Below are 123459 nucleotides of genomic sequence, written 5' to 3' on the forward strand. Positions count from 1 at the left end.
TCAGTTTGGCCGGGGAATTCTGGCAGTTAAACTAGTCCATGCATCTTAAAGTCGCCAAGTTTGAGAAACAGTTTTTTAGAGTTTAAATGTATATGCCAACTCTACGTGACCAGGCTTTATTTCATAAATATTAATATGCAATCTATAGGCTTCCTTCAGAAGAATAAAAAGGTATACCAACTAGGCCACGTTTGAATGCAAAAATCTGAAGAACTACCAGCAAAGAGTTAAGCATATTCTATGTGTTATCCGGTGGTTGCCCGGATTGTTGAAGCTCAGTTATATTATGCGTATAAAGTGCATGACCCTGCGAGGAGGTTAGTCAGAGACAATGATTAGCCAAAGGCACCCAGGGATTGAGTTGCACAATGTCCTATGCCTGTGGCATTTCTATGATGTAGCATATGGTAGCAAATCTATATTCCTTGGTATGTGCATTAGTAAAGTTCAGCATCTTTATCCATTTTATAAAGTTGTAAATTTCTTTTAGATTAATATGTAACAATTAAAATAGCTGGCACATTTATTTCTAAGCCTACTGTAAACCCATTGAAATAATTAGTTTTATGCATGGATTGAGTATGGCCAGATTCAGACATTATTTTAAAGGAGCTGCAAGATTCCAGAGAATCAAAAAATCTGCATTTTTAAAGCAACAGTGGTATCTTTTTATATTTATGCTTAGTAATATGTTTATATTTGCAGAATTTTCTTAAGTATCTCTTTGGACACAGGAATGTAAATATATTTTTATACAATTTTTTATAATAATAAAATACGAGTTCTATTGTCTGCAATCTGCAGTTGACTTATTTCTAGTTTCAGTCTCAGTGTGGTAACTGCAAGTTTATTCGCCTTCGCCCAGGTTCGCCTGGTGCGCCAGTTGCGGCCCTATCTAGACCGGGATGCCCTGTGTACGGTCACTCATGCGCTCGTGACCTCTAGTTTGGACTACTGCAACGCTCTCTACATGGGGCTGCCCTTGAGGACCACTGGAGGCTCCAACTGGTACAGAATGCAGCCGCGAGAGTCGTGTTGGGAGTCTCCCGATACTCCCATGTCACACCTCTGCTCTGTGAGCTGCATTGGCTCCCAGTTGTCTTTCGGGTGAGATTCAAGGTACTGGTAATGGTGTTCAAGGCCCTACATGGCATGGGTCCGGAGTACCTTAGGGAGCACCTGCTGCCGGCATCAACTTCCCTCCGCCCTGTGCGTTCCCAAAGAGAGGGCCTCCTCAGGGTGCCACCGATCAGAGAATGTCATTTGGTGGCCCCCAGGGGGAGGTCCTTCTCTGTGGGCAACCCGGAGTTATGGAATCGGTTGCCGGTTGAGCTCTGGATGGCGCCCGACCTCCGCTCCTTCCGACGCGATCTGAAAACGTATTTATTTGAACAAGCCGGCTTGGCCTGATGGGGGATGGGGTGGGTTTTTTATTGTTCTTAATATTTGTATTTATTTTTACCTTGGGCATTATGTTTAATTCCTTTTAACTTTTGTACTTTTGTATTTTATACATTTGCCCTGTTCACCACCCTGAGTCCTTTGGGAGAAGGGCGGTATATAAATAAAATCATCATCATCATTATTATTATTATTATTATTATTATTATTATTATTATTATTATTATTATTATTATTATTATTATTTTACTTGCAAGATATTTTGCTTTTTCTCCAGGATCTTAAAGCATATGTAATAGTACTCCATCTATTTCCCCCCTCAATAACAACCTTGTGAAATACTTCTGAGAACGATTGGCTCAAATCACCTGTCAAACTTCCATAGCTAAGCAGGTACAATTGAATCTGAGCATCTGCAGTCCAAGTCCCCTGTGTCCTTGATAGCCAAGTCTTTAACTGATCTGGTTGAGTGTTTTACATAGATACAGTTTGTCTGATGGTATCAGGTAAGCAAAAACAAAAAAGAATTTTAAGCTTGAAATGGGCAGCTGGGCCTGCCATAAAAAAGCAAATAGTGTAATCTGAAATATGTTAGATATTTATGTTAAGTGATTATATCAGTTGCTATGTAAGTAGAAACATCAATACATCTTTACATGTTCCAGGTACTGACTAAAACAGCCTAATTTAATGGCTCTGATACAGCAGTACTTTTATTGCCATTTCACTTGGTTTTACTTCTTCTCTGCTTTCCCTTGCCAGTAAGGATTGTTGTTACCTTTAAACTATCCACTGAAAATATCCAAGAGTTACTGTAGATCCAGCAACCATCTAATCTGCTGTCTTCATGTTTTTTATTTATACTAAAATGAAAATCTCCACACATTTTAAATGAAATCAAATTTAATGAATACATTTAAGACAAAAACCACTTAATGAACCAATTACATACATATCTAACTTTAGCTGAAGAAAGTAAATGTACTTCAATAATATCAGTAACATGCAAGAGGAACAACTGTACTTAACCAAGTATTCTGAACATCGAAGAGATTATGAAGGTTAGTTGTGAGATATTCAAAAACTCTTGAATAGACATAACATGCTATATAAAATGCCCCTTTCATTTATGAAAATCACACATTATCTTCTGCATGAACATTGTACAATAAATATAGGCTGGATTCATACACTTAATTGCAATTAACACCCACTGAAATAAATGGGACTTGCTCTGTTTAACTTGTTCCATTGTTTTCAATGGTATCCAGGTTAAACTAATTTAGATCTAAACCTCTAGGTAAATTAAAAATTTGTGGAGACATACATTCACCACTTGATCATCCTGCATAATGTAGAATGCTTAAAAACAGATCATCATACACCATAACATGATTACGAAAAGGGTTTTTTAGTAAATATTATAGCTTTACAAATTTATCAAGGTACATATACGTCCAAAATATTTTATACTTTTTAAATTTCAAGGTTAAGAATTAGATAATTGCTTTTTCTGTCCATGGCATGGGTTAGTAAAGCATAGCCCTCCATTTGTTGAACTACAGTTTTTAACAGCTATAACTAATATGACCAACATGCAGGATGCTAGAAGTTATAGTATTGCATCAGAGGGCCAAACTTTATTCACTATATATCGGATATTCACATATTCACTTCTTGATACAAGTCACCAGAATCAACAAATATTGTGGCTCAATACATACTTCCTTTAGCCATATACATATTTTGATAGTTACCACAATCATCTCACACCCTCTTCTCAAACCTGCTAAAATTTATTTACAAAAATGAAAGGTGGAATATTGAGAGCAAGGGATACCAGAACAAGGAAGATCTCCTAAAAAAAACATTAAGATACTGAGCAATTTAAGAAAATTGCTTTGTAAAACTAAAGTTGGCTGTCATAAGCACCTCTGGATTGCTGAAGAAATGTTTATCACAAAAAGTTATTTTGTTCAGTCCCATGTGGAATTGACATGCAAGAAAAAGAAAATGGTTCTTTCCTAAAATATCCTAGCAATATTTATTTAATACAGATTTTTTACAAAAATAATTCATAGCAGCGTTCCCCAATCTGATATCTCTTTGATTTTGTAGAGATTCTAACTTTCAGAACGCCTTGCTTGTCACCAGGTTGATGGGCTGATGTACACAGTTCTATTTCTGTAAGAACAATTACCTATGTATCAGCAGTTATTTTAAACATTAAGGTCTTTCTTGAAAGTCTTTGTGACAATCATTTCAGAAGCATCATATGGTAAGAGGATTGCATGTTAAATTAGAAAAAAGCAAGTAAATATCAACTGGGACTATTTATTGACATAAATCTGCAAAAAGTGTTCACGTATTCAGCATTTGCTGCTTAATACCATATATCTGTCTTCTTAAGCTCTCCATTTTCAAATTCTGATTCATGCTGGTAGTAAACAAAAAATTATACATTCAATTTATTTTAGCCCTTCAATAAGTTGAGAATTTTTTTAAAAAATATAGCTTGTATATAATTCAGCAAGTTGTAAAGCAAGTGAGTTAAAATATCATGACTTCCCTTTAAAAAAAATGAACTACTCTTCCAGGTGAAATCAGAGGCTACTAAATTCTAAGCAATTGCTATTATGAAGACTGCATATATTAAAGGCTCAAAATGGGAAACTGCCTGGGACAAATTTGACACATAATCATCCCTATATCTTGTGAGAAGAGAGAAAGCGGGGGGGGGGGGGGCTTCCTTGAGCAATCCATTTGGGTAAAGGCAGAAGGCAAATGCCCTAACATTTCAGATTACATCTTGAAATATACATTTTATATTATTGCACCATAGTCACTCACATAAGCATATTAAGCATTTAAAAGATTCATATTACTGTGGGCATTTATACACATCTAAAATATTTGTGTAAGAAAAAGAAGTTACAGTAAATAAGTGCCATGTGTTATGATCCATTGTTACAAACAATCCTTTCAAAAGTTACATTTTAAAAATTTAGTAATTGCTTTAATTTAGAGGGAACTTTATTTGACTATAATCTGTATAATATAGACACATTTCTCTCTGTCTCCCATTAACAGTCATCACTGCAAGCTATGCATAGTCAAAAAAGAAGAATGTAGATCACAATATAAATATTGTGAAAAGGAGGGAACAAAAAAGCTGTACATATTTCAGTTGGAAGAAGTCTCAAGTTCTGCTTTGTTTTTTTCTGTCTCATTGAACAGCAGTTTTCGAAAAATACTTGCATAGAATGGTCCATAAACCTGTTTATTAAGGTTAACAATGCTAGCATACTGCGATCCAATAGTCTCTATCTCTTTCTGAATCACACCAAGACCTCCAGGAACTGTAGGCATACAATTTTGAAAACATGGAGAAGCAAGCAAGCTTTTCATGTACAAATGAATTCGTTTACCTGTAAAAGGGGGAAAAACACATAGATGTACAATTAGACTTCCTGGCATTATTTAGGACAGCATTAATTTCTCATGATGAATGAACACTGATCAACTAATATGCTGATTAACTGCAAAACATTCACATATCAAAAAAGGCAGTATGGCTGTAGAGATGGCACCCTGGTTGATACTGATGCTATAGAAGTTGACGTCTATGAAAGATTTGACATGTAGACTACAAAATGCACTGGAAATCTATACAGAGAAAATCTTTCCTCTTTCAGGGAAGTCTACAGTAAAATCGTATTCAGTGAGGACAATATGTGAGTTATGATTTAGAAGAGCCGTAAGTTTCCAGTTCCTGCTCTCAATGCCTTAGCAAACTCCATGTTTGCCAAGATTCACATATCTTGAGTCATAATGTTGTTTGCTTGGTTTACAGTATTTTGTTTAGTGAATTTCAGCACTGATTTGTAAAGTGTGTGATCAACCCAGTCAACTGGTTTATTCAACAGTCTGCACTCACAGTCAGTCAGTGGGAAGATCCTTCTGCATAAACGATTGCAAGCTAGTGACAGGGTTCGTCCAGGTTTTAAATAGGAGAGACAAAGCTAGCTGCCCTCCTGAACCTGTGCTCCTTTCAAATAACAATCTTGCTAAAACCGGGCTCATCATTTAGGAAAGCTAGGATTTCTGGATTCTGCAACTGAAATCTAAATCTAACACCAGTAATGTACTATTAAATGTAAGAAGTGGGTGGACCCAATCTTTACAATGGGGACAAGGGGAGGATTTTTAAAAATACATATAAAACAGAGTGGTCAGGAATCATAGGTACATAGGTAAAGGTAAAGGTTCCCCCGCACATGCGTGCTAGTCGTTTCCGACTCTAGGGGCCGGTGCTCATTTCCGTTTCAAAGGCGAAGAGCCAGCGCTTGTCCGAGGACATCTCCGTGGTCATGTAGCCGGCATGACTAGATGCCAAAGGCGCATGGAACGCTGTTACCTTCCCACTGGAGTGGTCCCTATTTTTCTACATGCATTTTTACGTGCTTTCAAACTGCTAGGTTGGCAGAAGCTGAGACGACTAACAGGCACTCACTCTGTTACACGGCACTCGGGATTCGACCTGCCAAACTGCTGATCATCTGACTGACAAGCTCAGCGTCCTAACCCACTGAGCCACCACGTCCCTTCGTAGGTACATAGGTACATTTAAATTTACATTTCATATTAATAATAATATCAAGTAATTCATCACTAACCAATTAAGGTGATGACAGCATTGTCTTCTTCAACAATATTGCAGAGCTGACCTACCAAATTTGCTTGAACTTCTTTATTTAATAATTGAAAGCCTCTCTCTGTGAGTGATTCATTTATTGCATTACATGTCTGAATACCTATTGTATTAAGAGCTTCTTTTAAATCAAAACTCCTGCAAGAAATAGGGGAGGAGATTAGAAACAAAATGCTATCACATCATGCTTTTGCCTATTAAAAACATTATTCAATAATTCATGTGTTTACTTACTCCTTATGCATTCCGTCAAGCAAAACAAAAGAAATTCTTTTTTGTTTCTCAACAAAGTCTGGAATATCCTCAATAACTGCAGGTAGCATGTTGCTTGTTATGAGAGAAATACACCCTACAATCTTCAATTGGTTCAATTTCTTTGATAATTCTTGAAGGCGAGTTTCATCTGTCATTAGTGTCTGAAACAATTGGAACATTTATGAATAATCCTCAAACATTTGACAATTATGTAACATCTAAGTATATCTTTGTGAGGATGTCAACTTTTTCATCAGGTTCAGGATAAAAAAAGTCTCTTGAGAAATGTAACTACCAACATATTTTCATTATATTCAATACTGCTGGTAATACAAATGCTACATGTCCATACTCCTATCTTTATAAATATTATTTTATAAACATTTAAATGTAAATTAGATTAATGAGCAAATGGGGCCTACATAGGTATTGGTTAAAGCCCAAGGCTCATCCCAGCTTTCTATATCACACATTAACCAATCGGATTGATTTAGGAAGTGACTTCCGGTTTGCTCCCACAGCTGCTGCGGACTTCGGAAGGCGAGCTCCATCTTTCGCATCTGATTTCACACCGCTGGGGAACCCTGGAAAGGGTAGAAAGTCATCCTTAGGGGTGACCAGCAAGGAAGGGATCCCCGCTTGATCGCGGGAGGGTGGTAGCTCTTCTGCTCGATCTGGGGCAGCCCTCCAAACCAGCAGACGAAAGACCGGCCATAGAACTATGGCCCATCACTAGGCTGCAGACAAACTTACCACCAGGCACCTACAAAACAGTGCTGATGAGATGGGTGAGATCTACGTCTCTTCATCCTAACTATTTTTTCTACCTGTATAAGCTGCCCAAAATATTTTCCCCCTTGTGAGAGGGGGAAGGGAGATTCTATCCCACCCTCTAAAAACAGCGGCAACTGACTATCCAGGGGAGTTTAAAACATTGCAAGAATAACCTGATTCTGATTATCTTTCTAAAATTTGTGGACTAAAAAAACTTCTTATTTTTATTGAAGATCTGGGTTTTTACTTACAAAAAAGAAGTAAAATTGGAAAAAGGATTATAAAAATTTTGGACTTTAAAAAAAACCCCTAAATGGTATGGGTAACATCTTGAGGCTAAACCTGATATTACAACTTGTTATTGTCTAAAAGAGACTTGGCTGGAAGCCCAGACTATAGATAAAGATTTTTGCAACCTTGACAGATACAAGCTGTGAGAAGCCCAGCTGTGTTCTATACTCAGTGACATTATTTTCATTCCCTCATTGTAAAGCTTTTAAATTAACAATCTACCAAGAGAACATGGATGAAGATAAGGAACAGATTCTCTTTATGTTGAAAGCAATTTATGAAACTATTCTTAGAGCTACTGATGAAAGCTATAGAAAAGAACAAGATTTCAGCCTAGATATACGAACCCAAACTTTGATTACAACTAAAGAATCAATTCCGCAGAATGCAATAGAAGAAGTGGAACAATTAAATACTGTGATAGAAGATTCAATTGATCAACAAACACAGTTAATGGAAAACCCAGAAAAGAGACCGATAACATGGAAAAGGGAAAAGACTTTCTATATAAACCAGAAGAAACCTGAGGATCAACAAGAACAGACTGAAGGGAAGATAAACATTTCAGGACAACTTTGTCGAGATGGAAAAATAGAGAGACGATTTGTTAGTTCTTCCAAAAAAATGGCAAACGGATGGCCTTTTCTACTCCAAACAATATATATAATAACGCAGGGAGATCTATTTGAAGCATGGACATGGAATGCGAGTTGGCAAAGAAAGAAAGCTAGAATAAGGCTGAAGAAAATTGGGGTTTTGACTTATCAGTGAGAATTAAAATAGAACATACTCAAATAGACAAGATGTGCATTTTTAATCCTAGATTTTGTTATGAGCTGAGATAAAACCTTTGGTCATTTAAAACTTGGAAGTATAAATATTAAAAGTTAAACTTGAACATTGATTTGCTTATAAAGGTTGAATGTAAAAGTAATTAAGATATATATATATATATATAAGCTAAAAATCTATTGATAAATATAATAAATATGTTTTTACTTAGCTGTTAGAATAAAAACTATTAGCTTAAATATGAGATAGTAGACATCAAGAGAAAAAGAGGAAGTATTTAATATTGAAATTTTGGTTACTAAATTTAAGACATTTGGAAATTAATAGAAAATAAGAATGTTATACTGTATTATTAATTAGTTGATGTAATATGGTGAGCAATAGAATATATTCAAATAGATAAGATGTGTATCCTGAACATTAGGTTTTGTGATGAATTGTGATAAAGGGAACTGTGTTATTTAAAACTTGGAAATTATAAATATTAAATGTTAAATTTAAATATTAATGGGAAACTAAAACTTGGAAAAAACTAATTAGGACATTGTCTATAAAGATTGAATGTTAAAATAACCAGGATATGTATAAACTAAAAATTATTGATAAATGTAAGAGAGTTATTATTACTTAATTGATATTATAAGAATTGTATTAAACATGAGACAGTAAATACTAAGGTGTAAAGAAAGGAAGTATTTAATGTAGTAGTTTGAGACTTGTACTAAACTTGTATGTTATTGAATTACTGATTAACTCAGCCGCCACGTTGCTTTTTAAATATTTAAATGTAAAATTAGAAAAACAATAAAACTTTTTAAAAAAGATTGATTTAAGAAGCTCTCAAATGCGAATAGGAGGATGTATTCCTTTTCTGCTATTGCTCCTCAATAATTGCTATTTAAGATAGTAAAAATTTAAGAACCTGGAGGTACTTAACGGCATTTAAGACTAGATGTTATAGTCTTAACTGTCATGACTTTGCCCTGTCTCTTAAAATTATTAAAACAATGATTGTCATCAAATCTGATGGAAGCATATTCTGTAGAGCACGGGTGTCCAACTTGCCACATCACATGATGTGTCGCGACATATCACAATTTTTTTTGAATTGCTGGAGCAGGGATGGGCGCAGCCTCCGTATGGTGCAACCGGCCCACGGGCCAGCAGTTTGACACCCCTGCTGTATTAATTTCTATAGGATAAAGTAAGTAGGTTACCACAGAGTCAGGGTCTCCATTAATAACCAATCACATCAAATACAAGGCGTAATATTATAATGAAAAGAAATGAACGACTGTCAAACTATCGGCTCTCATAAAAGGGAGTCAGCTTTATTCAATCTTCTTGCAAAAATCTATCCATGACATTATGAATGGTAATAATTATTAAACAGCCTACTGGCATAGATTCAGGCAACATGCTATCCTATAAAATGTTTTTGGATTAGTGTGTTGTGGTTTATTCCATAAATCATGGTTAAGCCAACCATGATTTAAGTATAAATTGCTATCCACTATGTATGCTGCAGGAAAAAGGAGAATAAAGGTTTTATTCTATCTTACCTATATTCTATCTTAAAGTGCTAAGATAGAAAGCAAATTACCTCTGGAATTGTTTTTTTCTGATAATCCGACTCTAACAGTTTCAGGTAGCTGTTTGTTAACAGCACAGTTGGACTAAGGTTTGGTTTTGAGATCCCATTAGCACCAGGAGATGATGACATTTCACAAGAAATAGAAGATAATTCATCTTGTATTGATTCCCTTATCCATTTGGTTGTCAAGTCGAGGGCACCTGAACATTTGGAGACAGAGATAAGAAAGATCAGACTTGTACTTTTTGTTTTACACATGCATGTACCCAGTTCAGTAAATAAGCTATGGGAATGGATAACTCCAGGACCTAATCGCCAAAAGATAATAGAGGTGAATATTGAAAACTAGAGTGTTTTAAAAACTGACTAAGCTTACAACAAGACAGAGTAACATAATCATGCCTGAGTATACAGTGTAAGAAACATCCACACAGTAAAACATGTAAGCCAGAGCAGTTTTGCAACTCAAGGTTTTTTACTGATCAGAATCCTTAACAAGTTTTGGAATAGTTTGCTTCTCTCCCCAAATCTGTTGCAGCTTTTTGCTCAAATGCTTCAGATCTCTTAAAATTGCCTTTGTTGCCACTGCATTGTCTATTCCCTTTTATTTAAACAAAGAACATACTTGGAGTTTCTTCAAGTATATCTTGGAATTTTGCTCTTTCATAATCTATCAGGTTGCGCTGAAGGTGAGGTCTAAGACTCTGAATGGTAAAATTAACCATATCCATTGTCATGAGATCCAGAACATGGAATATTTGCCTGAAAGAATAGAGAAATGACAAATTTACAGTATGTTCAAGCACTGTACTTACAGACTTTGTGGGTTGTCCTTCCTCACAATGTGAACATGATATATATTCTTTATGATAACTAAATAAGAGTTTAGTTTTCATAAGAAACTACATCCTATCCAAGCTTCAAAGATAAGGCACACTTGTAAAGCTACTGAGCCAAATTTCATCTGTTCTGCAATGTTCCTATAGTTACATCTTTATATAACCTATGGCTACTGCAAACACAGATCACAAGAAATGATAACATAAATCCTATCTATTCTGCTCCTACGGTGGTTTAAGCAGGTGCCTATGGGAAACTGGTAGTACAAAAGTCACTTTTTAAACTCTTAAGCAACTAGCTTTAAAAAGCAAATAGCCATTAAGATAGACTAGATATCTATTGGGATTAAAACAACACTGAAAGCAGAGTTGAACCATAAGCAAATACAATGAAAGGACGCTTCTTTTACAAGAGCCAAAATAACGTGGAAGTGGATGGTTGCTTTTATAAAAGATAGGGAATAGGGGAAAAGCAGAAAACTTTAAAAAAGGCCAAAAATTCATAGTTTAAAGTCAGACTGAAAATGGTGATTGTACATGGAATGTTTTAGTCCAGGATTTCTCAACTTTGGCTTGGTGGGCTTCAGCTCCTAGAATTCTTCAGTTAGTAATGCTTTAGTCAATGGTAAGTATTATTAATGTCTGACTATCAACAGCAAAATACAAATGGAAGGACTCCACAAAAATGCTAGTTGGGAATTCTAAATGGCATAAGACACTTGGAAATTTGGGGAAGATTGATTTGGATCATTCTTTTAATCACCACCTAGTGTTAAAAAGCAAACCACATACCAACCTCAACAGTGCTACAATATTCCCAGTGGGCTTTAACTGGTTGATATCATTGTCTCTTACTGGAGCACACAGCTTCCCCATAGTGCTAATGACATAGTTTGCAAGACCCTGGATATCAACTGCATTGTGCTCAGCCTGCTGCCTTATAAGGTCCATGTCGAGGACTTCACAAATTTGGTTGCGCATCCTGTTAGCCCCCGGGTTCAAAAAAGAAAGAAGGATCTGCAAGATTAAAACCAGAAGTCAAGTAAGTTGTAATTAATGACCCATAATAGCAATGTGTGTTTCATGTGGTCAAACACACATATAGAGAGAATCAATCTATCCTACAACTTAGGAGGAATTTCAGTAACTATGGCTTTATGTTGTACGTGCCAAACTTCCCTCTTCAAGAGCAGTTATGAGTCCTGCCCATCTTGCCCCTTGAAGTCACCCTCTTGTGGTTATTGTGGTCGCCTTGAACATATAACAATGCTACATCAGAGTCTAGCATCACTGTAGGGAAATATAGTAAGAGCTGGCCAAATCAGCATTTTTCCTCTGAGAATCAGACTGTTGAAAATGCTGGTCTCTATCATACCCCAGGAAGCTTGTAAGAACAAGTATTAGAGGAGAAGTGCTACAATGAGTGATATCAAACTTTGCGCAGTTCTGCCTCTGGCAGCTATGCCATCATAAACAAAAAAAGCATGCTATTTTGTATCTACATATAAATTTTCCTTATCATTTCTTTCCATCTGTTATAAAAACTTTTCAGCAGCCTTCCCCACCCTGATTGGCTCTCAACTTTACCATGCTCCCAACCACCATGGCCAAGATACCTGAAAGACAGTCAGACTAGGGGCATCTCGAGAGGCTGCAACTTTACACCTGTAACTTTGATTTACAGAATGCCAATGTAGAGAACCTGCTTCATGGCTGCTTACTGACAAGACAAAAGAGCCTTGGTGGAGCAGTGGGCTAATGCCTCCTTAAGTAACACCAGCTGCCTGCAATTAGTGCAGGTTCGCATCCCACCAGGCTCAAGGTTGACTCAGCCTTCCATCCTTCCGAGGTAGGTAAAATGAGGACCCAGATTGTTGGGGGCAATAAGCTGACTTTGTAAAAATGCTGCTGGGGGGCGCGAAAGCCCTAATAAGCAGGCATATACATAGAATGAAGGCTACTGCTAAGCACATTGGTTTGTGCTTAAATTGTAAGCCGCCCTGAGTCTTTGGAGAAGAGCGGGATATAAATGGGATTAAAATAAAAATAAAAATAAATAAAAAACTTAGCTTGAGAGAGCAGGACCAAAGACCCACCTCTTTAATTTCCTCAAACAGTTTGATTGCATGCTCATACTCAGGAGGGTCTTCCTTCAAATCTTCTTCTAGGCGATCCCAGAATGCTTTATGTACAATTTGTTTAACCCTTCCAGTCAAGCTGTGAGATGGGAAGACAGGACAGTATATGCATTCAAAGGAAGCATAGTGCTAAAACTACAAAAGTCAAATCAAGTTCCTGCTTAGAGGACCTATCACTTCACTCATAGAAAGATCCTAGCCATGGCAGTTTATAAACCAAGGATCAGGGCTCAATTTATTTGTGAAATGGGCCATTGCAGTTGTTAGAGGTCACAATTTGTGTGATATGTAACCTTTGCCGGTATTTATAGGAATACTGTATGCTCAAGTTTTGTTTTGTTTTTTAAAGTAGCAATGTGTAAGTTTCACGGGCTTATTTGAATCACAAGTGTAACCTAAAAAAAAAAAACTTGCTTAGCTTTTTGAACACACATTCTGTACCAAAAGACGAACATTTGAAAGGACCCCTGAAACTCTGCAAACTATCTGTGAATGCTTGTTGGTTTGTTTGAAAACTGGCTCCCTTTTCCCTCCCTTTTTTAGAACCCACCTGTTGTGTGGGTGCTCTATGCGTTCCAAATAAAAATTCTCATTTACAGCAATTTCATGAGCCAGAGTCAAGTTTGAGAGATTCCTCGCAGCTGCCATCATTTCATCAAACGTAACCATTTTGGGAGGGCTTGTTGCTGGAGTCAAGAAATAAAACACATGCCACATTGACTCAACATGAAAACAGATCAATATTTTTCATTTCTAAGTGGGTTCTTCATTTAGTGTTTTTTTTAAAAAAAATTACTCTGAACCTGTATTTTCACAAAATATCTTTTTTTTTTTTTGGCAAATTCCAAGCCGGAAGATTTTGTTACCTGGAATGCCATTCAAAAACTGCCAGTCCTTGTTCCCCTCTCATTGTTCTTGTAACAGGGTGTTAGTGTTTATTCCTGAAGCAATAGACTAGCTTAGAAATAAACTTAAGGACAAGTTAATTGAGCTTCCCCACCATTCTGTAGCTGGGTTCAAGTACCACACTAAGTCAAACTGCACTTCGTTTTGGCCTGCATGTTCCATCAGCATCCTACTGTGGCTGAAATCCTGGTTTATGAAATCAGCCAACTGTTCCTTGTTCAGCAAGCCCTGATTAATATGTGCTGCCCCAGAGAATTCCTCCTTTGCACTTGACTCTCTATACCAGGGGTGTCAAACTGCTGGCCCATGGGCCGGATGCATTATAGCAAAACCACGCCCACCCCATTGCCAGCAATGGCAAAAAAGTTACGATACATCACGACACGTCATATGACATTGTGAGTTTGACACCCCTGCTCTATACAAAAGCTAATCAGACTGGCCCTTGTGCTTTATTTTGACAGCAGAAATAGAACAGGAATGATAACTTTACTTGAAGGAGGCGGATTAACATTAGAGATTCAAGATGCTTTTCACTCCACCAAGTTTAAGCCACAATTGGCCCATTCTCTCTAGTGAAAAGGCCAATTCTGATCTCTGCGCATCAGAAATTGCTTGCTCTTTGAAGTCAATTAATAAAATCTCTTTTAATAAAATCTCTTTAAAATATGTATCTAAATACATGTATTCGAAAGTGAATGTTTTCCTTTTATTGGCATGCTATTTGCCTCTATTTTTACAAAAATGTTATTTCCCATTTTACTCAGTTGAAAGATATTTTAATAGAGAAATCCAACTGAGAATGTATTAATAAAATCAGTGAGTAAATAAACACTAAGCAGAAGTGAGTTAAAATGAGGAAATACACATTCTATTCAAAGTAAAGTTTTTCAAGCATTATCTTAGTGAAATGTTGTTTGCACAAAATTACTTTTCCAGTATACCCATAAGTTATAGAATATTTTGGACATGTTCTAAGATGATCATTTAGTTCAGCTAGAGGGCAACTCAAGCATTTTGCTATTTAACACTTTTTCAGCAAAATTTTAAAAGGTACTTAAGGATATGGCTGGCATTTCTCTGCAGACGGATAGGCTAAGAGAGGGGTCCCCAAACCCCAGTCCATGGACCAGTACCAGGCCGTGGCATGCCAGCAACCGGTCCACACAAACAAGCAAAGACCCATCCTCAGGATGCAGGCAGCACACAAAATCACGCATCTTCTCTCCACATAACCGGTCCCTGGTGCCCAAAAGGTTGGGGACCTCTGGGCTAAGACACTTTAATGGCAATTATAAACATAATTCAGGGAAGTCCTTCATGATATCTTTACTAATGCCGAGCATCAATACATGGGCAACTGCTAGAACCCAAACCCGTGCTTGTCATAAGTTAACAATAATCTCAGATTCTGGCAATCACTTTCACCCACAAAACTTGTTATGATGTCACAGAAGATAGCTAAAAAAACCCTTCTAAAATGTGACCAGCCTCAACTCCCATAGGAAACTGCTAAAATTTTCCACAATTTGGGAAATTATTTTGAGTGTTCTGAGGACACAATCTAGAAGTGTCAGGGACATTGCACTGTCCTCCTCTGACACAAATCCTACAAATGTTCAAATTAGGCCAGAAGACAATATTCCACCAACATTCTCCTCAAAATGGAGGAGGATCTGCATATCCAACCTGAACTTATCCCAGACACTTTTGACAATTCAAAGGCACATATATCCCAGTATGTGCTTCTTGCTTACAGGCTGGAGAACTGGGCTTGCTTGAAGAATCACTGGTAAAACTCTGCCTTGAGTATTCAGAGTCACTAGATGAAGAAGTTGCACTTTCTGAAGATCTTGAAGAATCACAGTCACTGCTCTGCTCATTAGTGAAAGGCATTTTGGATCACTTCTGTTGATCCAGTAAATAGAGCCTGCCAAATGTTTTAAAAGGGGTTTATTAAAATCTGTTTGATACAGCCATAAGAAAGTCTTTAAAATTGTTATCACTGGAGAGCAATATTTAAGAGTAGCGTTTATTCCAAATAATTTATCTTTAAAATGGAAGGATATCCCTAGATTCACTGAAAATACAGGAAGCAGGTAAGGGTTTTTTTTCTCTAAGCTTCCTTTGAGGGATGGTGACATCTCTCCTTTGGATAAATCTGATGAGCAAATATTGCCTATCTTAAATGCAACTCATCCATTTTATTGTACATTTAAAAATGAATCATGCAGTATTATTAAATGTCTTTGTATTTTATACCAAACTGGCTTAAACTGTATGATGTCCAGGTTAGTGCTGAGAATCTTGGAAAAAATAATCAAAATAAGACACCAAATCTAGACTATTCATAATCACAGATTATGTTTTTTATATAATAGAATTCTCCATACTTGCACTATTATATTTTATTACAGCTATTCCCAACTCTAGTGATCTTCAGATGTGGACGTTGTCCTATTTGATGATCATGACAATTAAACTATGGACAAGTAAATTACTGAAAGTTAGTCAAAACTAACCTGTGTAAGCAAACACCAAATGAAGTTATCACAATTGTCTAGAGGTAGATGCAGTCCTCTTGAAAATTAAAAAGACAGATGTTAATTAACACTTCAAAGGATTTTCCACATATATAATTTTATCTGTCTTTATAGGAATTGTATAAGAGAGATTCATATTCTAATATAGAAACCTAGACTGGGTATTTAATGTCTAGTGTTAAATAATAAAAATCATTTTAGGGTATAATCTTACAGAGTTTAAGATAGCATTTGATGGACTACTGGATTTCTTGGAAACTGAGATGCTCTTCCATATCAAGATGCTATTATCTAAACTGCATAACTGAAGAAGTTCTATTTTTCACTGGAATTTTAAATAGAGACCGTTCCTTTTCGGATATGGATTCTAGTACCTACTAACAGAAGTTTTACATTTTCTAGGACAAATGATCCTTACTCTATTCTTGTTAATAAAGAGTTACTACAACAAAAAGAGAAGTAATGACTTTGAATTTCTTGGAATATTCCATAATATTTAACTACTTAAATAAATGGCAACAATCCAACTGAAACTTAGAATATTTGTCTAGTGGATTAAGTAATGTGCCGATTTATGCAATATGAAACCCAACACTGTAGTGTGATAAGAGATTTAAACCAGCCATTACTCAATTCATATACTTTATCCATTATTATGCTAATACCTACTCACTTTTGAAAAACCCATAACTGAAAATCCATTATTAACATATAACACCTCTTGTAGTGAACCATCAATAATCCTCATGATGCAATTAAATACTTCCTGTGCCAAGGAAAAGCAACCATTTCTAGGGTTGGTCAGTTAGATTAATAATCCCACCAATCATATCTAGGCACGTGCGCAGGACAGGAAATAAACATGACATCATACAGTTTAAAAAATTACAGTTGGAACTTACATACTCATGCAATTATTAAACTGCTCTGGCAATGAGTCAACAAGTACTTCATGCAAGCATGAATCTCCTGTTTACAACATGAACATTTTCCAGATGTTCCTTGGTTCCATAGGAAACTTCTTAATCAAAACTGCCAATGAATTGAAAGCCAATTAATTGTAGAGAAGATGCCCTCTTTGTGGACTTGAGAATTAGTTCTACAAATGGTGAAGGAGAGACAGATTAGTATGCCAGTCTTCATTTCTCTTCTTGGATGTAAACTTAAATGTGTAAGCACAAAAAATAAATCGAATGAAACCAGCTATCCTAACTTGATGTCCTCAAGATGTGTTAGCATATAGCAAGGAATTATGGAAATCACTTTTTTTTAATTAGGAAGACAGAATTTTGGGAAAAGGAACTAAAACATCATGGGCATCTTTTACTTTTTAATATCAAAAGGGTAAGCCACAACACAGCTGTCATTTGTTTTAATGGTTCCATTCAAGGTCATTTAAAAAACTTTGTCATCAAATGTGCAAGATACTTTACAGCAGCAGCATAGTAGTTGCCCACCATTGATTTGTGAAATTCCTTGTATAATCTTGATGATCATGGTAACAAAGACTGTAAAAAACCTCATTTTATTCTTGGGTAGTTACAGAAAAGCTCATATGACAAGGTAAAACAAAGGCATAGTCTCAAAAGCAGCAAATAAAAATTCTGTATTTGAAGGACAAGCTAGACTATAAACTATGATTTATCGATGACAATGGCTGAGTTTACATAGCTCACTAAGCCAAAACCAAATAAATTACACTATTGTTTAGCTTGATGTGTGAATAAAATCACAATTTGTAGTGATACAGTCCAGGAACAATTTATCTAACTTATGAGTGTCAGACCCTATGAAGAAAAGTGATATACTAATAACACAACTACAAACTTTAGAGTTTTGTGCCTGTGTGTCATATTGCATTAAGTACATAAGAACATGAGTCACTGAGCCAGGTAATTGAATGAGACTGTCCCTCATTTGCACAAAGCATGAAGACTCCAGAAAGAAATTTGAGATGTTTCCCTTCGAACTTCAGAGTTTCTTTGTTTGGGCTCCCATCTCTGATCTTTTTAAAATAGCTAATAGAAATAAACTTCCAAATACATTCTGCTCCTCAGATATTACCATACTAACATTTAGAAATGGATCTTCTGACTTTATATGTAGCAATCAGCAAAATGTATATTTTCCACTTTATGGGAAAGGTTTTTGGAAAATAATCATATGTAATAATAAATCAGCTACAGAAAGTTGCAATTTAAGAATGCACACATCAAAAATGTTTGTGCGTACTACTATAGAAACTCAATGTACAACCTTGGATACCCTAATGACCGAATAATTACCTACTAATGTAGTAGAAAGAAAAATATGGTTATTTCTTTGTGCTATATTATGATTCTCAGGATATATTCTGATTCTCAAGCTTAAAGGGATGATCTTCACATAGTTCAAAGCAAGCCACCTATCCAAATACTGATTTTACATCTTATTCAGAAGCAAGGAAAGATAGCAGTTACAAATAGTTTTCTTACCTACTTACTCAGAATATACATACAAAGCATCAAGAAAAATATTTTTAATTTATACTTCAAGTTACATACATCAGAAATTTACTCAAGTTAGACTCATTCACTACTCTCTGTCCTCTGCTCCTTCCACTGCTTAAATAAATAATGCATTCCTAAGTTTTCACCTGCCCTGAATTGCAAATAGGAGGTATTTGGCTAATGTTGTTAATTTACCATTTTACATTATGAAATGAGTTTGCCCTTAACTGACTGTTAAAAGTTCATGTTTGCAAGAAGACAACCCTTCTACTGATAAAGCAGACATTAAATGGGCATGCTGTAAAAAACCTAAATAATTAATAAGAAAGTGAGAGGAATGAAATGAACTGCTGGAAGAAAGTTTCTGACGTTCAGATATTTGAGACACAAGGTTTTTTTTTGTAACTTTTTGCTGTGAAAAACATGGAGATCTCAGAAAATTAATATTAGTAGGTATGCAAGGTATATATAGATGCAACCAACCAGAAATAGAGTGACAGAGTCCTTGCATCACTGGAGTGGATAGGATTGTGGAGTGGATAAAGTTGCAGTCTGCACATTTTATGCTATCTTGGGGAAGTGGAAAGCTACTGCTAATAGTGCTATAGGAGAAGGCAATAAATAAAAGTACGGTAAATATGAAGACCTCTACATACTTCACTTACTCACCCTAAAAAAGTACATGGTAGATCTAGCCTATCTGTTCTAAGTGCAACTATATAGGATATGTATATACAAAAAATAAAAGCAGAATCTAAAGCAGAAATTCACAGTCTTATTTTGATTGGAAAATAAGCTTAATTACAAATTACATTGTATTAGAAAACTTGGAATAATATTTAAATGCTTAAAAGAATCTTATTTAAAAATAGAAATACATGCAAATATGTAATCTGTGTTTACTGCACTATTTTTAGACTGCCTATCTTGGTCAATCCTTACCTGTTCAAGAGTTGCTCCCTATGTGGGATTTGATGCAGTTCATTAGCATTTACACTTTCAATATGTTTATTGAAGATCATTTAAGGAGTATGTAGCAGATCTGCAGACTGAAACACAGAAAAGAAGAAATTTGAGTAAAACCAATATAATTGTATACCATGTTGTCGTTTAGATTTTCACTCTCCATTACTGTTAACATTTACATATTTGTGAAACGCTTGTAATTTCATTTTTAAGCAATATTCATTTCTGCATGAATATCTTCACAACCATATCAAATATTTAAGCTGATGCAGTGATTTTATTAAAATATCATTTTACTCTTACATCATCACCTGTAGAGTGGCAAGAGCAAACATAACATTAACTCCTGCATGAACTTGCCAAAGTCCTATTGAAACCCTGGGACTTCAAAACAGAGGGATTATGGAGTGTCATGCAATGTACCAGTTGCCTAATTCTACTCACAAATGTAGACCCTGTAGTGGCAATTTGCATTTTTTTAATTACTAAAAATGTTTCATTTTTCCCAGGCTGATGCTTCTAATAATTCTTAGCTTTTGCTGATAAGCAATATTAGTTGAAAGCTAACCCATCTACACTCCATGCTAAGACAAGGCTGGAGTATAAACAGTTCTTTGAAGAAGCAGAAAATTAAAACAGAAAAGTGGTTCATTTAGTATCTCATAGTGGGAATAAATCATTTAAGGAATGTGTGACCTTTCTTCTTGCACACAACAGAATCAGTGCTGACCAACTTCAGTGATACCGTAGTACAATACTTGACTTAGAAATTCTTGGACTGTTTATTGTATTTCTCTTTTCAGAAGAGGAAAAGGATTCAAGAATATACCAATCTCAGTAAATAAGCCAACATGGCTCTTTATGGCTCTATATGGCTTTAGTTTCGCTAGAAAATGTACATGTTTTGTGTGTGCCTGTGCATGGTGGGGAATTAGCAGATATCATAAGCATATCTTTTTGACCTCAGAAACATAGCAGCCCACGTACAAAGGTATAGCAATAATCACATTATTGATCTCCCAATGAATGGAAGCTGAGCAGCAACACTTATATTAATTATAGAGATGTAGGTAATTAAGTGGGAAATAGGTTTCTTTAAAGAACTTTTGTTAACAGCAAATTCCATAATGTAACATCATTAGGTGAGAATTTAATTTTATCAGTGGTGTTTCATTTAAGTAGATCTGTTTCTTGAGAAGACATTACATGTGCATCCTAATTCAATAACTCATTGCAAACATTAATCCAGAAGACAGAAATTCGTTTTTCTCCTGTTGTGAGCTAAATTCAGTCTTTGGAATAGCAACCTTTTTCTTTGTTTTCTCCCTGCACGTCAGTAAGAAAGGAACAGACAACTCTCTCCTGAGATCTAAAATAAATACTTACGAGATATGTTCTACATAGACTTTAGCATTAGCTAATAATTTAGATTGCATAATTTTTTTACCAAGAATTATAGGTGCTTTAGTGACCTTTCAACCTATTGTTCTTTCCTACCCTTGCATTTTTAGTAAATGCTTCAGCTGTCCTAGCATTTTCTTTAAGACTAAAACAAACATGACCTGGAAAATCTGTAAGTGGAGTCTTTTCTTCCCCCTCCTGCAGTATCTGTATTTCACACCTAGATTATTCTTCATTTAAAAGGGCAAATCTTGGTTTATGAAGTAGCAGCTCTGGAAGAAAGAAGGCTTGAACTCCTCCCTCCCCCCAAGAATATTGGTTTCCACATTTAAGTTACTTCTTCAAAACTAAAGTGAATTCCCCCAAAGGGGAAAAAGTGCATCTTAGTTAAAATACAGTCCGTTATTAAGATGAAGAGGCAAGAGACAAAGGCTTACAGAATTGATAGAACTCTTCAGAATGTAGAGTCTCTCTCCCTCCCTCAAGAAAATATTCATTTAATCATCCATATTTATTGCAAGTTTATTTCATACAAGTCTTCTGCCTGGAGTTTTCTTTCCTGGTATTGAACAGTGTGTTGCAATCTTATGTACATCTATATAGAAAAAAAACTTCAGAAAATATATTAGTGAAAAAAATTGGTTGCACCATAATGCTATCAGACTTAGGATCTTTGAAATATTGCAAAATTAGAATTCACAGAATTCAAAGGGGTTAGTAGTGAAAGATGGTGAGCATTCCTGACTTCCATCTGATTCACCTGGAATGAAGTGTCACAGTATATATATACTTTTCCTACTAAAAATGCCCCTGGACTTTCAGATCTACTAAGCCATCTTTTTAAGTGAGTCATTCTTTATTATTAAACTTAATAATGGTGCAAGGGCTATCATTTCTGAGAATTTGTGGGAAATATTTCTCTTATCTGTTATCACTTTCGTGCACTTCCATTGGATTTCAGTATCTGCTCAATCTATCAAGCTATCTATCTGTCATCACCATTGTGAATGATTTGTATGTTTTCTATATTGTGGCATCCTTGGTGATCTCTGAGCTTGGTTGTTTTCTTATTGAGTAATGAAACATCTTCAAACAAACAGCCATGCTCAGAGAGCACTCAAGACTATAGTTCAGCCCTGAATGACAAATATTCTTTTCTATTGTTTTCTTTATGTTTACTTTCAGATTAATTTTGTCTTTTTGAATTTTATGAGCGAGTATTGCTAGGTAAAATTTAAAGAAAGTACGTTATTTTTGTTTTTATAACAAGCGGGAGCCAAACATCACCAGTTTTGTGGGTTGTTGTTTTTTTGCCTATTTATAAGATATAATTTATCACTTGGTGTTTCAGATAAACTATGTGTAAAAATCAAGAATATTCTGTTGCATTATGTTCCAGATACTCAGATCTGTAGTTTTGATGTTTGGTTTTATGCAGAAATCTATGATCAGTATTTTAATAATAACAACAATAATAATAAGTTGGAAGGTACCTTGGAGGTCATCTAGTCCAACCCCCTGCTAAGGCAGGAAACCCTATATCATTTCAGACAAATGGCTGTCCAGTCTCTTCTTAAAAACTTCCAGTGTTGGAGCATTCACCACTTCTGGAGGCAGGTTGTTCCACTGATTAATTGTTCTAACTGTCAGGAAATTTCTCCTTAGTTCTAGGTTGCTTCTCTCCTTGACTAGTTTCCATCCATTGCTTCTTGTCCTGCTCTCAGGTGCTCTGGAGAACAGCCTGGCTCCCTCTTCTTTGTGGCAGCCCCTGAGATATTGGAACACTGCTATCATGTCACCCCTCAACCTTCTCTTCATTAAACTACACATACCCAATTCCAGCAACCGTTCCCTATATGTTTTAGCCTCCAGTCCCCCAATCATCTTTGTTGCTCTTCTCTGTACTCTTTCTAGAGTCTCGACATCTTTTTTACATCGTGGTGACCAAAACTGGATGCAGTATTCCAGGTGTGGCCTTACCAAGGTATTGTAAAGTGGTATTAGTATTTCACGTGATCTTGATTCTATCCCTCTGTTAATGCAGCCTAGCACTGTGTTGGCTTTTTTGGCAGCTGCAGCACACTGCTGGCTCATATTTAAGTGATTGTCCACTAGGACTCCGAGATCCCTCTCACAGTTACTACTGTCGAGCAAGGTACCACCTATACTATACCTGTGCATTTGATTTTTCCTGCCTAAATGCAGAACCTTACTTTTTTCACAATTGAATTTCATTTTGTTAGATAGTGCCCAGTGTTCGAGTCTGTCCAGATCCTCCTGTATCTTAAGCCTATCTTCTGGAGTATTGGCTATTCCTGCCAGCTTGGTGTCGTCTGCAAATTTGATGAGTTCCCCATCTATCCCCTCATCCAAATCGTTGATGAAGATGTTGAAGAGCACTGGGCCCAGAACAGAGCCCTGGGGCACCCCACTACACACTTCCTTCCATGTAGATGCAGTTCCATTGAGGACCACACCCTGAGTACAGCCTGTCAGCCAGCTATGAATCCATCTGGTGGTGATGCTATCTAACCCACATTTTTCTATCTTATCAAGTAGTAGGTTGTGATCTACTTTATCAAATGCCTTACTGAAATCCAAGTAAATTATATCTACAGCATTCCTCTGGTCCACTAGTTTTGTCACTTGGTCAAAGAATGCAATAAGGTTTGTCTGGCACGATCTGTTTTTGACAAACCCATGTTGGCTTTTAGTGATAACTTTGTTCGCATCAAGGTGTTCGCTGATTTGTTGTTTATCTTTTCCAGAATTTTCCCAGGTATTGAGGTCAGGCTGATAGGTCTGTAGTTTCCTGGATCTATTTTTTCCCTTTTTTTGAAGATGGGAACTACATCAGCTCTCTTCCAGTCCTCTGGTAGTTCCCCAGTGCTCCAGGATCTTTGAAAAATATAGTTCAGTGGTTCTGAGATCACGTCTGCCAGTTCCTTGAGAACCTTGGGGTTTAATCCATCTGGTCCTGGTGATTTGAACTCGTCTAGGCTGGACAGGTGCTCACTTACCATTTTCTTGCCTATCTTAACTTGCGTTCCTATTCTGTTTTTTATGGCACTGGGTTTTGGTAGGTTGGACTGTTTTTTCCCTTTGTGTAAAGACAGATGTAAAAAAATGAGTTAAATAGTTCTGCTTTCTCCTTGCTGCTTGTCACCTTCTTGCCATTTTCCCCCACTAATGGACCAATCATTTCCTTAACTTTTTTCTTGTTTCTTATATGTTGAAAGAAGCTTTTTTTTGCTATTTTTGACTTTGGTCACAAGCGTTAGTTCATTTTGAGCCTTAGCTTCCCTCACTTCATCTTTGCAGGGACGGTCTGTTTGCTGATATTCTGCCTTAGTTATGTGCCCCTCTTTCCACTTCTTATACTTGTCCTTTTTATCTTTCAATTTATCAGAGTTCTTTATGCAGCCATGCTGGTTTCTTTTGAAAGCTGTTATTTTTCTTCTTTGTTGGTATTGTGCTAGACTTGGCCTTTATTATCTCACTTTTCAAAATTTCCCAAGCTTCTTGAGTTGTTTTCCCCTTTAGGATTCTCATCCATGGAATTCTTCCCAAGGTCTCTCTAAGTTTATTGAAATTAGCTCTTTTAAAGTCCAAGATTCTAGTTTGGCTGTATTCTATTGCTTGTGCTTCCATAATGTTGAATTCCAATATTGCATGATCACTTCCCCCCAAGGTTCCTGTGGCTTTGCCACTTTCTATCATGTCATCTCTGTTAGTGAGAATTAAATCCAATATGGCTAATCCCCTAGTTCCCTTCTCTACTTTTTGGGAAAGTTGTCTGCTAGGTTTGTCAGGAATCTGTTAGATCTTCCACTTGGTGCAGAATTTGTCTCCCAGTTGATATCAGGGTAATTATAGTCCCCCATTACTATTGTGATGCGCTTCCTACATACCTTAGTTAACTGACTAGCAAAATGTTCATCTATTTCCTCTGCTTGGCTGGGCGGCCTATAGTATACACCTATGGCAATGTCAATTTTTCCCCCTTTTATATTGACCCAAATTTTAACAATTATTTCAAACTGATCTAATGTTAAAAAAATGATATAGATTCATGCCTCAAATCCAAGCATCCAATCAATTGATAGTATCTATTGTGTTCACTGTATATAGACAAAGGTGTTTTGTGACTTTAGAATGATGTCATGTGACTCCCTTTAAAAGTGATACAAAATCAAATTCTCTCTCTCAAACCCAATTTTTATGTCAGGTTGGAGCCAAAAGTGGTGAGATCCATGATTGTTCAATTGTACGGACACTACATATTTATTTCTTGATGATTTCATGTAGGTTCCATGTAAGGATTAAATGAAACCAGGAAGATTCGGGCTTCAAATTATGTTTTACTGTTGCAATGGAAGCAAAAGGACCCATGACTAAGAAGCCTGGAAAATGTGTCCTGTGATTTGAGGTGGTTTCACATGATCTCATGGCAAATGTGTCCTGTGATTTAAAATCCTGAAAAATCAAGAGAATCTGTGCAGAAATGGAAATGGAGAGACGTGCAATTATTATGGTGTATTCTGTTCTAATAGACAGTGATTTATTTCTTTAAAGTACTTTTAGAAACATTTAATATTTAAGTAACTTTCTACTATTTGTTAAATTAAGAAAAAAACACCATTGTTAACTAAGATGATGATTTAAGTGCAAGAATGTTTATAAACATCTGAACCATGGACTATTGGATCTGTTGCAGAAATCTAGACAGCTACTATATAGAAGTTTTGCTTTTTAATTTTAGTTATAAGGAATAATAATAATAATAATAATAATAATAATAATAATAATAATAATAATAATAATAATAATAATACAGAACTCTTGTCCTTGGTTCCCAGGTAGTGGTCACCCAGATTTTTGTGGTGGCCCCCTCCTGAGATTTTATTTCCATAATCCTAAATGCAATGGTCAGAGTAAGAGGATGTACAGGTAGTCCTCAACTTACAACAGTTCATTTAGTGAACAAAGTTATAACAGCACTGAAAAAAATGACTTATGTTTTTCACACTTACAATCCTTGCAGCATCCCCATGGTCACATGATCAATATTCAGATGCTTGGCAACCGACTCATATTTATGACGGTTACAGTATCCTGGAGTGTGATCCCCTTTTGTGACCTTCTGACAAGCAAAGTCAATGGGGAAGCCAGATTCACTCAACAACCATGTTACTATCTTAAACTAATAACTGTGGCAAGAAAGGTCGCAAAATGGGGCAAAATTCACTTAACAAAAGTCTCACTTAGCAACATAAATTCTGGGCCTGTGATGGTAAGTCGAGGACCACCTCTACTAGCAAGTCAACATGAGAGCCGCGTCCTCCACCGCTCTATTGTACCGTACAAGATTAAGAACAGCAAATGAGTAACTCGACGCCCCTTCCGGAGGGGAAGAACAGCAGCTCCTCCTCGTCCTCCTCGGCTTGGCCGATCCCCTCCCCGCAGATGTATTTTTGGCGGCGGCTCAGAGGCGCAAGCGTCCTGGCACCCTCCGCTCCAAACAAAACCAGCGTTTCCAAGGAAAACCTCTAAACAACAGGTCGCTTCTCGCCTTCGTCACCTGCTCTTTCTCTAAACGCTTTCGGATCTTTAACTGCATCCGAGAAGTTACGGTGAAGGAGGGTCGTTAGAAAAGTGTTTCAAAAAGGACGAAATGATTAGGGTTGCCAACGAAGGATTTTCCACCATTTCCCCCCCCCCCACGGCCCCCCAAAGGGAATTATTGCTCTCCTTCCCCCACTCAGCTTTGCCCAAGTGCAAAAAGCGCGTTTTGCGGTTGACAGACGAGAGGAGTCACCTTGAGATCGAGTTCCCACCCACCCACCCACCCCCGTCTTATGTTTGCTTGTTTGTTTAGCCAGGGGGCCAAACAAGCCGAGGCCAGCTGAATTCGACAAACAGCGCAAGCCATTAGTCACTGTTTGCAAATCAGAACCGCAGGGTCTGACACGGGCTTTGCTTCACGTCAGGATCCAGCCAGAAAGATTCCCCCCACCACCACTCTCACCGCGCTCGTGGGTTCTCCGCAGGGCAAGCGAGCCTTAGGGGCTCCCGAGACAATCCAGGGATCACAATCGATAGGATTCTCGGGCTTGGGGAGGACGCGGGCGCTCCTTTCTCAAGAGGAGGAGGAAAAAGGCCAATCGAGAGCCACTCACCGCAAGAGACCCTTCCAGGCAGAGAAGTCCTCGGTTGCCCCGCTTCTGTCTGGGCTGCTCCTCAGCTGGTCTCACTCGGGCTTTAACTCTCCATCCGCTTCCCCTGTTTGGTTATACATAGTCTTTGGCCGTCTATTAGCAGCTGCCTGGACGCTCCCACTTCTCTAGGAGGAGAGGGGGAAACGTTTCATGCCGTATCTTAACCGACACGACAGGCAAGGGAAGCAACACTCGGAGAGCGAAACGACAAGTTTTAGCCAGGACAGGTCGAAGCCGGCTGCGCAGTATTTTACCCAAAAAGGGAGGCAAATTCGTCCTTCTATGAGATGGGTCCGCTCCCCTTCCCTGGGTAGGAATGCTCCTCTCCCGGCTGGAGGGGCGGGGTTAAGCGATGTTTACGGAAGCGAGCGGGTGTCCCCAGTTCTCCCTGCTTGCTCGGCTCGGAGGTTTCCTCCTCCAGCAGCTCATATCGCGGTTGGGCGCCAGCGCTGGGGCCAAAACACAGCTCTTTCCTGCCCTCTCAGGCGACCGGCTTACGTTGCTGTGGGAATGTAGATTGCTCGATTCTGTCCTGTGTCATAATGCTTGCCTGTTTGAATTGGCCACCTGCATGCGATAAAATATCTTCTCGTTGACGGTGGAAAATAGGAGCAGGTTTCGTAGAAGGGAAGCGAAAGAAGACAAGAGTCACGAAGTTTCCGCTGTACATTTTTGGCCTCAGGGTGCTAAATTTAAATGGCTTTGTAGTGGGATTCATTCAGCCTTCCCGGAACTTCAGTTTTGGAGGTGTCCTCTCCAACACATCCACAGTAGCGAAAGAGACTGGGGCATAGTTGGATGGGACAAATCCACGAAAAGGTTTGCCTTAAAGCTGATTCCTTTGGCCAACATATTTGGTGGGTATCATCCATTGGGGGCACTTTACCAACTGTGATAGCTAGGGGGAGTTTCCATTTTCAAAGGCCACTGAAAAGCAATTGGAGGAAACAATTATGAAGGAATGTTGCCCTGTGATCTACTTGGTAGTTATTGGAGACATAATTGTTATGGAAAATAAGATAAACAACAGTTACATTTTAATTTTATTTAGTAATACTGTTTTACTGTGAGACACTATGGAGCAAGCAGGAGAATATTGGCACTTTTGAACTTTGGTGTTGGAGAAGATTCCTGAGAATACTGTGGACAGCCAAGAAAATGGATCATCAAGTACATTAACACAAATGACCAGGCTCAAATTATGCTACTTTCAACACATGAAGACTCAGATCTCTTGAAAAGGCTCGAATGCTGGAAAGGTGGAAAGAAAGAGAAGAGAATGACCAACAGTAAGTTAGATGGACTTCAATGTGGTGGTGATGAATGCACCATGAGAAGACCTGAAGGATAAGATTAGGGACAATATTGGCACTTTATTGTCATGAAAAAAAAACTATGTGGTCACTAGGAGTCAAACACAACTTGATGGCAGATAATAAAAAAGACTCTTTTAAGTTCTCCCCCAAACCAGTTTTTACAGTATCAAAATGATCTGTTTTGAAGTGGATCACAGATTTGTTAAGCCCAGGGGTAGGCAACCTTGCCTCTTTTATGATTTGTGGACTTCAACTCCCAGAATTCCTGAGCCAGCCAAGGTTGCCTATTCCTGGTTTAGCCTCAAAAATTGGCTTGAAAAGATTAATTTTTTAAACTCAAATGTTAAATTATAGCCAAGCTATTTCAAAAGATATACTGCAGTTTCTTCCATCAATGCTTTAAATGTTAACCAATAAATCTTGAAGAGACTAAGGTACATATTTGTATTGGCTGAACTGACTCACCCAGTTTCTTGGGAGAACCAACTCTGAATCATATGGTTAGGACTCCACCTGTTAGGAGGGCAGGATGCTAGACTGTTTCATTTTATAAAGTAACCAAGACACTCCCATACTACAGCAGTGGCATTATTTTTTCTTCTTCCCCATGTCTATTGAAACACCCACCCACACATACAAAATCTATTTGGCTAGTTCTCTCAGTAGCTGAAGAAATATCACTGCTCAGTCTAGAGTGAAAAGTCATTCTCCAAGTAGAGAAAAATTGGCATACCTGCAAATATAATTCATATACTACAGTAGACGGTTGCCAACTATGTAGTCCATTGTGAGAAATAAATGCTTATGAAAGAAGGGTGTGTGTAAAGAAGTGAAAGTTGGATATGGCAAAAAAATAAATGCAGTGCAAATGGGATACATAGGTGTGGAATAAAACAGGGTCAAGAATGAATGGGTTGAATAAATGAAGACTGATCAAATGCATGACTGAGCAGTGCAGAAGAAATACATTGAAGAATTTTACGGAGTTGGAGGGACTTTGTAGGTCATCTAGTCCAACATCCCCCCCAAAAAAGCAGGAGACCCAATACCATTTCTGATAAGTGATTGTCCAGTCTTTTTCTTGAAAGTCTCCAGTGATGAAGTACCCACAACTTCTGAAGGCAAGTTGCTCCATTGGTTAACTGCTCTCACCATTAGGAAATTTCTCCTTAGTTCTAGGTTGCTTCTCTCTTTGATTAGTTTCCATCCATTGCTTCTTGTTCTACCTTCTGGTGCTTTGGAAAATAGGCTGGGCCCCTTCTCTCTGTGACAGCCCCTCAAATATTAGGCTGACAAAATTATTTCAGTATTTTTAGTTTTCTCCAGCTGTGCCCAGTCTGGCTTCAAATGTTTGGGGCCTATTACTCTCACAATTGCCACACAACATGTACAATAGGTTGCCTGGGGATTCTGGGACATACTGTATAGGATGAACACTTGATTTAGGAATGCTGGTTTATTACACTTTTCACAGCCTTTAACTATCATAGGTCAAAATTTGAGATTGGGTTTGACTGCTAAGGTGGGCAAATACAATCTAAGTGCCATTGGTCAGTGAGCTGTTTATTTCCATTTCTTATTTGAATAAGGCTATATTGGATACATACATTTTTCTTTCACATAGTTTACTTCTGGAGAGGAGATAGGGTAGTAGGGCATAATATCCAGAAGCAAAAAGCAGTATCGCTGAAGGAAGACCCATAGGAAATGTCTGCCTCAGGTTGCTGAAAAAGTAGACTCAGTTTAGGCACAAAGAAAAAGCAAGAAGGTTACTCTAGACTTGCTCAAACATGTCCAGTCTGTTCTCAAGTAGTTGTTCTTGGGTATTGTTAACATGGTCGTGGCACCATAAAACATACAATACAGTAAATGGACTGTAGTTATAAAAATATGCCACAAGGAAGTTCTTTTGCTGAAGGGAGTACATTTGGAAATTTGGGAGGAAGTTATTAGTGCATTCATATAAAACAACTGCAATGGTAGGTGTGGCCTATAATCATATTTACAAAAAGAGAAAGAGGTGCCTTTGAGTCTTGTTGCTCCTTTAATCCCCCTTTTACTTCTGCCAGAATGATACTTATTAATCCCAATTACATTTTTTCTAAGTTGATATTCTAGTTATGTGTATCTGATAAAGTTCATATGGAATAAACTTGTAAAGATTCAGATTGCAAATTTTATTTAGTTACGTCCATAATATATAAACAGTTCGGCAACAATAGTGTTAAACACATACTCCCTATGCAACTTAAACAGTAACGCTCAAAGATATTTGTCAAAAGGGAGAGATGTATAGGTCGTTCTCGACTTACAACCACAATTGAGCCCAAAATTTCTGTTGCTAATCAAGACAGTTAAGTGAGTTTTGCCTCTTTTTATGATCTTTCTTGTCACAGTTCTTAAGTGAATCACTCCTGTTGTTAAGTTAGTAGCACGATTGTTAAGTGAATCTGGCTTCCCCATTAACTTTGGTGATCACATGACCCAGGAAATTGTGACCGTCGTGAGTCAGTTGCCAAGCCTCCAAATTTTGATCACGTGACCATGGGGATGGTGCAACAACCTGAAAAATAGTCATAAATCACATTTTTCAGTGCCATTGTAACTTCAAATGGTCACTGAATGAACAGCTGTAAGTTAAGGACTGCCTGTAGATTTTGGTTTCAGTGGTACATTCATCCTATCTAGAGTCTCCTGGGTAATTACTCTTTTGCAGATGTATCCATGTAATGGTACATTAACAGCAAATGGGAAATCAGAATTTGAAACCTGAAGTCATAGTCCTTGCTCAAGATAAAACTCTGTAAATATTATCTAAGTAACATTTTTCACAGAAGTACTCCAAGTTTATGTTCATGTTTTTCTTTGAATTCTGCCCTTACCTCGGTCAATCATAGTTCATAGGGATTACCTGAATCTATTTCCAAATGTAAGCTGATGCAGTGTCTCTTAATTGTCTGAAAACCTTGTGAGATCTATTTAGTGCATAAGGATTATAAAGATGGTGGGATTTACACTATGCAAACTTTCCCTCAGAAACACCTAAGAAGGTTGTAGAAGACTATTAGTCTAAACTCTAGACTAATCTAGAATCATTCTAAAAATGTATCTTTTCCTCAAAGGCTACGGTTGCCATCTAGACTAAATGACTGGAAACTAAGTCTTCTAATCCTACATACCTCTATCCACCTGAAAATAAGTTTTATCAAACTCAGTGCAATTGGCTTCTCAATAAATAAATGAAGAATTGTTCAGAGACTAATCTGTACTTAAGGCTACAAAGACATATTTTGGAACCACTGAATTCCCACCTAGATGTTTGCAGTACAGGTTAGGTAGCATTATGTCTTTCTCTCTTCAGCACTGGATAGAGCTTGTAATTTTGCATTTACAAAATTCATGATTCAACAACATCTGAATTGAGTATGTCATAGCTCCCATTTTCTAATGCAGGCCAGTCTATTTGAGCAAGGTAATTTAAAATTAATTATCTATGGCAATGGAGACCATCACATGAATACAATTGTCTGAAAATAGGAAGCAGGTCCATGTTCAGAAATAAATTGATCAGCTGAGAAATGGCCAGAAGGGGAGGGAACTACATGAGATGTTCACATTTTAGTAATGAGGACTCTTTTTTCATTGAACAGACTCAACATATTCTGTTTTTAGAGAAAAAGAAGTATTTAGAGAAACATCTATATTCACCGAGATTATTGAGACACCAGTCTGAAATAACTGCAACACTGGCCTTTTTTTCCTCTTGTAGCAAAGTTGCCACTTAAAGAGTGCAATGACAGTAGTATTATAGTTGCACTTATGCAATTTGCAGCTGGATCATGAATCAAATTATTATCCTTCCTTTAAAAAAAATTTCTGTATCGAAGGTTTTAAAAAATTTAAGAAATTGAAGAATGCTTTTTTTTCTAATTGAACAATTGCTGTATCACTCAGAATTTCAGAAACCCTCCTTCATTCTATACATTGTTTTTGATTGACACTAAAGGCCCAATTGCTTCTGCATGAAAAACTCCTAGCACAGTTGTAAAAAGCCATTGCGCAGCTATGTTAACTTTTCTGCCACTACATTTTTCCATTCAGAAAAAAGTGGAAGGAGCAGTAGTAAAACATTAGGATATAAATAGAAAGTATTTTGGAAAGGGCATTTTCAAATACAGCTTCAGGTTTGAGTGGGAAGTAGACTGAAGTTCCCAGTATTTATTTATTTATTTTATTTATATACCGCCCTTTCCCGAAGGACTCAGGGCGGTTTACAGGGCATTTAAAAAACAGTAAATACAAACGTTAAAACAAATTAAAAGAGATTAAATAAAACCCTGAGAAAATTAAAACCCAGTTAAAATTAAAATTAAAAATATTCTCAGCCTGGGCCAGAGAGCTCGAAGAGCCAGGTCTTCAGGTCCTGGCGGAAAGAACGGAAGGTGGGGGCAGTCCTAAGCTCCGCAGGCAGCTGGTTCCACAGGGCAGGCACACCCACTGAGAAGGCCCTACCCCTGGATGTTACCCGCCGGTAGTCTTTAACCGGCGGCACCCTGAGGAGACCCTCCCTGTGGGAGCGCACTGGACGAAGGGAACTTGATGCTGGCAGCAGGTGTTCCCTCAAATATCCCGGGCCCTCGCCATTTAGGGCTTTATAGGTCATCACCAGCACCTTGAATCTCACCCGAAGGGCAACTGGAAGCCAATGCAGCTCGCGGAGTAGAGGTGTTACATGGGAGTATCGGGAGACCCCCATCACGACTCGTGCGGCCGCATTCTGTACCAGTTGAAGCCTCCGGGTGGTCCTCAAGGGCAGCCCCATGTAGAGAGCGTTGCAGTAGTCTAAACAATTGCATCACTAGGCACTGCACAGATTCCAGTTGCTTCCCACTGGAATAGGAAAATTATGTATAAACAGAACCTTATCATCTTGCTGCGTGCACAAAACTATGCCCATGGGGCAGGAAGATGTTTGAACTTAGCACATGGAAAACACTCAACACTGGCATCAACCTGATTGGTGGCAGAGGCATCAGTTTGCTTGTAGCATAGATCTACAGCCATTGGACCTTCTCTAAAATAATAAAGTTTTGCTGAAATCCTTATGAGTGACTATTTTTTTTATTTATTTTAATTTTAATTCCATTTATATCCCGCCCTTCTCCGAGGACTCAGGGCAGCTTACAAGCTTAGCAGTATGATTTGGAATGTGGCACTTTCCCATTACACAGTATCATTATTCTGACGACCAAGAATATTTAAGCTGCAGTCCTATGAAATAGTGTGACATGCAGACATCAAAGGCTACAGCTTCAGGAAGACAATTCGCTTGCACATATTCCATATACATCTCTCTCCCCCTTCCACAAAAGGTGAGGCTTTTTCTTGAAAACCCATGGACTAGCAAAGCACACCATAGATATTAACAAGATTTCTTTTCTAAGAGTATGTGCACCAGTTCAGCAAAGATCTCCATGTAAGAGACTATTCCTGTTGAGTAAGTCTTTTCCAGAAATTGCACCTGATCACAGCACACACACAAAAAACCCCCCCAAAAAAACAAAACAAAAAAACCACATTTTTTTTAGTCGGGGCTCCTTGACATTACTTTCATTTTATCCCCAACCCACAAATGAGGAAGGCTCACGACATTCTTAGCTGTTCTGAAATTAAACTACTGTAGCATTTTCTGCCTTATTCCAACACGGGTCAAGGACAATCTCAATGTTTGGAAGATCTGTCTTATCTGAGAAGGAAGAAAATGATTATCAGGGCTTATTTACGCCATGACGAAATAATGCTCATCAGTGTGAGAAATGTACATGTTGCAATTTTCCATTTCTGTTAAAGGGATAGGCATATAGAGGCACTTACCTAAGATACATTTAGGAAAGGAGATATAATAAGATGAAGAAATAGAGAGGAAATATGTATGTATGTATGTATGTATTGACTTAAAGGATACTTTTAGAATAGTGCACACTATTGTAGAATAACATATAGCTTATGAATTCATTTTTCATGATTTCCAGAGCTGCAGAATGATTTCCAGAGCTTGCAGAATAATTTCCAGAGCTTAGGGCAGGAACTCAGCAGAATAGGCTGTAGACTCACTTTTTCAGAGGTCTTACCAGTGTATAAGGAGCAAAATGGAAAAGGCCAGCATATAGCAGAATTTAATATGTGGCTAAAGGAGTGGTTTAAAGGAGAAGGCTTTGGTTATATTAGTCACAATGTCTGTAGCTGGTCCAATGAAAAAATGTACAAAAGAGATGGTCTGCATCCATCCAAGAAAGGGACTGAGTTACTTGGCAATAAATTCACAGCTTTTCTGAAGGAATATTTAAACTAAACAACGGGGACAGTGAGTTAATTGATACAGAACATCACTGTCCCCGGCAATCTAAGAAAATAGCGGAACTTAGGCACCACACAAGTTATGTAGCAAGTAAACACAGGGTCAGTCATAAAGGACTCAAATGTCTGTACACCAATGCGCAGAGTATGAACAGTAAGCAGGGTGAACTAGAAATTCAGGTAAATGAGGGCGGATATGATATTGTTGCCATTACAGAAACATGGTGGGACGAAACCCACAAATGGAACACACAGCTAGAGGGATTTAAATTATTTAAAAGAAATAGACTAAACAAAAGAGGAGGTGGAGTTGCTCTCTATATAAGAAATAACTTTATCTCTACAGAAATAGAGCGCACAACAATGATGAAAACTGTAAACTTGAATGTATTTGGGTCAATATAAAAGGGGAAAAAATGACATTGCCATAGGTGTATACTATAGGCCGCCCATCCAAGCAGAGGAAATAGATGAACTTTTTGCTAGTCAGTTAACTAAGGTATGTAGGAAGCGCATCACAATAGTAATGGGGGACTTTAATTACCCTGATATCAACTAGGAGACAAATTCTGCACCAAGTGGAAGATCTAACAGATTCCTGACAAACCTAGCAGACAACTTTCTCTCCCAAAAAACTAGAGAAGGGAACTAGGGGATTAGCCATGTTGGATTTAATTCTCACTAACAGAGATGAAATGATAGAAAGTGTCAAAGCCACAGGAACCTTGGGGGGAAGTGATCATGCAATATTGGAATTCAACATTATGGAAGCACAAGCAATAGAATACAGCCAAACTAGTCTTGGATTTTAAAAGACTTCAATAAACTTAGAGAGACCTTGGGAAGAATTCCATGGATGAGAATCCTAAAGGGGAAAACAACTCAGGAAGCTTGGGAAATTTTGAAAAGTGAGATAATAAAGGCCCAGTCTAGCACAATACCAACAAAGAAGAAAAATAACAGCTTTCAAAAGAAACCAGAATGGCTGCATAAAGAACTCTCTGATAAACTGAAAGATAAAAAGGACAAGTATAAGAAGTGGAAAGAGGGGCACATAACTAAGGCAGAATATCAGCAAACAGCCCATGCCTGCAAAGATGAAGTGAGGGAAGCTAAGGCTCAAAATGAACTAAGGCTTGTGACCAAAGTCAAAAATAGCAAAAAAAGCTTCTTTCAACATATAAGAAACAAGAAAAAAGTTAAGGAAATGATTGGTCCATTAGTAGGGGAAAATGGCAAGAAGGTGACAAGCAGCAGGGAGAAAGCAGAACTATTTAACTCATTTTTTTGCGTCTGTCTTTACAGAAAGGGAAAAAACAGTCCAACCTACCAAAACCCAGTGCCATAAAAACAGAATAGGAACGCAAGTTAAGATAGGCAAGAAAATGGTGAGCACCTGTCCAGCCTAGACAAGTTCAAATCACCAGGACCAGATGGATTACACCCCAAGGTTCTCAAGGAACTGGCAGACGTGATCTCAGAACCATTGAACTATATATTTCAAAGATCCTGGAACACTGGGGAACTACCAGAGGACTGGAAGAGAGCTGATGTAGTTCCCATCTTAAAAAAGGGAAAAAAATAGATCCAGGAAACTACAGACCTATCAGCCTGACCTCAATACCTGGGAAAATTCTGGAAAAGATAATCAAACAACAAATCAGCGAACACCTTGATGTGAACAAAGTTATCACTAAAAGCCAACATGGGTTTGTCAAAAACAGATCATGCCAGACAAACCTTATTGCATTCTTTGACCAAGTGACAAAACTAGTGGACCAGAGGAATGCTGTAGATATAATTTACTTGGACTTCAGTAAGGCATTTGATAAAGTAGATCACAACCTACTACTTGATAAGATAGAAAAATGTGGGTTAGATAGCATCACCACCAGATGGATTCGTAGCTGGCTGACAGGCCGTACTCAGCGTGTGGTCCTCAATGGAACTGCATCTACGTGGAAGGAAGTGTGTAGTGGGGTGCCCCAGGGCTCTGTTCTGGGCCCAGTGCTCTTCAACATCTTCATCAACGATTTGGATGAGGGGATAGACGGGGAACTCATCAAATTTGCAGATGACATCAAGCTGGCAGGAATAGCCAATACTCCAGAAGATAGGCTTAAGATACAGGAGGATCTGGACAGACTCGAACACTGGGCACTATCTAACAAAATGAAATTCAATTGCGAAAAAAGTAAGGTTCTACATTTAGGCAGGAAAAATCAAATGCACAGGTATAGTATAGGTGGTACCTTGCTCGACAGTAGTAACTGTGAGAGAGATCTCGGAGTCCTAGTGGACAATCACTTAAATATGAGCCAGCAGTGTGCTGCAGCTGCCAAAAAAGCCAACACAGTGCTAGGCTGCATTAACAGAGGGATAGAATCAAGATCACGTGAAGTACTAATACCACTTTGCAATGCCTTGGTAAGGCCACACCTGGAATACTGCATCCAGTTTTGGTCACCACGATGTAAAAAAGATGTCGAGACTCTAGAAAGGGTACAGAGAAAAGCAACAAAGATGATTGGGGACTGGAGGCTAAAACATATAGGGAATGGTTGCTGGAATTGGGTATGTGTAGTTTAATGAAGAGAAGGGTGAGGGGTGACATGATAGCAGTGTTCCAATATCTCAGAAACTGCCACAAAGGAGTCAAGCTATTCTCCAAAGCACCTGAAAGCAGGACAAGAAGCAACGGATGGAAACTAGGCAAGCAACCTAGAACTAAGGAGAAACTTCCTGACAGTTAGAACAACTAACCAGTGGAACAACCTGCCTCCAGAAGTGGTGAATGCTCCAACACTGTAAGTTTTTAAGAAGAGACTGGACAGCCATTTGTCTGAAATGGTATAGGGTTTCCTTCCTTAGGAGGGGGTTGGACTAGATGACCTCCAAGGTCCCTTCCAACTACTACTACTACTACTTCTTCTTCTTCTTCTTCTTATTATTATTATTATAACATAAAGCTTATTCTTTATAAAAACTGCTTAGAGTTAGTATTTAAAAGTATAACTAAGAATCAAACTGCAGCCATGTTTAACCGAAGCATGAACTCTATTACACACATAGCTTCTAGATGCAAAGCAGGCATTTTTATAGAAAAACAAGGGAAGACACAAATCTTTTATAATAGCAATTATCCATCTTGGGTAACAGTTCACCTTGTAGATAAGGTTAGCAGGATGTTACAAATCATGTCACAGAAAAGGGAGTGAAGATAAGATAGGAAGAAAAGGGTATTTGATCTAATAATTGGAGGGTCTGGTAATTGTAATGGTTGCTTAGCCGGTCGGAAAGCATGTGACCGGGTGGGCCTATCAACTGGGCTCACTTTGGAAGGATGTGGTGTGATGTATGGGGCAGGATATTAAAATATATGCAAAAATTGATTCAAGTGTGGATTCTGGGATTTGCTATTACCAAGAGTTCCACCACTTTTGCAAAAGCTTTAATAAAACTTTCCAACATCCTTGGAGTTGAATTTTTACTCCTCACATCAGTTCACTTCCCTCGGAAGTGCCCGTGTTCACCCGCGACTTCCAAAAGTCTCTGGGAACCACTTCTTTAGGTTTTCCCCTAGCAGCTATAATTCAAGTTTAAAATTCTCGGATCTTGAAGGGTTTCCCCCCAAAATAAACGTCGAAGCGGCTGCACTCAAGGCAACAAAGAGTCTAGACCAGCGTTTCCCAACCTTAGGAACTTGAAGATGCGTGGACTTCAACTCCCAGAATTCCCCAGCCAGCATAGCTGGCTGGGGAATTCTGGGAGTTGAAGTCCACGCATCTTCAAGTTCCTAAGGTTGGAAAACGCTGGTCTAGAAAAGTAGAAAAAACAAGACATTTCTAACGGCAGAAACTTAGGCGAAGGTTTTATTTGGGGGGGGGGAACGGGACACAAGAGATTCCACACCACTTTCCCTGTACTCGAAGGGACGTTTTTGCAAAAATGCCAAGTGCAGGAAATGCAGCTTCGCTTCCCGCCCTCCCTCCCTCCCTCCGCGTTTCTCTCTGCGCTCCCGGTCCATCCTTTTCCTCCTCGATCGGTGTGCGTGGCAGTTACCCTTTCCCACCCCCGCGTTATGGAACTTGGGGAGGCGGCGCTCGCCGCTGGGCAGGGCGGAGATGAAGCCCGCCTGAATTCCGTGCCTTCCCTCCCGTCTCTCCCATACCGAACTTGAATGGAGGAGAAGCGCCCCTTTCCTCCCAGCTCCAGCCTTTCTTCTTCTCGCGGGGTCTTCCAAGTGCGCCTCGGGGAAGTCTCCACACCGCTCCATCTCGCTCCGACGCCTTCAGAAGAGTACACAGAGAGAGAGAGAGAGAGTCAAGGCGCCTCAGCTTAGCATGTCATCCTCGGCGGCCAAACAAAGGAGCAGCAAGAACAGCGGCAACCCCGCTTCTTCCGAAAAGGGGGCCCATTCCAACCAAGCCGATGACGTGGCGAAGAAGCAGCCGCCGCCGCCGCCGCCCCAGGCCCAGGCCCACTCCAAAGGCAGCAAAGGGGGCTCTCCGCCTTCTGGCGGGGGCAAAGCTGCCTCGTCCTGCAGCTGCGGCGCCATCCTGAACTTTCTCCTGTCTTTGACTTTCTTGGCAGCCGCTGCGGCTTCGGGCTATTACGTCCACCACCTTTTGGGGGAAGTCAGCCAGATCAGCCAGAGGCAGGAAAGCTTCACCAAGCAGCGGGAAGAGCTGACCCGCTCCTTGGAAGGCGCCGTGCAAAAGGTAGTTGGGGAAGATAATAATAATAATATAAAGTTGGAAGGGACCTTGGAGGTCATCTAGTCCAACCCCCTGCTCAGGCAGGAAACCCTATACCAGGGGTCGGCAACCTCGGCTCTTTTATGACTCGTGGACTTCAACTCCCAGAATTCCTGAGCCAGCTATGCTGGCTCAGGAATTCTGGGAGTTGAAGTCCACGAGTCATAAAAGAGCCGAGGTTGCCGACCCCTGCCCTATCCCATTTGAACTGCATTTGGGGTCCTCATTTCTTCCCCGGGAAGCGTCGAGGGCAGCCTTTCCAAGGCTGACCAGCCGGAGCCTGAGGTTGGGGGGAGGAGAGGCAGAAGCCGCCCATCATATGCCCCCGTTTTGGGGATTTAATTGTTCGGAGGTATGAGGCGATGGTTCGCCTTGCTTTGGAACGCCGCCAAATTTGCTCGCCTGAAGCAATCGCGCCGGAGAGGAAGACTTTGTAGCTCCAAGCGCATGGCGCTTGAATGTTGTCTTTCCAGGGAGGAGAAGGCTGCTGATGGGCTGCTACGTGGGTGGAGAGTGATGGAATTTGCTTTTGCCCGTTTAAAAAGCCAGACTTTTCCTCCAAGGAGCGGCGTTTTCTTTTTTCTTTTTTCTCTTTTTTTGCAAGCCACGTGCGGTCCATGCGGCGCGAGCAATTTTGCAGCGTGGCGTTGCAGAGAATAGCCAGGCAATAACGTTGAAATCCTCGGGGAGAGGGGGGGGGAAGAAAAACAACTATTAAGAAATAACATCTGATTGTTTTCTAATAATTTAGAATGTCTTTTTAGTCTTCGCCAGTCAGTGTGCCCGAGGGTGAGAGAGAGTGGACTTCACAGGCTCGCGTAGTTGGAGGGCGTTGGATTTTCTAGTTTTTTCCTGCTTCCGGTAGGAAATCGGATAGTAAAAAAAATATACAAGTTTTCACAGACTCAATCTTCATTATGTTTAGTAGTATTTAGTCTTTAGGAATTGCCCTCAAGAGTTGCATCCAAAAAAGTCTTGGGAACTCTAACCCAAAGTGGCCTAATTTTTTTGAGCCATATAGCACATACTTGAATCTTGACTACAAAAGTTAACGTTGCACTGTTTGTAATAAGTATTTTCAGTTGGATTGGGATGCATTAATAAGACAATTGAATGCTTATTCCGCTTTTCCCAAAATGGTGCCCTTGGGAGTTACTGGACCAATTCCAATACGCAGCTTTATTGAGTGGAAATTACAGGGAATTGAAATCTATTAACTCAGGAACGGCCCATTTTGTGTAAAATGGATTAGAATATGAATTCACTTTTAACTACATGGATATTTTAATAAAATACACATTTGACTTTTTTTTAATACAGCAAGCCTCAAGATTGCTATGAACAAATTGCAGATTGTGCAGCAAACCTACAGAGGAAGTTTGTGGCCACAGATTGCTCTGTTCAGTAAAGTTTCATCTTTAAGTAATCTGGATGTACAGTAATTGCTTCAAAGGTTACTGGGAACTAACTTTGGGATGAAGGAGGCCATAGCTTCACCATATAGTTGAGTTCAGTATTTTATGTAGTCATAGAATCTAGTAGTTACATTCCAATCTTCTGTTTGCAACTATAAGAATTAGGAAATCAAGATTCCTAGAGTTTTTCAGACTTATGTTTTTTTAAAGTTTTTAGATTCCATTATAGGGTTCTGTGAGATTTTTTTTTGAAAGTTCCCTTGAACATAGCCAGTTTTCTATCACTGATCATTATTGATGAGTTCCAATATTTTTTTTATTTGATGCTTCCATGGCTTGAAAATTCTAAGTTCTATTTAGTGCAGAGTTTCTTAACCTACTATGGACTTCAACTCCCAGAATTCCTGGGCCATTTCATACAGTCCATAGTAAAGCTGCTGAGATTGTGAATCACTGGTTTAGTGAATTTATGGCAGAGGTAGATTTGAAGCAAGATGCTCTGTGATTAATTTGTGTGCAGTACTGTGTGACTGAGGGTTAAAGAATTCTGTGCCCAGATTTGCAGCATATGTACTAAATCAAGAGTAGCTCACATTTTTACTAATTCTAGACTTTCTTCATTACAGTTGAATCTAGGACAAGGAAAGAGATTCATTCCGTTTATATTACTTTTTAGCAAACAAGAGTCCAAAATTCACATGTCTTAAAATTCATCTAAGACAGTCTTCTGCAAATCATGTCAGTAGATGAAAACAGATTTATTACGAAACATAAACCTTTGCTATTGTATACTTCCCCATTTATCCTTTGTTTATAGAATTTATAAAGCTGTCCCTTTCAATTTAGTGACTCTGGGCAACTAATAATGCACAAAAGAATGCCAGGCTCAGCTGACATCCTGGTCTCAGTGCTTGAGGGAAAATCAGGCCTCTTCAAGGCCTTCTGGAAGATTACCAGAATCAGTGCCATCCATATGTCATGGGGGAGGGGGCTGTTTCATAGGACAGGAGCCACAGAAGGGAAGATATACAGGTGACTGTTTAACAGAGGGGACCCAGAGCATGCCTATCCTAGAAGATCTCATTGGATGAGCAAAAATCACAGGAGACGAGATCTTGCAAGTAATCTGGTCTTGTGCTTTACATCAGGGCTGGGATATAAATGCAAGTTTTCCTGGACTCACATACAAGATCCTGGGGAGATCTTAAAAGTAGCCTCTCTGCTTCAGTCTTACCTTGGATCCTGGTTTAAGATAAATAAAGCAAATGTGAGGTTTTTCAGTAGCACCAAGGTATAACATCCTGCTTGTACCTCTGGTTGAAATTGCCCTTTGGGTTAGATTGTAAAAGTGTTTAGAATCTACATGGTTAAAGGAAATGAAATGTGTGTGAGGGTATACATCCCCTGACACACAAGGTTTGACTGTACAGTGTAAAAATGGGCCAAATTTTCTGTACAGTATGGGTTTATATTGGCTGTGAAAGTTAAAGTAAATGTATTTACTTTCTATAATTATCTCCTACAAAGCAGTATGTTTATAATTGATATCAGCCATAATGTTGAACTAATGTCTGATTAGAAGCCAGAAGCATTAAAATATGGAGATCTATAACATATCCCATTGCTCCTTAATAAAGGAAAGACATTTCTCACAATACTACTCTATAAGCCATCTTGGTTGTTGGATGAACAACTATAGAACATATATAATTCAGTGGATTAATTTAGATACTTGGTGGAAAATAAGATTGTGTGGTTTGCATAATAGTTATATTGTGCAACAGAAGAGCATCCTGAGTACATATACATGTAGCAATTTATTTGAAATTACAAGCAATAGTTGCATAATTAAAGGGGAACCATATCTAATAATATGGACAACCAGCAAGTAGCAAAAGTTAGTTTCCTGTGTCCCCTTGCTGCCACCTAGAGGTGGTTATGTTTTTTCAGCCCAGATCTGGTAATCCTAGCATTGAAATATTTTCACTGTACCGTAACATGTGCCTTGCATGCAAATCCCATGTGAATCTGCAGCGCAGAATCTAGCCATTGGTACAAAATCAGATTATGAACATTTTAGACTCCATTTTAAAAACTGCAAATTTTTTATTCTTGTATTGCTTTTTATTTCTATCAAAATCTTTTATGATGAAACCTGGCTAGTATAAAATAATACAAGGTTGGTAAGAATACAAATAAATGTTTAGACTGTCACAAGTAGAAAGCTCTTGGAGCCTTTAATTGGATCACTAAACCATTTTATAAGATAAGTGTGAGTGTATATGTACTGTCATATTTATTTAGATATACCATGTTGTCTGATTCTTCTGCTCTTAAGTTACTGATCTTCCTATGTGGGACATAATTGATTTTGCTATGCCAACCTTTATTTATATGTTTCAATTTTGTTTTTAGATACAGTCTTTACACTCTGCTTGTGGTGGCTTTGATTTGGCATTGAAAAACGCTCAGCAAAAACAAGAAATCACCGAGAAGATTGTTAGGCAAGGGGAGAGTGAGATCAGTCGCATTGGTGAAGTTCTCCAGAAATTACAAAATGAAATTCTTAAAGATTTGTCTGATGGTATTCATGTTGTAAAAGATGCCAGAGAAAAAGATTTCACGTCACTAGAAAACACTGTGGAAGAAAGGCTGACAGAACTAACAAGATCTATAAACGATAATATTGCTGAATTCACACTTATCCAGAAACAGAGCCAAGACGAAATCAATGAAGTTAAAAAAAAGATGGCTTCACTTGGTGAAACAGAAACATACAAACATGACCTTCAGGTCTTGAAAGACACAGTTGATGAGATGCAGAGGGCCTTGAAAGCCAAAGCGAAGAGTATAGAAACTTTACAGAGTACCATAGATTTAATGGAATCTGATGTTCTGTCTGAAGTTAAAGCACTTGTCAACCTCAAACAGGAACATGAGAAGTTTAAAGAAGTAGCTGATACAGAGCACCTTTCCTTACAGACTTTAGAAGAGAAAGTTCTTAAAGCAGAAGAATCTCTTTCTCATCTTCCATTGGAGCTGAAGAAACTCAGTGATGACTTGATGCACATCAGGTCTTCTGGTGGTATTCAAGAAGGCTATGCGTTCTCCAAAGATGACATAGAAAGTCTGCAGAAGAGCAGTAAAGACTTGGAATCCAGGCTCGGGTCCATAGAAGAGAATGTTGAAGCTCTGACATCCTCTTTTGCCCAGAACACCGAAGGAACAGAACCTTTCATTTTCAAATATGGCACTAAGCTGGCTGCGTTAGAAGAAGGTCTAGGTTCTGTCCAGAGCACTATAGAAAATGATGTACGCTCATTGACCGATACTGTGAGGAGTCTTGGGGAAGCACAGCTCTCAATCTACAGTGATGTTGATGAACTAAGGAGAAGTCTGAATGATCTACCAAATAATGCTGATGCTCTTGGTCATATCCAGAAACAAGTTCTTGCTTTGCTGGGCCAAGAAAAGTCTTCAGTGAATGTAGAGCAGTCTGGAGATAAGGCAGAACTCTCTTCTATTAAAGATTCTGTTCATGAAGTGCGATCTTCTCTTGGTCAGGTAGAATCTGACATAAAAATGCTTAGGACAGCAGTTGACAATTTAGTTGCTTACTCAGTGAAAATTGAAACCAATGAGAACAACGTGCAAACAATGAAGGATTCTTTAGATGACATAAGGAATGACTTGGATAGGCTGTTCGTTAAAGTGGAAAATATACATGAAATGGTTTGAGTATTGAGCATGTTTTAACATTACAAAAAAAAAATTGTTTTCCTAGTCCAAAGGAGCTTTGTTGTTTTGTTGTTGGGGAAGTTGGTAGAATGGAAAAGGAGCTGTTGATATCTCTGGAAAAAATGTTAATCCAGTTAGGTAGATTCTGTTATTTCTACTATTTTAATTGCTAGGACAAATTAATTTGTTTCTGCAGCTTAATCTGTAGTGCACTGGGCGAGGGTGTGGACCCAAAAGCAAATTATGATGGCCTCATCAATTTAACAAGTATGGGGGCTCCATCATACACAGAGGCTGTCACACTCCTTTGAAAACAGACATACTTATGCATTATATTGCATATGTCAAACCTACCACTGAAATAAAGCAACCCATCACAGAAGGTTCTATGTATTAATTAAAATATGCAAACAACTGTAATTATATATAATATGTACAGTATTCATATGAATACTATCCTATGGAATAATCACATTTAAAATTGGATTCTTCCATAATCCATGCGTGTCAATTTAGCCATTGCATAACAAAACCAAAGGTACTTTTGATGTGTCCAGGGGCAATAAAGATTGGTAGTATTGAACAGAACTTTGCTATTACAATACTGCCTTCTCTTGGGACAGTTTACTGTGATATCAGTTGAATTTGCATTTACCCTTTGTGTCCTAATTCATTGGTGCAAAAATATATAGGGTCAAGGTAAAAAAATGAAAACAGTGAAAAAAACAGATAAACATGGAACATGCCCCCCCAAGAACAAAGGGCAATAAAAACAAAATTGTTCACTGTATTTAACATTTTCCTTATGTCATAACAAGATGCAACAGTGACATCCATTGTTAAGTGCCTTACACTCTTCCTATTATTGACTTGGATGAAATAAAATTAGACTTCAGATTGATTATTTAAAAAGTCCAACGAATTAAAAACTACCTTTGAATTTGAGTAATTTTTCCAAGAAGAAATATTCATAATGTTCATTTTACAGAACCAGTGAGTTTTACAGTTGGGTAGATTCTTGTTTATCTTCTTTAGAAAATACCTTGGCGTTGGTTCGTCTGTTGATTTATACATAATTGTTGAGAAAGATAAACAGAAGAAGACTACAAAGAATGTCGCTTCAGTAGTAGAGGTAACAGGAAATTCTCAGGAAGAGAATCAAACAAGGTGTGCAGTAGCCATGTGTAATATAAGCAGCATATTCAGTAACTACTTCCGTAGAGATACAATGCCTTAAAAACCAGAGCTATGCCTTGTGTTGAGGTCAAGTCATTATTTTTCGGGAGTGACTTTATTTCTTTTTTGTGAATCTTGAATGACTGTATAGTTGGCTGTGAAATAACTTTCTTGGTATGTGTAATTTGAATAAATACTTATTCTGGTTGCAGTCAAACATTTTTTTCTAGTTTTGAGGAAGATGGAGAAATTAAGGGGTAAAACAGACATAACAAGTTGTATTATTAGTTTCCTTGAGTCCTTAAGTTTTGCTTACAGAACAGCTGCTACAATTGAAACTGTCATGAACTCGGTTAGTATTCATGCATCTATTGCTGCTCAGCATTGTTTTGTACGCTATTTGTCTGCAAAGCAGCATTACATTGCTAAGCACATTGGTTTGTGCTTAAATTGTAAGCCGCCCTGAGTCTTCGGAGAAGGGCGGGATATAAATGGGATTAAAATAAAAAAAAAACATACTGCTAGACCCAAAATAGCAATATTTTTATAATCCAAGAATACGTTGCATTAATCTTTTCTGCAGATTTATTATTCTGAGAAAATAAATATAATACAATATTATATTAGAATACCAAATATTTTATATGTATATAGTACATCTGTAGTTGTGGGATGGATTAGTTAGCTAGTAAAAGGGGAAACAAAATACAGAAAATTAATTCAAGGCAGTTTGCACATTGAGCTAAATCATAATATATTTTTTAAAACTTCAGTTTTTGTTTGGCAAAAAAATTGTACATTTAAACCATAGTTTATGGCTCAGTGTTAAGTGTGAATAAGGCCTCCTTGGCTTGTTTAAATCTGATTAGAATAAAACCTAGCTTAATAAAAAATATGAATCAAGATTTTCGGCATGGATACCAGCCACTCATAAAACAGCTTTAATTTAGCTAAATTAAAGGGGGGTTAATGCATTCTGCTTTCAAGTATTTAAAATACAAGTAGTCCTTGACTTTATGCCCACAATTGAGCTCAAAATTTCTGTTGCTAAGTGAAACAGTTTTAAGTGAATGTTGTCCCATCTAACAACTTTCCTTGCCACAGTTGTTAAGTGAATCACTGCAGTTCTTAAGATAGTAACATGGTTGTTAAGTGAATCTGGCTTCTCCATTGATTTTGCTTGTCAGAAGGTCGCACAAGGTGATCACATGACCTGGGACACTGCAAACATACATATGAACCATTTCCCTAACCTCCGAATTTTGATCATGTGACTGCAGGGATGCTGCAATGATCGTAAGTCTGAAAAATGTTCATAAGTCGCTTTTTTCAATGCCACTGCAACTTCAAATGGTCACTAAACAAACAGTTCTAAGTTGGGGGCTATCTACACGTTTTGTAGTAACATCAGTGCATTAGCTACTTCAGTTGTGTGTTGTTTGTATCACACAGTGGGAGAATTATTACATGAGACTTGTTATCCAGGCAACTTGAGCGCCACTTGGAAACGGTGTTAGTAATACTAAAACTAAAAAGTTAAAAAAATAATAGAAACGAAGGAGAGATGAAGAAACTTCATCTATAAAAATGAGATCAATTAGCATAGTAAGCAATAATACAGTTTGCTTGATTCTGGATGAGAGTATTATACAGATTTAGCTATTGGTTTGAAACCATAATTTAATGTGTTAGCAATGAGCAAGATCAGCCTGTTGTGGCTTATTTAATAAACTGGTTCAGTACAATGTGAAAAACATGGAACTATATTTCTTAAAATGATAAAAGCTACAATCTTAACATAAGGTTTCTTGATTCTCCGACACTGAATTCACTAGCATTAGTCTTAGAGATGCCTAGGATGGTGCTTTTAATCCTGAGTCAAGAGTGAGACACAACTCGGAAGTGTATGGATTCAAACTCAATAAAGTTGGAAGGGACTACTCAAGTCCCACTCCATGCAAGAATTCAGATTAAAGCATCATTGGCAGATTGATGTGTAGTCTTGATTTGAACACATTCTGTAAATACATTAAATTCCACCATTCTGGGTAATTGTATATATTTGTCTTCACATCCACATTAAAAATTACACATCTCTTAGGGTTATCGTGGGGCAAAACAGGAGGAGGAAGTAGTATTGCATATGTTTGCTGCCTTGAGTTATTTATAAAAATAATAAACACAGGATAAAAATAAATAAGGCACTTTCAAAATAGCCTGGTGATACACATCATATACATTAGTATCATATTGACTTACATTAATGCCTTTGAACTTCTAATTCCTCCTGTGAGGGGAAGAACATGCAAACTTGCAAGCTTCTATTACCGTAGCTTTACTATAACATATTGACCTATATATGAAATTGGTTTCCCAGTCTGGAACAACCACAATTTCAGTGCTACTGTGCCCCTCAATATCTTTTACTTTTGCTGCAAAAGGGAAAGTCTCAGCTTCAAGGATTTCTTCAGAGATACTAGGTTCTTGGCTTTAATTAGTAAATCTCAGAAACCAAGTGATCCTGATCATCTGAGCTGAGTTTACAGAGAATTTTACGCTGGAACAGTTCAACGCTGCCATCTAGTGAGAATGTGTGGTAATACCACCTAGAATTGCTACGATCAGAGCTTGGTGGTTAGTATTCCATAAAGAACATGACTTTCCTGTCAAGCATATACCCAAATTTATGATAGCATTAAAAACTGAGCAGGAGAAAAAAAAACCTGACCAGAGCTGAGGGGCTTGGAAAATCATATTCAAACAGATTAAGAGTGAAGATATTTTTGTTTTACAATGCACTATTTTTAAGTGCAGGAAAGAAAACAGCATTCTACATGTGTCCAGTTTTATATATTTATATATTGATAAATTACTATGGTCTGTGGATCTATTACATTTTCAATTGATTTCAGACACAAAATTCTCCTTTTCCAGACACTGAGTGAGCACTTTTGGTCAGTAATCCATGCAATTTCAAGATCCCTTGTTAGTCACTGCCAACTCAGTCCTACTGGTATGTGCACAAAGCTTGCATTTATATTTGCTTCAGCATGCTCAGCTTCACATTTGCTACCATTGAACTATGTTTGCCATCTGAAAATCTGTTCATCCATTTTGGACACATCTTTTTGGACTCCTAGTTGACACTTGATTTTCAGTTTTACTCACCCAAATAATTTAGATTTTGCTGTCTCAGTGCCCACTTCCTGTAAGTCAATTATTAGCAACTTAAGTGTGGATAGGGAATGAAGGTAGGGAAAGAAGGCAGAATGAGACTTCTGGAGTTATTTCCAACCCTTGTGTCAGCAATGGGCATTTACTGTAGGTGTCTATATTGTATTTTCTTTTGCACACATAATCCTCACTTAGTGACCATTTCACAGTTATGACAGTGATGGAAAAAAACTTTATAACCAATCATTGTGTTTATGACCTTTGCAGGTCTGTAAAGCCAAGGAAACCTGAAATAAGATCCTAAGCACAGTCACAGTTGCTCTTAGTGATCACTTCACATAACATCGTTAACAGTCCCAGTTGTGGTCGCTAAACGAGAACTCCCTGTAATGTAGTAATGGGTCAGATCTGTGTCTATGTGTGTATAAGCTCTCTTCTTGTGTATCTCTGCAGTTTGGGGAATGTGTGATGGAATGGGACAATTTGCCATGGCCAACTCACCCTGGAGGAATTCCATTTTTGTCACTGGAAATAATGTCAAAGAAACAATGGCGGATGACATTTATCGTTTTGAGTTATCCCAAGTGGAATTGTCTCCTGCAAGTTGCCCCGTGGTGAGATGGAGGCAGCAGATTAGCTGAGGCGAAATGGCTGTGGCAAGTTGGTCACAGCAAGATGGTGCAGCAAGATGGCCATGGCAAGGTGGCCATGGTGAGTTAGCTGTGGCGAGTTATCTTAGACCCCAGAGCAGACATTCTCTGATTAAGCAGACATTCATCTTAATTAAGATGAAGGCATATTTAGAATGAAACCATCTGCTCTGTTTGTAATCACTGCCCAACTGCCTCTCCTGTAAAAATATATTAGGAAATACTTTCCTGGAATTATTTTCTCCACTCCCTAGCTTGATCTTGACCACTTTTAATTCAGTCTTTGATTTGCTGGGTTTTACTCCGCACATCAAATTTGATCTGTTCAGGTTTCAGAGAGCTACACTGTCCTGTGGATGGACAGATAGACATGCAGAGTCTTTTTGCAATATTCTTTCCAACATTCTGTAGGGTTTTAAGAATAAATAAGCAGCACAAGCATGCAGAGCATACCATCTTAAATTCTTTCCAAACCCTTTTTCTGCTAAGTCATACATAGTATCTACATTTTCATCTGTGTAAAACACATATGTGTTACATCTATATATGTTTGTGTATGTGCACTTTTTGTTCACAATCTCAATCTGTTATTGGTACAGCTGAATTTATGATTATTTGAAAAGACCTAGAATTAAATCCTGTAATGAATGTTAGGCGTATGTTTTTCTGTATATACACAGATGTGTATACATCCACAACTAATCTAGCTATCCAGTGTTTCTGTGAGCTTCTGTAAACAAGTTCCTAAATATGCAATTACCTATTTGTTGACTGAGATTTCTTGTCAATTTTGTAGGAATCTTAGATCATCCAATGAAGCTGAGAGAGCAAAGTACATCACCACTTAGCTTATAGTGAACTCATGAAAATTATTGTCAAGGTTCTGGTGATGAATGAAAAAATAGACTGGATGGATGAGAGAAAACTGATGGAGAATAAAGCTTTTCATGGCTACTAGTCATGACGGCTACATATTATTTCCAATATCAGAGACAATATACCTCTCAACAACGGTTGCTGGAGTTCATGTTCTGTTTGTGTCATATTGGCCCTGGCCACTGTGAGAACAGTGAATAAACAGATAATTAGTTTGGTCCAACACAACTCTTTGTATATTTGGATTCTGCCGTTTAGGTGAATGTATAAAGCAACTAGCTCTTTTCTCCCACATATTACTTGTTCAAAATCAATTTGTCTTGCTACAAAACAAATAAAAGCAGGGAATAGGTTAGATACTCAGTTCCAAATATGGGAGATGCAACTTCTTCCTTGACTTCAGTTCTGTCCACTAGATTTGGTATGCTATGATCATGCCAAGATTAAAATTGGAAAGCTTTGTAGTCTTTTCACTACCATGCAGTACACTACAGAAATTACATACCTCATCTTTATATATTGATAGGACTGAAACAAACAAAAAAAACAAATAAATATCCATTGCATTCAGCACCCTGCTCCTCCAAATAAAAAAACATCTGTAAGAGATGGATTTGTTGTAGCTTCTATTTTAACACATTCAATGAATGGGAAATAATCACTTGTCCAGGTAACTAATTCAGTTAGAATCAGCTTTTCTACCTTTCTGGCTTCTGGAACATGGCAGAGTTGAATGCAGCATCTCTTTAAAACTGTGTTCAAAGCAACCTTTGAATTCAGTGTTTGAGTCAGTGATGTATCACCTTACCCTCCAGCCCAAATCTGAGCACACATGCATTCAGTCACGTGTGCACACATACATATACTATTAATGTAATTTATTTGAATTAGGTCATGCCTAACTCCAAATGCCTCTGCATACAAATTTTTTTGTGCTCACTTGATTGTTACTCCTTCTCTCTCACTTGTTCCCTCGCTAATCAACCAGTTGGCAGGAAGCATCAATTTGGCTGGCTGACAAATCTGGATCGAACTTTCATAATTCTTTTAGCCTATGTATTCCCTGCATTGCACAAGCTATGAGTTTCTTGCCCATTCTCTTGATTCATTCATCTGTGCCTAATTTAAGCCTTCCTCTGCTTATGCATCTAAATATAATGGCATCCCCAGCTCCACACATTAGAGAGAGGAATCAACCAATGCAGAGTAATTGTGAGATCTACAGAACTGTATCTGCATCAGAAATCTGTAATGAAGGAACCTTACCCACAGAACACCATGAGAGCAAATGTTGAGTGACTCAGAAGGAAAGATAACTGGAGATAATGAGAGAAGTGGAATGGGAAAGCTAACAAAGAGACATAGATTAATAAGAAAAGGATGGAGACAGCTCATTGTCTAGATATGTTATTTCTTGGTTCACAAAGAGAATCTTTTTACAGCACAGACATCAAACATTTTAAGGCAATTGTGATAAAGTACCAGTATTTCCATTCCTCCTTAAGAACACTCATTACCTGAAAAAAAGAGTGAATGAAGATTGAGTATATACGATGAATACAGAAAGCAAATTTAACTAATTGTTAGGTGAATAGAGATGAAGGAATCCTGAACTCTAGTAGTCCTTCCTGTGCAATTTTGGTGCAGGGTGTCTCATCTCTTTTTCTGATTTAATCTATATGCCGAGGTCCTGTAGAAGAAAGCAGGAATGATTAGGTACCCTATTATAATCTGATTTCAAGAAGGGAGAACACTCGTAGCTGTAACTATTATTGCATAGGCTTTTCAACAGAAGGATTTTCATTTTAGCAGCCTAAATGATTGGCAAAAGTATTCTGATTGAAGTCTTAGTCATCTCCACCCACTCTTACCATTCCATCATAATGACAAAAGGATGGTTATTCTAGCTAGGTCAGCAATAGAAGGCTTTTCTCACTGAGCTAGACATAAATATACAAAATTCCAGCCTTTCTTATTCAGACCACCTTGGTCTGCGATGGAATGAAAAATGTTATGAGACAAGGCAGAAAACATAATAAGCATAGTGCGATTAACAACTTCCTTGGAATTCATTTGTGAATTCAGAGTGAACTCTCTTTGCCATTTTGCTGCTAACATTCCATCTCTGCTCTACAGCCCTTTGTTAATTTGTTAAAAGAGCTACAGTATGCCTATATATGTGTTTTTTTAAAATTCTTATGCATTATTAGGAAAGTGGTCAGGTTGTTGGCTGTTTTTAATAGTGAGAGGAAGCTTGGCTTTCCTTGCCCTGTAAAACTTGGTTGAAATATAGTTAGGGACAGGTTTGGGGTATTTCGGTGTGTTGGGGGGTGTGTTATAAAAGATTAATGATGGGAGAAGCCTGTTGAATGTCTGCCTACCACAAACATATTAACAGAACAGCAGCCAGGGTTATGTTACCTATACTAGCATGATTACATCACATATATCTCTTTAAAGACATTGATGGCTTCATTACAATATTCCCAGCTATTCACGCACAAATGTATCGTGACTGGGAAGAAAAAAATTGTCTTAAAGCAAGACCTACACCAAGGTATACAATCTTGGCAACTTTAAGACTTGTGAACTTCAGGGAGTTGAAGTCTACAAACCTTAAAGTTGCCAAGGTTGGACACACCTGTCCTACATAATGGCAGCTATTTTGTGGGAACACATCATACACCAGCCCCAAACTTTTGCCTGTCCCCGAATTACAGAGCCCCATCTGAGCATCAGAGGGTTACAGAATATAAAACAATTGGTTAAGCCACGGATGTCAAACTCGCGACGTGTTGCGACATATTGGGACTTTTCCCCCATTGCCGGCAATGGTGTGGGCGCGGTTTTGGTGTGATGCATCAGGCCCATGGGCTGGCAGTTTGACACCCCTGGGTTAAGCCATTAATACATGTTTTAATTTCAAAACATCTGCTTTTTACTCAATATCGTGACCTGAAAATCCTAGATAATCAACTGTTCTTCAAGGAAACTATTGTTCTAATCAGAAACCTCAGTGGAATTGCATTTATTTACTATAATATACCCTAATTTTCCCTAGGGCTTTTTCCTTTGAATGTACATAGTCTATACATGTGGTAAAAACTATTTGTCTTCTTTAACATAGTGAATTTACCACTTCTCTCATTACTTGCAGAAGCCTTTGTCTCTCTAGACTTAGTCTTCAATTCCATCTGCATTATATTTTTTATGTAACAACCAGTTAAGACAAATGTTCTCAGAAAATAGAATACTTTTTATTATAATAATTGGACATATAAATATGTTTATGAACGTAGATTCAATATTTTTAGCTGAAAGATTGCATCTTGCAAATTCAAGATTTAATTAAAATAAGGATATTATTTTATTTTTGAAAAGCCATCTCTCCATCATGAGGTCTCCAGGAACATGCAAGAAAGGTATGTACTGATAATTGGATATTCTGACTTAATAATGTCATAATCAAAAACAAAAAAGGGACGCGGTGGCTCAGTGGGTTGGGACGCTGAGCTTCTCGATCAGATGGTCGTCAGTTTGGCGGGTCAAATCCCGAGTGTCGCGTAATAGAGTGAGCGCCTGTTACTCGTCCCAGCTTCTGCCAACCTAGCAGTTCAAAAGCCCGTAAAAATGCAAGTAGAAAAATAGGGACCACTACGGTGGGAAGGTAACAGCGTTCCATGCGCCTTTAGCGTCTAGTCATGCCGGCCCCATGACCACAGAGACGTCCTTGGACAAGTGCTGGCTCTTCGGCTTTGAAACAGAGATGAGCACCGGCCCCTAGAGTTGGAAACGTCTAGCACGCATGTGCGGGGGAACCTTTACCTTTACCTTTAATAAAAAACATAGCTTATTTGGTTTTTAAAACATATCAAATAGTTTTTGAAAAACCAAACAGAATAAAAAGGAAATAGGTACTCTGAGATGTATTTCTCATCTTCCTTTCTTAGTTCTGCATTAATTGATTTTATTAATGTCACATTAAATTTGACTTTCCCTTTAATAACATTATTTTAATTCTTTTGAATTTGATAAAATCATGGCCATTTTATATGGAAAGTAGCTATGAGTTTCCAATATGTCAAAATATTGGTAAATTCTCTGTATTGGAATACATTTGGCATAAAATAATAATATTCACCACCTGGTGGAGCTACTGTTTGTAAAAAATATAAGAAATTCTACAAAGTTTGACTTTTCCTTATTTATTTTCTGTGAAATAGCAGAACAGTAAATATTTGCTATCTAATTTGTATATTTCAGGCTAAGATGACATACCGTAACAATCAAAATTGCTGTTTTTGTACAGGTACTAATGCAACTGGCATTCAAAGACCTTCTCAAACTAGGTGTTTTAGAAATGTATTGTACTACAACTCTTATCATCCCCCAGACAGCCTAGTGCGTGGAATGATGGAGCAGCTAATAAATCTGGAAACCACAATGAAATGAGAAGGCCAGGTGTTACATATGAAAAACAGGAGGGCCTTTAGTTGCAATATCAGAACCATTATCCTGATTTTTTTTGGTCATTTCTTGTGAATAGCCCATTGGGATTTGTTTTAGGTACTCTGAGTATAACCACTGGGACATTCATGTTTGGTATCTCTATTTGAATAGAACACAACATGCCACTTTACAAGCCATGTAGGGGAATTCATGCCAACTTTCTGATTCAGAAAGTAGCTTTCCTTATATCACAACCATGATACAGGATATAAGTTGGTTATCCTGCTTTTGGATCCTAAAGAGTAGGTTGTTTCTTCTCCTTCTCCTTCTTCCCCCCCACCCCTACCCCTCATATCTCAATATTCAAAGTAAATACTAGCCAGGCGAAGGTGACAAAGCTATTTACAGGACAAGATCCACCCTCTGACCCTCTACTATTCTTTAATATATTAGTTAAAGTTTTTAAACCACCGTTATTTGAATTTGCCAGATTAATAAATAGTTAAAATCTGAATCGTTTAGCTCTGTTTTGCCTTTCTTTGGGTTCAGCATAATCTACAATGAATAAACTGAAGTAGTTTAGTTAGTTAAAAGAATAGCTTTATCACATAAACAGCATGTAAATTATGAAAAAAGGTTTACATTTCAGCCTTGCACAAAAATAAAATCCCTAAAATGTAATCTATCATGTAACTATTTTCAGCCTCTTTCCAAGAAATGCATGCAAATTCTCTGCCCATTTCCATCTTTCCTCTATATCTATTTGTATGAATCATCCGTCATAGAATATTTCCACTGCTGTTATCATGTTTTATGGACAGTTTACTTACAAGCTGCTCGCAGCTGCTTCTGGAAATCGGTGAAGGCATCTGACTTACAGAAAGAAGACTTTTCCTGATCTATAGCTGTACCATGAAATAAGGCTATTTTTCTCATAGAACACTCAGAACGGAGTTCCGGCACCTTTTTTGGATGGAACCTTGTAAGGTAGGCAAGGCAGGTTGTATGACATGTGTGAGTTCTGGCACCTTTTTCTTCTACAAAAAAAACACTGGATGCTCTACTCCATGACTCATCCATTTGAAAGGTGACATTACCAGGCACATATACTCTTATTGATAATATTATTGCTATTTTCATTGTGATGGCCTGTGGGATAAATTCTCCAGCTTTTGGGAATATCTAATATGGTTAAGAAATCTAATTTTTTTCTTAATCCCTTGATTTAAACCTTACTGCTGTGGCTATAGATATGCAGATCAATTTACAAATCCCACCCAGTTTGTGAGACAGATTTCCATTCACACAGATTTGTTCCTGGGTTTTTAGTAAAAAAAAAAATCTTTGCACATAAAGATGTGGGTAAATTTGTAGGGCTGAAGGCTGTACTTTTGGAAAAGCACCAGAAAGCAAGTTTCTTGTCTTTTCCTTTTTGTCAGCAAAATGGCTCTGATTTCTGTAGCAATGCAACATTTTGATGGATATTCCTTGCAGCATCTCTTTGAGAACTCATACAGTTACATAGAGCTCTGTCTTAGAAGCCCGTTTCATGTAACTTCCTACCTTGAGATTAAATTTGCATGCAGCTTTCCCACATAATTTCTCTTCATATATAGGGAACTTGCTCAAACATAGTTTATATGTCATGGAAAATAGCTTGCTAAAAAAATTGACTTTGCTCAAACTAAAATAATTTAAACACCGAGCAAAGTGTTACAGATAGAGTTCCTTTAGAACATGAGGCACATTTGTTCATCTGGGAAGGTGGTTAAAGCAGGAAAATAGACTGATATATGGAGTGCAAAAGGAGTGCTGAAGAAAATGTATATTTCCTGAAGATTTAGGGTATATATTGGTTAGAGGGAGAGCCTGGTAGTTCTAACTCATAGCTAATGATGTGTGGATGAGAAAAATATACGACTAAAGCAAATCAGGAGTAAAAAAAGTAATGTTCCAAACCTGACAGCCTACTACATAGCTAACATTTAAAGCTCTCATTTCCTGTAACCTACTGTGAAATGAAAACAGCAAAGAGAAGGGAGTTCCTAATTTAATTTAAGAATTCTTAACAAGTTTCTCCCTAAACATATTTGATAGAAAAAGACTGTTAAGTTTTAATTCACAAAATCCTTCAAATGGTCTACTACCGGTAGGAACATAACTGACCAGAAAGGAAGATAGGGTAGGTGGATAGTGAAAGAACGTACTGATGATTTAAGTAGAAAAAAAAAGCACCACAGGATAAGGGAGCAAACAGAGTCCATCCCATAGCATTCCTATTTGAAGATTGTAATATATGGTTGCATCAAGAAATAGAATGTGATAATAATAAGGCTGGAAAATCCATATTTTGATTTCTTAGAAAGTGATTTTTTTTGCCTACCAGTTAACTTATTTTCCCTTCTATGCAAAGCTAAACTAAATTAAAACAAATTGGGGAAAGTTTTTGTGCCAAATCTGTGCATCTCTTAAGAACTTCCAAACTTGGGAAGGGAGGGAGGGCTTCAAAACTGCAAGGGCAACTTCTTCCCACATTGACCTGTTTCTGAAGGTAAGGGGACTCTATAATGGCATCCTTGATTGTCCAGTTAGATATTGGTGGGTTACCTATCCTAAATGAAAACCCACCCATTCAGTATGATAAGAGCACCTGTGAAAGCCTTACAGGTCCAATAATTAAAATATTTGAGAACTTTTCTTAGATCCATTTATTTGTTTAGCAAACATACACATTTTCAACATAATAATAAATTAGATTAAGATAATGTAAGATTCCAATGCAATGCAGTGCAATAATGTAAGAGTTGGTATCATAGTGCTTCAGACAACATATCACTAATCTATTCTATTCCCCCAAAGCCTTCCAGAATAGCCAGGTTGAATCAATTTTTCAGAAAATCATGACCTAAAGGGGGCATTCTCACATCTAGCATTAGTTGTTCCACTGGATCAGAGTTCCTACAGAGAATACCCGCTTTTAAGTCCTTTCTGGAGATCTCTTTTGTTTTCCATAAATAAGATTTTCATTTCTTATTTATGGAAGAGGAATCCAGTATGTTACACATTCAAGAAAGAACATTATTAAATGTCATCCTGCAAATGTGTGTGGGGGTCTCCAGAGTACAAGAGATGGTCCTGGCAGCTGGCGATCTGCTGGACAATATTGGAGAGGAGCAAAATGATCCTTTTTGTGGCACAAAGATGGAGGTGATCTTGTTTTCTTGCATGGCGAATCCGAGGTAACATTATCAGAAGAGGCTAGACAATCACTTGTCTGAGATGGTATAGGTTATCCTGCTTGAGCAGGGGGCTGGATTAGAAGACCTCCAAGATCCCTTCCAGATTCTATTCTATTCTATTCTATTCTATTCTATTCTATTCTATTCTATTCTATTCTATTCTATTCTATTCTATTCTATTCTATTCTATGGTAAAGGTTCCCCCGCACATGCGTGCTAGTCGTTTCCGACTCTAGGGGCTCATCTCCGTTTCAAAGCCGAAGAGCCAGCGTTTGTCCGAGGATGTCTCCGTGGTCATGTGGCCGGCATGACTAGATGCCAAAGGCGCACGGAACGCTGTTACCTTCCCACCGTAGTGGTCCCTATTTTTCTATTTGCATTTTTATGTGCTTTCGAACTGCTAGGTGGGCACAAGCTGGGACGACTAACAGGCGCTCACTCTGCTACACGGCACTCAGGATTCGACCCGCCAAACTGCCGACCTTCTGATTGACAAGCTCAGCGTCCTAATGCACTGAGCCAATGGACTACCCCATACATTACTGTAATATTACTATTCTACAATATGCAACAATTGTAGGATCCTATAAATAAAATGTTATATATGATTTTATATTATCTATATGATGCTAATCATGTTATATGATTTTTAATAATATTATCTCAGATTACCTTACCTAGTAATCTGTTATTAAAAACCATATGTGCCTGAGCATAATGAAGTATAAAACATATGGTTCCAAACATTTTGGACCCCATCTGAGTGCAAAGACATGGATCTGAAGTATAAATACTGATGCAGTATTCCTTCTTTTAAAAAAAAATATGGGAAGGAGAATCCCCTTTTCTGGGCTCGCCTCACACACGTGGTGTGGGATATACTTTTTTGTACCGGGAGTCTTCCAAAATCTGTCATCAATGTCGTCAAATGACTGCTTCCATCTGTTTTCTACATAACCATCTACATCTCCAGGGCTGAGAAGCTTTCTTAGGTACCCCCTGCTTGCAGGCAACCACAAATTGGTCAGTCTCTTTTGAAGGCCCTAAATTTCCCGTGTATCCGGGCGGAATAATGAATAATATATCCAGGCGGAATAATGCAACATCCTTCGGCACAAAGGCCGGCTGGATCCTCCATCCCCGATTCGCCTCGCCTCCCCGCCTTCTTCGGGGGTTGCCCTAAAGAGCCCGCCCAGATGGGAGGCCAGGCTCGGAAGGGGAGGTCCCCGGCTCCCACCCGGCCCGTTAGTTTCCGTGAGCGATTTCTCTCCGCGCAACGCCCGGCTCGTTCCCAGCTCAAGCACCGCGCGGGGCGGCCCCATCAGCTCGCCCGCCTCCGAGTCGCCGGCTGGGAGTCGCCCAGGCGTGGCGAGCTCTCCCGAGCGCCTCTCCTGGCCAAATCAGCCGCCGCCTCGCTGACAGCACTGATGGGGAGAGGCGGCTCTGCGCTGCTTTCGGTCGCCTCGGGAGTCTGACATGCCCGCCCCCGCCCCTCGGCCCCGCCGCAGCCAAATTGCCCCTAAGAACGAGCGCCGGGGAAATTGGGCTTTGGCGAGACCGCAACCCGGACGCGCTTAGGCTTTGTCCCGCATCCCTTTTTAAGGCGGCTGCGGGCCGGAAAAAGAAAGAAAGAAAGAAAGAAAGAAAGAAAGAAAGAAAGAAAGAAAGAAAGAAAGAAAGAAGAAAGAAAGAAAGGTAGAAAGAAAGAAAGGAAGGAAGGAAAGGAAAGAAAGAAAGAGGAGGGAGGGGAAGGTAGAAAGAAAGAAAGGAAGGAAGGAAGGAAGGAAGGAAAGAAAGAAAGAAAGAGGAGGGAGGGGAAGGTAGAAAGAAAGAAAGAAAGAAAGAAAGAAAAAGAAAGAAAGAAAGACGAAGGAGGGGGGTACTGCTTCCCCCCCCTTTCCCCTCCCCAACTGAAAAGCGTCTTCCGCCAAAGGATCGGGTGCAGCGGGGGCCCCTCCGGCCCGGCCGCTTTCCCCGTTCCCAAATTTCCGCCTTAGTAATTGCTTTTCAGGTCTCCCAGCAGGGAGTGAGAGGAGGGCGCTGCGGCCTCCGGTTTCTCGGCCTCTCTCTCCCCTCCCGCCCCGAAAATATGAGGGCAGCCCTTGCGGAACCCGCCTGAAGGGAGGGAGGGAGGGACCCCCGAGGCTCCTCCCGCGCCGCTCCTAGTGCCTTCTCGGCGCACGCCTGCCCGAGCGGGAGATGGATAGGACTGCGCTGGATGGCAGCAGCACAGAAGCTCCTCAGCAATGCTGCCGGGAGGCTGCGCGGACTGTCGGTGAAGCGGCGGGAGCGGCTATGGAGGAGTCCGCAGCGGAAGCTCCTTCTTCAGGGGACTCGGCTGCTTCGGCCGTCAGCCCTGTCAGCGCTTCCCAACAGGAGCTGAAGCAGCAGCAAGGGGTCAAGAGGCACCATCACAAGCACAACCTGAAACATCGCTACGAGTTGCAAGAAACGCTGGGCAAGGGTACCTATGGCAAAGTCAAGAGGGCCATCGAGAGATTCTCAGGCAGAGTGGTAAGGGCTAAAAGCACTGGCCTGGGAGGGGCTGCTGGACAAGAGTTGGTGGGGTTATTGAAGCATCTCAGCCGGGCACTTTTTGAGTAGACCTTTTATTTATGGCAGCCTTCTCTTAAGGTGGATGCTCTGGGGAGATTTTGGGACAACTGTTTTGCTTTGTATGCTGCTTCTGGAGCGAAGGGGTTTCAACATCTTAAAAATAAAAACTAAATAACACGAACTCATATAATTCTCAGCCATTAACTACAAAACCTGAGAGTCATGGGAGTTGTAGTTCTAATGCACCAGGGAGGGTAGCAGCTTGGGAAAGATTATTTTGTGATATACCTAAAATTTCGAAGCTTGAAGGTGACTGTAGTCCTGCTTTTGCTTTTGCTTTCTTTATCTCAAGCTCTAGCCCTCTCTTGGCCTTTAGGGAGGTTTTTTTATGTTCTTGCCTCCTCCTCTCTTTCTGGGATCCAAAAATTCACTGGAGGAGTGTTTGTGAGTTCTCCAGAAGTGTTTGATCAGAGAATTTTATTTTGAGCCTTTCTCTCCAGATGTCAACTGAGCCCATTTATAGAAATCAAAGGTAGTTCCTTGAATAAGGAGAACTGGATCATTTGTAAATTGGCATTATTTGTCTCTTCCCTTCCAGCAATTGACGTTGCTCTGTTGTTCAAAGTGTGGACATAACATCCATTGAAACACATACCCTAGTTTTCTAACCAGAGATGGCTTTGAGATTAAAGAAATTTTAAAGGCTAACAGTGTGTTAGTGGGAGTGATGACATGGACTTTATTAACCTCTATAGCAAACACATTGATGCAATTGCTCCTATCAAAGCGAAGTTTAGAGTCCACTTGTATTTTGCAAACTAATGTTGCGGTGTACTATAACAGTCCTCAGCGCAACTTCTGTACTTTTTGTCACCTGAATAGATGCCTGAATATCAGAAAAATTCAGGCACGTGTATCAAGTTTTCATGTAATAGGCTAAAAGTACTGCTATTTTCTTTTGATGCTGTCTGGCTACATCTGACAGTTCTGCATTTAAATCAGGTACGTATGTGCTTTCTGCAGACTTATACAATTGTTTGATCAAGTACTTTGCAGTAGATTTGGTACAGGCTCCATGTTTTGTTTCTATTTTCAATTTTTCCTGTTGCTTGCTTAGTCAATATTTTGAACAAGAGACTCAAGTAAACAAATAAGCAAACAATAGAGTAGTAAAAAGCACCTTAACTACTTGTGGTGTGATTGTGTATGTGACAGCATCCTCTATTTAAGAACATTTAAGCTTTTCCATGGTGTGATATGTAGTTAAAAACACTAAATCCTAGTGCAGTGGTCAAAATAAATAATTAAATAATATCCCAGTGCTGTATAGCATAAAAAGAATCTTCAAACACCTGGTTCAGATAACTCTTAATGTTGTATTATGCTCTCTGTCATTTTACTAAATCATTAAGATAGTTAATCAAAAGCAGAAGTGAGTGCTCATGTTCACTTTAGCTGCCTGCTTTTTTCTTTGAAAAAGAACATTGCCTGCAGTGTATCATATTACCAGGATTTAAAATTAGCAAAACATCTAGCTCAAAAAAATGTACAAGCTGAAGAATATCATTTCCAGATTGTATTAGTCTGTTCTTTTCAATAACCTCATGTTTATTCATTTTATGACAGGGCGGATAGTTTTTTAGATTTGATTTTTAGAGCAATGCAACTTTTTGCAGTTAAAGAGACAAAAACCATGGACAATGGAGAGAAGTCATCAAAATGCAGTAGCAGTGATATTTATAATATATTTACTTGTTTATGGATTCTTGGGTTTTAATTTGTTTCATGCCTCATGATAATGCTTAGTTGTGTTAAAAATGGCAATGTACTTTACTGAAAAACGTATAAACATCTCTGTCTGTTAATATGTGTAATATACACTCTTCACACATAAGAGTGTTATGAAAAGTATTTGGGCCAGAACTTAAAGTGGGAATTCATTTAGCCTTCTCTTTCCTATCTATGCTATCTTTCACCTTAGTCATAACTTATGGAACCATTAAAGAGCTTTGATTAGGGTTGCTATGTATTGTGACCAGCAGAGGGGGTCCTTGGTACAATGTGACCTGCATAATTCCCATCATGACCTCATGTAGAGAAAAGCTTAGGACTGCATTACAAATCTCAAGGTCATGTTCCCACCTATGTCATTTGTTTGCTGTCATATTAGTAGGTGAGGCAGCATTTTCCTACAAACTAATATGTAAATATTTGGAATCATAGGGCAACATCTAGAAATATCCTTGGCAGCTTACTCTCACCAGGTTACCTAAACAAAAACATTTCCATTAATATTTTATTAGTTGTAATTTTGGTTTGAAGCATACAGCTGTGGACTTTTTGTAGAAAAATCAGAAAATCACCAAATAGAACGTGTTATGAAATCTTGCAGGAAAATCTCTAAACATCCCCAAATGGGAGAAAAGATTATAGACTTAAAATATTAATCTATGTACATTCTGTTCTTTTGCTTTCCTACATACCACTCTCCTACAAGGTAGATATGGGCATCTAGGAATTTGATTATTTTTTATTCTGAAAAATGCTTATAAGTTTGACATTTGTTTTAAGAAATGTATAATACTTTCTCAGCCCTCGTTTATGTGATGGCTGTTGAGCTGTGAGTTGGATTGTAGATATGTATGTTAGATTTAGTTTGTTGTTAGCAGCAACTTGTTATTTACTCTTGTAATTGTAAACACTACATTGTAATAATGTAGTGGAGATTAGGTTGCATACTGAATGAAATGAAATGTAGGAATACAGCCTCCTTATAGTGAGGGAGCCTGCCTGCCAAACATTCACTGCGATTCTGAAGTTCAAGAATGATTTATATAAACATGTAACAGTAGTAATCTGTAAAGTAATCTGCAGGGTAGGCTGGCATTTAAGGGTTTGCTGTGTACCATGGATTACACAGAATTATATGCAAGGAAGAAACAATTTTTGTTATGGGTTATAGAATAAAATCTGGCCACCTAATTTCTCCTTCTCTTTCATTGATAACTGCCTAGTCATGCCAGCTGTTGTGGTGTTTCTTTGCTCCTATTTTCCCAGTTTGTTTCTAAGTAAAAGCTGGCATAGGATTAATTTGAAAATACATTGTGACTTGCTGCAATTCTGTCTGTTCTTAAATAGACAAATTCATTTTTGTGTGGGCAACATTTTCGAGGCTACTGTGGTGGAAAAAGTGAACATTTTGTTAATTCACTCAGATACAGCACAACAGCATTTTATGCTTCATGCAAAATAGAGGGAGGAAGATACACGGGGTATGTTTGCCACCTTCAGTTATTTGTAAAAATATTAAAGGCTAGGTGCAAATGAATGAATGAATAAAAAAATAAATAAATTTGGATTCAAAATAGGTTCATAAATCATGGATTCTAATAATGAACAGAATCTGTCTAAATCATTCCAGGGACATTGAGAATTTATATTTGACCCTGAATTCCATAAAACCATTTCTCTTTACAACTTTGAAGCTTGTCAAGGTGAAACATGACAGAGTTGGAATTGCCATATATCCTTACAGCACAACAATAAGGAGGGTTTTTTGGTGTTTTTTTGCAATTTCCTCAATAACACTTTAAATTGCAATTCAGGTAGTCCTAGCATAGTGAGCAGAATTGGGACCAGCAACATGGTCATTAAGCAAAGCAGTTGCTAAGCAAATCTGTGATTGTGGTTATGATCTTAGTCAGCTTTTTTATATAAAGCTGAGCAGGTGGAATTGGAAGGGACACTATTAGGAAATCTCAGAGCTTGGTACTTGAGAGGAAAGTTAAAAAGCATCTCATAAGAGGGTCTTGGGAAATCATTCTTGCACTGTTGCCAGGAAACTACATGGACATACAACAACAACAATAATGTTGGAAGGGACCTTGGAGGTCATCTAGTTCAACCCCTGTTCAGGCAGGAAACCCTATACCATTTCAGACAAATGGCTCTCCAGTCTCTTCTTAACACTTCTAGTATTGGAGCATTCACAGGTTGTTCCACTGATTAATTGTTCTAACTGTTAGGAAGTTTCTCCTTAGTTCTAGGTTGCTTCTCTCTTTGGTTAGTTTCCATCGGTTGCTTCTTCTCCTACCTTCAGGTGCTTTGGAGAGTAGCTTGACTCTCTTCTTTGTGGCAACCCCTGAGATATCTATACAGTTATCTGGAGTTGAACTATATACTTTATTATTTAAAGGCCTGACTAAGTATGCAATAAAATTGAAGGAGGAAAACACCTCCCCCCTCTCTCTTTCTCTCTCTCTCTCTCTCTCTCTCTCTCACACACACACACACACACACACACACATACACACAAACTATTCTCATTGCAGGGGAACTGGGAATTCTTTTTCTTTTCTCCTATTTACTTTTCCAAGAATTCTGCACATCAGATTGGTTGTTTGCCAGTATAATATTTAATCTCTTTCTAGATACTTAGTATTGCATTTTACTTTGTACTCTATGTGAAAAACTATTTCGCTTATATGACATTTTTGTTCATTTACTCTAACCTCCATCCATCACCCTGAAAATATATTTGTCCTAAATACTGTACTTTTCAGTCAACTGCAATTGAAGTTTGGTTTCAAGTATAGATGATTAAAAAAGAGGATTTTTTAATAAAAAAACTGATTGACAAATTAGATGAGAGAAATTCCAGATTCAGTTTATTATCATCAACATGTCTAGCTCTGCAGCTTTTCTGAAGACAGAGCTTGCTTGCAGCTGGCTTCACTTACAATTTCTATCAAAGAAAAGTCTGATTAAAAAAGAAAAATAAATGGTTTGTGAATGGGAGCTGCTAAAGGGATGGAAAATCTGCTAAGTATTTATTCAGAATAGATGAAAATACTACCTAACTTTTCTAAACCTGGTTTTCAAAGCTGTACTTTGTTGAGACCATGCTTAGTTTTCAGAAAAAGACTCAGACTTTATGGAAATCAATACCATTTGTGTTGTTAGGCATAGGAGAGGCAGGCTGCTATTTGTGAAGTGCAAAGGAATAGGCAATCTGCACAAATTTAGTGGCATGTTTATAATAGCTTCGCAATTAAGGGAAAAAATTCTAACTCCATTTGTGGACTGTAGTCAAAGGAATTCATATTATATCAATTTTATCCACCAATCAGAAGTGTAATGAACAATATTAATGCTGGCTGATGAATTCTGGGGGTTGAAGTCCACAAGTCTTAAAGTTGGCAAGGTTGGAGACCCTGATTTTACATTGTTCATCAATATTTCATGACTATGTCTTAAGATCCACAGGAATATATTCTTGACTCACTTAAAAGTATTATTAAGGCAGGGACACCAGGCAATGGCTAATGAGCAAATAAGCAGAAACCCAACTTCCTGGGAATGCTGAGATATATATTTCTCAAATAACTCTTTGCGGACAATGTGTGACTGATTTCTTGCTTCAGTGACAGGAAGTTCTTTCATCTTGAAGGTTAGTCATTTTATTCAATGGAATCTTTAAAAACTATTTTTAAAATTGGGAATCAATTAAAATGCTATAGTAATATAGACACAAATGCATGAGGTAACTTTATCCCAAGGGGGTCTCTCTTAAGATTGTCATATTAGAGCTTTTGGGACATTACCCTTGGGACATTAGCCTTGGTGGAGCAGTGGGCTAATGCCTCCTTAAGTAACACCAGCTGCCTGCAATTAGTGCAGGTTCGCATCCCACCAGGCTCAAGGTTGACTCAGCCTTCCATCCTTCCGAGGTAGGTAAAATGAGGACCCAGATTGTTGGGGGCAATAAGCTGACTTTGTAATAATGCCGCTGGGGGGGGGGCGAAAGCCCTAATAAGCAGGCATATACATAGAATGAAGGCTATTGCTAAACACATTGGTTTGTGCTTAAAATTGTAAGCCGCCCTGAGTCTTCGGAGAAGGGCGGGATATAAATGGGATTAAATAAAAAATAAATAAATAAATTACCATTATTGACAACGTCACTTGACATCTTAAGAAAGCATCCTTAAAGTTATTTCTCTCATTTATGAAAAATCAATGAACATTCCCCTCCAAATTTAGCTGAATGAAATGAATGCACAGTGGAATTTACTTGCCAAGTAACTGTTAAATAAAAGCACTGTTGCATTCTCATAAATGGTCACTAACAATTTTAAGACCACATTTGACAAGAAAGATCATAATCAAATTGATAAATAATGTAATTTGTAAGTGGGTTTCTTAATAAAAATATATTTAAAGTTAAAGTATCTGACATGGAGCAAATTTTATCTGAAAACATGTATAAAATTACACTTTGTTATATTCACTTGGGATGAGTCACTTCAGGTGAGATTGGCAGCGATATAAATTTAACAAATAAGTAATATGTCTGGAAAAAGCTATTTAGAACAAGCAGTTCTTGCATGGGAGTATTTATTCTTCACAAAATTCGAGACACACATTCTTTAATTGACAGACATCCTATGTAACAATTCTGGTAAAATTAAAAATGCATAGTTCTCTTGCCGAATATTTTCTTATGAAGGACAGTGAGATACATGCAATATTTGATGACTAGTTCATTAAAACCACAAGTGTGCTTAGGCTTTCATTTGTGTTTTTCTGCTATTGTTTCTTGGACTCAGCCTATGCAGTCAGGCATAGGATTCTCATTTGTCTTGCCCACATGAAAGTCCTCAACATCTGTAAGCTATAGTTTGTGAAGTACAGTTTCAAACAGCACATATGTATCACCATGTCTACACAGACAACACCATACATTTGAATAAATTAGATTTCAGATGCAGAACTTTGGGGGGGCTGGGTGAGATATTGAATGGGAGTTGAATGGTTGCCCATGCTGATCAAATATCTTGGATTCATATCAGAAATTCCAGATGTTTAATGAATCCAAAATCCCCTCAGTAATGTTCAGTTTTAAATGAGAAGGAATGCCTGTGTTCGCTAGTTAAATGTAAAGTTATTTGATATCCAAACTGTAGCAGTAAAATATATAAAAGAAACCACATGTATACAAATGATTCATGTCTCCTTTACATTCAGCTATCTTAGATAATAATTACAGTATATTTTGATTCACTTTAGGATGAAAATTGGTTACCAGCATCTAAGTTTGATAAAATAAGTGATCTTAAAAAGTAAACTCGTGTAATATCATAAAACTAGTGCACATATGCTTATTCAGATCTTATATGTTTGGGGGATATAATAAAAATTGTTTGTGAGAAACTATTCATTTTTTTAAAAAAATGGCTATGGAAAAAAAGCTTCCAGGATATGGGATCTGGTTATTGTGAAACAATATTTAAAAATGGCTATGGAAAAAAAGCTTCCAGGATATGGGATCTGGTTATTGTGAAACAATATTTATATATTTATTACATTGATATACTTTACTTTGTACAACCTTTACTTGGTACAACTCAAAGCTGTAGCTGAGCGAGTAGAACTAGTCCAACACCTTAGCCACTACACTAAGTAATGCTAGACATTGAGCTAGTCTATAAGGATGATATATTTAGTTTGGCTCAGTGGGGCTTAGCATACTGTGGGAACCAAATTAATTTTTAAAGTTGATCATGGTTTAATAAAGCTTGTCATTCTACATTAGACTGACCAGCCTTTCAATGGTATGTCATCATTTTATGTATTTTACAGTATTAGATTGTTCATACATATTCCCCAGCTGTGATCCCCACTTATAAAATATAGACTTAAGTTAAGAAACAAAATCTGAATAGAATATAGCTGAAATGAGAGGTACTGCTCTCTTCTTAGTTTATTAAGAGTGGAAGCTTAATTTTGTGCTGTCTGAACCACTGGGAAGTGTGCACAGCAAAATGACTAAGGCATACTTTTGAACCCATTAGCCCATGTATTGAGCTTCTGAGTTCATTTGAAGGTACCGTAAGGTTTGGAGGGCCTCTGTGTGAGGACATCTATGTATGCAGAGATGTGCCACTTCACTAGGATGGCAGACTTAAAGTATTATCTGCGCATAGACACATGCACAGAAGATGAGCAGACATTTTGAGCAGCAAATGGGCTTGGCTTTTGTTTTCATTTCTATTTCTATTTATTAAGTGATAGAAATACCCTAGTGAGAGTAGGGGTTGTGAAAGTTTCTGTTAACTTGCTTCTATCAATAGCAGTATGCCAATTGTCTGGCCTGGACAGTCAAATTTTTTCTACTGCATCTAAAGTCCACTGAATGAAGATTTTACCATACAGAGATCCTGTGAAGTCTGTACTGAAAGATCAGAAGGGTCTACCAGTTGCCTACTGGTCACAATTTAAAATGTTGATACTGGCCTTAAACTTAAATCATAACACTATGTTTGATTTACTTTGACTATTGTTATGTTTGCAAATTCATTGGAGAAGGCAATGATGCTAGGAATGGTTAGTGGACAAAGAAGGGGCAAGCAAAGAACCCACTGGCTTGATAACATCAAATCTTATGCAAAGTTGAACATGCAATAGTTGAAAGAAGCTGTGCTTGACAAGGTAGCATGGAGTTGTTGTTGTTAGCTGCGAAGTTGTGTCTGACCCATCACGACCCTATCGACAACGTTCCTCCAGGCCTTCCTGTCCTCTACCATCTTCTGGAGTCCATTTAAGCTCACACCTACTGCTTCAGTGACTCCATCCAGCCACCTCATTCTCTGTTGTCCCATATACATAGAATATACATATTCTATGTATAAGCAGGCATATACATAGAATGAAGGCTATTGCTAAGCACATTGGTTTGTGCTTAAATTGTAAGCTGCCCTGAGTCTTCGGAAAAGGGCGGGATATAAATGGGATTAAAATAAATAAAAAATAAATTCTTCTCTTGCCCTCAATCTTTCCCAGCATTAGGCTCTTCTCCAGTGAGTCCTTCCTTCTCATTAGGTGGCCACAGTATTTGAGTTTTAGCTTCAGGATCTGGCCTTCTAAAGAGCAGCAGTCAGGGTTGATCTCCTCTAGGACTGACCGGTTTGATAGCCTTGCAGTCCAAGGGACTTGCAGGAGTCTTCTCCAGAACCACAGTTCAGAGGCCTCAATTCTTTGGCACTCAGCCTTTTTTATGGTCCAACTTTCACTGCCATACATTGCAACTGGGAAGACCATAGCCTTGGCTATGGAGAGCATGGAGAGCACTTGCCAATAAAGTCACCAAGAGTCAGACTTGACTTGACTAAATGGTTAAAAACAAATAACATTGACCTTTCAAACTCTAATTATCTTAAGATCTGACTACCTGAAGAATTTGTCTTTGGCTATAAATCTAGCTGGTTAGTTAAGTGACCAGAAGAGTCCTTTTGAAGATCTCCCCAGTGGCAGAATCTGGGCTATTTGGTACATAAGAGAATGTCTGCTCCGGGCTGTATTTATATAAGTAAAATGATGGGGTATGCATTGAATGACAACATCACGGGTTTCCTAGAAACTGATATTTATGATTATAACATGGCCACAACTCCATTAATTTGCAAGCACGGCCACGGTTAATTTAACAAAAAAAAATCATTCTTTTACATCCAGTCTTATGACCATCTGGCCTATTCTATTTGAAAATAGGTATACCTTACTAAAATCATGCTATCCCAAGGAAGATAAAATGAATATCCTTAGCCAATCTGGAGGATGTTGCTGTTTAGATGTATAGAATGATTTAAAAATTGCCCAAGTAGCCCTAAAAATTGTATGATTTTTTTTGAAGCCCAGTTTATGTTGCTACTACAAAACTTTTCTGCCCAGCCTTCCTTGGGAAAATTTCCTGATTCCAAATTGCTTTGTCTCCGTCTGACTCCAAATCTCATTTAGTATGTCCCAATACTATAATGATTAGTAGAAGCATATGAGTGTATTTCATAGTATTTGTGCAATCACTCTTTTAAAATTAAAATATTACTGTACAGTGTGTTTTTAAAATCTGGTAGGAAAAATGATAATTGATTTGTAGTAAAAAATCATATGATTTAAAACATTTTTAATGTTCACATATATTGCATTTTTAACTTAAGCTTCTCCAGTGGGAATCTCAATGTAGATATATTGTAGATTGAATGCTATATTTTTCTTGGCAACTAAATATTTACAGAAATCTGGAAACATGCAAATGATGATCATTAGCATGGTTTAAATGCCTATAATCAGCTCATAATTACACTGACAGTATGGCTGTCAACCTGAACAAGATAATCCCTCCCTCCTTTAATTAAGTTTTTCAGTTCAGTCTTGCATGATCAAGCCCAGAAAATAATTTTAGAGCACTGCTTAAATCTGAACATATGATGATCTGGTATTTTTAAAAAATAATCTTATTTTCATATCACTGACCTTTTATAATGGAATGTCTTTGTTCAATGCATAAATACAGTTAGTTCAGATCGGTTTTTGTTACTGCGTTTTAATCTCTCTTTCAGTCACTCTCTTTTTTCCAGCTGTTCTGCCTACTGTCCATATGATCAAAATTTTAGTATGATTCAGGTTTATTTATTTGTTTGATTTATACTGTAATACATTGTTTGAAGATTTTACATACCTTTATGAGAAGAGGACATGGATTTCTAAGAAGTGAACAGTAATAAACTGTGCAATGTGATAGAAGTTCCTTATTGTAAATGCATCATTTACACAGTGTAAGTATGTAAGGACTAGTGTTTGTGTTGTGACATCAAAAGGAATGTTTTATCATTTTGGTAAAATCTTAGCTTGCTGTGGACAGTGCTGGCAGGGAGGTGTGCTATCTCACATAAGCCTAATGGACCATTTTTGCCTGGGGCTCTTATGATTGGACACCCTCTTGGGAAAAAAAAACAGCTTCTGAGTCAAGGCTATGTTCACCTGGACTCTGGTTATCATTTGTTAGTTTGTTGTTGCAATATTTATATGCCAACTAGCCATTTTACAGTCCACAAACATAAATCAGTGCTTTCTTCTCTGATATTTAAGTTAGTTTTGGTGTTGGATCCCTTAATATTATCATATAATAGGCTTAACTTTTTTTGTTACTGATTACTTTTTACCTGTCAGTTCTAATTGGATCTCTTCTTGTAGGCCTCTCCAGTTTATGGATTTTCTTGACCTATAAGGAGATTCCGTGCAACTAGAATCAAGTTGCCAAGTCTTAAGAGTTTTGCTTTGTTTATATTTGTTAATATACGTATACAACTAATTTTGTATATGTCTGCCATCTTGAAATCTTTATTTTATTGCTGAAGTTTGAGATTCTTCTATGCATTGAACAGGCAAACATTTGATGTCTTAACTGGTAGTTCATAGAGGAGTCTCAAAATTCAGCCTGATCAGCTTTTTTAAAGATAAAATAAAATATCTTCAAGATTTTTGAAATGAAATCTGTAAAAATTGAATTTATTGCCATGTCCAGTAAAAAAAATCACCTAAGATATCCTGTTATGCAGATTTTCCCACTTCAGTGAAATGAATCAATATATATCTAAAATTAAAATGAATATGAGGCGACTACCAGACAATGGAGAGATGAATTCAGATCATATAAATTCATATGTAAGCTTATTGGAACAGCTGTCACTGGGATTTTTAAAAAAGGTAAGGGTTTTCCCAATCTAATCATATCTGACTCTAGGAAGCAGTGCTCATCTCCATTGCCTAGCTGAGGAAGCCAGTGTTGTCTGAAGACCCTTCCATGGTCATGTGGCCAGCATGACTATAGGCCAAGGCTTATGGAATGCTGTTACTTCCCACTAAAGTGGTACCTGTTTGTCTACTTGGATTTGCATGCTTTCTAACTGCTAGGTTGGCAGGAACTGGGACTCCCCCTGTCATGCAGTACTTGGGTCCTGAACGTTCCAGTGAACAAGCCCAGTGTTTTGACTCCTAGGCCACCACACCCCTTGCCACTGGGTATCTGAGGATAAATTAAATCAGTCACTATGTAGTGTAACTTGTCTTCTTCCAGCCTCTGACAGTAAGAAAAGTAAATATTGCCACATTCACTATAAATTCCCGAGATTCTTGGAATTATCGGGAAAAGAAAACAGGAAATTACATGGCTGTTGGTATCTCTTGTGTCTTCAGAACTGGGTCTTTTGCTTCAGTGGAAAGTATAACAGAGAAAGTATATTAAGGATATATTTAAAACAGTCTGTGTTATTGTCTGTTGAGCTAAGTTTGTTCTTTATGAACTGGCTGATCATAAAGGCAGCATAAATCAAGTAAAGAATTCTCATTTGCTGTTTCTGCTTTTTGCAGATGGAACTTATAGAGTAGAAATGCAGTCTGCTCCAGGATATTTTAGCTGAACTGTACGAGTCCATTAAACAAATGTAATGGGTTTTTGGAAAGACTTTACTATGCATTTGAAACCAGATGTTTTACACAGAGAGCATCTGGGAAGTATGGGTGTTCGTGTGTATATACAGCACATTGGAAAATAGCTTTATTGAGCCCAGCTGGGTGGCTGCTTGGGATGTGGTTGTAGAATATAACAATCCAGTTGTTATAAGAAATAATTTATTTGAAGTGTTGCCATCAAATGAATGTTTGGCACAGGAGCCAGCATCTTTGTTTCATTTTATGCACAAATTCTTCTCATTATCATTCCAGCAAAACTTGCTATGACATTTTATATCCTGTTATATAAGCTAATTCAATCACAAGCATGCTTTTAAGCTGGTATGAACATTATAGAGCACACTACAGAACAAAGTCAGTAGTTTAAAAAAGGGGTTGCTAAGATTAGGCTATCAAATACAGTCATAGGATTTATGAAGAAATTGTACAAATTCACTTGTCCTATTGGAAGGTATCATTATTATTTATAACTTCATTCCTGTGTGCTTGTTAGAGGAATATAAAAGCCAATGCATGGGAATATATGTTTCATCAGAATCTAATGAAATAATATACTGTAGTATATTTTTAGGTTTTCATATATATTTTCATGTCATGTTTTCAAAGCGGTTTTCATTTTAACAATTATTGAAATAAAAAATTGACATTTGTAAAAAAAGAGTTTAATTCTTGGTAGGATACTTGTTTTCATTTTGTGGTAAATTGGTTTTTCCACTTAACTTGATTTGTCAAGTACAGGAAATATTTTTCTAGGTTCTGATGTAGTAGTATAATCATTTCATTTGGGATAACTTAAATAGAAAGTTTAAAGTCAGAAAGACTGGTTTAAATTGGCTGGTTCCTATTGCGCAGTATAGGTAGTCCTCAACTTACACAGTTGGGACCAGGCCATCTCTCTCACTAAGTGATGCAGTCATTAAGTGAATAGCACCTAATTTTATGATTTTTGCTGGGATTAAGTGAATTGTGTGGTTGATAAGTGAATCAGGCTTCCCCCCATTGCTTGTCAAAAGCCCTCTGGGAAGATCACAGATAGTGAACATGTGACCCTGGGATATTGTAAATACTATGTTTTCCTGAAATTAAGACCCAGTCTTATATATTTTTTGCCTCCAAAAGAGGCACTAGGTCTTAATTTCAGAGAATGTCTTACCTTAGGACCACCACAGCCAGGCTCCCACACCCTGACACCTGTCATGCCGCTGCTTGACTTCTTCTGCGGCCGCTTGCTGCCACTTGTGGCCAGACACCATGTGGCACATTGTGCTGTTGCAGGATGCTGCATGGTTCTTTGTGCCATTTCTGTTGCTCGCAGCAGGATGGCGCGTGGCTCTTTGGGCCATTTCCACAAGCAACAGAAGCAACTCAAAGTGCGCAAGCAACAGAAGCAGCCCGAAGCGCCATGCGGCCTCCTGCTGGGAGGAGCGGCAACAGCGCAATGTGCCACATGGCAGCCGTCCACAAGTGGTGGCAAGCGGCTGCAGAAGAAGTCAAGTAGCGTTGCGACAAGTGTCAGGGTGTGGAAGGCCTGGTTGTGGTGGTCCTACCAGTAAGGTAAGCGGGTGTGGGGCGTGTAGGGTAGCCTCACCCCCAAACTAGGGCTTGGTTTTGGAGTAGGGCTAGGGCTTACTATTGGGCTGAGTCTAACTTTCGGGGAAACACGGTATATGCCAATTGCCCAAATTTTGATCATGTGACTGGGGGCATAGTGCAGCTGTTCTAAGTGTGAGGACCAGTTGTCACATTTTTCAGCACTGTCGTAACTTCAGATCAGACAGTTATTAAACAAATGGTGTAAGTTGACGGCTACCTGTAAAACTTTTAAAAATAGTTCTCTCAACAGAATGGCATGTTTTATAGTACTTGCTGAAATTAAATTCTAGCTAATGAGATACAGTTCTATACGCTGGAAGTGGTGGTATATCATGTTTGTGATAAAGAAACTGATTTAACTTATAGAAGCCTGCGTTGTCATTGTAATTCTGGGTATCTTTTTTTAAAGGAAGTAGATAAAACTTCTTCCCCTATCCTGACTTATACTCTGTACAATGTATGAAGCTGAGAGTGCTGAAACATCATGCATGAGCCAGGCTGCACCTTCAGAATTGAGTTTCTATGAGCAGAAGGCCAGGAATGAACAGTCCATTGAAAAGTAAAGTTTTATCCTGCATATAGAATATGATAGTCCGCTTCTTCTTGTGTAAAAGCAAGAGAGAAAGAATTCTTGCTTATGTAAAAAAAACCATTCCCTTTTCATATGCATAGGAAGCAAAAAAAAAGATTGCACCAATCAGATAAAAGATTAAAATTAAGATAGGTATTCAGAAAAAAGGAGACACTTTTGTCTAGTCCTGCACAGGATGGATCAAAAGGACTTGCAGAGCATAGTAAGGACAGGAAGCAATTTTTTTACCACTGATTTAGTTTATTATGAACACATGGTCAGGTTTTGGAAGTAGTCTGTCATTTGTAAGAAATGCCAGCAATTGGTTTTTGTATCATTAAATGCCTGTATGTATAGTAACTACACATAACAGAATCTAAGTCTGAAGGTTGCATTTGGCCAAGTGAAAATGGAGACCAAAAATAAATAATAGTTTGGCAATTTTGATACAAACTAAATATAACTGCAGTTTTATTTTTATTTTTTTGTGGATTTGGCACTCAATATTGGTCAACATTGCTAAAGTCAAAATTATGACCATGTTTACAGTTGTGGAACAGTTTTCATTTTCATTCCAGTTGTGAACTTTCTGAGAATTACTCCACCCTTTTTTTGGATGGGATGTGAATTTGCTTTGAATGATACCTGGATTCCTTTTTACTCATGGCACTTGTTATGGAAGAATTTTTGCTGCTTGGTTTCTAAAAAAGGATTATGTCTTTGATATTTTGAGAGTTCCTCCTGATTTCTTTCATTTCAGGCTGCTTCTCTCTCCTTCCTGCCATGTGTTATTTTGGATGACAAAATGTGCGAAGCTCTGATAATCATAGATATTCTATAACTACAAAGAGCTTAAGTTATCTGCTGTTTTCAAATAATTTTATCTTTCATATTATCTTTTTTCCTCTTTTTTGAGTACAAAATTTAGGAAATATGTTAGCAGCATTAAATTCTTGTTCCTGCTAACTAGACACCGATGTATGTGTCGCTTACCGTATATCTTTTCTAAACATTCCACATACTATAATCATCACTGCTCTAAGAAAGAAAAGTAATTCAGGATTCCATTACAGAACTTCTAACGCCTTTTGCCTCTCTCACACACGCAGACATGTATGTAAGTATTAACATCATTAAATGTTGCTTCCTAGGAGACTCCTTTAAATCATTTTTTAAAAGTCTGCACTACCAGATTTACTTTAAATTAATTAAAATAGGATGTATTATTATTTCTAAGTGCAAAAATTTAATTTTTCCAGAAACTTTTGCTGGATACAAGCCAAGCTGCATTTGCACTGTAAGGTACAGCAAGTATGAAACAATGAAGGGATATCATTCTTTAGCATGTAGGGTTCAGGAAGTACGCATAAAAATCCTGTTATCACATGTGGGTAGGAAGGGAGTTGCAAATGTGCCTTCCACCCTTTGGCTTACGTAACTGTAGCATAAATCATTTAGGATATAATTACTTATTTTAATTACACAGTCTCTTTTTGAATCTGTGCATCATTGAGAGAATAATTATATTCTTCTAATCTGCCTGTTGAAATAATGTTTCTTCCAGTGAGAAGAATGGACAAAATGAAATTACAATACATACATCCATAAATACATAAGTTTAAAAGCATCTTGGTTATTGTACAAAGAATACATCAATTTATTAAAGTAACATATTGCATTGATACTTGATTTGTGATGCTTAAAAGAAGTATTTTTTTCAAGCTGTAACATGAGTTGCAAAGCTTCTTAAATTTTTAGACTTTTTATATAGATATATTGAGATCAAATATTATACCAAAACTGTTAATTATTTATATGAATTCTCTAAAAGCATCACAATAAAATCATTTTAAAGTCAGTGTGCAAAGAATGAAAATGAAGTCTAAGGTATTTCCATCTCTTATCCATAAATAATGCATAATTACTTCTTGATGCTATTCGGAAGGAAAATGTAATAAAAGAGTTTAATTCTAAAATTTCCTCTTTTGCAGTTTATCTGTATTCTTTCTTGAATCTTTAGCCCTCACAGGCAGATGGCATCAAGATAAATAATTGCAAAAAAATAAAATATGTAAATTGTAAAGGAAAAGTATAGCAAATCCAAAACACCTGAAGCCATACTTCTATTAGCTGGTGTTCATTAACTTCACCTGATAATTCATCAAGTATCCTTGTTTGTCTTCCTAAGACCATAAACTATCTTTAGTTGTGGATGGTGCTGCACTTTCCCAGACAGAGCCAGTATGCAACATGGGGGGGTCATCCTGGTCTCCCAGCTCCTATTCAAGGAAGAGGCCACACCTGTGGCCTGGAGGGCCTGTGCACAGTTTCCTGTTGGGTCCCAGTTCCCTTTCCTAGACCACAAGGCTCTGCACAAGTCATTTGTGCTTTAGTCACATCCTGAATGGACTGTTGCAATGCACTCTACATGTAGCTGTCTTTAAATAACATCTAGAAGATATAGCTAGTATAGAATGGTTTGGACAGTTATGTGTACTCCTCAATCAGCACATGTTACTGCTCTGCAAGCTGCAAGTTTGGTTCTGGGTTCAATTCATGATCCTGGCTGCAATTTTAAACCTTTCATGGCTTGGAACTGTGTGCTTGAGGGACTGCCTCTAGCTCATTATGTCTGTCTGACCCATTAGGTCCAGCAGAAGAGGTATATTCTGTATATTCCATTTGCCAAAGTATGCTACCTAGTGAGGCTGAGGAAAAAAGCCTTTTCTTTTCTGGCATTCACTCTTTGAAATATGATTTGCCCAAAGATCACACTGACCTCTTCCCTCTTGGCCTTACATAAGGTCTTAAAGACTTGGTTATATCACCAGACCAGGAGGTCAGGAAGTGCGGCTGAGTATATCCATCCGTTCCATTAATTTATGATTGTTTCACTCCCGGTTACTGTTTTCACATGTATTGCTTTTTTTTTCTTTTCTTGTTTTTTATGTTTCTATATTTTTCCCCATATTGTTAATTGCCTGGTATCATGTCTTTGAGATGGCTGACCATAGAAATTAAAATACATAAATCCAAATTTCCTAGAGATAGCAATAGCACTTAGATTTGTATACCGCTTCACAGTGTTTTAGAGCCCTCTCTAAGCAATTTACAGGATCAGCATATTGCCCCCGACAATCTGGATCCTCATTTTACCGATCTGGGAAGGATGGAAAGGCTGAATCAACCTTGAGCCGCTCAGAATTGAACTCCTGGAGTGAGCAGTGAGTTAGCCTGCAGTCCTGCATTCTAACCACTGCACTATCACGGCTCAGGAATCTGTCCATCATGTATACTGATCCCCCCCCAAAAGCGATAAATTCAGGATTATTCTACTTTGTTCTCTCTAGTAATCTGACATACAGTACTTAAGAATGAAACAGACATGTTTTTCAGGTCTTAATTCACAGTAAAATAGACGTTCAAAGAGAGGAAGAGGAATGGCCTACAACAATAGGCTCCTCCTTGTTTTTATTAGGATATATATAAACAGCCGATAGATAGTTATATATATATATTCATCTATAAGCCCACCCATGAATAAGCCATCTCTTGAGAGAAAGGGACAGAAAAAGAAAGGAAACTTTGAAAGATAAGCTTTACTAAAGTTTATGTTCAAAATACAGAATATTTTTGAGATACCATTTTTGACTCTCATTGAATTATGGAACAACATCATTTGGATTTGCCCCATTCTCTTATAATCTTGTACATCTTGTGTGGTTATACATGGTGCCGCCCTTGAAGATTTCTCTCAAACTTCACTATTTTGGGAGAAACACATTTCACTGTCTCTTAAACCAGTAGCCAATAAGTTGTTTTTCTAAGCTTATTTCAGCCAGGTAGTGCTTACCTTTGAAAAATCTAAATGACTTGATATTTAGCAATCCAAAGGATGTTTTTTTTCCCATTGATCCCATCCAAAGACTGTGTTAATCATTTAAAGGAGAAAAAAAATCTCCTCTTCAGTGTTGGTACTTACATTTATCCAGTGCTGGATGACTTCCAGCTTTGTATGCAGAAAGTCCCAATTACAATCCCCGTCATCTCCAAGAAGGCTAGCGACATCTTCCTCATGACAACCTGGTTTGCAGTTGTCAATCAGTGCCTACAATAAAGACCAGGAAGGAAAATCTTTTTACATTATAGCTTCTTATATTGCCATATTTGTACTTATTTTGATTGATATTAATAACTAGAGCAATTCTAATGTTTTATAAATTGAACAGTAGCTCTTTAACATTGTAATATATTGAAGTATGCTTCTGAAGAAAGAGTGTACAGGTAGTTCTTGACTTATGACTATTTGTTCAGCGACTGTTCAAATTTATGACAGTACTAAACAAAAAGATTTATGACCAATGCCCAGAGTTATGGCCATTGTAGTGTCTCCATGGTCACATGATCAAAGTTTTGGGTACTTGGCAGCCTGGCCAATTTTATGACTGCAGAAGTGCTGCAACAGCCTTCGCCTGCCTATCTCTCTCTCTTCCCCCCCCCCAAAAAAAACTGTGCCCTTTTGGTCCCCTGCTGCCCAGTTCTCTCCCGCCCACAGCTGATCTTCGCAGTATTCTTGCTCCTGCTGCTGACAAGACATGCCAGCCTGGGTCAGGCTGGGGCTGACTTTGCATAGTGAAAAAGAAAAATAAAGGAAAAAGCCCCCAGACCTTTTGAAAGAGCGCTTGAGTGAGGCTGGGTCTGGCTTCATGGTGTGAAAAAGAAAAAGCCACAGGGGGCTCATGCTGAAGGGTGCAGGGTAAGCTCTCAAGCAGCCCCAGAACAGTGCAGCTCTGGAGCAGCTGACCATGTCTTGGGAAGCTGCAGCTATCCCAGGTCAGTCCTAGTCTCCCTCACCACCCCGCAGCATGAGCCCCCTGTGTGTGTATTTTTTTTTTTGCTAGTTGCAAGGCAGGGTGCAAGTACAGTAAGCTATGTGACATCTTGCTTTATGATTGCATCACTTAGTGACAGAAATGCCAGTCCCAATAGTGGTTGTAAGTCAAGGACTGCTTGTAAAGCAACTGTTCGAGAGATTTAGATCTGAATTAAAAGAAAAGGCGATTGGAAGGAACGTTTATTAAGTTTTATACAATTCTAAAATTATACTCTGTTTTTCAGGCTTAGATCTTTGTACTATGTTGTCGTCTCCTATTTGTCACGTAGGCTGAGATATTCCCTTCCCTATGTGGTATGATTGCTTCACTGACCCAAAATGGTGAAGAATTTATTCTTTTCTGTGTTTAACAATAACATCCTTTTAACATTCTTTCTGAGAACCAAATACAGAACTATTCTATGCTATACATATTTTTAAATCAATGTCTATATTAATTTTTTTCCTTAGGAATGCATGTGTGGATCCAAAAGCCACCCACATGCTTTTTTTCATGCTTAGCATATATGCACATTCACAGCCTCTCCCACAGAATAGAATGAAAGAAAAAGAAAAACCAGACCTTTCTGAACACTTGAAGCTGCTCTCTGTCCCTCAGGAATTGCTCAAGGATTTGCTCCTCTCTCTCTTTTTAAAACACATATTTAAAATTACATTCAGCCTTACTAACAGTAAGACTGTTGAGCTGATCCCTCAGATTAAAGTCATGATATAAAAAGAATATAGAAATATAATAAGTTCTGTATTACATAGGGCAGACATGTCAAACACAAGGCCTAGGGGCCGGATCCGGCCCGCAAAGTGGTTTCATGTGGCCCGCGAAGCCATCATGGAAACAGTGAGGGAATGGCCCCCACTGCCTTGGCCCCGGCCCAGAGACCCTCCTTCTGCCAGAGACCCTCAGATCTGTCCCACTCCTGCCCAGGCCCCCATAGGCACCCTTGATGCGAACGATGTAGCGCTGGCCACGCCCACCCAGGCCATACCCACCCGGCCCCCTGAGGGCAACCGCAATGCTGTTGCGGCCCTCAATGAAATTGAGTTTGACACCCCTGACATAGGGGAACATGATAACTACCTTTTTTTCTAGAAGAACAGAGATTTTATGGACAAAATCTTTGCAGTCTTGTTTTTAAAAATGTGATGATGGACTTTACTGTTCAGCGGCAAGAACTAAAATAATTTGGCTTTGCAGCCAGAGGATAGAAGCATTTTGTTCATATTCTCCACCTAAATAAAATAAATTACTTATTTTGAAAATAATATACAGTTCTATTCCTGAGTAAATCAAATAGTAAACCAAATGGTCTCTAAACAAAACTGTTGTTTCATAGGATGTGAATAATAACTCCATAGTTTTTCACAAAATATTGTGTATTGTTTGTGAAATAACATGCAGAATCGCCTTTAAAAATAATAAAGTATATTAAATTACATTTGATAGCATTTTATGTACTTTCCTCTATCTTCTAGTAGCTAATAGTAAAAACTAAGATTACATAATGAAATTAATAGAAAGTTTCCTACATTTTAACTTAAAGATAAGACTTAATGATATATGTTTAAAAAGGACTATTATTCAATAATATTGTGGAATGAAAAGTCATATATTTTGAACCAGATAATATTGATTATCAAGCAGACGGAAGCATTGACAAATAATTATATCATAAAAATCTAAATACTAAGCATTAAAATGATTCAGTTGTTGCATATCTATGTTTTGAAAACTTGCATTTTGTATTTTAAAGGAAATTACATATGTATATAGAGGCAGAGGTTTATTCATTCTGAATATGGATGGTTCATATGTCCATATCTTGCCCAATTTGATCTTAGTAGCCTTTTAAATTCTTGCCTCTGACATGTAATACTTATTCCCATGACTGCCCAATTATGATAAAGGATTGGCTATTGTTTCCTCTGTTCCCATGTTTGTTTGATTTTTTGGAAAGGTGTCTACTCAGATGATTAAGGAAGGATGCAGGAAGGGTATGATTACTGAGTGATTACTAAGTACTTTGGGAGATATGGAACTTCAGGATTCAGAGAGCAATATAGCAAGTAAAAGTTTATCAGCTTCTTCTGGAATCAGCTGATAGAAATATATCATGTGTTCCATGTCTTAGGTTTTTAAAAAATTGTTATACTGTAGTTTCTATATGAAATTAGACAGTAACAACAATAATAATAAAAAGAATTGTAACCTAACCAGGAAACTTCCAATATTTAATTTTGGAGTGAAAATTTGCACAATTTAACTGAACTTTCATTCGATTTTTTATTATTTTTTCACATGCATATATGCCTTGAAGAAACACAAGAAACCATGGTATCAGTACAATAACCAAGCATCTTATAAGTGTGTTTTACTGGTTGGGGCATATAATCATAAAGAAATAAATAACTAAAAAAGTCTGCTATTATTGCCTTTTCTACTGTGGATATTTGGCATAATGCAATAGTGAAAAATGTCAGCATATATTTTAAAAAATTATTTTGCTCATTCCATGTTTTACCAGCATCAACCATCTGTATTTATTTTCTGAACTCTCCTTATAATTACTTTTATATACTTTAAGTGTAATGATCAATTTCCTGAATTTGTAGGTTGCAATAAAATCCATCCGTAAGGACAAAATTAAGGATGAACAAGATATGATTCACATCAGACGGGAGATTGAAATTATGTCATCTCTTAACCATCCTCATATCATCACCATATATGAAGGTTAGTGACATCATCTATAGTACCATTTAAGTTTTCTTAAAAGCAGTTTAAATACAGCAGACTTTTGTGCAATAACTACTTTTCCAATGTATCTCTTTGGATGACATGGTTAAGGTATGTTAAGGTATGGAAGAAGCATCACAGGTATTTTACATAGAGGCACTTTGTTAAAATATTTATATCTTTGGACACTAATTTCTCAAGGAATGTCAGGCCAAGAAACTACAACCAAATCTAGATGTCACTATGCATACTGTATATTCAAGTAACACTTTCCTTCCACATTCATGCTTGAAAAAAGAATTCGTCTCCATTTCCATCAGTGTATCAAAGCCATGTAACTACAATGTCACCACCATAGAAACCATATAGACAGGTGTGCAGTCACTTCTACACTCTACATATGTGTAGGAAAATCCAGTAGTATTGTGTCTTTGCTTCAGGCTGAATGAATTTGGATGGTTCTCAGAACTAAGAATCTGTAGAGCAAAGAATTCTGCAGACGTAGGAAAAAATAAATGAAGGCCATAGATGAGGAAAGATTTTATTTAAAATACTTTTAATCTGAGTCCAGTTTGGATCAAACTTTCAGCTGTTATGACAATAGTATAAATATTATCATCCCAGAGTAGCTGGTTGGAACAAACCCATATGGACCTTCTAAATTGATCTTGGTTCTACAGACATCTATTTAGCAGATGAGATTTAGAAAGTAGTCTCTTACAATAGTATACTGTATTACGTAATTCTCTCCAGATGCTTTGCTGAGTCTTTTTGTTTTCATATCTGCCTAGTAGTGTCCATTACTTTAGATAAAGCATTTATTAAAATGTGTTCTTTTGGCAAGCATTTTTTTCCTAAGCTACTGTCCATGTCATTCACACTTGTGCTATTATAAGGAATTATAAACCAATATAAAACATAAAGCAAATTTTTAAGTCCAATCTTGAAAAGCCCACCTAGCTGCTTCCAGTTTATTTAATTTAAACTAGTGGTTCCATCTTGTAACCTGGGCAAAGATGCTGTAGGTGGTTGCTTACTACATTTGTAACTGGCACATTCCTGGTTAGACAACTTTGATAGGAATACCAAACTCTCATTTAGTTTTTCACTCTTGCAAATTTTCAGTCATTTAATGATTTTTATTGTTTTGACATCTGATTATGTCATTTAAATAAGCCATATGTGCCATAGGGCCTACATTGGTAACATGTGGCTTAAATACTTTGATGATCATGCTGTAGTCCAAATAAAGAAAGGCCATAAAGAGCTGACTGTTCTCCTAGGCCAGGGGTCGGCAACCTCGGCTCTTTTATGACTCGTGGACTTCAACTCCCAGAATTCCTGAGCCAGCTATGCTGGCTCAGGAATTCTGGGAGTTGAAGTCCACGAGTCATAAAAGAGCCGAGGTTGCCGACCCCTGTCCTAGGCCATGGGCTTTAGTGCCTGGAGCCCCCTCTGTTGAATGTTAGATGGGATGTTTTACAGATACACCATCTTGTTCTTTTTCTTTTTTTCTGCTCTGATTTGAGTTTTTTTGGTTCTTGTTTTGTATCATAAAGTTTAGTGTATTGTGAACTACCCAGAGGTGTTTGGAGTTGGGTGGCACACAACCAAAACAAATAAATAGATGTGCATCTGATTCTTAGTTGCAAAGGCAGATATTGATTGTAATTATAAGTGTACATCTTACCTTTATATTCACAGATATTAAAGCAATTAAGGATAGAGGCATGTTCATGACTCACTAATTTGAAGAGTAGTTTTGAGTTCTTGATTTATATTGGGCTGTATGTCTAACTGATTTGTGAAGTAAGATGGTTAGAGAGTGTTCCAGCCAAAATAACATGCTTAATACCCAAAGTTTGGTCTGCCAGGCTTCCCAAAGAACCAGAATGCCAATAGTATAAGAGGTCACACACTGCATGGGCTACAAGTTGTTGGAAGCCATGGTTCATGGCCTCACCTCTCTAGTACAGTATTTTAATTTCAGATTGTTAGTATAAGCAAATGCTGTTAATCATTGCAAAGTCAAAATGTAAAATAGAAAAATGACATTTATTTTAGCTTAACTCCAAACTGGGGAGGATCTTTTAATTTTCTTGTTATCCAGGGTAGTGCAAAGAAGAGAAAAATGATATGTTTTGCAATGCTTCCTTTTGACTCATTCTCATTGAGTTAGGACCGCTTGCAGAGGAACAGTTCATATTTCATTTTGGGAGTGCAGGAACAGATAACGTTGCCTTCAGACTGCCCCTTATTCCATAGGAAGGCAACCTCCACCTGAGTTTTTTGTCACCCTTTTAAGGTAGGACAGGTCAGGAAACAGATATCACATGTACCATTGGAACTCTACTTTATTGTTATATAGGATATAATGCAAAATCCTGAAGGCCTGGTAAAGATTCTCTGTTTCTTCTTTTACTTAGTAGAATTGAGATAAACCAATCTTGATTCCCCCCACCCTTATCCCTTGTCTCTATTTGGCTAAGGTGATATTTACATTTCTTTTAAATATCTCCTTAATCCAAAATGGAATTTTGCTTGTAAGCCGCCCTGAGTCTTCGGAGAAGGGCGGGATATAAATGGAATTAAAATAAAAAAATAAAAAAAAGAAAGCTGGTATATTTTGGGGACTCCAGAGAGGTGTTTCTTGTTATCTTATTCCCACTGGAAATTTGGGGAAGGAATTGTATTTTAATCTACTGTTAGAACTTTAGTTGCTGATCTATCAATTGAATTATTTAAAACTCATATGATTAATGGAAGTCCAATTCTAATTGCTTGAATCATATACTGAAATATTTAAAAGGATTTTTGTTTGAAGAGATGACTTTTTTATTTAAGTAAATTTTTAACAGGCCTTAAAACAGAGAAAGGGAAGATTGCTGGGTCAGCATGAGGAAAACAAATGGAGCAAATAATCTCTCAAAATTGAATTTAGTGCAAATCTGTATCTTGTTTAATACTATTCATTAAAATAATTACATTACATAATGGCCCTTTCTGATACAAACTTGAAACTATGTTTCTGAGGGCTGTCTATAGACATAAAGATAAGTGAAAACAAAGAAACATTTGTAAGAAAGTCCATCCATTAACAATTCCAGTATACTGTAGTAATATACTGCTTACACAGAGAATGTGTCTTACAATAGTGTCACATTTTCTAAATAACCTTCAAGTCTCATATTGGATTATCTTCTTTAAAATTCTTTTAAAAAGAAATCAATCAATTAGAAAATCAAAATTTATGACAGGAAATATTGTCGTATATATCATTGAATGGTTATTGTAAAGTACTTTCAGATTTTCTATAAGGTGGTGCTACAGAAATAATGTAATAAATAAAAATATTAATCATTAAAATAATTTAAATAATCAAGTGCCCTTTTTTCTTCTGTAAAACACTAAATATATGAATGATGAATAAAGATGAGTGAGAAAAAGAAAGTAGAAAAAAGAGAAAGAAATAAGAAATAAGGGAGAGGGAAAACTAACATCTGGCAAAGCCGCCCCCTCCTGCCTCAAATAATAAAACCTATATTGGAGTTGAAGGTTCTGCATCTGGAAAAAATGAAGACTACTGGCTAATGAATGCATTGAGTCTCCTTAGTATGAGCTGGAAGACCTTTAATATCAGGATTCCAAACATGTACTTTCTTTAAACAGAATCCATGTTTTTGAATCTTTTAACCTTGTGTGGTTAAAGGTGATTCACTTCTGTATTTATCAACTTAGCATCAAGACAAACTAGCCATTTTCACTTGTAGCCAAATCCACATGTATATAAAAAGGATTTCTTGTTTCAGAATTCTTTTTGGAACTTGATTAAAACAAATGTATATCTTGTATTATTGGTAAGAAGCAGACTCACCATTCATAATCAGAAGAAATTCCATCTTCTCCGCAGGATTATAATTGACAGCCTTTTGACGGCGGCTGGAAGGAAAGTACTTTTAAGTAATTTTTAAGGATTGGATGGATTAAGCTGGCTTCTCCAGAAGTGTTTTGATTATCATGGCATACATTTCAACTTAAAAAGAAAAGCCCTTACTTTTTTTTAACTTTCCCTTCCCTTCCCTAAATCCTGTATTCAATAACTGGATGAACAGAACCATCATGCTATGGAATAAAAAAGTAGAAAAGTAACCCATCTGGCAATACTCGTATACTTTTAGAATTTGAAGAAAAAATAATCTATAGATTGTATAGTTGAATGAAGAGAAGGGCGAGGGGTGACATGATAGCAGTGTTGTTCTCTCTTGGACAGAGTTTGCAGTTTAGAAGTCCTGCTTGAGTAGAAGGTAGAATCTGTGGCCAAGAGGCCCTTCCTTGGCACATATTGCAACAACTGTGGCACTTTCTCGATGAGGAGGCACAGTACATGGTCATTCGGCTTCTTCTTACTTTGTAACTAAACTATTGTATTTTGCTTTATATATGTCTGTCCTTGAACACCATCAAAGATTTCAGCTAGTGCACCATGCAGTGGCCCATGTAGTAATAGATGTCCCCATATTTGTCCATGAAGCATCACTAATATGGGAGTCTGATTCTGGTGCAATTCAAAATCATAATTAGCACATTTCATGTCATCTGCTCCTGGCTGAGTCTGCCCATCCAGTTACTAGTAGGAGAGAAGACTCATTAAGGGTCTCATCATTGAGGGAATGGTAAAATTAGTGGATCAGAGGAATGCTGTGGATATAATGTACTTGGACTTCAGTAAGGCATTGATAAAGTAGATCACAAACTACTACTCTATCTTATCGATAGAAAAATGTGGGTTAGACAGCATCACCACCAGATGGATTCGTAGCTGGCTGACCGGCTGTACTATACACCGCATCTACATGGAGGGAGGTCTCTAGTGGGGTGCCCCAGGGCTCTGTTCTGGGCCCAGTGCTCTTCAACATCTTCATCAACGATTTGCACGAGGAGATAGATGGGAAAATCATCAAATTTGCAGACGACACCAGGCTGCATTAACAGAGGGATAGAATCAAGATCACGTGAAGTATTAATACCACTTTACAATGCCTTGGTAAGGCCACACTTGGAATACTGCATCCAGTTTTGGTCACCATGATGTAAAAAAGATGTTGAGACTCTAGAAAGAGTACAGAGAAGAGCAACAAAGATGATTAGAGGTTTGGAGGCTAAAACATATAAGGAACGGCTGCTGGAATTGGGTATGTCTAGTTTAATGAAGATAAGGACTAGGGGTGAGACGATAACAGTGTTCCAATATCTCAGGGGCTGACACAAGGAAGAGGGAGTCAAGCTATTCTCCAAAGCGTCCAAAGGCAGGACAAGAAGCAATAGATGGAAACTAATCAAGGAGAGAAGCAACCTAGAACTAAGGAGAAACTTCCTGACAGTTAGAACAATTAACCAGTGGAACAACCTGCCTCCAGAAGCTGTGAATGTTCCAACACTGGAAGTTTTTAAGAAGAGACTGGACAGCCATTTGTCTGAAATGATATAGGGTTTCCTGCCTGAGCAGGGGGTTGAACTAGATGACCTCCAAGGTCCCTTCCAACTTTACTATTATGATTATGATTTGTAAGAACCTCACATTCAGTCTTTCTCATGAGGAACAATAATATTGATGAAGCTTAGTATGAAGATAATAACTTTAATACAAACTCTTTTTCCAATATAGCTTACATTTATATAAAAAGGGGAAAAGTCCACCCAAAGTCTCCTCGAACTGCGAAATAGGTGGCAAATAAATTTGATAAATATAATTAATAAAATAAAAAGTGTATTCTAAATTATATTGTAGACAGAAATGTATACTTCCTAAAATGTGGTTTGAAGACACTTCCTGTAGTGCAAAATCTTTACTGAAATTAACTTCAGACATTGAGATAACTATTTCTTTAATCAACAGGGACTCCCAGTGGCTACAGTGGGATATTGCCTAAGGCCCCTTTACATTTTAGTGCTACATATATTTCAAAAACGATTTGGAAGACATGCATTTCATCTTATGTCAGTGAAGCATCTGCTATTCATTCTTCATGAGATCATGAAAAATATGCCAATTCAAAGCAATGTTGCTGAAGCTGGTCTGTGGAGGTCAGCCAGGTAGACCATTGCAGATACTGCAGGTTCATGAGACCCTACTAACTGCCTCAATACAACTGTAGTAAAACTGTAGCATAATCAGGTGGTTAGAGCCCAGGTTACCATTTTAGTGCTGCCTGCCTGCATTTGCTGTCAGTCACCCAGTGACAGCTTACTTGTCACCTTAGCCCTTCCTCCCCTCTGCATACTCTGAGAACTGGTTCATGAAATTGGATTAGTTGTTGAAAACTGGTTGGTTGAAGCATGAAAGGAGAATTATAAGCAGAAATATTGAGAAATCTGAATAATATTGAGTACAGTTACCCAATGTAACTGAAAGATGACCCCCTAATCATCTTTGTTGATCTTCTCTGTATTCTTTCTGGAGTCTCAACATCTTGTTTACATTGTGGTGGCCAAAACTGGATGCAGTATTCCAAGTGTGGCCTTACCAAGGCGTTGTAAAGTGGTATTAACACTTCACATGATCTTGATTCTATCCCTCTGTTAATGCAGCCTAGAACTGTGTTGGGTTTTTTGGCAGCTGCAACACATTGCTGGCTCATATTTAAGTGATTGTCCACTAGGACAGGGCTTTTCAACCTTTTCACCCATTTTACCCCTTTTAGGATATGGCAACATTTGAGTACCACCAGTCGCCTAGCAAGGTGTCAAAAACTTGATGACCAAATAAAAAAAGAAAGGAAAAAGTGATGAAGTACAGGTAGTCCTCGACTTACAACAGTTCACTTAATGACTGTTCAAAGTTACAATGCCACTGAAAAAAGTGCCCCACAAGCCACAGCCGAGCAAGACACCTGCCTGCCCATCCAGAGGTGCTCTTCCTTCTGTCGGAGGTTTTCATTGTTGTGAGCATTTCTGTTGAGGATTGGCAGCAGGGGTGGGGTTGGGTGGGGGTGTTTGGTTTTTAATCCCCCCCCTCTGCTGGGTGGTTGCAGCAGATTTTGGTCATTTCACATGACCCTGGGACGCTGTGACCTTCATAAATATGAATCAGTTGCCAAGCATCTTAATGTAAATCACAAGGCCCTGGAGATGCTGCAACATTCCAGCTGATCTGCGCTTCTTCTGGGCTCAGCAGAAGCACCGGGATCAGTGCCGAGCTCCAGCTGGAGCCTGGTGCTGATCCTGGCGCTTCCGCTGAGCCCTGACAGACCTACAGGTCCAGCCATCTCTCGCTCAGGCTTGTGCGGTGCTGCCACCGGTTCAGCTCATTCCCCTCCCCTGCTACTTTTCTAGGATGGTCGTGTACCACCTGCCAGGTGCCAATGTACCACAGGTGGTACCCGTACCTCTGGTTGAAAAGCCCTGCACTAGGACTCCGAGATCCCTCTCACAGTTACTACTATTGAGCAAAGTACCACCTATACTGTACCTGTTCATTTGGTTTTTCTTGCCTAAATGTAGAACCTTACTTTTTTCACCATTGAATTTCATTTTGTTAGATAGTGCCCACTGTGAACTGTGATCTTAGATACTGCTAACCTCTCTCCCAGAAATGTAATAAATATGATAATATATATCTAAGCATGGGATTTAATTGTGCTGGTGATGCATTAACTTCACCTCCTTACTATTCAGAAGTTTCTATTGAGAAATATTACTGATCACCAAATGTGTGCTACAAGCTGTTATTTTGGAATGTAATAAAATAATTCAAGTGATGAATATTTGATTTTGGATTGGGGTGGTAGTGTTAGTTTAAAAGCCTTTAAAAACAGAATGGATGTGAAAGTGTACACCAATGCAATCATAAATCCTCTGTCCTTAACACAGAATGTAAGGAAGAGTTTAATTTCCCACATTTTATCAATATTTATTTAGTGACCACAATAGTAGACATTTTGAGAATGTCATGCTTTAAAGCAGTTGCATCCTTCTTTTAGACTCACTGAGAAAACAAGGCAGACCAGTTTAATTAACAGCAAGAAATCCAAAGCAGTACTCCTAAATAATGTCTAATTATGGAGATCTTTGATAGATATTGTGTTCAAATTGTGATGGAAAAAGTTGAACAATAAATTAATTGAATACGTTTTCATAGCGGATCTGATATATAACTAAGTTAACTGTTAAAAAAACTGGAAAAGTTGCTTTCTGAACAGAATGTATAGATTACATACACCAATAAAATCTGAACATGTTACTATGTGTAGAATTTCATTCCAAGTACTTCATTCTGGATTTTTTTTTCAAAATAGCACATCTCAGATTTCATCTTAAATGTTTTTAGTGCCTATTCATTGATATTCTTCATACAAAAATCTTCATTAGATAAAACAGGAAAAATCACCTCTGTGAATTCTATGAATGTGGTATGTTGGCCATTTAGTTTAGTTACTTTAAAAAGTAGTATTTAGCTATTAACTAATTCAGTTCCTTTTAGTTCAACTTTTGGCACTTCTATTTCTATTGTTTAAACATAGTAACACCCAAGATTTGTGTGTGTGTATTTGTGTATGTATGTGTGTGTGTGTGTGTGTGTGCACGCGCACGCGAATCTAATCTTAAAATCACATGCTCCACAGTACTTGACATCCTTGCAGTATAATTTAACACCTAAAGCTGCTTATTCAAAGAAATCCAGACTATCATCATTAAACAAAATTGGCAATTTGCCATATTTTCTAAAGTTAGCATAATTTATATCATACAGAGTAAGCCAATGGGGGCCAGCTTTGGGTTTCTCAGATCTGGGCTCATTCACATCTTCATTCAATTCCTTTACCTTAGGAATTTTTATAACCTAGTAGTAGGTAGAAAAAGCATCATATCTAATGTCCTGATATATTTTATGGAAGTTTGTTATGATGGCAAAATAATTTGCATGAAAATCTGAAAACTTGTTATGTGTTCATTGGGGAACCCCTAGAGGAAAAGTTGCTTATAAAATTGTGGTATAAATAATAAAATATTACAATATTTTTTCTGGGAAATACTGGTGTAGGAAATTAGGCAAGCATTGTACTCTCTTTTTTAGAAGTCATGCTGTAGGAATGACTTTGCTGAAAGAACTAAGCTATTATGGTATGCATACGAATGCCAACATTAGCTGATTCTCATACATATTTTACTATGGTAAGATCTTATCAAAGGTAGCATAAGGACCTCTAAAAAGAAGAAATAATGTTACCAGTGATGATTATATTAAAAAGCTGATAAATGTTTAATTGTTAAATATAATTATAGTTACTAAGTATGGCATCTTGATTTTGGAAAAGATACACTTACGAAATGTTTAACTTCTTTTTGAAAGAGACATAAATATGCCTGAGTTTAGGTATGAAACTGTAGAACTGATTGAAATCTAAGTCTTAGTGTGTGTGTGGGGGGGTTGTTAGGATTTTGGGCATCAACAAAATATTTCCAAATGTTATTTATTTTGTATTTATTGGTATTGTTTTCAGTGTTCTGTATCTAGTCAATTCACAAAGAAAACAATAGAAAATTCTTTCTGGTCACGTGAGCCCTAGAATAACAACATTGCTGCTCAATTAACCCCAAATTCAATAGAATAGAATTAAATCTTCACAGACAACACTTTTAAAAGCTTCCAAGAAACTGGCATAAAATACTGTTGCAAAAATAAATCTCTCAGCCTTCAGTGGTTAATGAGCAGTGCTATTGACAAATGTTTTATAATATTATATTTAACAGATGATGATTATAATGATGACAATGATGACTTGAATGGTATCTAATTAAATTGAGATTTGGGGGATACATATTTGTATTGATGTAATAATTTAAAGCATGTTTGAGCACTAGTAAAGTAACATTCTAGCAACGTTAATTGTATTGAACAGATAAAGTGTAATAGCTTTTAGATAATATTTTTCCAAACTTTTAAATATATGTTAGAAAAAAGACTTTTTTTTTACTTGAATGAATTTTAGCTTTTGGTCAGTGAAAAAGTTATGCCAGTATGTGTCTCTGAAATTAAGTTTACTTACTGTTCTGATTTGACTGTCCTTTAATATAGGAGCACTTTGTATCATTGCAAAGATACTTCTGTCTATTGCTATTTTGGGGGGGGGGTGTAATAAAAACACCTCCTTATGGAAAGACACCAGATGGAAGGAATGTCAACACACTGAACCTAATTTAGGAGATTGTTCTGATATAGAGCAAAGGCATGAGGAGAATTTAGATGTCCAGTGCGAGGCGATTGACTGCCTCTCTTAAAATAACAAACCAAAATTCTTATCCTGAGGTTACATGTAAACAAAAAGCAATCAACTTTCAAGGTAGATGTCTGTTTTTTGGGGGGGAAAAAGCATCTGCAGTTTTCTATTCCAAAATAGAAAAATAAATTCCCATCTTAGTTATAAAATAACACATATAAAAAAATCTACAAACCATGTAAGAATTAGGTAAAGTGGTCCATGTCTATTCAAATTCCATTTTGTTAAGATATGTCACTGTGCATATACCAATGTACCTTTTTCGCTTTAAAAACATGTTGGCTTAATAATGAAGTCTCAGTTTTCCTTTTAATTATCAAGTATGTTTTAAAGAGGAATATGATGCCTCACTGGATGCAAAGAATTCAAAAACTTTGAATAAGCAGAAGTAGAGGGAAGTCTTTGTGCTAGCAAGGTTTTATAGCTCTAAATAGAAGCTGAGCTCATCATTTCAGTATTCTAAATATAGTTAGACAAATTACATTCAGGAATTATTATGAATACTAGAATAATGGGCTGAGAAACACTATGTTACAAAATGTACTTTGACTGAGACATATCTTTGGTAAAGAGAATTAAATTCTTTCCTGGTTTTACATTCCTTATTTTTTAGTAAAATCCAAAGCCAAAATATGTGTTTTCAATTAGCTGTTCAGAAACAAGGAATTAAAAAATAATGCAGAGACAAAGATATCAAATAAACAAATTTCTTCTTAGAGTCTAAGGGCGGAAGTAAATATATTTGGTGTTTGAACATAAACACTTTAGACTAATAACATAAAGACCTTCTGGAATAGTTTATGGAACTGAAAAAAGCACATGTACACATCCTATTGAATTTTAGTGTAGGTAGTCCTCAACTTACAAACATTCCTTTAGCAACTGTTCAGAGTTATAATATAATAGAAAAAAGTGATTTATGACCAGTTCTCACATTATGACCATTGCAGCATTCACACAGTCGTGATCTCAATTTGGCAACTGGCATGTATTCGTGATGGTTGCATCATCCTGGGGTCAGGTGATTGCCATTTACAACTTTCTCAAACAATTTCTGGCAAGCAGTCCATGGGGGGAGCTGGATTTGCTTAATAACTGTGAGATTCACTTAACAATTGCCTTGCTTAGCAGCAGAAATTCTGATCCCAGATGTGGTTGTAAGTCGAGGACACCTGTATCACATTCTAGGTTTTTCCTGCAGTGTTTATTTATTTTTACTTTTATTATTTTTACAAATAACTCAAGGCAGTGAGCATATCCAACACACTTTCTTCCTCCTCCTATTTTCCTCACCAACAACAATCCTGTGAGTTGGGCTGAGATAAAGAGTTATTAGCCCAAAATCACCCAGCCAGCATTCATGGCTAAGGCAAGATTTGAACTCATGCTCTCTCTTTTTCTAGCCTGGTGCCTTAACCACTAGATCAAACTGGCTCTCCCCCCACCCCCAACATGACTTCTGTAGGGATAAAGTGAAATTCCATTTGCTGGATAAATAGCAATGAGGTAATATCTGAACAGGTAAATGTAGGAAATATTTAGCCAACCTGTAAATTCTTCCAGGCCTGCATCAAAAAATCCAAGTTCTATTTTAGAGTAAATTATTTACTTACGTAACAGGATTCTTATTTAATGAAACTTTCTTTTTGGAAAGGATGTGGGTGGAGAGGGGGCAGGTGAAGATGGAAAACATTTGAACATTGAAACAAGATGATTAACATGACCTGTCAAGACTGAAATGTTAGTCAATAATCAAGAATCAGAGCCAAAGAATCCTATATAACCACAAAATTCATCATTTCTCAAACAGAATCCCAACCCAAGTAGGACCTCTTTCTAGTTTTTCCATGCTAAAGGTAAAGGTAAAGGTTCCCCCGCACATGCGTGCTACTCGTTTCCGACTCTAGGGGCTGGTGCTCATCTCCGTTTCAAAGCCAAAGAGCCAGCGCTTGTCCGAGGATGTCTCCGTGGTCATGTGGCCGGCATGACTAGACGCCAAAGGTGCACAGAACGCTGTTACCTTCCCACCGTAATGGTCCCTATTTTTCTACTTGCATTTTTACGTGCTTTCGAAGTGCTAGGTGGGCAGAAGCTGGGACGAGTAACAGGCGCTCACTCTGTTACGCGGCACTCGGGATTCGACCCGCCAAACTGCCGACCTTCTGATCAACAAGCTCAGCGTCCTAACCCACTGAGCCACCGCGTCCCTCAATTCTTATTATATTATATAATATTATATAAGTCCTATTCAAATCCTTCAAAAACACAACTTTGTTGCTTAGTTATTGTTTCTTATATCAGGGAATTTATGTTTGTTTGTTCATTCATTCATTTAGAAAATGCATATGGCTATCCAACTCACTCTTGGTGACTCTGGGTGGCTTATAAGGATAAGATCCCGGTATAAAGCCTTATGACTCCCAATATCCCTGGCGACGACAATCAGACCAGTCACTTGATGGGCTCCATATCATTCTAGGGTCCCCAAGTCTGTAGGCAGAACCATGTGTTCAGGGCCTTGAAAAAGTGTCAGAGTGTAGGTCAATCTTATCTCTGCAGCAGTGATGTTCCACAGGGAGATAGTCATTACAGAGAAGACCCTTCTTCTTGGTCCCATTAGATGGACCTCCTTAGGGAAGGGAGGCAAGCAGAGAATGTACTGAGCCCTGCTTAGAGTTTAAAGGTTTCCCCTGACCAGTGGGACTAACTTAAGGGGGCAGTGCTCATCTCCAATTTTCAGCCAAGGGAGCCTGTGTTGTCTGAAAGATGTATCCGTCATTATGTGGCCAGTATGAAAATATGGAATGCAGTAACCTTCCTGCAAAAGCAGTACCTATTTATCTGCTTGCATTTCTATGCTTTCGAATTGCTAGGTTGACAGGAGCTGGGGCGAGTAATGGGAGCTCACCCCATTGTGCAGTGCTTGGGTCTTGAACTCGCACTGTCAACTTTCTGTCTGACAAGCTCGGTGTCATAACTGCTGAGCCATCATACACCCCCTCCCCCCCTAAACCTGCAGAACCCCATGGATGAGGGCCAGACCTCTCACTTCCTATCAATACTGAAATGAACCAGAACAACGTAGTACCCACCATTCCCAACCCCAAAGCCCCCCCAGAAAGATACCATGGTTGATGGTATTGAAGGCTGCAGAGAGATCAAATACAGCAAAGATGCTACCCCATCCCGCTCCCGCCAGAGATTGCTAAGCACATTTGATTTGTGCTTAGATTGTAAGCCGCCCTGAGTCTTCGGAGAAGGGCGGGATATAAATGGGATTAAAATAAATAAATAAATAAAAAAGCATGACTAATGCCATTTCAAATAATATTATAAAAAAGGTTTTTGTTTGACCAATTCCTGTACGAAAAGGAACAAATGAACCTTTCTGGTGAACAGATTCCCAACACCTATTTTAAATAATCTGTTTTGTATCCTAATTACTGATCCCTATCTCTACAATATCTCATATCTGGAAGCAGACATTCCTCTTTAAAACAAATTCTGTGAATTAGTTGGTGGTAGCAACAGCACAGAGCCTACATAGAAGCTTTTCCAGATTTAGAATAATCTGCATTATGATGACAGGTCATAAATCAAATGGAGCAAAAACACAGTGAGCCAAGCATTCCAAATAGTTATACCAGAATTGGTTATAGTATAATTAACACTATATGCAGCTTGAAGTTTAATAGGGAATAATACATATTTAATTCATTTTTATTTGTAATAATATTACAGCTAAACACTGCACTTAGCAGTGTTACAAAATACAGTGTATTACAAGATGATCACTTAAACATCAATATCTCAGAAATTGACGGCATAAATGTTTACATGATGAAAGTGTTTATTTAAAAAGCTTGCATGGATCTATCCAGAGAGATAGTTTTTCCAGGTTCTCTTATGAGCAATTAGCATTTGATACTTTTATTTTACTAAGACCTGGTATCTACTAGGAATCTTGGAAAGCTGTTACCAGTCAAGATCCAGAGAATTTTAATGTGATCTTAGTAAGTACAGGATGGTTCTGCCATAAACATGGAGGCAGCATGATAGATGCTCTTCACTCTTGCTCAGTAGCAGCTGATATGAAAGCTAGGCTTCCCTTAATTCTGGATTTAGCAAACAGCCTTCCTAAGATTTATACCTACTTCCATCTCTTTTAAAATAACCTGCATGGCCGTCACTACGTGTGATAATGAAACTCTACTCAATATATTGGTGTGGCCCTTCATAGACAGTATCTATTGAGCAATGTTGAGCTTCAGACACCTGTTTCCTGTCATTTCACAGGCAACTCTGGCTGGTATCTTCAGAGGCAAGGTGGTCTTTGTGCTGCATAATCCTCATAGAGCTTTGGGATTATGCACCATACAGACCACCTTGCCTCTGAAGATGCCAGGAACTGTGGCACATAACCCCAAAGCTAAGATTTCATTAGCCCTGAACATCCACACATTTAATTTTAGCATACTCATTTTCCTTGACACAGGAATACACATTTATTCCATAGTGAAAACCTGGTTCTTGAAGACTGACAAGGCAAGCAGAGTGTGTAAAGCACTGGAGCATGTTTTTCTTATTTTGCAGCCTCCTATGACAGCCAGATGTGGGTTCACTGGATATTGTGCTTCCTTTATGAAAAATTACTCTAATTATTTTTGTATAAATGATTTATAGTTTATCCACAGCACACGTTATTTTACATTTTACATATTTACTCCTTTTCAAAAAAGGATCAACTAACAGTGTAGGTTTCATATTACATGTTGATGCTTGTAGTAATCCATTCGTTGTTAATGACAGCATGACCAAGGAAAAGATGTAATTTTAGTTTCAGACTTCATTTGTGCTCCGAATGGGAAATTCATATTTTTATTAGGCAAGGAAGGAAATGTATTAAATATTATATTGATAGTTTATTATATTCCTGAAGGAAATTCTGTAGTCCATATAAATTACTTAATTGGTTGCCTGTGGTGATCAAAATTATTTATTAAACATTTTCCCCTATTCACAATATACCTCTCATTTTTTGCTTGTTCTTTCCTAATTAAAAACAAATCTTCAAATTGTCTGTTTATATTTTTCAAAGTGAGAAAATAATACAATTGCAGCAATTTTTATAAAGTTACTAGAAGAACCTAGGGCAGGGGTCAGCAACCTGAAACAGTGAAAGAGCCACTCGGAACTGGTTCCCTCACAAAAGGAAAAACTGGGAGCCACAAAAAAATGTGTGCACATGCGCATACATGTGTTTGACTGAAGAGTGGAGCCAAGGAGAGATATGCACCTACCCTGCATATTTGAATTGATTGGTTGAACTTCTTTAGTCCCACTTTTTTTTTTGGACTGCACATGGCAGAGGACTGGGAGCCGTAGGAGACGGCTAAAAGAGCCGCATGCGGCTCCGGAGCCGCGGGTTGCAGACCTGTGACCAAGGGAAACATTAAGGAAAAATGATGTTACTGCATTTTTATTTTTATTTGCATTTTAACACTATTTGTTGATTAGTAGGCAGATTGGAATTAATTTGCAGTATTTTAAATCCTTTGGTTCAACCAAATTGTTTGGTTAGATCCTCTGGTTCAATATGGTTCAAAAATGTATCTGTTTATAAGGTACCTGGTGTTTATAAGGTATCTATTCTATGACAAAATTCTACTTGAAATACCTATTTCAATAGGATATATTCTTAGAATTGTATTTTGTGGAAAAAAATTCAAAATAATATAAACTTTAAAAGTAATTAAAAATTTTAAAATATGCCTAATTCTGTGTCTAAACTGCAAAAAAGATAAATTAAGAAATATAATATGCATGAAATTGTTTTTGACGAAACTGAGTAATTAGTGCATCTGTACTTTGGAAGTTGCTAGCTGTGATTGCTTATAACAGTATATAAGTATTTTGTATTTAATTCATCAATATACTGAAATAAAAGTGTTTGGTTTGGTTTTATCTCAGTATTTGAGAACAAAGATAAAATAGTGATCATCATGGAATATGCAAGTAAAGGGGAATTGTATGATTACATCAGTGAGAGGCGAAGGCTAAATGAAAGAGAGACAAGACACTTCTTCCGGCAAATTGTTTCAGCAGTTCATTATTGTCATAAGGTGAGTAAAAATATTTGAAGGTATGTGATGATAATCTTTGCATTCTGTGCACTTTCTTTCATACCTAGTGGATTTTAGACTATGAAATGAAATTATGCTAGAGCAATTCAAACTAGGTTTAAATTCAGTTTAGGCCTCTCTCAATCACAATGGCTTCTAAACCAGAGGTCTCCAACCTTTTGAGCACCAGGGACCGGTTCCGTGGAGAAAGATTTTTCCACGGACAAGAGAGTGCATGGTTTTGTGTGCTGCCTGCATCCCATGGATGGGGCTTTGCTTGTTTGTGTGGACCAGTTGCTGGCATGCTGCGGCCCGGTACCGGTTGGGGACCTCTGTTCTAGTCAAAGTAACTCCAGCTGCCTGCAATTAGTGCAGATTTGCATCCCACCAGGCTCAAGGTTGACTCAGCCTTCCATCCTTCCGAGGTAGGTAAAATGAGGACCCAGATTGTTGGGGGCAATAAGCTGACTTTGTAATAATGCCGCTGGGGGGGGGGGCGAAAGCCCTAATTAGCAGGCATATACATAGAATGAAGGCTATTGCTAAGCACATTGATTTGTGCTTAGATTGTAAGCCGCCCTGAGTCTTTGGAGAAGGGCGGGATATAAATGGGATTAAAAAAAATAGCAACTCCGTCTTTTCAACATTCAATTTCAGTCTGTTTTGCTCCATTCTACTGTTTCCACTGGTTCCCCTGTCTAATAAAATGATATCTCATCTAAATAGCATAGTCTTTGCTTACCGACTGCTGAAAAAGGAGATTTATAACTTCAAACCTGCAGCTGTTGCTGCATCCCCATGGTCACTTGATTGCAGTTTGGGTGCTTGGCAATCAGTGTGCATTTAGAATAGTCACGGTCTCCTGTGGTCACAGGATCACCATTTGCAACCCTCAAAGTCAGCTTCCAATAAACAGAGTCAATGGGGAAGCATGCAGGAAGTTGCAAGTTATGGTCATGTGACATCACACTTAAGGACTGCAGGTGATTTGCTTCACAACTGCAGCAAGAAGTGATGTTAATTGGATTCAGTTATGTTTTGTTTTATGACTGCATCACTTAGGGATGGAGTTGCCAGTTGTGATCAGTAAGTGAGGACTACCTGTATCTTCACCCAGTAGTTTCATGTAGATGTTATGAACTTTGGAGAAAGAATCAAGTTTTGTTACCATCTATAGAGGATTGACAAGAATTTGATTGCTCACTTCTCTTCCTCATTACCAATGACTGGAAATGTCCACTAAGTTGCTCCAAGTCCCTGCACAGTGGTGCCCCTTTCCAACTAATACTGAAAGTCCAAAAAATACCATAGTCAATAGTATCAAACCCAGCTGAGAAATTCAGTAGGACTGTACTCTTTTATTCAAGTCTTAATCAAGATCATTCATAAAAGTGACCAGTTCAGTTTCAATCTCATGCCTAGGTCTGAAGCTCAACTGAAAGGGACCTGGATTTTTTCAGGATTATTTCTAGCTTTTGTACAAGAAGAGAAGGTTGGAAACTCTGCAGGATTTATCCAACATGACTAGACAAAGAAGTGTCCACTTCTGGAAGGAGTGTACCACAATATTCAAGACAGGAAGCACAACCCTTCTCAAATTCAAATGCATTCACCCTATCTAGCTTCCTGACGGAGACTAGTGCAGCTTGGGGTCTACCTACAGAGCTCATGCTGTCAAAAACCCTGCCCACATCTTCAGAGTTCACAAGATCAAAAGAATCCCGGCAAGTTGTTTTTGCATAATAATGACATACTAAGAGAACCCACCAGGCTGATTATACTGTTACAAGATGGTTCCAATAGAATTAATTTACACTGTAGGGAACATAGCATATAGAAGGTATGATAATCTTTCATTCTGAAATGGAATTTTTCCCTAATTTTTCAATGATTCTTACATAACAAACCAAATTTGGCTTCTTAAAAATACCTCATAAAATACACAAAGCATTTTGAAGGGGAAAAGCAGACAGTTTTCCACCAAAAATACAGATTATAGTTTTTAGTTTTATAATTTTAACATTAATGAATTTCAAGAAGCTATTAGATTTCAGTCTCAAGCTTAAGCAACCTTTGGGGTATACAGTATAAGTCATCAGGCCTAGCTGCTAGAATTACTGGACCTTTTGTAAGTAGTGTACTAACATACCTTGGTAGGGATTGTTTTCTAATGCCTGGGAAGAATATATTACTTTTACCTAGTGAGGGGCAGATTGGGGTTGGGATTAAGTTCCGAAAAGAGTTCCCCTGCTGTTTTACAAGCTTGGTGGGAGGACAAATTCCAGTCATTCTTCTCCTAACCACACAGCAAGTGACTAATGCATCTCCTGTCACTAGTTACTAGTGTTATGACTGAAATTTAAATGCAAGGACCACCCTGATGTTTTGCTTCTTTAATCCAGCCAATATTAAACCCCCCTCATAGAATCTCCTTTATATTCATCTGCATGTTTTCTTTATTTCTTCTTTCAGAATGGTGTCGTTCACAGGGATTTAAAACTGGAAAATATTCTTCTTGATGACAATTGTAACATCAAGGTAACCATCCTTCCTAATCTTTATATATATATATCACTTTAAACATTTTTATCAAAGTTGCTACTTAGCATCTGTTTACAGAATATAGAGACTATCTTTGTGATGATTTTTAAATGAATTAAGACTTGTATTTACTTTAAAACTAAAGTAGTAGTTTTCCTCCCTTTTAAAAAAGCAATAACAGCAATCAACACAAGGCTCAGTGGGTCCCTTTCACAAGATAATGTATTTTACAGATGGCTTTTTTGCTGGCTGCCAGGACTATGCACCATTTTTTGGCTTACAAGTTTCAAGTGCTTATTTCGCCCTCTGAACATTCCTTTGATTGCAGCTGAAAAATAAGCAAATCCACTTTCAAAATAAACTCAAGCAGAGCCCATGTCCTTCATTAGGAAGTGGCCTTAGAACTCCAGGCACAATGATAGCTTTCAGATTAGTTTTTGGTGATGTCATAACTATGTCAAAAATCTTTACTAAAAGCATGGGAATGACCTTTTCATTCTTCTTGGAAAAATGGAATGGCTAATATACAAGATACGTGATGCTTTTATGGGAAACTATTCCTGCTTCCAAAATTCACATTCCATTCTTTAAAATTCTAAGTATGCTTAATGATATAATGTTATAATTATATAATAAAGACTTTTCTTATATTGGACGAGGCTCCTTAAAGTATAGCATGAAAGCACATAATGCTGTATACCAGGGTGGTATAAAACAGATTCCAATCTGGTCAATAACTACAATTGGTATACCATCTGAGAACCCCATTAGTGTTACTTGGAATATAAACAAAACCCTTTTTCCTCAAATATATATATATAATACTTAATGGGTGGTATTGGTCCATATCTAAGAAACACTCTTAGTAATATTTTTTTCCATACAACGGGGGTTCTAGTGATTCATGAAAATCCAAGAAATGTATTATTACACACATATAACACACATTTATTTTATTTCATTGCAAAGTTTGATTGCATATATTACTTTGCATAGGGATTGATCAATTTATCCAATATAAAGTGTGTAGGAAAAGAATAGAAGATGCATCTGATAAAGTGAGCAGTAGTTCATGAAAGCTTATACCTTTTAGTGAAATGTGATAATTTGAAAAGATGTTACCAGACTCCATCTGATCTAATATAAAGTGAATATGGATACTGATTACATATATTACATTGGACTACAAGTAATTGTAAGGTTCTTCCCATGAAAGTCCCTTGAGGTTCTGAGTAATATTAGTGATGCCCAGGCAGTTATTTGGTGGAAGTAACATTGGAATCTGCCTCAGGACAAGGGTGAGCAGGAGAGCGGATGGGCAAATTATAAAATTGCCTGATGTCATCATCTAAATGTAGCAACCTATGTGATTGCATCAGAATGTGGGGCTCAAGCACAGAATGGTGGCTTTTACATTGTGATATTACTATACACATCATCATTTTGGCTTCCTTGTAGTTTGATGTCGAGGGCTGTGCCTAGTATTTAATTCTTCTATTTGTGTTAGTATGAACAAAGAATTGCACAATGAAACAATGTATTCTACAAATTAAAGTCTGCATGAAACAGTTGAACTAGAATTCATTAAAAGTCCTATCTTTTCTGTGGGTTTAAACAAAGACTAGTGTTTCTTATCTTCAGTACATGAATGCTTCTGTCACAGCTAACCACTGCTTCAAGATCATTGTAATTCTTGCTGGCTCATCTCTCCTTTTATATTTCATCCTTTCTCTGTTTCTCTCCTTCCCCCCCCCCCCACGCTATACAGTGTGTGTGTGTGTGTGTGTGTGTGTGTGTGTGTATCACATTTTTTCAGTATTATACTACACAAATCCCACAGTGTGGGCTGGGATACTATAAAAATGTATATTATATGCATTTATATAGTTTTAAGATACTTTGAAGTGTATTTTTTCCATAGAAAACTTTATGGCTAGAAGACTACCCTTTTATGGGGAAAAATCATACAACCTTTATTAAAGTGTAATTTTAACATAATGTAAGCAGGTGCTTTTTATGTCAGGAATATATAACTGCTAATATTATATTATAATAAAACTGGCAGCCTTTGACTGTGCTCTGAGAGATAGATAAGCATTTGGTTTTTGCACTATTGCCTAGAATTTTTTCCCTTGGTGTTTGGGGTGAGATTTGTATTTTTTTATATAATCCATTATTCCCTAAAATAATTTCGCAAAAAACAGAACTCTTCTTTCTAGCCTAATCATGGAAATTGAAATACAGCCTTCTTCCAAGATACCTTTTGTGGGATCTCACCATATCTGTTCCTCCCTTGTAAGAAATATAGGATGGGAACTGTCCTCCTGCTTCTATCTCTTTTTCCATTGTACAAGATGTGAGTAAATTTGATGGGTCTTGGCCACATGCGTTGAATTTCCCTCCCAGTTTTTCTCTCTGTCTCTCTCCCAGTCTGAAAGTGGACAATTTTGTTATGTCTGTTAGACAAGGAGTCACCTTCGGTTATGTGGCATCTCCCTTGTAGCCTCTTTACTTTCTCTCTCCCATTATGTATTTTTCCTAATGTGAACTTCAAGAGGAAAAAATGAAACTTTGCTTAGCTTCTTCCCAATGGCCCAAATACCTTAACTAGGTATGAACCATAAAGTCTTTCCCAGTGACTTAAGTGGTTAAGCTGGATCCACTTAACAACTGCAGTGATTCTCTTAACAATTGTACTTGCTGAACAATTTACTCATTGAGTTCAAAGCATAAAGCTAGTGCTGTCTCCAGTATTACAGTTTAGGTCAGGGGTGTCAAACTGCTGGCCCAAGGGCTGGATGCATCATAGCGAAACATATTGCCAGCAATGGCAAAAAAGTCACGATACATCGCGACATGTCACGTGACATTGCGAGTTTGACGCCCCGGTTTAGGTTAAGCTAAAATTGTTTCCTTAAAAATGTTTGTCTACACTACAAATACAGTGAAATTTATTCCTTGAGTGTGAAGCTTATGCTCCGTCCAATTTTGAGATAATTCAGATTACCCTAAGCTCAAAGGGTATAAGCATCATATTCAGTGAGTAAATTTCATCACATTTAATATAAGTAGTGGAAACAATCATTTCCTTGAGGGTAAGGGAATACAACATCTGGTTTTTTAGCAACCCCTCCCTGCTTGGGAAACATTTGAATTCTTTGGCTCTGTTTAAGTGAGAAGAACTTGAAGGAATCTTGGCTACTATGATTCTGTTCTCCACAGAGGGGGAGGGATAATGGCAGTTTTAACTTGAAAATCTGATAAACTTGTGAATATAGGAGTTGGCTGAAATAGAAACACTTTTTCCTGAAGGTCAAAAATGAAAATGCTTTGGAGCCAGTTTGAGATCTAAACTTTACACACTCATTTGCATGTCATTACCCATGTATTTTGTAGATTGTAGGACAATAAGAGCACAGATTGTCTTAATAAACTATACAATGAATGTCAGAAAAATCTCTACAGTCTCTCTAAGTAAAGGAAATCTACTGATTCATGGAGTTGGGATTATTGGCTCAAGACAGATTTCCAGCAAACTCCTCAGAGTGATATGATAAGAATTTAAGGAAATTAACTGCAAACTGAACTTTGAGAATTTGCAGACTGAAATTCTACACCAGCTTCTTCTAATGGGATTTGAGACATACAGTGAAGGCTTTATAGGGACCTTTTTACTAGGATTTCTTTCTGCATGTAATTCCAATTGCAAGAAATGATAATTCACTAATATAACTACTGTCATGTTTTGTAATGTCCTTGTAATGAAATATCAAAAAGCACAGCCTGGAAAATGTCCTACAGCCCACCTATGAGGTTTTCTTACTTCAGAGTAGGACTTTCCTCCAATTCAACCATCCTCCCCAGATTAGTTTAGTATACTCTCCATTATATTGTTCAAGAAGTAGTTACTGAATTATCTCCTGCTGGGAATTGCATGTTAAATTCGCAGAATACTTTAATAAAACAGTTGGCCACTTGGACAAATGAGCCTGTCAATTTACATGCTGTAGAAAAGGCAGCATTCCTATCTAGTTTGACAAATTAGAGTGGAGGATTGTAGAAACATCCCCAATAAATGTATATGCCAATATGAGGTAAAAACGTGTTCATATTTCATTAACCTGCAAGATATAGGTGTTCTGAAATTGAAAGAATCCTCTTACCCTAGTTATATATTTTTTTTCTCTACAGGGAACACAGATTGCTGTAACTAAACACTTAAGTTTTGCTCTGTATTCAAAATCTCAAATACAAGGGGTGAGCAACCTGATCCTTGCTCTGTTCGGGTGACCTCATATTTGCTATTGAATAGAGTTTCTCCCAAACAAGCGGGAGTTTATTTATTTATTCTGAATTTTTTTTAATCCCATTTATACCCCGCCCTTCTCCGAAGACTCAGGGCGGCTTACAATTTAAAGCACAAATCAATGTGCTTAGCAATAGCCTTCATTTTATGTATATGCCTGCTTATTAGGGCTTTCGCCCCCCCCCCCCCAAGCGGCATTATTACAAAGTCAGCTTATTGCCCCCAACAATCTGGGTCCTCATTTTACCTACCTCGGAAGGATGGAAGGCTGAGTCAACCTTGAGCCTGGTGGGATGAAATGGTATAAGGTTTCCTGCTCAAGCAGGGGGTTGGACTAGAGCAGGGGTAGGCAACCTCGGCTCTTTTATGACTCATGAACTTCAACTCCCAGAATTCCTGACCCAGCATAGCTGACTCAGGAATTCTGGGAGTTGAAGTCTATGAGTCATAAAAGAGCCGAGGTTGCCTACCCCTGAACTAGAAGATCTCCAAGGTCCCTCCCAACTCTATTATTCTATGTTCTCTGTTCTTATTCATTAGATTTTTATCCCATCTTTATTATTTTTATAAATAACTCAAGGCAGCCAACATACGTAATACTCTTTTCTCCTCCTATTTTCTCTACAACTATTTTCCTGTGAGGTAGATTGGGCTGTGAGAGAATGACTTGCCCCAAAGTCACCCAGCTGGCTTGCATGCCTCAGGCAGAAGTAGAACTCACCATCTCCTGATTTTTAGCCCAGCACCTTAACCACTACACCAAACAGGCCCTATTCTGTTTTTAAGTTTTTTAAAATTTATTTTAGAAGTTGAGGGCAGGGAAATATGTTTTCTCACTTGCTACTGTAGTGAGGCTTTTATGAAAATAATTCCAGTAGATTTACAATTTTACACCATGCTACTTTTTTGTAATAGGTACACTGGCTGCTCTAACCCTAACGCTAACCCTAACCGTAAAATCTCTTAGAATCCTTCGTCTCATGAAGCCTGCTTCAGTATATCAGTGTTTCTCAACCTTGGCAACTTTTAATTCTGGGAGTTGAAATCCATCCATCTTAAAGTTATCAAGGTTGAGAAACACTGCAATGTATTTTGGCTTCTGGTTAGCCTTATGATAGGCATTTGCCACAGAAGGGGTTCTCTGTGTGAACTCCCAGCTTTCATTTTGTCATTCATCCCAAATTTATTTAGTTATGATTTTGGGAAGTTTCTCATTTTTCCTCATTTCTAAACACATATTTGGATCAACTAGACTTCCAAATTGCCTCATTCCAAGAAAAACCCCAAATATTAGAAATTCATTTTCATTCTAAATTTTCATTTTCCAATTTTTCAGAATAATGTTTAGCAATATTTTGCAGCCTTTAGCTAGTATCCTGTTAGTAGTACGATGTGTATGCAAACAATTTTTTTGCATTAAAAATAGTCTTGGCAAAAAATATGTGCTGTATGGTTCCAATATTTATTTTATTCACAATATATCTGCACATTTGAGTTGTCCATGAAAGACATATAATGATTTGATGTTTTACTAATACATGCTTTATGTAACTGAAATATAATAGAAAATATAACTAAAATCCAGAATTTAAAGAAACATAACAGCTGTTATAAACTCCTCATGCTACTATTCTGAAACTACGAAAGGAATGGAATAGAAAAAAGCTTTTATTAATGTTACAGCCAATTGCTTATAAATTTGTCTTTACAGATTGCAGACTTTGGACTTTCAAATCTTTATCAGAAAGATAAATTTCTCCAGACTTTCTGTGGAAGTCCACTATATGCATCTCCTGAAATTGTTAATGGAAGACCTTACCGAGGACCAGAGGTAAACTAAATTCAAAAGAAAGAACTGTTTAAAAAATGGAATGAAAAATATAAATTTATTTACTGATTAATTCACTTTACATAGCTGATTTGTGTAAATATTCTGTATGTATGGAATTTAGTTAAATTAGTAATTATTTAGAATTAGTAATAACCTTTGCTTATAAGATGCTTTAAAGTCTTGTTTTCATTGTTCATTGATTGTTGGATTTTCTACAGAATACTTATATGTTCTTTAATAATGATAGCTGGATATTTTGTTCCTTTAGTAATTTCAGGGTCTTCAGAAGTCACCTATTTTACTCCTTATGTTTCTTATCTTTCTGCTTTAGGTTGACAGCTGGGCTCTTGGTGTTTTACTTTATACTCTGGTTTATGGAACAATGCCCTTTGATGGCTTTGATCACAAAAATCTGATCAGGCAGATCAGTAGTGGAGAATATCGTGAGCCAACACAGCCCTCAGGTATCAAAAGATGTGTCATAGTGCATTGACATAATAGGGTTTTATAATGGCTTGTTTTACATCCTTTCTGATGTTTGGTATATGGAAGAGTTGGATGTATAAAACAGAAATATTGCAACACAAACTAAGGATTCTCAATTTGCATCAGCTATCTGGCTGCTTTTGGTTTTCAAAAGGATATTGTGAAAAGTTTGAGGAAGGTCTGTCTAAAGCCACAAGTATTTCTGATGTATGATAGCTGGAAAGTATTATCAGCTGCCCTGCAGGGGCAAGGAGAAGCCATAAATTATTTCTCAAGTCCATACTTGAGAATATGAATTCTGACACTGTATATGTCCACAGTCTTTCTCAGCAGGAAGAGACAAGCTTTTTGGAATAGTACAAGGAAATGGGTGGATTCTAGAGGGTTACAAGTACCATTAGTTAGGCAGAACTGCAAGCTAGTAGATGTAGAATTGTTCTTCAAGGAATTAAGGCACCAGAACCATGACAATACAAAATCTATACTTTCCCCAGGCACTAGATCTGGAGAATTTGGTTCCCATCCTGTTCATTGGGTAGAATTTTTGTTATTAGTTTTACTATATTTTATATGGAATTATTTTTGTTTTCTTGTTTTATTTGTACACTGTTTTCAATCATTTTGAAAACGTTACTACAGAAATAAATACACATATATTCAATTGCAAACCAGCTGAATATTTGTCACAATTTGAAGACTCTCGTTGATATTTAATTTGTGGGTACCATAAGGACTTCATTTTTTGTGATTCCTTCTCAATCAGATTTCACCTCTTAGATTACAAATAGAAGCCCTATAAAGCAGCCAGGATGTTACCAGGAACATAAAGGTTCTATTGAAAATTGTTCACCAATAAGCAGTTTACCTGTTCTGTGACTCATTTTAATTTCTTTCTCACAGATTTGGGGTACCTAGATTCTAACAATGACCACGAGTTTTCCTGCTGCCTTGACTTGAAACTAAATTTCTAATCTTATATCTAATACTTACTGGGCAATCATTATTCATTCCTGTATTTCTGTAATGCAGAACTCCTATAATAGATAGTTTGAAGATAGATTGAACTGTATTACAGCTTCCCTCTTAAAATGTTGGTTGCCAGGTAATTATTGCCATGGACTTTAGCATTAAACTTGTCTCTGTTGACAGGCTGAGATGTTGCTGGTGATCATAATGTCTAATGTCCTAAACACTGACTGAGAGATAGCTGCTTTTTTCTCTTATGTATCATAGCAAATCTAAGTGACAGTGACTTTTCAAATTTGTTTTAGCTAGGAGATACTTGTCAAAAGCCTCTTACTCTTTACAAGGAAGCTACAAAATGTTACCTGATGAAGATTCATTTCAGCCATTAGAAGTTTGTGTGTCTCTGTGTGTGTGAATAGAAAAAAAATAACAGACCTTGGAGAACAAATCATTGGCTTAAGAATTTAGTCCTAGGTTGACCATCAACAAGTATTTCACAGTTTATTAAATATACAGAAGGAAGCAATTAACAAAAACTAGGCTGGAAAATTAATGCATCTTTTTGTTTTTCACTAAGCTGCAATGCATATTACATATTTTTAAAAATCTCTGATATGTTCACATTTCTTTTCTTTAGCTTTAGCTGTTTAAGTCCTTTGAAATAGGCTCAAAGTCTTTAATGTATATTATTTGTTAATAGATGCTCGTGGTCTGATCAGATGGATGCTGATGGTGAATCCTGAGCGCAGAGCAACTATTGAAGATATTGCCAACCATTGGTGGGTTAACTGGGGCTATAAGAGTACTGTTTGTGATTGTGATGCCTTGCAAGACTCTGAGTCCCCTCTGCTATCTAGATTCATAGACTGGCATCATCGTTCCAATGGGCTCCAGCCAGAGACTGAGACCAAAATGAAGTGCCTTTCTAAACCAAAAGGATCTGAAGTCCATTTAGAGAGACAGAGATCCCTAAAAAAATCAAAGAAGGAAAATGACATTGCACAGTCTATCCAAGAAGGAGTTGACAACTCCTGCAAATTAAATTCCAAGAGGCCAAAAGGTATTTTGAAGAAGAGGAGCAACAGTGAACATCGGTCTCACAGTGCGGGATTCATAGAAGGAGTAGTCAATCCAGTATTGCCCTCCACTTTTAAAAAAGAACAAGAAATATGTAGAACAGGTGTACCAGTTAAGAGCATTTTGGAGGGGGATATAATGGGTAAATACAGCACTAAGCAGTCTTCTTTAATGCCAAAAAAGGGAATCCTCAAGAAGACTCAGCAAAGAGAATCTGGATACTACTCATCTCCAGAACGGAGTGAATCTTCAGAACTCCTGGATCATAATGAGGAGGCAGGAAACAGTGACACATCCACAAATATCATTGAAACGTTAAGAATAGAGTCTTATAGTCATTCCTACAGACGGAAGGGTATTTTAAAACACAGTAGCAAGTATTCTACCACTACTGCACATTCAGCTTTGATCCATTCTGATAGACCAGTCACGAAAGGCATGGAGGAAGCAGGTTTGTCTGTAGATGGTTTATCTCGAAGTTACAGTCGCCCTTCTAGTGTGATTAGTGATGACAGCATTCTTTCCAGTGACTCTTTTGACTTGGTGGACTTGCAAGAGAGCAGACTTAGAATAAGAAGCTGTGTGTCAGCTGAAAACTTCCTCCAGATCCAAGATTTGCAAGGACTTCAAAAAAACCGCTCACGACCACAGTACCTGAAGCGTTACCGAAGTCGGGCAAGTGATAGTTTTTCTCTTCTTACAGACATGGATGATGTCACTCAGGTCTACAAGAAGGCTCTGGAAATCTGTAACAAACTTAATTAGCAGATGGGAAAAATTAGGAATGGAGCGAAAGGATCTTGGGTACCTTTATGATGGAGTTGGCCCAATTGTCAATTAGCTAATTGTGACAACATTGTTCTAAGGAGAAGCCCTTTGAAAATACCACCTCATGCTTATTACTCAAACTTGGAGTTTATGCAATTAAAATACTACCTAATGTCCAAAGAAATTATGGTAATATATGAAGAAAACTCTCTGGCAGATAGAAAAAAATAAAATATTCCAGTGGTGTAAGTTGAAGCTAGATAAAAAGTGAACTGGAAAAGGGTACTTTTAATTTTTGTTAGGGAAGGTAACCAACTAGTGAAAAAGCTATAACTTTAAGAGTAAATAATAATCAACAGTTAAATATAATAAGATATTGGCAAATGGATTTATCATTATCCATACTGATGAATGAAAGTTCATCTAAGTTAATGAAATTTCCTGAATTTCAACTAAAGGGAGATCCTAATTAAAAATATATACATAAAAAGGACTGGGCTGCTTGCTAAAAACATTGTGGGCATACTTGCCCAGCCAATTATTGAAAGTGCTGGTTATAATAATTTTCTTTTGAAAAGCATTTAGCAATTTAAGTGGGAAATATTTCATTTTTATAGAACTTCTGCTAGCAAGAAATAGTAATGTAGTAAAAATGATGAGTTGAGAGACAAAAAACATATTATTTTCCCATTAGCGGGGACTCTGGAAATCTGTATGTCTGCAATTAAGAATAAATTGTTTGAGGTGCCAAGAACCTTTAACAAGTTTCTTTTCACCACTTGTGCATTTATGTAAGTTGTAGGAACCGTAAAGATTTTCTAAAGGACAATTTATGAGACCATAAGTATGTTATGCAAAATGATCTAATATTGATTTAATGAGCTGCAGAATTTAAGTTTTATTAAAGACTTTGAGTTTAGTTCTTGCAGACCGCAGGAATTTTAGGACAGATTTCCAGAGCCTTGTTAATAGGCACTGGTGTGAATGGCTAGAAGTGATGAGGATGACTAGAAGGAATACACCCAAAGGTGCTTTTTCAAAAGGCAATTGAGCTTTCTTGTTTTTGCTTTGAAGATATTTCACTTCTCATCCAAGAAACGTCTTCAGTTCTGAAAGCCCAGTTGCCTTTTGAAAAAGCACCTTTGGGACAACCATGACCTGGATGACTGAGAATCTCCACAGACATTTAGAAGGAGTACTGTTTACGAGTAAGAAAAAGATAATAGAGTAGTAGACTTCATGAGAAATTCAATTTAAGAATATATATATGTATGATAGATTATATTGTTAGATCAATTGAATCAAATTGGAGAAAACAAGACATGATTCATGGACGTAATTCTAAAATTGCAATTAAAGGTTTCAACTCCCATAAAGGTACCGCTTGGGTTTACTGGATTATATGAATGAATGTAAGCCTTTTTTAAAATAGGCACAATGTGGTTGATAGGCCTGGGCAATTGAGACTTCTGACTTACTTTAGGTCACGCATATCCCAGTAAGCAGTTCAGAGTTTCAGTACACTAACCGTACAGTTTACAGAATTAAAGTGTTGTAATGCTTTGTTGAAAAAATAGGCCAACTCAAATCTAACTGGGCTGAGAGTACTTCCTTCATTTAAGCTATGCCAGCTTCATTACAAAGAATAGAATTGGCCCCCTTTAATATGAAGCTCCAAAATTACAGAATCCAGTGTCAATTCCAAAGGATTTCAAAGTAAAGATATTAAAATATTAGAATTAGCGGACAGTGTGGTTGCATAGTTCTCATAATTTCGTTGAAATTATTTTGTGTTAAAACTGTCTAAACACACAATTAAATCAGAGGTAGGAAATCTTTTTGAAAAAGTGGATGCACTTGGAATTTGGGGACTATGATATAGATGCTTTCATGAAGCAGCTGGTGTGAGGAGGGAACTTTAATGTTCCTAAAATGAATGCCACATGATCCTGTTCAATTACAAAACATACAGTAACTACAAGACTGGTAAGTCTCTTCCAAAGCCTTCTCTAGCTTCTGTCCACAGAATGCTGTATACTTCAGCTTAATTTTGTATTGTCTCTGGACAGATGTGCACATATCCAAACATTTTTATATTCTAAGAATGCCTTTGAAGCCTATAGAGGTTTGCTTTGTAGCAGATCAGCTTCCCCTTTTAAAAAATTAAAATACTGTCTTAAGAATTAAACAGAACCTGATGGGCACCATGACAGGTATCTGTAGGCAGCATGTTGCTACCGTTAAGATTAGTGAATTAATTAATTTCCTTTTCCTGAATAACAGAAAGATTATTGTATTCTTCCAAAACATATTGGAACAAATAATCCAAAATGGCACTAAACGCCTATAGTATCCCTATAGTACTTTCCATCTGGACTTGTCATAGATACTAAATAGAAATGCTTCCAAAGGTATTCTAGTAATATAGTAATTGATTGTATCCACCTACCATATCCTTTGTCTTCCAGTTCTTACATGCTTCATTCAGCCTTGCCAAGCAATTCTTTATTCCATCATCTACTTGTACCATATGCCTAAGTATGTACATTTTTGCTTGCTAATCATTGTCTCAAATGAGCAATCAGATTTTATTTGGGCTTGAACTGATTCACTGGTTCTTCCAGCAAGTCATGATATGTTTAAAAACCCCAAATCCATTATTCAAAGTCATCTATCTTCTCATGGTCTCTTAGTATCCATTTTCACAACTATCCATTGCCACTACAACTACAATTGTTTTAAATATTCTGAACTTTGTTGACATTGAGGTCTCTTTCATGATTTGTTACTGACTTCCTTCTTAATCAACCTACTCTTTAGATTGCATACAGTTTATCTTTATTTTACTGAGTTCAAAAAACTAAAAACATCTTCACATTGAAACTTTGTCGTCTTAATATTTAACATGAACTTGGATGATCTCACTTTATTTTTACCTTCGTAATAAGCTCGTCCAAGTCTTTTTGAATTTTAATTCCAAGTGCTAAATATGCAGCCCAGAACTATGTTTATTTAATCAGCCTCACTAGGTTGACTGGTAAGGGCATTTATTAAAGAGATTTCCACCTTAGAAGGATACATATGTTTCAACACACAGCTAAAAATAAAAACGCATAGTTCAGTAATTTGGATAAATTTTGCTTTAAAATAAAGACCATGTTTTGATTTATGACTAAGTAAACCCTTTTCCTTTGAGAACTAAGGACTGGTCTCAATTATCTTAGAGTAGAACACTGCTAACTTGCTACCTGTCTTCAGCAAGCCCAGTTTAACATGCAGTTGATAAATATTGAGAAGAAAATGGAACTCTCAACAGCTCCTGGGAAGAACTAAGAATTGCCCTCAAACTTAGGTCTATCTTTGTTGTAGCCCAGGCCTGTCATCTTGTATACAAATGTGAATGACTAATTAACTCAGTGTTTCTCAATTTTGGCAACTTTAAGATCTGTGGACTTCTACTCCCAGTATTCTGCAAGATGAAGTCCACACATCTTAAAAGTTACCAAGGTTGAGAAACCCTGGTTTAACTGATTGCTGCCAAACTGGAAAATGTTCTGTAGGGACTTACTGGCATATTATCATTCCTAGAAGAACCATAACTCTTGACTGCACATTATTATTACTAGTGCTGTGTAATTTTTTTCCCTTATTTAATTTGCAAAGATTTTTTTTGTCTTTAAAGTTGACTTTTTATTTGTTTTCTTTTAATTTATTGGTCTGAAAGCCATTTCAAAGGTATAATAATATATTTTGGTATAATTTAATTGGTTCTGCATTATTTTACAGCTTTGGCCAAAACATTACCTTAAAAAATGTTTTGTTTTTAATTTTGCTTATTGGTTGGTTTAATTACTTTGAAGCAGAGGGAAACGCTGGATAATCACCCAAAGTGTTTGTATTTTTAATCTGATCCTGTCTTTTTTTATTAAATAAAAATTGATAAAATGTGAATGGCATCCATTTCCCATCTTCAATATATCCTCTGTATTGTACAGCTTTGCACTAGTGTTTAATGGTTATTTTAAGGAACGTTGTGAAATCTCCGAGCAAATGCACTAGAGAGTTGATGTCATCTTGACAGTTTGCGCAGTGCTCTAAAAATATGTTCGCATCTTTGTCATCTCACACCATTGTTTGGCAGCTCAGTCTCTTAAGCTTCAGCTTCAGATGAAGAACACCTGGAGTCATGAGAGTGGAAGGTCGTCCCCTTGATGGGTAATCTTGCCTCACCCCATTTTCCAGTTGTTGAGTTTCACCAAGCCTCTTCTCACTCTTCCTATTAAGAGGTTCAGCTTCATTTCCTACAAACCCTACCAATGTTTAGCGAGGGATACATTTGTTTCCCCCTCTTTGTAACTTCCCAAACTTGGGTAAATCAACACAATAAAAGAGGTTTCTGGTTTCTACTGAAAGTGCAGCTTACGTTTTTAGAATAATTTAGTATGGGGACTTTGCTAATATGTGGTAAAAGAGCAGGCATTATACATTATATTAAAAGGAAAAAAGCTCTTAGTGTTTGTATAATACAAGTTCTAATTATAAAAAAAATGCTGGCTACAAGTTGTCCTGATATTCAGTGACTGAAGGACAACAAAATTTAATTTTCAGAAACATTGCTTCCTGAGAAAATGCCCTCCAAAAAATCCCCATCCCTACCAATCGACATTTTATTTATTACATTCTTTTTGGCAGAGTAATATTTTTTTGTTCGCATATATCCTTATTTGATTTTATTGCCATATTCTTCTTGATTTTAGTTTTGGCACAGAAAGATCAGATATTTTTTGTTAACGTTGACTCTGTGTGCCATGCCAGGTGAATATGGGGCCCCTTTAGAACCTCCTTTTTATATTTCATCCCCTGTTACAGGATGAGCCACCCAGTATCCATGATAATGCCATTGCTCATGAATGCCACCACATTTCTTTTTTTTACTTTTTTACTTGTAACCTCTGAACTTCCTTTGCAGCATCTGATTAGGTCATCCATAATTGTGTGTTGCTGACCCATAGAAATAGTCAGCTGCCTGATTGAGTGGCTGACTTGTTTAACTACATAATTCTTCGGAGTATTAGAGAGGGTTGTCACATATAGTATAGTTTCCATAAAAGTCTGAACAATTCAATTTGTGAGGCCACTGATATTCCAGAAATACAATTCCTGTGAATTTATGAGTGCATCCATAAAAGCTAAATTACTTCATGAGTAAGAATAACTTCTGCTTTCAGTGCACTGAAAAATGCTTAAAGGAAAGAACACTGAGTACTTCATTTTTATTTTATTTTTTGCAAGGAATAGAATGAAATGACCTTGTTTCTTTCACTATAATTATTAAATTGCTTTAACTGTAAGTTAACATCTTTGTAAGTAACAAGCTTCAAGAGTTAGTGTTCATTCATGGTAACGGACTATAATTTAACTCAATTTTTGTCAGTCAAATAAATGAAAACTGCTAGATACATTTCAGTAATTTCCACAAACCTTAAGGAAGTAGAACTTTTTGAGAATTGAACTATCCTTTCTAAAACCGCAACAACAACATAAAAAAATAGAAAGGGCCATAGTGATTTTTCAATTAGGTCATCTGTTGCAAAGGTCATGAAAAGCCTTAACCTTTCACCATAGAAATATCTCCAGCTGCATAGACATGCATATGAAATAGAAAGCTTTTTGTTCAGACCCAGCAGAGCAGAAACAAACTATTGTTGAAAGGTCATCTCCATTTGCTTTGGTTGTTGAAGAGGGACAAATTGCAAAAAATAACACATTTTAAAGAAGTTATTGCAGATCTGGCCTGCAAAGATAGCAGAATGTTTATTTCCTAAGAAAAGTCCTTCTGGGGTCAGATGGTATTTATTTATTTATTTATTTATTTATTTATTTGTTTGTTTTTATAAACCGCCCTTCTCCCGAGGGACTCGGGGCGGTGTACAGAGTAAGGTATCATGGTCTTATATGCATTCCTTGAGTATTTGTATCGGACAGGCATAGTTAAGTTAGTATCCCAACTAAATAGCATGATTAAAGTGTGCATCCTTGAGAATGCAGGGTTCCAAACCTCCATTTCTTCTGGACTAGTGTTCTAAAATTCTCACCTATTATGTTAGCCATACCAGCTTCTCCCTTCTGCAGTTCATATTTTAAAGACTGTTCCTGTTCTATCATTTTTGTCTGGCCCGTCAGTTCTAATGTGAAATCTGGCTGCTGCTGGGTGGCCTTTGCTTTTCTCCTATTCCCTATCCCTACCTCCACCTCCCAACCCTCCCAGAAACACATGAACCAACATATCATTGAGAAGGAAAGACAGAGATAGTCCTCGCTTAGCGTCCACTTGTTTAGCAAGCATTCAAAGTTACAACAGTGATGAACAAGGGGGACATGACATGTTCCCATATTTGCAGCCATTGCAGCATCCCAGAGTCATAAGATCACAATTCAGGAAATCAGCTCTCAGTTAGAACATTGCAATGTCCTCTGGTTTACCTGATTGTCACTTGTGACTTGCTGCCAGCCCACCCATTTACTTTTCTTGTCAGAAACTGGCAGCAAAGATTGGCTATCACAAAACTGCAGGACCCTACGAAGTCATAATAACTGAACTGTTTCTCAAACACCCAAATTTTGATCATGTGGCCACAGGACAACAACCCTGCGGGATTCACTGGGAGTGCTGGAACTGCTGTGGTAAGTGGATGCAGTCATGGGCCATTGCACCTTACACCAGGCATGTCAAACCCGCGACATCACGTGACGTCGTGTGACGTATCGCGACTTTTTCCTCATTGTCAGAAATTTGGTGGGTGCGGTTTTGGCGTGATGCATCCAGCCCGCGCGCCGGCAGTTTGACAGGCCTGCCTTACACCATTGTTAAGCAAGGAGTACCTGTATTTAGTACTGGGGTGTTACATCCATGAATGTTTTTGGGGAGATCATAGTTTGATGCTTTAAACTGCATACTCACGTATATAAATACATGATGTTTTAAGAGCATTTAGGAACTTTATATTTTATAATAAACAGAGATGCAACTATTTCTTAAGAATAGATCTTTAGTCAGTTACTTTGCATGCCTCCTCTAAATAATGCTCTATAGAAGCCAAAACATTTCATTTCCCCTCGCACTAATAGTGTTACATAGCCTGAAAATAAAATTTCTGCAGAAAAACACCAAGTGCCCAACTCCAAGCTACAAATATTTTATTGATTGATTGACTGATTGATTGGAATGGGCTGTTCAGTATATATATCAAAAGTTCTGGAAAGGAATATTTTCACCAAGTTTTAGAAAGACACTAGGAAAAGACAGGCCTTCCTTAGGAATATGATTACAAGTCTTAAGATTCACCCAGAAACATTTTATAAAAGTAGTTATCTAAGAAGGAACAATGGCCCCAAAGCCCCCAGTGAATTTTATGGCTTGGCAGGGATTTTGAACCCAGGTTCAAGTATCTGTTGTGTTTTTTTGTTTCATGCTCTTAACTATCAAACACAAAAATAGGGGTTTTTTTTACCTTTTGGTTCCCCCCCCCAGATGCCAACTTAATTTGATCCAGTGATTGTGCATAATTACAGCAATGTCAGGTTACATTGTTTTATCTTGAAGATGGCAATTGGAGGGTGATGCACTGAATCACATACCAGACCAATTTTGTTCTCCAAATAAAAGACTTAGGAATGTATTAAAGGAAATGAGGGCTTCTCTGCTTGTTTCCTCTTAGCAATGCTGATTTACAGTAAACCCATGTCTGAAAAAAATGGCATTAAAAAAATAATATGTGTCAACTTCAATCCAGTAGAGAGGAAGTACTGGAAGTGTACAACCAACATAATAAGGTAGAAGTCATGCTTTCCCGTATAAAGTTTACTTCCGTTTAATGTTATATTTAAGAGGGGAATTCTGTAGACGTTTCCATTTTGTAAATAACTCAATGTCCTTCGTAAAGGAAGTAAAAATAGGGACTTGTCCAGACAGCAGTTTCCGCACTTGGGTTGGGAGTACACAGTGCTGTATTTTTTTTGGAAAAGAACATATATTGGGACTTACGTCTGCAGAGGAATAATTGATTTTGATCTAAAAGTGCTTATCTAAATTCTGTTGTCTCTGGACTTTAGGAGTATACAGTATATATTTACCATAGACAGGATCTGGATAAAGTAGCAGAGGCAATCCTACCATTTTTCCTCAGCACCATAATTTTGCTCTGTAGGAGGACAAACTATGCATCCTATAGCCCTGTCTTCTATGCCTTAGATTACCTTGATCCCTTTAAATGTAGTGATGAATACCACCCTGTCCCAAAATTGTTAGATTCAGCCATCAGTTTAGTTGATAGCACTTAGAACTTAGACTTATATACTGCTTTACAGTGTTTTACAGCCCTCTCTAAGCGGTTTACAGAGTCAGCGTATTGTCCCCAACAATCAGTTCAGGCAATAACATTTCTTGTTGCTACCCTGCAGTTCATAGAATCATTTAAAGTATGTTCCTTCTAAGCAATATGTTTTATTATAGGTAAGTCTCATTTAGCAACTGCCTCATTCAGTGACTATTTGCAGTTACGATGGTGACGAAAAAATATCTTTTCAACCAATGCTTGCATTTATGATCTTCGCAGGTATGTAAAGGGAAAGAAAGCTGAAGCAAGATCATAAACACAGTCGCAGTTTCACTTAGCGACTGCTTCACTTAACAACTAAGTTATCAGTCCCGATTGTGTTCTGTAGGAGGGCAAACTATGCATCATACAGCCCAGCGACTGTGTTTATGATCTAGCTTTAGCTTTCCTTCGCTTTTCATCACTATCGTAACTCAAATAACCGCTAAACAAAGAGCACCTATAATTGTAATAAAAAGTAATCACACTTAGTTTAGAGGTAAACCCTATATTGGTGACTGTAGCTTTTGGACCCAAACTAAACACCAAGAAAGCAGAGGAATATTATGCATGATGAAACTTATCAAGGATGCCCTCAAGTTTTAGGCGGCTGCCAAGAATTTTAAATTGGAGCTGCCTAGATATTTTTAGGGTGCAGCTCCTTGTCTGCTTTGTGGAAATCAATGGCAGATGGGCCATTGCTGTGTCTAGAATCCTGCCCACTCTTGGGTTTTTAAGCCTGAAAAATCATATTCAGAAGGGAATAAGAAGCAAGGAAAGCAGAGCTAAAATGTGGTAGGAAGGCACAGTCAGAAAACAATTGTGTCACACCATGACACCTCACACATGTAAATGATAAAAAAAACAGCAAAATGCGTAAAAGTCAAATAGACTGTTAAGGCTTATTTATTATTATAATTTACAAATCAATATGGCCATCCATCTCACACAAGGTCACTTGAGGCAGATTACAACATGCAACTCCACATTAAAGTGTTTCATTTAATTAAATAAATAATACACAATTGTTATATATAATTGTAATAAGTTAATATAAAATAAATAATAAATAATTTCTCCTCTGGTGGCAAAGCAAATGCAGCATAACCAGAAATCATTTCGTATTCTTTCTTGCCTTGAAATCTTTGAAGCTTTTATTCTGACAAAGCCTCTCCTGCAAAGAGCTGCAACAGATTTACTAAGAGCAGCAAAAGGAAAGGGTAGTTTATTCTGAACTGAAGCTATTGACCAGGAATTCCTACAAAAGGATGCAAAGCCTTTCTCTTGTTCTTCACAGACAAAGGATAAATTCTCCCCTGGTGACAAAGCAAGTTCAACATCTAACATATATATGGAAAATAGTACACTGGAGACACAGTAAAGTCAATTTAATTTTTTCTTTAACAGTCATAAGCTTAACTTTAAAATACATTTCTCATCAGTTACCTCTGCTTTAGAGAAAGCATGAAAAATCTCTTTCAGGCTTTAGAAAAAACCTGGTAAAATTACTTAATTTATGAGTCTATTTGGGAATAAATAAAATAAGACTTGTCTTATTTTACATGGACTGTTCCACAACTGAAAAGCTATTCTTGTTGAAGAATTTGAGATTACTTTTACACAAGTTACTGGTTTAAGGAGAATCCTTTTGATTAATGGGATTTTTCTCTTTTAATGAGGGACACAATGATGCTGGAACTTCTGGCCAGAAATGGTCCTTACTCCAGCTTCTTGAGATGGAGTGAGCTCCTGTCACTTGATCCCTAGCTCCTGCCCAACCAGCAGTTCAAAAGCATGCAAAATTGCAAGTAGGTAAATAGGTACCACTTCAGGGAAAAAAAAATCTAGCTCTGTTCATATGTGCAGAGAGCTGAAGTCTGCACTGGACCTGGCCAGACGCAAGGCAACACAACCAAAGAGAGGTGAAGTGAGACTGGCAGAGGAGCCTGGAAGAGGCAACAACTTGAGTGCTGCTAGTTAACTGGTGTAAATCTAGTTTGCACTCTGCCACCTGTGTGCAAGTGCAAACAGAATGAATTAGCAACCTAGCTGTCTGAACTGCATTGTGTCTAGCATGTTCAGGTTTCCCTGACATTGTATGCCATATGCTAAATAAATAAAGCACTTTGAAAATCACAGAATGACTGCTAGGATAAATGTATTTCTGGAAGAGAAAAAATAAGAGAAATAAGTATATAAAGAACTTATTTTATAGAAACATGTTTGATTGCTACATTTTACAGTTCTCTTATTACTTTACATCATGGGTGTCAAACTCGCGACATCACACGACATGTCGCATCGTATCGCAACTTTTTTCCCATTGCCGGCAATGGGGTGGGCGTAGTTTCGCATGACGCATCTGGCCTGTGGACCGGCAGTTTGACACCCCTGCTTTACATTACAAATATGTGATACAGAGCATTATTTATATTTGTGGATCACAAGATTACGATCCAATCATTTTTATTTCCTTTGATCAGCAGAGAAACAGATACAAATGAGATTTTCCTAAAAGAAGTTTGATTTTTTTTCTTTTTACGACCCCGTAATTCCTTTTCTTGGGGTGGACTTGGGGCAACTGAATAGAGCTGAGCTTTTACTTGCCAGATGCCCTTCCTGATGCCTACGTGGAGTTAGCAACAGATATTTTTTCTTTGCACCCCGAGAGAGAGAAACATCTGTTGCTACCTAGGATTGAACTCTCAACCTTCCGAGTGGGAGGTAAGCATCTTCACCTGTAGGCCACTGCATCACTCCAAAGAAGTTTATAAAATTAATACTAATATTATTGTGAAACAATGGGAAAAGAAGTGATATATGCCAACACACCACAGTTTGCTATTACTAATAATTAGTATAAAGCTTCTGGCTGCAGGAAGCAGACCCAAATACCTTCTAAGGTCCAGTTTATTCTATATGATCAACTCTCCAGATCCATTCCCCATGCAAATCAACATCTTGCACCAGATTTTTTTAAATGTTTTTTTTCCCTTTAGTTTTCAAAACACACCAAGAAAGAAACTGTTATGGCCATTAGGATTCCTGTTTTGATTAAGGTTTCAAGAATCATAAACATTGTTGTCTAAGTCTCCAAATAAAGGAAATAATTTTGAAGTAAGAAACCAGACGCAAAAGAGCACGCTGGTAGATTTCTGCAGAAATTTATTTCCCCTTCATTCATAGACATCAGAATTCTTAATTGATACCCTGGGCCATTTATATTCATTTGTTTCATAGGGGAATAGGTAGTGATTCTGATTCTGAGACTCCTTGGTTCAACATCTTAACCTCTCTGCCACACTAGATTTTGACAGTTTTCCTCATGGTTTTATTAAATGTAGACACTGTTACTATCTAAAGATATTTCCACATGACCCATGCCATATTCTTCTATTAGATTCTATGTTTATTTCAAAACTGCTCGTCTAATGCTAACTTTCAAAAAGTACATGGATATAACTGAAGTGAACATATCAATATGAACATAATATAGCTATTTTGAAAACAAATTGGAAAGAAAATGATAAATTGGGGAACAGCCCCAGAGAAAAAGTATTTATTCAGAATCCATCAACTGAAACACAG

General features: G+C 37.5%; 3 protein-coding genes across 11 annotated transcripts; 2 read left to right on the forward strand and 1 right to left on the reverse strand.

Annotated features, from left to right (window-relative positions):
• Nucleotides 1-2292: 2292 nt before the first annotated feature.
• On the reverse strand, nt 2293-27701 carry TCP11L2 (t-complex 11 like 2). 9 transcript variants are annotated; one of them, XM_083366070.1, is made up of 14 exons: nt 27280-27701; nt 19676-19782; nt 17702-17752; nt 17147-17276; nt 16224-16281; nt 15459-15631; nt 13346-13481; nt 12754-12874; nt 11454-11674; nt 10444-10580; nt 9828-10018; nt 6347-6528; nt 6078-6250; nt 2293-4829 (listed from the first exon to the last, which is right to left on the reverse strand). In XM_083366070.1, the coding sequence occupies exons 6-14, from the start codon at nt 15595-15597 to the stop codon at nt 4585-4587; spliced, it is 1545 nt and encodes a 514-aa protein (XP_083222196.1). In that variant the 5' UTR covers nt 15598-15631; nt 16224-16281; nt 17147-17276; nt 17702-17752; nt 19676-19782; nt 27280-27701; the 3' UTR covers nt 2293-4584. The 9 variants fall into 9 exon arrangements, with proteins under 9 accessions (XP_083222196.1, XP_083222193.1, XP_083222191.1 ...); XM_083366067.1 differs by having other exon boundaries at nt 17147-17343; XM_083366065.1 differs by lacking the exon at nt 17702-17752 and adding an exon at nt 21538-21695 and having other exon boundaries at nt 17147-17343.
• An 11386-nt stretch (nt 27702-39087) lies between these two features.
• On the forward strand, nt 39088-45855 carry CKAP4 (cytoskeleton associated protein 4). The gene is made up of 2 exons (XM_083366413.1): nt 39088-39712; nt 43579-45855. Exons 1-2 carry the CDS (start codon nt 39335-39337, stop codon nt 44899-44901), a joined length of 1701 nt encoding a protein of 566 aa, XP_083222539.1. The 5' UTR covers nt 39088-39334; the 3' UTR covers nt 44902-45855.
• Nucleotides 45856-60198: 14343 nt separating this feature from the next.
• NUAK1 (NUAK family kinase 1) lies at nt 60199-111563 on the forward strand. The gene is made up of 7 exons (XM_083366412.1): nt 60199-60979; nt 82999-83119; nt 99370-99521; nt 101994-102059; nt 108080-108199; nt 108531-108663; nt 110352-111563. The coding sequence occupies exons 1-7, from the start codon at nt 60665-60667 to the stop codon at nt 111491-111493; spliced, it is 2049 nt and encodes a 682-aa protein (XP_083222538.1). The 5' UTR covers nt 60199-60664; the 3' UTR covers nt 111494-111563.
• The last annotated feature ends 11896 nt before the right edge of the window (nt 111564-123459 follow it).

This window comes from Vipera ursinii, assembly GCF_947247035.1.
Source record: "Vipera ursinii genome assembly, chromosome: 6".
NCBI lineage: Eukaryota > Metazoa > Chordata > Lepidosauria > Squamata > Viperidae > Vipera > Vipera ursinii.

Coding starts and splice junctions, on each gene's coding strand:
- TCP11L2 (XM_083366071.1), bottom strand. CDS start 15,597: ATGCCTTTCACTAATGAGCAGAGCAGTGACTGTGATTCTTCAAGATCT. Junction 12,875..13,345: donor ATAGAGCACCCACACAACAG/GTGGGTTCTAAA, acceptor CCCATCTCACAG/CTTGACTGGAAGGGTTAAAC. Junction 6,529..9,827: donor AGAAAAAAACAATTCCAGAG/GTAATTTGCTTT, acceptor CAATTGTTTCAG/ACACTAATGACAGATGAAAC.
- NUAK1 (XM_083366412.1), top strand. CDS start 60,665: ATGGATAGGACTGCGCTGGATGGCAGCAGCACAGAAGCTCCTCAGCAA. Junction 99,522..101,993: donor CAGTTCATTATTGTCATAAG/GTGAGTAAAAAT, acceptor TTCTTCTTTCAG/AATGGTGTCGTTCACAGGGA. Junction 108,664..110,351: donor TGAGCCAACACAGCCCTCAG/GTATCAAAAGAT, acceptor ATTTGTTAATAG/ATGCTCGTGGTCTGATCAGA.
- CKAP4 (XM_083366413.1), top strand. CDS start 39,335: ATGTCATCCTCGGCGGCCAAACAAAGGAGCAGCAAGAACAGCGGCAAC. Junction 39,713..43,578: donor TGGAAGGCGCCGTGCAAAAG/GTAGTTGGGGAA, acceptor TTTTGTTTTTAG/ATACAGTCTTTACACTCTGC.